Genomic DNA, 144,179 nt, shown 5'->3' on the forward strand with positions numbered 1-144,179 from the left:
ACACAGGTGGAAATTAAGAGTAAAATAACTACATTATTGTGCTTAAATCAATTTTTAAATGTCTGGACATTTCAATCACTTATTGTTTGTCTTTTACATATTACATTTTAAAAGAAAATATTTGAAACATGAAAAAAAAAACTTTCAGAACAAATGGTTACCACTTAATCTATTGCAGTAATAATGTTGATTACGAGTCTTAAAAAATCCAAGTTGTAACGCTTGTGACAAATAGGACAGAGAAGTGATTGATCACTTTATGTTTTTACTTAGGTTGTATTCGAAATTACATACTCTGACAGTACCTAGTAGATTCGATTCAGTACCTACTGCTTGGCCGTTGATATAGTACGTACTGATCAGTATATGTGTGTAGTACATTTATATTTACATTTATTCATTTAGCAGATGCTTTTATCCAAAGCGACTTACAAATAAATACCATGGTACATACTGGCATTGTACTGTGACCTACAGCTTCAAAAGTGCCAACACACTGCCTTTGGCCATTTTTGATTCTGACAGCTTTTCCGCACTAGTCCCATTGCCTTATGGCGGTGGTCACCAACCATGCTCCTTGAGATCTACCTTCCTGCGGGTTTCATCTCCAACCAAAATCTAACACACCTGTTTTAGTTGATCAAGAGCTTCTTAAGGCAGTGATTAGATGGTCAGGTGGGCACGATTATGGTTGGAGCTAAAGTCTTCAGGAAGGTAGATCTCCAGGAACAGGGTTGGCGACCACTACCTTATGGGATAGCACAGTGTCCATTGCTTCCATGCTGCAGAATCTCGGCGGAAGCAGCAGGACATCCGAGTATTTCTCGCCTACTGTTTTATGAATACTGAGAATTCTGGCATACTACTCCTTTGGCGTACTGCTTTTCGCTTATTGTATAGTAGAGTACTAGGGATATTCAGACGTAGCCTTAGACATTTTTACATTTGCCAGCAACAAAACACAAATTCTTTTTTGGAGGCGAAAAATCAAACAAAAATGATATTAACAACTATATCATGATATCATGACAGATAACTATTAGCACGCAAGCTATTTTGTATTGTCAAAGTTATTATCATGCTATCTAGTGTTTAAGAGATTATGGAAACAGCTTCAGTTCAAATTTGTCAATGCGAAAAACATTTCTTTTACTACAGCTGGTATCTGGTTTTTTTATATTGAGTATTTACACTTTTACTTGAGTGAGGCATCTCCCGACTCCTGCAATATTGTGAATTTGTTTAATGAGATTTTTGAAATGATTATTACAGCTCTATAAACACTTCTTCCAAATTACAAACAGCACCTTCAAAATGTTTTTATAGTCAGGCCCGACTGTAAAATTGAGCTGTGTGAGAGTAATTAAAGTAATAGACATGGATGCTGGAAGTCATAAATGTGTCAGTTTGTTCGTGGTTCTCTCTGCAGAAGCACTGCAGGAGCAATATTAGCTGTGCTTATGATGTATTTCTTCTCTTGAGTGAGATAGGGAGAGAACTAATGAGAAGGGGAGAAACGAAGATATCACACCACTGTTGTTTCGCCTTTATGGCTCCTGACATCAGAGGGAGAGAGAAAGCGATTGGGAGGAGGCCTGATTAACATTGTGTCCATGTCCCACTGCCGTGACTCTGCTGAGAGAAAATGAAAGGATGTCTGTGTGTGTGTGTGTGTGTGTGTGAGAGAGAGAGAGAGAGAGAGATAGATACCTAGTCAGCACATTTCCAGGGGCACAGTGATGGGGAGGAAGGAAGGGACAAGAGGAACAAGTGGTGAAGAGAAAGAAAGCAGACAAATGGCACATTCATCCACTTTGTCTCTCTTCCTCTGTTCTGACTCTCCGGTGTATTTTGAAAACAGGTACTCGCTGTCTGGTTGATTTTCATCCTTCTTGTTTCTCCCTCTGTCTCGCTGCTGTCTCACTTCACACTCCAGTGTTAACATCAGAGAAATGTCAGACAGCTCACAGCGCTGGGAGGACAGTCTTTGTAGACGGATATTTTCTTCTGTCTTTCTTCTTAACAAGAACACACACACAGTGCTTTTACCCGTGTTCCGGGATGACTTTCCTTTCAAGCAGATCCTCTGTGAATTCACAGTACATTTCTCAAAGTATTTTTCTTTTGCAAGTAGATCTCACAAGAGCTGCACGCACACACGCACACACACACACACACACACACACACAGTAACTCAGTAAGTGGTGTGTGAGCAGCAGGAGCAGGCGCACATTAAATAATGTGCCGTGGGTGTGACTGTGACTGTGTGCTAATGTGAGTGTGACTTCTAAGCTGTGGTGCTGAAGGAGGACGAGGGGTCAGCCCATGCGCACACCCTCATACTCCATTTATCTCTGTCACACACACACACACACACGCACGCAAGCACACACACACACACACACGCCTCAGGGTTCCACCATGTGTTAACATTGTCTTTGTCATTTTTATTTGTACAGTGATTTTAACATTTCCCCCGAGCAGTCCCGTCTCCATGAGGTCTTGCCCTCATGTTTTCAAAAGTACTGAGAACAAAAATTATGAGAAAAAAAAAACCCTACATGATGAACGCAGACCAATTCACAGTGAAATCATTTCTAAAGCGCTGTTAGTCATATCAAGTGTGTCTCATGCTGGCATTTTAACCAGCATTTATAAATCCAAACAAGTTTATTACATATTTCCAGCAATCACAGAATGATGGATGATTTGAAAGTTGGAAAAATGTAGTTGCTACAGCTTACATCACCTACATTCTCCACTAGGAGCTCATTAGAAGCGAAAAGAAAGCGAGCCAAAGAACTGCAGGCAATGGACCATTACACTGACAGCCACAGGCAGCATAAAGCATCATTCTTTACATCGCTAGAGCTTTATCATCAAGATTATGTTTTAGTAGAGACACCAAACTCACACTGCAAATAGGGTTTAAGTAATAGGCTCCGTGATTGGATCAGTTTCAGCTGTAGAAAATTTTTACAGAGTATATTGTTATAAAATGGTAAGGACAAAAACACATATATAAATTAAAGTGGTGCAAGTTATACCTACGCTTGTCTTGAAGCTAGACAAAACACATATATAATAATTTGGATAGTATAAGAGTACATTTTGGTTCATGGTTTAATATAACAGTGCAATATAACTTAGGCTTCTCTAACATTGATCCAGTAAATGCTGAAATATAACCATGACAAATATAACAATTTACACCGATCATCCTGTATAAAAGTTTACACCCCCCCCTGGCTCTTAATGTATCGTGTTGCCTTCTTGAGCATCAGTGAATGTTTGCACCTTTTGTAATAGTTGTGTACGAGTCCCTCAGTGTGAAAAGATGGATCTCATCATCATATAGACACTGTTGGAAAGGCGTCAAATATGCAGAAGATGCTGGAAAAGCAAAGAATGTGCAAGACCTGGAGGATTTTTCTGAGGAACAGTGGACAGTTTAACTGCTCAGGACAAACAAGGGACAACTATCACAAAACATAAAAACAGTCGTTGATCATCCAGGTAACAATAAACAGTATTAAGAATCAAGCGATCCCTCTTTTTCAACAAAAAAAAATTATTAACATTTTGCAGATTCTGCAAGGTGTTCTGATTATCACGTTCTGTGCCTAAACAATGTGTGCATCTGTGTGTTCATGTGCGTGAGAGAGAGACAGAGAGAGAGAGAGACAGAGAAGGATGTCTTGGTGTAATCATATAGGGTTAAAACAGGGCATCTATAGGTGTCTGCTAGATAAATATGCCGTTGCTTCCTCAGCGGAACTTCCATAAAAGTGTGTGTCAGTGTGAGGGTGAAGTAAGACTTGGCTCATCATTAACTTTAACCGTTTTCTTTGTCTCGTGTTGATGCATTGCACAAAACTGAAACGGACTCAATGAGAACTTCCCCTCTATTACTCTCTCTCTCATACACACACACACACACACACACACACACACACACATGCACACGCACATGGTCTATCTGTCAGGTTGTAGGGAATAGTCGAACTGGAGTCTTTGTTGAAGGAATCGTTAAAGTAATTAACAGCTGTAAAGGGGGCATATTAGAAACCTCTGCTGTGGTATTTCACAGAGGAACAGTCTCTCGCTCTTATTCTCTGTCTTTGTTTCTTTTTTCTTTTTTTCTCTACCTCTCTATGTCGACTAACTTGAATCATTCTGTTCTTCATTTAACAACAGTCATTAAAGATGACAGAAAAATGTCATACAAACTACACTTTAGTGCCACATTTCCATCTGTGTATGCACATAGACATACCGTATGTAGCTAAAGTGAGTTTATACAGTGGTGCTTGAAACTTTGTGAACCTTTAGAAATGTCTATATTTCTGCATAAATATGACCTAAAACATCATAAAATTAAAAGAGAAGCCAATAAAACAGATCATTTATTTATTGAGGAAAATTATCCAATATTACATATCTGTGAGTGGCAAAAGTATGTGAACCGTTTGCTTTCAGTATCTGGTGTGACCCCCTTGTGCAGCAATAACTGCAGCTAAACATTTCCGGTAACTGTTGATCAGTCCTGCACATCAGCTTGGAGGAATTTTAGCCCATTCTTCAGTACAGAACAGCTTCAACTCTGAGATTTTGGTGGGTTTCCTCACATGAACTGCTTGCTTCAGGTCCTTCCACAACATTTCTACTGGATTAAGGTCAGGACTTTGACTTGGCCATTACAAAACAGTAACTTTGTATACTTTGGGCTTTAGGGTCATTGTCTTGCTGCATGACCTACTTTCTCTTGAGATTCAGATCATGCACAGATCATCAATGATGGCAAGTCATCCCAGCTCAGATTCACTCAAAACAGGTCCAAACCATGATGGGATAAGGTTCTTATGCTGGAATGAAGTGTTTTTCTTTCTCCAAACATAACCTTTCTCATTTAAACAAAAAATTATATGTTGGTCTCATTCACCCACAAAATATTGTTCCACTAGCCTTCTGGCTTGTCCATGTGATCTTTAGCAAAGTGCAGATGGGCAGCAATGTTCTTATTGGAGAGCAGTGACTTTATCCTTGCAACCCTGCCATGCACATCATTGTTGTTCAGTGTTCTCCTGATGGTGGATTCATGAACATTAACATTAGCCAACATGAGAGCGGCCTTTAGTTCCTTAGAAGTTACCCTGGGTTCCTTTGTGACCTCGCAGACTATTACACGTCTTTCTCTTGGAGTGATCTTTGTTGGTCGAACACTCTTGGAGAGGGTAACAATGGTCTTAAATTTCCTCCATTTGTACACAATCTGTCTGACTGTGAATTTGTGGAGTCCAAACTCTTTAGAGATGGTTTTGTAACCTTTTCCAGCCTCATGAGCTTCAACAACTCTTTTTCTGAGGTCCTCAGAAATCTCCTTTGTTCAAGCCATGATACTCTTCCACAATCATGTGTTGTGAAGATCAGACTTTGATAGATCCCTGTTCTTTAAATAAAACAGGGGGGTCACTCACACATGATAATAATAAAATAATTTCACCTTCAAAATAACTGCTAATCCTAGAGGTTCACATACTTTTGCCACTAACAGATATGTAATATTGTAACATTTTCCTCAATAAATAAATGACCAAGTATAATATATTTGTCTAATTAGGGTATATTTGTTTAATTAGGGTTCTCTTTGTCTACTATTTAGGACGTGTGAAAATCTGATGATGTTTTAGGTCATATTTATGCAGAAATATGAAAAATTCTAAACACAAACTTTCAAGCACCACTGTATGTCAATGTGTATGCGTGTGCATTAACCCTGTGTGTACATCCCTTCTCTTCATTGTTTCTGTTAGGTTAAACTTCCCACAACACACCTACACTTCCACGCTCACAGTCATCAGAATTTTAATGACACACACCTGTTTTCAATCAACACATTCATCACTGTGCACCTTTATAGCTTATGCACCTTTATAGTTTTGATCGTTGCCCTTTCCTCACGTTTTGGATTATTGTTTTGCCTTTGACACCCTGTTTGCTGTTCTCTTGAACCTGGACTATTTTTGACCATGAGTTTGTTTTACGATTCGCATTTGTCTGCTTACTTAATAAACTACACACTCACCTGCACTTGTATCTAGCTTCGAGTTGGTGGCCAAACAGATTACTTTGCCTACACCATGGATGAAGCAGGAGAGCAAAGGGAACAGCATGCAAAGATAACCATGCCAGTACTTAAGTCCATCCTTTTTTCTCAGTGGACTTTCCTGATTCCCCCTGAACCATATGACGGATTTTCTGTTTCTCCCATAAGTTATCTCCTACAGTGCCAATTCTAGTTTGAAAACTTGGTGGACCCCAAGCCTGAAGAGAAGCAGTGGCTCGGGTTCATATTATCCCGGCTCACCAGCCCAGCCCACCGGTGGGCGGAGCTCCTGATTACCAGTTGATCCAAACCGTAGCCCAGTTTGTTGGACTCTTAATAAATGTGTTCAGGAGTCCTGAATAAACCCCTGACCTTTTGGGGGAGGGCCAGTCTGTCTTGCCATTCACCACCTACTATGAGAAGGCAGACAGGCTTCCACCCTGAAAATATTGCCCTTTGGCTGCTGTTTCTTCTACCTCCACAGTTTCACGATGATAAGATCACCATAGACTTAACTGCCTGCATTTTCTGTTTGAGTAAATCAAGAAAAAGTCCATCACCAATAACTTAAAGTAAGAAACTAAGCCAACTGATTTAGCGTCTCTGCATTATTGTCTTCTTATCCACTCTCTAAAGTCTCATAAAGTTCAGCTCCAACACTGACAGCTAAATATTGCATAGTTTGCACTTTTATTGTTTGTTGATATTGTTATTTGCCTCTCAACTTATCACAGTTTGCTTATTAAGCAATAATAAATATGTTATAAATGCGGTATGTGGCAGCACCTATAAAATACATCACTATTGATTTTCCCAAAGGCCCCCGCCTTAGGTGTGCATTGCAGAAACGAGTTTGTTTTAAGGGTGTCGTGCGTCGTGTCAGAATAGGAATTGAGGGGGATTTTCTCTGAGAACATGATTGATTGTCCAACAAAATATTGATGTTCCAGCACGGGCTCTCCCTCTCTCTCTATCCATTAGTCACAGTCAGATTAGGGCACAGGGAGCGCCCACTGTAATTTTATGCAGTTTAGCTGCTGACTGCTCATGAATATTAAACAGCACCTGCATGCTGATTCTCCTACAAACGACACACAAACACATTCCAGCACATGCTGTGGGTGTGTGTGTGTTTGTGTGTGTTTGTGTGTGTGTGTGTGTGTGTGTGTGTGTGTGTGTGTGTGTGTGTGTGTGTTTGATTTAGATTGTAACCAGTGCTGAGGACTGCAATATCGTCATTGCTATGATGCATTTAGAAGAGAATATCAGTGTATTATTGTCATGATAACTTGCTTCAATTTTCAGAAATGCTTTGCTGTTTGGATTTAAAGAGATTTGTGAGCTAAAACGTCTGGTAAAATATATACAAAAAAGCTAACATAAACCAATTTGTCCAAACAAAAACTTTGGTCAATTCCACATCCTTGGACAGGCCCTAAATTTGGGCTTAATTTTAACTGAAAAAAGAAACTACTTTGGCATCATGCATGTGATAACTTTGAACTGTACACATGACATTAATTCACTTACTATTGCTCACTATTTTCTTGGTTTACACATACACACTGAACAGCAATGAACACAGCTTACACAATATACAATATGTAATACTTATTCACAATACAATAATTTAAACAATAGACAGTAATTGACAGTAAACATACATTAATTTACAGTGAACATTAGTTGTTACATACCCAGTTAGCAAGTTATCCCCATAAGCTTGAAGCATTCCATCAGATATTTTAACCAAGGCAAAACCTTTGGGAATCTACAAATAAAAAGATAAACACAGGTAGGACTGTTAGCTAGCTAATAGTCTAGTAATGCACCTACATCTGCAAACATACTCCTCCTTTGTAGCAACATGTCCATGATGTTTGTCAAAACTTGCATCATTTTACATTTATGGCATTTGGCAGATGCCCTTATCCAGAGCGACTTACATTTATCTCATTTATACAACTGAGCACTTGAGGGTTAAGGGCCTTACTCAAGGCTCCAACAGTGGCAGCTTGGCAGTGCTGGGATTTGAACTCACAAGATTCCGATCAGTCCAAGAGTTTAACCACCGAGCTACCACAGACCATCAAATTCTGGTCTGGTGAAGAGAATTTTGGGATTGTCCACATTAAAGAAGGTTATGTGAACTGCTTCCTTCTAATCCTGAGGTAACATAATAATGTACCTCAGTGACCATCTACTTTCTGAATAGAAAATTATTTGTGCTTTGGTTTGAAGTCAGATGCATCAACTTGCAAACTGCCAAAAAAAAAAAAAAAAAACACCATACAAATAATGAAACAATCTCCATATTTAATATTTAGTCAAAATTAGCTAGAGGTGCTTTAATTTACTTTAAACTTGCCTAGGCTAGCTTCCTGCAAGATCACAAAGAGCCTGTTAGAGCAATATAAGGATTTGGTGTAGTTTGAATATTTTACGATTTGTAATTTCATGTAAATTTATATTATTTATTGATTAGTTGGTATACTATGTTTGATTTGATAGGAGAATGTTATTAAAAAAAAGTATGCCAGGTTATTATACAAAGACCACACCCTTTATATGACCCTACATGTCTAATTTGAATAACCATCAGTTTGAATATAGAACTGAGGTTGAGGAAGAAGGGTGGCATAGTCATTGTGTTTATTGGAATTATGTTTTATTTTGAAAACTTGCTGTACATACTGTAGTTCTTATGTTGGAATTTATGTATACAAGTTCACAGTGTCATGCGTTCACTACGAGTAACTACCCTAAGGAAGTGGAAATGGCAACAGGTTAGACTGCCGTTCCAGAGCCAGTTTAAAATCTAGTATTAAAAACAGTTAGGCTGTTTACACATATATAAAATCATACTAGCTAAGTGTGAATTCCTCACACAGTACAGTGAGGGATAAAAGTATTTGATCCCCTGCTGATTTTGTACGTTTGCCCACTGACAAAGAAATGATCATTCTATAATTTTAATGGTAGATTTATTTCAACAGTGAGAGACAGAATAACAACAACAAAAAAATCCAGAAAAACGCATGTCAAAAATGTTATAAATTGATTTGCATTTTAATGAGGGAAATATGTATTTGACCCCTCTGCAAAACATGACTTAGTACTTGGTGGCAAAACCCTTGTTGGCAATCACAGAGGTCAGACGTTTCTTGTAGTTGGCCACCAGGTTTGCACACATCTCAGGAGGGATTTTGTCCCACTCCTCTTTGCAGATCTTCTCCAAGTCATTAAGATTTCGAGGCTGACGTTTGGCAACTTGAACCTTCAGCTCCCTCCACAGATTTTCTATGGGATTAAGGTCTGGAGACTGGCCAGGCCACTCCAGGACCTTAATGTGCTTCTTCTTGAGCAACTCCTTTGTCGCCTTGGCCATGTGTTTTGGGTCATTGTCATGCTGGAATACCCATCCATGACCCATTTTCAATGCCCTGGCTAAGGGAAGGAGGTTCTCACCCAAGATTTGACGGTACATGGCCCCGTCCATCGTCCCTTTGATGCAGTGAAGTTGTCCTGTCCCCTTAGCAGAAAAACACCCCCAAAGCATAATGTTTCCACCTCCATGTTTGACGGTGGGGATGGTGTTCTTGGGGTCATAGGCAGCATTCCTCCTCCTCCAAACACGGCGAGTTGAGTTGATGCCAAAGAGCTCCATTTTGGTCTCATCTGACCACAACACTTTCACCCAGTTGTCCTCTGAATCATTCAGATGTTCATTGGCAAACTTCAGACGGGCATGTATATGTGCTTTCTTGAGCAGGGGGACCTTGCGGGCGCTGCAGGATTTCAGTCCTTCACGGTGTAGTGTGTTACCAATTGTTTTCTTGGTGACTATGGTCCCAGCTGCCTTGAGATCATTGACAAGATCCTCCCGTGTAGTTCTGGGCTGATTCCCCACTGTTCTCATGATCATTGCAACTCCACGAGGTGAGATCTTGCATGGAGCCCTAGGCCAAGGGAGATTGACAGTTCTTTTGTGTTTCTTCCATTTGCGAATAATCGCACCAACTGTTGTCACCTTCTCACCAAGCTGCTTGGCAATGGTCTTGTAGCCCATTCCAGACTTGTGTAGGTCTACAATCTTGTCCCTGACATCCTTGGAGAGCTCTTTGGTCTTGGCCATGGTGGAGAGTTTGGAATCTGATTGATTGATTGCTTCTGTGGACAGGTGTCTTTTATACAGGTAACAAGCTGAGATTAGGGGCACTCCCTTTAAGAGTGTGCTCCTAATCTCAGCTCGTTACCTGTATAAAAGACACCTGGGAGCCAGAAATCTTTCTGATTGAGAGGGGGTCAAATACTTATTTCCCTCATTAAAATGCAAATCAATTTCTAACATTTTTGACATGCGTTTTTCTGGATTTTCTTGTTGTTATTCTGTCTCTCACTGTTCAAATAAATCTACCATTAAAATTATAGACTGATCATTTCTTTGTCAGTGGGCAAACGTACAAAATCAGCAGGGGATCAAATACTTTTTTCCCTCACTGTAAATGTCACACATTGATCACGTTGTTCGATAGTTACAGTATGGGTCTTAGCAAAATGGACACCAAATTATCTTTCTACCTGCCTATTAACTGGAACGTTACAGGTTAAGAGGCAAGATGATGTAGTGTGCTGGTATAAACCGTCCATGCCACACTTCCCCAGTTACAAACTCACACATAATTAAAAGCTGTGATTCTACAGTTATTCTACAGATTTATAACACGATGCGGCTCTGCATGTGTGTAAACATCATGGCCCCTAAAGGCATATCATCAAGCGCTGACGAAGGTGATTCCAGAGGTGATTTATTTACCATTATTCTGTAAGGACCCAATGCTTTCACTCAACCCCTCTCTCATTTCATCTTTCTCTCTCTCTTTTCCTATCGCCAGTCTTTCAGAGAGTGAGATATGGCCGACTTCCTCAGTGGAAGGGCAGGTTTTTGTTAAGCACCGTTGCGCTTGAGCACTTTATCGACAGCTATTGTAAAAGTATGGCGTGCATCCTCTTTTATTTAGAGTGTGAATCTCATCTAATGGAAAAGGTGTCATCTCTTATCTCCTCTCTCTTTCTTTTTCTCTCTCTCTCCTTCTCTCAGTGTCTTTCAGCAGAGAAGTAATGACTGTGTATCCCCTGCTGATTGGTTGATGTATGGGATTATTCTAAGAGATGCCTAACTCACATAACTCTCCCTACAGTGGTTTGGGTGAAGCAAAAGAGAGAGAGAAAAGAGGAAAAAGACAGAGGACAGGAGAGAAATAAAAAGAAAAATGGTGATATTCCCATGGGTTAAAGAGTCTGTATTGCTTTTGGGGGAAGGCCCCGGCCTTGGCAGACTAATATTACGACACATTCACACAAACCCAAAAACATGGTTTATCAGAATGTCACACTAATGTCTGGAGTTGCTATTAGATTTAAGGGCTAAAATATAATATCTATCAAAAGGATGACAATAAAATTATTATGGTTAAATTATGCAGTATACCACTACATCTCATGATCATGAGGACTCGATGGCATAATAAGAATGATGTACAGTTTATTTCGCACAAACACACACATACTTAACGACAGATGCAGTTGCATTTGTTCAAATCTGTAATGAACTACTGGCATAATGCCATGTTGCGTTTGACTACCAAACATAATAAATAGAAAAATGTAACCATTTCAGTCAAACCATCCATCTATCCATTTTCCATGCCACTTATCCTACACAGGGTCGCAGGGAAGCCTGGAGCTTATTCAAGGGAACTCGGGAGAAGGGCTGCCAACCCATTGCAGGGCACAATTGCACAAACACTCACACACTGATTCACACACTACAGACAATTTGGAAATGCCAGTCAGCCTACAACACATGTTTTTGAACTGGGGAAAGAAGAGTACCTGGAGGAAACTGATAGGCTGAGTCACTGATAGGCTGCAGTAATCTACAGTATGAGATAGAAAGAAATCAGCCCCAATCTTACTTCTTCAATCGATTCTTTGTGGGGTTTTTTTTTATAGCTATTGATATGATTAACACTAAAGATCTTCCTGACCATATTAAGAAAATTTGCTTACTGAAGGTTTTTTCACAAAGCCCCAACATTCACTGACCACCACGTAATGGAGTTGTGTTGTATAATTTCTTTTCTGAATAAAATTCAATTTCCTTAGAAGCTGTTGAGGTTTAATAGAGCACTAACCTGCTTCCTATCTCCCTGTATATAGCTACTGTAGAGGACTTTTTACTCCTTCGTGTAGTTTCTCTTTCCTCTGTTGGCTACATGAAGAAAGCTTGGCTTTAGTGGACACCTGAACACAGCCCCAGAACTCATGCATATTTGATTCCTCCTATTATGCTCCAATGTAGCTTAGTTCCTGGTGGGTTTTGGATCCATTGCTTTCATTCACTTCCTCTCTTTCTCACTCTCTGTCTGTCTCGCTGATGTCCTTGAGCTAAAAGTTAACTGCCAGGTAATGGCCAATTGTATGGTTGTGAGCTGCCAATGATGAACACTGCCAAAAGCAGAGCAGGACAAGCTTCTAACATTCTCCCTAAACAGCTTTCCTTCCTGATGCTGTGTTTCATAAATGTGGCATACTCGGTTATTTGTTAGGTCTGAAGTTGGGCTGATTTTAAAGGCAAGGAATGAAGTGTTAAAGTTGCAGAAAAAAAAACCCTGCCCTTTATTCTCATGATGTCCAGCATGAACGCTGCATCCATCCATCATTCCTGATACATTGCTACTGCTTTCCTTTCACACACACATACACATGCACATTTGTCCTGGCCAGAGGAGGACAAAAAGCCCATTTTAAAGCGGTACTGTAGGCTAATCAGTCCACAAAATGCCTATGAGACCATGACCAGTGTTGGTTAATAGATCTCTCTCTCTCTCTCTCTCTCTCTCTCTCTCTCTCTCTCTCTCTCTGTAGAGCCTCAGCTGAAAGGCATCGTAACACGTCTGTACTGCCGGCATGGATTCTACCTCCAGATGTTACCAGATGGCACCATGGACGGCACAAAGGACGAAAACAGCTCCTTTTGTAAGTTTTTGTGAACTCAATTATCATGGAAACACAGCTTTTATCTTCCTAAGAACTAATTCTTGTTCATCATGCAGCATCATATCAGAAACAGTAAATGGATAAATGGAAATAGCACTCACTGTGTTCACCCATAGGGCTCAGTAGTATGCTTTATATAAGCATTCCCATTAAAGCAGATATTAATTATTATTTTTTTTATTTTATTTTATTTTTTATTGTTTTTGTATTTATGGGTTCTATTTTCATAATCATAGCCCACATGGAAAAATGTTTGTTTTTTTTTTAGGAATTTTCATGATCATCAGTACAGGTACATGGCAAAGAGTGGCACAGAGTGGCACAAATGCAAAAATGGTTGAGTTTGAGTGAATGTATTATGAAGAGGTGTTGTTAAGTGAAGTTTTTTTTGTTGTTGTTGTTGTTTTTCTTTTTTCCTTTTTTTAAGGGTTTTACTGATATTAGGATATTGTGTATGATAGGGACATGTGGGCCATTTCAATTTGCATATTCATGCATATTCATAGACCCAGACATGTTTAAAGATGGTAAAGGTGTAGAAATGTCCCAATGTAATTCCTAGTAACCTCTAGTTCATGTACAAACTAAACACATTAAATAATTCTATATTTATGTATTGATTGTTTTCAAAGGTTTAAACTGTACTGTTTAGGGGCACATTCTGCAGACATTTTGTGTAACTCAGTCAAAGTAATTCAGACACGGTGTTGACTTGAGCACACACTCGTGTGACAGTTAACTGACAGTTCCATCACACTGAAAATGAAAACTTCTGCGTCTGACACAGAGTGTGTCTGCACTCCAAGTAATGTGTTAAAAGGGAGGGGGGCATTTTGGTATGTTTACTACAATTACATTTACATTTATTCATTTAGCAGACGCTTTTACCCAAAGCGACATACAAATGAGGAAATACAAGCAAAGTTATATATCAATTAGAGAACAATACAAACAGTGCTACCAGACAAGATTTATAAATGAGTTCTATCAAAGCAAAGTGCACAGAGTAGAGGTGTAAGAGCCAGTGTAAGTTTTTTTTGTTTGTTTGTTTGTTTTTTGCTATATCTATTAATTTAATGACTTGACATTACAAAAGATCAGCACTTTTCTGAATCAACATGAATATGATTTGCAGGTGATTTTTCTTATTTATTTATTTATTTATTTATTTAACTGTGGTATTGTGAACACATAAAAGACCTAGATATTTCTTGAGTAATATCTAAATAAGTATAAATCCCTCAACTATTTAAAAATTGTGCATAGTGAATAATGTTGTAGTTTAATCATTTAAGCCAAGTAGCAGTTATCAGCAGGATGGAAATCCAAGTGCTTTGTTTGTTGCTAGGCAGACACAGAAGGAAAGAAGAAACGACTCATCACTGATCATGACTTCTGACACCTAGTCTGCAAAGGACAGGTTTTTTTTCACTTCCACTCCTGTCAACCTGAAGTAATTAATTGTCAAAAAATAATCACAATTTAGTTTACACAATTACAAAAGAACTTGTGCCTTTTTATAATGAACTGCACCTTGATTGTTAGCTAGTGTTGTAGCTTATATGAGGCTATTTAAACAAAACAACAAAAAAAGTTTCAGAGGGACAGATGACTTTTTCTAAATAGTACTTTTAAAATAGAACTCGGGTTAGATCATATGGGACTCTCTAGGGGTGTAATGCAATGCCACTATCTGTATCTGTTTAGTGATCAAAATATCACTATCTGTAGCTGGAGTTCTGTACCACTCTGCCCAAAGAATGCTGGAAACACTGTTAAACATTTGCCCAGTTATTATTTTCATATGCACCCACCCATGAATCTAATTCTAATCCATAATTTCTAACAAATTTTGTTGGTTATATTTCCCAAAATACTATACAGCCTTACTTAAACCCCATTAACCCTGACCAGGCAGTTACTAAGGATGCTGTAAATCATTCAGCACAACATGTTCATGTTAATGAATGTGGTTTTTCTTTGTCCTGCGAGGGACTTGTCACTTGCTTACACCCGCATGAAAGTTAGAAAGCTCCCAAGTTTTTGTTGTGTCTGACAGGATCCCAGTTACAGTACAAACCTCTACTCTCAACTAGATGCTCCGTGAACCTTTCTGGCAAACTTCCTTGAAAGAAATTAAAAGTGAAAAAAAATTGTATCTGTATTTGTATCTGCTTAGAACACTTTATTAGCTCATTCTGAATAATGCACAGTATTTGTATTCGGTTACATCCCTAATGCTCTCAAAAGGTATTGTTAAAGGTGATTAATGAGGGCCTAGTGCTCATAGGCTGCTAGCTTAACTGTGCTGGCGGACCCAGTGAAGCTAGCTCACCCATGCATACTGCATATAATGTGCTACGTCTTATACCAGTGTTTTAAACATAATAAATGTAAAGGTGTCCTTGCATTTTTATTTGAAACTGCCTCAGTGAGCTAGCAGAGTAGCTATGAATTACACGCGTTTGAAGGGAATTAGGCACTGTTAGCTTTGTGATAGAGAAAATGTTTCTTGTCCCAGATCGTCTGCCAGGCTTGAATGCCAAAATGAAATGTCTCCAGAGGTGTGTGCCCTCTCTTCAACAGTATCAGACTCCTCATTATGCGCTGCACTGCGGACTATGCTAATGAGCTGGAAAAAATGCTGAATCAGCAGTTAGAATGGCTAAATAATTAACACGCACAGGCTGACTTGAAACTGGAAACAGCATTTCAAATATCCTACGGTTTTATTGTTCCTTTTGTCAGTGCTGTAATGGTCCGTGGTTGCACAGTTCCAGGGCTGTAATGGAGACAATGCTCCGGTTTCAAGCTCAGTAGAAATACTGTGTTGTTTTTAAAAGCCCCATCACACACACTCTCTCTCTCTCTCTCTCTCTCTCTCTCTCTCTCGCTGTCTCTCCTCTCTCATTTATGCTCCAGAAATACACACATAGTAGATGTCTACCAACAAAGCCAGCTTTCCAAGCCACCTGTCAGAAACAATATGTCATCTCTATGATTTTCCCACCTCCTCTGTCCCCACATGGCCCAGCTGCCCATTCAATCTAAATAAAGAATCAAGCCATGGAGTTCTGCCAAGCTCAAGGCCATATCCAACAACACATAAACACGCACGCATTAGTTGCATAAACTCTTTTAAAAAGTACAGTTGACCGTTCAAGTCTTAAGGACACTAGAGATGAGTGCACTTTCTCTTTTTTTTGTCCCTGCCACAATTTAGATGAAAGGCCGTAGCTGGCTGGCTGCAGCTTAGTGGCTGTTGGCCTCTGTCCAGAGTGATTACACACTGTGGTTTGCTCATCTCAGCCAGTTAAGGACTTGCTTTAATACAGCTGCTCTGTTTTATTGATCCCCACGGCTACTGGTCTCACCTGTATTTGTGACTTTTCCAACCTTCCCATCATGTACGTCGTCAAGAAGCTAACCATAAGCTTATCTTGAGCAAAAGCTCTCTTACCATAAACTACCTACCTACTAAGGTTCTCAAGTAGGGATGTTAAACATACTGCCTGTGGCCTGGACAGGGCCAATAAAAGTCTTATCCAGCCAACCAAATTAATTTACTAGCTGTGCTAAATTAAAATTGTCTTATGGCTGATAACTGAATTGAAACATCTGAAAATATAGCTAGTCTCTGTTATTTCAGTAGGGAGGCAATAACCTCAGGGCCATAAAGTGGTGGCTTGTGATGGACTAGCACCAGGGTGTACCCCGCCTTGTGCCCGATGCTCCCTGGGATAGGCTCCAGGTTCCCAGTGACTCTGAAAAGGAGTAAGCAGTAGAAGATGGATGGATGGATGGACAGAAACTGCAGTGAATAATTATGGAATTACATCAATTATGTATTTATGCAAGTTTATTTTTTTTTAGTATAATGAGCAATTTTGTAAAGAATCATGACACATAATCCCAATGAAATCCATTTCAATTCCAGGTTGGGGGTACTTATGCATTTGCAGTCTGTTCATCTGCTTTGATATATATTCAGTCTGTTTGTGCACGCAGAAAAATGAGGAGGTGTTGCTGTGTTGTTGGTCCGGCTTGATTTTTTTGCTCCATCCTGAGTTTGACACCCCTATTCTTGAGGTTATTTTGAGTATCCATGTTTTGGCTGTGGCATGGGCTCTGTACTGATGAGCAATTGCTGCAATCACAAATGTTGTTAAACATCATAGAATAAAAAGGACACTGACATTTGGGATTGATAGCAAAGGGCTGCTGGAACACTGAAATGGGAGCTAAACTTCCATCCATCGCTCCATCCATCCATTTTCTGTAAATCTTATTCTACACAGGGTCACGGGGAGTGTGGAGCCTATCCCAGGGCACTCAGGGAACTAGGCGGGGAACACCCTGGACAGGGGGCAAGCCTATCGCAGGGCACAATCACACACTCAAACACTATGGACAATTTACTATGGAGGAGGAAACCAAAGTACCCAGAGGAAACCCCCAAAGCATGTGGAGAACATGCAAACTCCACGCACACCTGGAAGCCGGCGGGAATCGAACCCCTAACCGTTGAGGCAAATGTGCTAACTACTAAGCTACCATGCACCCCAGAGCTACATTTCTTTATTTTCAAAATGTAAAATGAGCTGTTGAATTGGATATCAAATTATGATACTGCTACTATTGAAAGCCTGTGTTCTAATTCTATCTACTGTACACATACTGAATCAGACAGGTGTGTGTGTGTGTGTGTGTGTGTGTGTGTGTCCACGCCAGAGGAACAGCTGGTGTCTCACTGATGGGTGTTCAATCACAGTGTGCCCTGTCTGTCTGGTGCCTGGCACACGGCATCCCAGTCTCCACACCGCTGCTTATGTAACAGCCCTAATGAGGGAAGTGGGAGGACAAAAGAGCTAGGAGTGTGTTTATGTGTGTGTGTGTGTCCTGGGCGTGCATACTTGAAGGTTTCGTACATGACAGTGAAAAACTTATCAGCTTCTCTTATCTTCCAAAACTTGACAATAAATCCAAAGAGTTATAGAAATCTAATCAAACTTTATTATGAGTGAGCAAAAGTGGAAAATACATAGTGACTATAAAGACAAAAACGAGACAAGAAAACGTTTGGATCACGGACAATTAAGATAATCTAAACTTAAACATACAATGACTTTGTTCTAGAAATGTCAAGAGAGAAAGCTGGGCTAGTTTAACTACAAAATGAGCAAACATTAGATTGGTCTTCAAAGTATATCCTCCTCAAATGTAGGCCTATTAGAAGCTAATAACACATTTCAATAATCTTCTGAAGACACAGTGGCTCACTTCACTATTTAATCCCAGCATGATTACTTCAGAAAGGCAGAAAGATGCTAAAACTGAAAGACAGTGAGCTTAGGATTTCACCCAACCACTGCAGAAGAGATGTGACATGGGTTTCAGTGGGTGGGGAAGAAAAAAGATAGATTCAGTGAAAGGAAATGTGATCGTCTATGAATACAGAAATATAGTGTAAGGGTAGCGAAAGGGAAATGGCAGACTGGCTGAGACGTTACCCGACATGAACCCGCTCTCTTTTCCCAACATGATGAGGACAGCTGGATGCCCCTGGAGGATCCTGAAGGCTGTCACTCTGTATTGTGCTTCTGTAATTGTTAACAAGCAAAGACAGAGTAGGACAACACTTGTATCTGGGGCATATTTGTACACACACAATCCTATGACCCTAACTGTGTGCGTCACTACAGTTTCCAGAGCAGTTCAGGACATGGGTCTGCATAATGCCGGTTAGCTAAACGACTTCCTGAGTGATGGCTGTAACCACACTGCAGCTCTGCTCTGACAGTTTAAGTTGTGAGAGATGACTCACTGGCTGCTGTTCCCCCTGCAGTGATCTAGGAAGGAGTCATCTTTCCTTTTTTTCATTTTTTACATAGTTTTTATGCAGATTCTAACATTTCCCATTTTCAACGGGCGCAATAATATATATTATCTCTGCTTTTGTATCAACAGCTCACACACATTCACCCAACATTTCTCTTTGTTAACTGTTTAGATTTTTTTGCCAAGTACCCGTCCCACCATACACACACCCACTAACACTTCATCTTTCAAAAGACTTTAATTAATCTAAAAGCTGCTGTGTGTGGAATGTAACATCTTGAGAATGAGGAGCATGGGGAGAGACAAAGAGAGAGAGAGAGAGGCTGAGAAAGACTCATGCAGAAGGGGGGAGGGGGCTGACTTACTTATCATGAAAACAGAAGACAATGAGGACAGTACAGACCACCCAGGACATTTATGATGTGATGATGGAGTTGAAACAAGCTTTCGACCACATTTTTCTTTTTCACAGTTCTCAGTTTATGGCCAGACCTTGTGCGCCTGAGGAGACTTCCAGATAACGAGTCAGGTCATGGAGCTGTCAGTTATATTTCACTCCACATAGCTCCTGACGTCCCAAACCACACATTACTACACTAAAGCGTTTGCCTAAAAAGGAATAATTAAACCCATCATGATTATGAAATTTTGGCATATCATCAATTGTACATATCATTTCCGGCTGCTTGAAGTGGACTGGCTATGCCATAATTGCCCCTGTGTGTGTGTGGTGCCCTGTGATGTACTGTCTCACACCCTGTGTTCCCAGGCTCCCATTTCTATCCATCTTGACCCTGTCAAAGATAAAGGCATTAATGAAGATGAATGAATGAAATTTTATATTATTATGTTTTCTGTTCTGTATATGCCTCTTTAAAATATAAAAAGTAGAGTAATAATGCCACATACACAGCCAGGTAACAACACTGAAAATAATAAATTACATTTTAAAGCAGAAGTAATGGCCCCCATCAGGAGAAGCAGAAGGACAATTAATGACTGGGTGAATGAGTGAATATAAAACCACAAATGGCTACTGAACATTACACTGCTCTATGTAAATAAATGTAAAGTGATTTATATTTCCGTACTCATATATGAAATCTTATCGCATTTTAGTGAGCGTAGAAATGAACTCCAATACTACTGAACATAGCAAAACAAGTATTTACAAATAACTCATGCTGTGTGTCAGAGCCTAATGATTGAATATAACCTTGTAGCGATTTGATTATTTAACTAAACTTTAACTGAGAAATTTGATTGCTTTCTAACAATTAATATCACCACATGAGCACAAATAATAGCCATCAGCCTATTATGTAATATTTGTGACAGTCCTAGTAATAAAAGTAAAAGCTTTATCTCTAGGACTCATCATTTGGACACTAGCATATTGCAGTATATTGTGTTTTTTGTTGTTGTTGTTGATGGATTTTTTTTTTTTTTTTTTGTAAGTGCACTGTATTGTCTCCACTGTGCTTTCATATGTGACTCCAAAATGTCAAACAAACAAAAAAAAAAATCCCAAAGGAGTGGTCTAGGATTGCAGTACATTTATATAAGATCTATCTTTTTTTTCTCTTTCTCTCTCCATCAGTGCTGTTCAACTTGATTCCTGTGGGTCTGAGAATAGTCGCTATCCAGAGCACAAAGACGGGCCTCTACGTTGCCATGAACAGTGAGGGCTACCTCTACACTTCCGTAAGTTATAAACGTGTTTAAAAACAGCCGTTAGGAGTTTTCAGCAATGCGTAATTCTGCTGCTGTTATACAGAGTTATAACATTAACACTGCTGTGTTTCAGCCTAGATTTAGTTCATGTTAAATCAGTCCGTACAGGATTTTGCAGACTTTTTTTGTGATTGTTGTGGCCAGAAATGCTTGATTTTGGTGCAGTGTGTGCTGCAGTGTGGGTGCCTTGCCTCCGTCGACACACTCGCTTCATCCCCCTCTTCAGCCATTATCTTCTAGAACTGAGCCGCTAAAAAAGTGAGCAGTTTTTGCGTCTGAATTCAGACCACTACAGCGTATCGTGAGACTCACGACCTCATTATATATCATATAAACTAATGATTCAAACTACATATATTCATGATTAAATATTCAATATTTAACTATAACGGAGGAGCTGGAGCTGTGATTAAAAATAACTTGAGTAAGAGCACACTGTAAAACCGGATAAGTTCATTTAACTCAAAAAATTCGAGGAAACTAATTACCTCAAAATTTTTAATTTGATAAATCAATTTCTTTAAGCCAAATACACTTAAATATAACAAAAATTTAACTCAAACTTTGTAATTTAAACTTATTTTTTGTTATATTTAAGTGTATTTGGCTTAAAGAAATTGATTTATCAACTTAAAAAGTTTAAGGTAATTACTTTCCTCAAATTTTTTGAGTTGAATTATGGCCAGTTAAACCTACTCTTAAAAATACTGTTTTGTTTTCAAAAAGTTATTCAAGTAAATGTAACAAAGTAAATATAGCGCATTAGTACCCACCTCTGGTCATTATTTATTCATTTCAGAAAAGTTTGTGTACCTTCAGGTAGTAGACTGTTCATTCATTCTTGCTGTGAATCATGAATTTAAACAGCAACTCATGACTTTAGTGCAAAACTAATATACTTGGTTTGAACTCAACAGTAGTTAAATCAAGCCTAGTAAGAAAGAATTGCATTCACTCATTTTTTATCTTGGAGACTTTTTCTCTTTCTATTTTACTCATTAGGAATTTGTCATTAATGTCACTGAAACTGCAGATACATTGTTCTACATAATAGTAGTATTATATATTTAAAAGGGTATTACATGTGCAAGTATAAAAAGATTTGGCAGAAACTGTAATTGGCTATAAATTTAAATAAATAATTATTGAAGCAATATGATATTTTTATTAATAAAATTTAGCAGCCCAAAGCCTACAAAACACTAATAAACAGTGACAACACAAGGATGTGTTAAGCAGATGTTATTGAGGAGGACAATTCACACAGTCTTACAAATCTATGACTATACCTTCAGGGAAAACTTTGTTGTTGTATTTTTTTTATCAGTAACATCATATATTGTTATACTGTGTTTCCCACAGGTGTGCAACATACACTTTCAGGCTCTAGTATATTTTAAGTATTTCAACAGGTACCTTAGGTACAATGGATATTACAAATACATTGATTCACAGTGATTCTCAGTCTCTCATTACCTGCATAAGCATGACTGTTATGGGTTGTGCTACTTCCCTCTCTCTCTTTCCCTCTTCCCCCCCACCCCCTTGGCCCCAAGCTCAAACTGCATTCATGTCATAGCCACAATGGAAACAAGTCGTGTTGTTGTGTCTGAACTGTTAATAAATAAAGAGTGATTTTTAAGGATTGGAATATACTTGGTATCAGAGAGAATGTCAAAATGTATCTAGAGACAGATGAGAAGTTTTTGTCTAATAACCTAGAAAACTACTGCATGTGAATTCATTTTGAGAGGAGAGTTCAAGTGAGAATGGAAGATAATGGCAGCCAAGAAAGATCTGAGTGCTCAAAGACAACTTGAAACATATTCCCTTATGTGCTCTTTCTCGGTCACTGAAGACAGAAGTGGGTTAAATCCATACTCACTTCAAAGGAGAAATAAACGCCTGTATGAACTACATTTAGAGCTGCTGTGCAGAGATGATACATACAAACTATTGATATCCTGCACAGACATAAACTTACACAGACTCAGTTAAATTCAGCTAAGTGAGAATGTTGCAATAACCATAAGAGGATGTTACCTTGATCTGTCATGCATCATATGCAGGACATACAGAAAGGCTACAAAGGCTCAAAGTGTGTAAAAGGTTCTGAATAGCATCCACAGTTTCCAAAAAGGTTCAAAGAAGATCCTTTTTACCAAGAATGAACTAGCACAAAGTTAAACATATAACAGCCAAAGAACCCTTGATGAATTTTTATTTATCTTCTTGAATACTGCCAGCCAGATGTGTTTTTTTTTTTTTGTTGTTGATTAAGTAGTTGATAAGTAGGAGGGTATGGTGGCTTAGTGGTTGCACGTTTGCCTTGCACTTCCAGGGTTGTGGGTTTGATTCCCGCCTCTGCCCCATGTGTGCAGAGTTTGCATGTTCTCCCTGTGCTTTTGGGAGTTTCCTCCGTGCACTCATTTCCTTCCCCATTTCATCCAAAGACCTGCGTTGTAGTCTGATTGGCATCCCTAATTGTCCTTAGTGTCTTTCGTATGTGAATGTGTGTGTGAATGTGCCCTGCAATGGATTGGCACCCCATCCAGGGTGTCCCCTGCCTTGCGACCCTGTGTAGGATAAGCGGTACAGCAAATGGATGGGTGAATATTCGAAACGTTTGTTTAAATCTACTCTCATTGGAAAAAGCCAAACTCTTTATAACTCTAATTAGTCCCTTGTAACTCACCTTATATTTATGTTTTACAGGTAATACTATCACTGACTATTTTAACTACAGGCCTAACTGCTTTACTCCTCAAGTGTATCTGCCTTTAATAAAGCTTTCATTTAGAGTACTATTAGCATCTAAGAGCTACCAGTTAATAACTTCCACAAACATACATGTTTAATTGCTATTTGGTTTGTTGCAATAAACTGTAATAAAACCTAAGAAATTCCAGGTGTTACAATTTTTTTTGATTGCCTTCTCACAGGCTTTGATGCACACAAAGGCATCAGGCACACAACTGACTATACTAGGTGTGAAACTCAAGCCCATGTTCATAACTACACTCTTAATAATATAGGTTCTTCAATGGTTCTTTACAGCACACAAGCATCTTCTTGTCAAGAATCATTTTTCATTGTATAGGGTTGAGCTAGGGTTGTATAGGGTTCTTGAGTTGAGCTATATGGTTCTTTGGAGATTAAAGAAGTTCTTTAAGGTTCATTATAGGTTCTTTGGAGTAGTGTATTGGTTCTTCATGGTATCATGCTTTGACAGGTTAAAGTGGACCCTATAAGGTTATTTGTGGGACTGGAAAAGGTTCTCTTGGCATCACTCTTAAGAACCTTACTTTGGTTCCTTAAAGCACTAACTAAGGGTTTTTAGAGAACGTATGATAACTGCAGTGAAGAACCATTTCTGGGTTCTTTAAAGCACCAGTAAATAGATGGTTCTCTAAAGAGCTTGAGTGTAAAATGTTCTTTGTGCAACTTTAAAAGGTTCTCCTATGGCATCAGGCTGAAAAACCCTTTTTGTTTCTAATTGGAACCTTTATTTTTAAGAGTGCAATCTAAAGTTCTTGAGAGAAATGATTTATTTATTTATTTATTTATTTATTTATTTATTTATTTATTATTAATGATAGCAAGGTGGTCATTGTATTTCAGTGTGTGGGAGCTGTGTGGGGGGAAATGTGAGGAAATTTTGTGGAAAATTTTTTTTTGCCTTTTTTTTTTTTTCAGTGCTCTGTACTCTTCCGGAGCAGCAGATGAGCTCTTTTCTTTTGATTGTTTATTGGTATGTGGTAATCACTATTTCAGATTTAGTGCACAGTCATTTAGCATCATGGCAGGGGAAAGAGTAGAAAATAAGGGGGGGGGGCATGAAGGATGAAAGTGTGAATTGGAGTGCAGGTAAAACAAGGTGAACTCTTTTGCTCACAGATGGAGAAAGGAGGACAGTTACTTTCTTTGTGGGGGTTTTCTCCATTTTTTTCCCCCTAGCTGCTGTGGTCCTTTCCCATAGTGAAAAATGGGTCGTCGTCTTCTACAGAGAAGAAAGTAGCTTGTTTATAGCTCCTCATCCTCATCTTTCCTTCTGGGTATATTGTAATTAATTACATGATCTGGCGCAATGTCAGGACATGCTCTATGTGTGTGTGAGCAGACACCAACTTTTACTTGAATGTATTTAACTTAATGCTCATCAATAATTCATGGTTTTTGTGGTAGACATGCTGTAACTGCAGACTGCACAGAGACCACACACAAACAACTTCACTCTCTCCCACTCTCTGTACACATACAGTAAAGGTGGATGACAAGTAAAAAAAAATGAACATGAAGCGTCTCAATAAGGTTTTGGGCTGCCATAAGTCACCAGAACAGCTTTAAAATGTCTTGGCAACAATTTGACAATGCTCCGGAGCTGTACTGGACGGATGTCCACCATTCTGAATAAAGCTATTTCCTCAGCTGGTGTTTTAATGATGCCGATGGTCATTTTGTCTCTCTGCCAAAGAAATATGTCACTTTTTCATTCTTTTCTTTCTGCATACTCTGCAACTTTCTCTCTCTCTTCGTTTCCGTAGTTCGCTTTGTACAGCATTAAAGTGAAGACAATGATGTGAGATATGCCTAATGCTATTAAGTGCCCAAATTATAATTAAGTTATAAATAAATTATAATTATAATTACGGGGTTAAAGCATGTGGGCACTTTCTTTGAAGAAGAGCTAGGGTGAGACAAAATTATATACCCAGAGGAAAAAGGAATAAAGGAAAAAACAACATAATAAGCTGTTGGTTCACAACAACTTCCATGCACCTTGGGATCCATTCTACACATCTTTGGAAATGTTCTGGAGGGAATAAAAGCTTCTTTCAAAATATTTTCTCTCAGTTGGTGTTTGAGTGTTATCTAGTGTTATCTATTGCACCAAAATCTCCCTTCGGTGTTCAATTCTGGTGATTGTACAGGCCATAGCATGTGATTTACATTAGTTTTATACTTGTTAAACCATTCAGTGTGCCTTTGTGCCCTGTGGATGAGGCAGGGTCATCCTGGAAAAGACCACACCCATCAGGATAGAAATGATTCATGATAGGAAAAAAGTGATCAGTCAAAATAATATCATATTGATTTGCAGTGACGTTTAACTCTGGACACAAACCATGCCAGCAAAATCACTCCAACAGCATAACAGGGCATAATTTCACCAATCTCACTGGTCTATATACTGTACATGCTGTATATGATCAGTACTGTATGTATGTAGATATGAATAATGATGTGAAGCTCGGTGTCACTGGTGTGTGCTTGCAGGCTGGTGTTACCTGTAAGAGGCTGTTGGAAATTGCTTTTGATAAAAATAGTCCCAGTCCCTGTAACCTGACCCATTTTATTAACTTTGCTCTGAGTAGAACTCCTCATAGACCATGAACTCAGAGAAAAAGAGAAGGGAAGGTGAGATGGAAGCTCTGGACCTGGGGTGTCCAAATTTTTTCAAAGGGGGCCAAATTAGACCATATTAAAATGCATATATTGGGGTCAAATATTGTTTAAGGATTATGCAAAGTATTAATATTTACAACATGAAAATGGGGGCACGGTGGAATAGTGGTTAGCACATTTACCTCTCACCTCCAGGGTTGGATGTTTGATTCCCAACTCCGCACAATGTGCGTGGGGTTTGCATGTTCTCCCTGTGCTTCCAGGGTTTCCTCCAGGTACTCTGGTTTCCTCCCCAGTCCAAGGACATGTGTTGTAGGTTGATTGACATTACCAAATTGTGTGTGAATGGGTGTGAATGGGTTCAAAAGAGACCAAAAACAACTGGTGATACATTAGGCAAGCATACAAAAATTCTATAAAAATGTAATCACCATGGTAGCCTACTACCAAACAATTTGACTTTCCTATAATTGAAAAAGTAATAGCAAATGATTTGTGCAAATGAGCCTGTAATTTGTCATTATTGTAACTGGCCACTATTTTATCCCAGAATGAAAATGACTTTCAGATTAATTACTGGTTTGGCAAGGTTCATGGAGGATGTTGTGAAAAAAAACCTGCAACTCAGAGTATGTAAAAACAGCATGTATAATCAATATCATTACTAACATGTAAAGCAGATGTGCTTGTGCTCTGCCCACAACATCTGGTCTAATGATTGCCTTACTCTAAAATGACTGCAAAATTCTGATTATGATTTACTTTATAACACTGTAAAACTTCAATGTGACTGAGAACTGTGGACAATAATTTGCAGTCATTGTGTGTGTGTGTGTGTGTGTGTGTGTGTGTGTGTGTGTGTGTATAACAGTGACTGTAAATTATTGCCCACGGTTCTCAGTCACATACAGTCTCACACACACACACACACACACACACACACATGTATTTATGTACTACTAGATAGTTCACAGGGGGGCACAGTGGCTTAGTAGTTAGCATGTTTGCCTTGTACCTCCATGTTTGGGGGTTCGAACCCTGCCTCTGCCCTGTGTGTTCCTTGTTCTCCTTGTGTTTTGGGGGTTTCCTCCCCAAGTCCAAAGACATGTGTTGTAGGCTGATTGGCATTTCCACATGTCTGTGGTGTGTGAATGTGTGTATGATTGTGCCCTGGGATGGGCTGACCCCACCCCCTTCCCCCGTCCAGGGTGTCCCCCACTTCATGAGTCCCGTGTTCCCTGAGATAGGCTCCCCGGAACCCTGAGAAGGATAAGCGGTACAGAAAATGGATGGATGGATAGTTCACAGGTTAAATGCATTTCTGCATTTTGCTTTGAATAGTTTCTGTGTATGTGATGAAACAAGACCAGAATGCCGGATAAGGACATCCACTTCATAAAGCCAAAATCCAGATCTCAAAACTGGGACCCATGAAGCAAAGGACGAATGCACAGATTTAGTAAGGCTTCTCCATGATTGAGTTGACAACATGAGCAATTACACAGGAGCGAAGTAACACAGCTAATTATACTGTTCATACCAAAGTGGTAACTTTTCACTCCCGGAAAGTCTGACTTTTCCAGGTTAGAATTTCATTCCAATATTTCAACAGTAAAAAATACAGTATATTATACTGTATATAAACTGATCTACTGTGTACAATGAGATTCGGATAAAACAAATATGATTATTCAGACGAGACATATTAATTAATTTCGAGATTCAAATTATAATGTATTAGAAAATAATAGTGCTTATTTCAAGCATTTATATCTAGAAAGAAGCCAACTTATCTGGCAATAGAATAAGACTATTTGAAGCTTGCAGTACAAATAGGCTTAATAATCGTATATTTGTTTATCATGATTTTAATATTCACTTAATTCAATTATATTGAAGATATTTTCACTTCCAACAAAACAAGAAATTGTAGTGTGTATGCTCAGACTTTTAAACAGATTTTCTTTTTTCTTCTAATATGCTTTATGATCACGAAATACATGAGGACAGTTGAATGAGTGAATGGTTACTTGTTTATTTGTGATTAATTGGTTTAACGAATTGTATCAGATTTTTTTATTCAAGGTTTTTTTTGTCAGTGCTGTCAGTAGTGAAATACTTCAGACTATATCATACATTTGGTTAAAAATACAAACACAATTTTTTTTTAACTACTTGACAGTTTTTTTTTTTTATTTCATGTCCAGATTACTGATTGTGTCTACGTTTTCTGACCTTAAACAGCTGAGGGTGACTGAATGTTCTGAGTTGGGAAAAAGGAAGGTCTTATTGAAGAAAAAAAAATGAGTTCATTTAGAGGTAATGAAGTTGCAGTAACTTTAATGCCAGAAAGGATAAAAGCATGTGCTCAGTATGTACTCAGTATTTGGGTAATGGCAGGAAGGGTAGAGTTCTGACTGTTAGCTAACTGTTGTTTTCTACAACTTTAGCCATTATGTTTCGAGATGACCACAGTTTGCTTGTCTGCAGAATTCAAGTACCACAACATTTGAATACATCCAATGAATAAATCTAAAACTAAAAGGTTTAGTGTATCAATGATCTCCCTCTGTCCCCCCAGATGGTAGCCTAGATAACCCCTTTTTATTACACAAATATTTATGGTAAGCAAGATCATAGATAGGGTGGCGTGATGGTACAGCAGGTAATGTGGACTTTCTCATATTTCGTGGGCGTTTCCTCTGGATTCTAGGGTTTCCTCCAACTTCCCAAAAAACATCCCTGTAATTAGACTGGCTCTGCTAAATTACTCCTAGGTGTGAATAAATGTGTGAATGTGTGTGTGTGTGTGTGTGTGTGTGTGTGTGTGCGCGTGTGTATATGTGTGTGTGTCCTCCTCCCACCCGGTGTTCCTGGAATAATCTCCAGATCCACTGCGACCCTGAGCAGGATAACGCAGTTACGGAAGATGAATGAATGCAGACCACAGATAACATTGAAATCTTTGTGGAGTCCTCAGGGACAGTCTAGTGGAAAACATGGCTTGTGAATCGTGCAGTGAGAATATGGTTTACCATGAATTTGAACCTCGCTGAGCGTCTGTGGTTACATCATTCTCTAGCAGGAAAATGTGCGACTTGCATTTTTTAACCAAAATGGGAGAAACTTATTTATCAGCAGTTTTTTAGTATAATACTTCTGGGTGAAACTATCAGCCAAAATACAGTAATTGGGTGCATTTTATATCTTTCCCTCTTACTTGTTCGCTCTCTCTCTCTCTCTCTCTCTCTCTCTCTCTCTCTCTCTCTCTCTCTCTCTCTCTCTCTCTTTCTCACCTGCTTTTTCTCCATCTCTTACTATCTTAGTCTCTCTCATTTAGATGCAGGAGGTGCAGGTTGCACGATAGGGATCACCTTAGGTCACATGACCAGCCAGAGTTAGTTATGAGGAAGAAAGAGAGAGAGAGAGAGAGAGAGAGACAGACAGACAGGCAGACAGAGAGAGAGAGAGAGAGAGAGAGAGAGAGAGAAGATTCCTAAGTATGCTGCATTGTCATTGCTGCAACTTGGGTACAGCATCAGTCACATCACAGTTCATGCACACACACACACACACACACACACACACAAACACACAGAGCTCCTCATGAATCCGTTCCTGCACATTTCTTTCAGATGATGCAGTATTTACAGTGTGAGTAATGTATTGTGCTGGAGATTAGTCCCAGTGCAGTTAGCAGTTTAAGAGATGTAATGTGCATTCAAACACCACTGTGTGTACTGGCTCGATTCAGCCATGACAGTGACAGTCGAGTTGGAGACTTATCAGCTAGCCGGACTGCACATCAATAATCACAGACTATGTGTAAAGTGTGTGTGTGTGTGGGGGTGTGTGTGTATTCATGCAGCTTTGGAAAAGGACACATACCTGACTTTGACAGCTTTAGGCAAGTGTCTCCTCTGTTGTGTGTCATTTGTGTGCACGTGGTAGGGAGAGTGGTCAGGCTCGCACACACACACACACACACACACACACACACACACACAAACACACATTCGCAAATAAGGTGATAAGGTAAAGTGTGTTGCTGCTGATATTCAACAATTGCAAATGACCTCATACACCAATATATATAAGAACACCCCCGAATACGCATACACACATACACACATACACGCACACACACACACACACATGGACAGACAAACACACACACACACACACACACACTGTTGTGACCTTCTCTTTTCAAAATCATACATTCGTCTTTCTGTTTGCTAGGTCAGCACTCCTCTTTATCTACCCACACACACACCCTTGTTTTTTTCTTCCTTTCTCTAAACCTTTGCAGAAATGAGAGCAGAAAAATGAAAAGTCTTCTGTAGGGGTAAACAGAAGAAAAACTTAAAGTACAGAGTACAGGAACGACAAAGAGGGTGAGACAGAGGGAGAAAGTGAGCAAGAAAAGGAGGGAGGGGGAAGCTGCACGCTTGCTCTCTTTGGAAAATCCCCAAACTCCCTGTAGGTTCCGCTAGTCAAGGTGAAAGGCAGAGGACACACATGCGCACACACTCCTCTCCTGCTGTTTCTGGGTCAGAGATGCAGAAACATGCAGGTGTTCATTCAGGCCTGCTGCATTCTCCATCCTGACCTGAGGTCAGTCATAACATTCTCAATCATACACACAGCTGAGCTTAAAGCCGTCATCCATTAACGAGAGAAGAAAATATCATTTCTTCTTCTTTTTTAAAATAATAGTGTACAATAAATAATGTACAATTATCTAGTATATAGCTAGCATACATGGTCGTCAGGGAAAATCATTTGCATTGAGAAATTTCGACCTTTTAATCTAAATTAGATTCTGAAAACAAAAGGTTCTCCTGCTTGTATATTTGCTCTCTCTTTTTTTTTAATATACACTGCCAGTCAAAGGTTTTTGAACAGTTGGAGTTTATTATGCTTTATTACAGTTTAATCGCTATTATTGCTACAGACCAAACAACATGCTACAGAAGCGCAACTAAATAACAAAAGCTAAATCTTTATAGAACTTATTAACTGTTCACTCTCAGATACTAATGGGTCTCTAAATGAATGCTATATTAAAGGTAAGAACACTTGATGGTTGAAGCTGTTACGCTTATAGCTAAAATACCCATAGACACATAGCATTAACTGTAAAATATACTGCAAATATGAGGTATGTCTAATTCGAGTGATCAATATTTTGGTGTTGTCTATTTAAAATGAAGGGTATTAAAAAATAATTTTAAAATATGGGGATTCCAACACCTGACTGGCAGTGTATCTCAGTTGCAGCCTATGGTGTTGCAGTCTGTTTACACTCTGAAATGAAAAATGAACAACATACTTGGAAATACTTGTTAGCATTTTAATTCATACTTTATAATATACACATATACCTATCAGCCATAATATTAAAACCAATGGTAGGTGAAGAGAATAACACTGACGCTCTCATTACAATGCACATATCAAGGGGAGGGATATATTAGGCAGCAAGTGAACAGTCAGTTCTCAAAGTTGATGAGTTGGAAGCATGTAAAATGGGCAAGCGTAGTAGTGTGATGCTCTGGGCAATGTTCTCCTGGGAAAGCTTGAGTACTAGCATTCATGTGGATGTTACTTCGACACGTACCACCTACCTAAACATTGTTGCAGACCAAGTACACTCCTTCATGGTAACGGTATTCCCTAATGGCAGTGGTCTCGTTCAGTAACCCTGCCACACTGAAAAAATTGTTCAGGAATGGTCTGAGGAACCTGACAAAGAGCTCAAGGTGTTGACTTGACCTCCAAATAGCTGTTTTGGCTGCACAATTCAGCTACGCCATATTAGACAGGTAGTTTTAATGTCATGGCTGATTGGTGTATATGTAACGTGGCCTACATGTGTGAAACATGTTACTGACAAGTTGACAGTGAGACCAATGGGAATAAAAACAAAGATAAAAATATTTATTTATTGGTTTTGACAATTTTTTTTAAAAACCTGCTGCTCATCATGCAACATCACAGAGATGAGCTGTATGCACTTAGAGGAAAGTGTTAACTGTCCTCTTCTGTACACATGAGCTGAAACATGTCCATGATTGGCTTGTGCTGCTTTAACTGACAAGGGAGAGATACCAAAAGTGAATCGTGTAAACCTTACTGTAACTCCAAATTAATTGGTACGCATGCAATGACATTATTTTTGGCATCCACACCAGATTATTTGCTGGTAATAAACGGCTTAAGGTGAATTATGTTGGACTTTTGTGGAACCACGTGCAACAGCACTAATGGTCATAAGATAAATACACAGAATGAAGAAGCGAGGCTGGGGCTGATTTCTTTCTAGCCCAGACTGTAGCTTTATGTAGACTCTCAATGACTACGTTTACATGGACAGCAGTAATCTAATTATTGGCCTTATTCTGAGTAAGACAATATTGTGATTAAGGTGTTTACATGAGCTGCTTTTAGAATATTCCTTTCATGTTCAGGTTTTACATGTTATAGAACATAGATTGATTAACGGCACACGTCATTACGTCCCCACGCCACACTGTCCGACGTTCCCTCCAGAATTTCACGTATCACTATACAGTTCGTCGTCCTTATGGTACCGTATACAGTTTTAGGTGTTTCTATTTTTAATTTTAAGAAAGCTTCAAGTGCAGTTAATTATTTGTCATGCTATATGTGCAAATAGACGACTACTTGAAGCTGTGGGTTGCGTCCAAAACCGCGTACTTACCTGCTATGTAGCAGTTCAGATACGTGTATTTCACTTCCTACTATATATATGTATTTTGCCTACTATATAGTAGGTAAGTACGCGGTTTCGGACACAGCCGTGCTCTCTTGTTTGCCGTCAAACACTTAACCACGGCTGTGTGTGTACGTGTCCTGTCGCAAAATGCGGTGAAAACTCCCACACGATGTTAATAATGTGATTAAGGTGTGTACATGTCTGTAATGCACGTCGATAATGCGACTATAAAAGGAATACTCCACATGTCTTCGATTTGTGTTTACTTCGAGTATGACTTAAAGTCGGATTAAGGTAATCAATAATTGCTGTTTACATCGTAGTTTCTTAATCAGAGTATCGTCTTAATCGGGTTAATATCGGATTATTGTTGTTCATGTAAACGTACTGACCGAGACACCTTCTTGCTTTGATCTCCTTTTTTCAACCCACATTGGTGATTGAGAAATGATTCTCCTTTTCTTTCCTTTGCTTTCCCTTTTTTTGCTCTCTCTTCTTGATTATTCCATTAGGCCCATAGTCCTGTCTATCAAAGAGTTTGACAGCAATCTCATCCTCATGTCAGAGCCTTGTAGCCCTGCTTTAACTGGCACATGAAAATTGGTGCAACCCCCCATCTGCACTTTATTGCATCAGTTAATATACAGTTCCTACACCAAGCGACCAGAATCCAATTAGTGGAAACCTCAGCTGTGAGTGGAAAGTGAAGCAGAAAATGATTGACAGTGGAAAGGTGTGTGTGTGTGTGTGTGTGTGTGTGTGTGTGTGTGTGTGTGTGTGTGAGAGAGAGAGAGAGAGAGAGAGAGAGAGAGAGAGAGAGAGAGAATAAAGGCTCTGGTTTAGTTCTGTAATACTGGCTTATGGCTCATCAGTAGTCTGATGACTCAGTGAACAGTGTGTTAGAGAGTGCCACCTACTGCCCATAGATGCTAATGCAATTACATTTGGCAGGAATGAAACAAATTTAGAAAGAAAAAGTATTACATCTAGGAAAACACAGTACTGTGCAAGTTTTAGGCACCCTATCCTTTTTAGTACAAACTTTGTTATAGATTTTTATTTTATGACTTCTACATTATCGAGTCAGTACAAAAACATTTTAGAATCCCAAACATTAGTTTTCCAGAACAAAATTAAATGTTACAGAAAAATGTTTGTATGTTAGTAAAGAAAGCAGCGTATTACGTAAGAGACTTTTCAGATTAAAAAAAAAAACATAATGAAGGCTGCTGGGTTTTGTTGCAAAAATAAGAAGCGAGCGCGACAGTGAAAGTCTCCAGAAGAACCGTGACTGGGTCTGCAAGATGCTCAATAAAACTTACAGCTCATTTCCTTATAAAACTACACTCATTCTACCTGAGACTACTATTTTTTATGTAATTTTTTTGTCACACCAAATATTGACTTTGTTTCATTTATTACTGTTTACTGCTCTTTATAGTTTTTTTTTTTTAATGTAGAAACATTTTTATTTTTATTTTTATTTTTTAAATGTAGAAACATTTACTTTCACTATTTTGAAGGCACCTTTGGTCTACAGTACTGTAGATGAATGAGAGAAAGCCTGGGGATGAAGATAAGCATGAGCACATGGTAGTTTTTCACTTTTGGTTTATGTGAACTGTGAGCAGAACTTAGCTCAAGTACGATCATTTGGAAGAAACATAAATCAATTCTAACACAATCTTTGCCAAATCCATTGAACTATTTAATGTGATAAACCACATTAGACAGCTATTCACAAGCTACAATAAATTATTTAATCACTAAATCAAAATGTATTAATTTTCCAGTATTTATTGTATCTGGTATCTTGGCATCAGAAGATACTTTGATATCATTTTAATGGCAAAACTGACCGTGAATACTGAAACCTAAGCCCTTAGAACAGAAACAAGTATAAACATGTCACTGATATCAACTTTGAGAACCCCATATCATCCCAATTACACCTATTAGCTTAGAGTCTTATTATTTTATAACGTATTATATTATAAAGCACTACTGATGTCGCACAGCCTCCCCTGTGGATGTAGATGTAGAAAGCGAGACAGTGATAGAGAGAAACGATAGCAGCAGGACACCAGGGGCAGAAACAGGATGACGAATGAACCAAATCAAAGCGTGGGATGGGGTCCAAAAGGAACAAATAAATGAAATAAGTAGAAGGATGCAGATTTTGCTGTCATGCTGCATTGTATTGAAGCATTCCTCCTTTTTACTCCTACTGAGCTTGGTGTGTTTGCTTGGTACCCCTCTGAGAACTGCTGAAGATCTCTCTCTCTCTCTCTCTCTCTCTCTCTCTCTCTCTCTCTCTCTCTTTTTCTTGTTTTCTTGTGTATATAATCTTCCTGTTCCATCATACTTGCATACACATTGTTGAGAAGATCTTTGTTACTGATGGTCTTTGAGGGGAGCTTGGGCTTTAACAGGCCATGCTGGACCCTTTAGTGTTTAATGAGAAAGGAAGAGGGAGATCAGGAACTCTGGCACTTATTCAGAGGCTCCTAATTACTGCCTAATAGAGAGGACCATCTTGTGTGATGTTAAAGTACTGTACATTCCAGTGACGTGCTGTCAGGTTCATGGCTGGGGAGGCATTGACTCTTTCAAAGTCAGATTTACAAATATACGAATTCAACAGAGTAGCATAAATTCAATATTCAACTGGCTGCTTGCACATTGACTACTGGTTATGTTTCATATCCCATATCAGCATTCTTTACACACACATAGGTAAGGTACATATTTGGCCAAAGAAGAACCTTAAATTTATAGCGGCTCAGAGAGAGTGCATTTGCTCTGCACCCTCCGTGTGTTCTTAATTTGCCATCACAATTCCACAAGTCATACTCATTCAATACAAATGAAAGTATATACAGTCCACAACAAAAAGACAAATGTAGTTTTATTCTTTAAAATAACTTACTTTTTTCTTATCTTGTTTTATGTATATTTTTATTTATTATTAAAAAAGGGCTGGTCTTTTATTTTTGTTGTGGACTGCACAGCAGTGTATGCATGGTCTTACCTTTACTCGTCTGTCTTACTCACATCATCAAATCCCAAAAACGCCTCCCTCACTTCACAGGCCACCTCACTTTTAGCAACATAACGCAAAATGACAGAGATCTGGGCTTTGTTTGTGACATCCGTTGTCTCGTCTACTTCAACAGCAGCAAATTGGGCTGCATTAATCTCCTTTTTTATATCATTTCTAATCACATCACTTATTGCTTCAATTAAATCGTTCTGAATTCTGTTTGATAAGCCAGAAAACACAGTGAATGTCTCTAAATGTCTAGCTAACCTATCATCTTTCTCAGCAAAAGCATGTAATAGTTCTACATAGCTGCCACGATTAGAAGAGGTCATACTCTCATCGTTAGCACGAAATGCTAATTGCTGTTTGGCTAGGAAGCAAGTTGCTTTAATGAGGTCTTTTAAAAGAGGTTTTCCTTTAATGAGGTCTTTTAAAGAGGTTTTCCTTTACTTTAGCATTGTGGACGCTAATATTTAGTCTCCGCTGTTCGGAATGTGAGTAGTTGAACTTTCATGTCTGCGGAGACTTCTTGGTATATTTTTCAAGTAACAAAATCCCGTTGTAGTCCAGACGTTGTCAATCGTTGGGAACAAAAGGCAGGGAAAGCAGAAAAGGCGGTTTCTCGGAGCACAACCACACAGCCAGTCTTTTCGGGTGTACCACTCCGTTTGAAAAGAGCGTGTTATCTTCTGTCCCGTTGTTTGAAGCAAATCTTTTAGCTCCGGCATCGTCTTCCATTATTTATCACTTCCAGTTTTGATTGAAAGTCCAGTTTTGAGAAATGTTTTAGCTTATATATATATAATCTTCCATTTTTGAGTCAGGGCAAAAAATTCAAATAAACAGACTGATGTGGTGCACTTGTCTTTCTCTACTTGGCTTTTTTAGCTAGCATATTACTCACAATGCCATTTGTTTGTAATACGTGAAGAAGAACAATAGCAGAACAAGCCCGTATGCTCACACACGCCTCATGCAGTGAGGCAGAGGTACTGGCTGCCTCCCCTCCTGCTTTTTCACTGCAGCATTATGTCAGATCTGCAAGACTAATAAGTTATACACATACGTGAAATGCATGACCTAGACTATGGAATGTGAGGACATATAATAAAAGTGTGTACAAACATTACATTGGTGACATACAGAGAGATCAATTGCACGTGCTCAAGTTGAGCAAAAAAAAAATGAGCAGCTCAATCCAGTTTGTGAGGGATTGCGCAATCCGAGAGGAGGCTCAGCTCGTCACTGCCTCCCTTCGTGTCTTTCCTCCGTATTTGAACAGGAAAATTCAGCAATATTGACTATAAAAATCATTGGAATGATTGGTATCATACAATAATTACATTTCTATCACAGATCAGTGGACAAATATTTATTTATTTATTTTTTATCAGTTTTTGTTTTTTACATTTCATGATGACACATGATGTGATGATACATGATGCCTCCCCTGACCGCACGTCAATGGTACATTCTACACACACAACACTCTCACACATTTATTCATTCTCTCTCTCTCTCTCTCTCTCTCTCTCTCTCTCTCTCTCACACACACACACACACACACACACTGTGTGTGTTAATGAAGAAAGTTTTCAATTTTAATTTCTATTTGTATTTATTTTTAGTATTATTTTTGTTCCTTCCTCCCTTTTCTAATGTTTGTGGTTTTCCTTATTGTTGTTTATCTATTGTCAAAATATATGATGTAAATGTTTCAGTCTACTGGGGCATGGTGGCTTAGTGGATAGCATGTTTGCCTCGCACCTTTGTGGTTAGGTGCTCAAATCCCACCTCTGCCCTGTGTGTGCAGAGTTTGCATGTTCTCCCTGTGCTTCGGGGGTTTCCTCTGGGTACTCTGGTTTCCTCCCCCAGTCCAAAGACATGTGTTGTAGGCTGACTGGCATTTCCATACTGTCTGTAATGTGTGCATGTGTGTGTGATTATGTCCTGTGATGGTTTGGCACCCTGTCTAGGGTGTCCCCCTGCATTGTGCCACGAGTTCCCTGGGATAGGTTCCAGGCTCGCTGCGACTCTGTGTAGGATAAGTGGTATGGATGGGTTTCAGTCTGGTTTTCAAAAAGAGGGTTTTAAAAATCTATCTATCTATCTATCTATCTATCCAACTATCTATCTATCTCTACTTTCTATCACACTCTCTCTCCCTATCTTTCTTTCCCTCTCTCTCCCTCTCTCTCTCTCTCTCTCTCTCTCTCACACACACACACACACACACTCTCTCTCTCTCTCTTGCTCTCTCGCTCGCTCTCTCTCTCTGTCTGTCTCTCTCTTGCCCATTTTTTGCCTGTCCTCTGTGGGCCATCAGTTTACTTCAGTTATTGTAATTCCTTAATTACTAAATTAAAGCTGGGAGAAGGCTTGGACGCAAGCCCTTAATGTTTGCTTCCAGAAGTGTTGTACACCAAGGACAAGATTTAATTGATGGACAGATAAGTGTCTGAAATGTGCACTTTGACCAAAGTGGATTAATGTAGAGAATATATAAATCTGTTAAGTACACAGATATGTATATCTAATTTGCTTATAATGTAAGCAAATTATGAAGTGTGTGTGTGTGTGTGTGTGTGTGTGTGTGTGTGTGTGTGTGTAATTCTAGTTAATGAAGCATCATTTGCATCTTTTGCTTTGAAGAACAATTCTCACCAATATTTTAAATGAAAAGAAATTATGATTGTGTGATTTAATAAGTCAAAAGTGCTCATATCAATTGAATAACATATTACTCCCCCAGCTGACAGTGCACATGTTTCAAACAATTGAAACAGAAAGAGAGAAAAAGAAAAGAAGAAGAAGAAGAAGAAGAGAACTCCTTATTCAGCTTCTCAGCTCGCCAGTCACACCAAGGATCACAATCAATCTTGGAAATTGGTTTGTTCCCTGACAAGGTTACAAAATGACAGCAGGGGGTTGGAGGATGGAGGGAGTGCATGCAAGAGAGGGAGAAAAAAGTGAAGGATGGATGAAGAGAATAAGAAGGAAAGAGAGAGAGAGAGGCGAGCATGCTAAGAGGGAGGAAGAAGGATGGGGAGAGTGAGATGTTAGTCTTTGCTTACTGACAGGCTCCGATCTCCCACAGGGATTTACAGATTGAAGGTGTTCAGTACTTTGTGGCCATAGAGGGACGATTAGTCCTGTGCAGTGCTGCTGGACCAAAACCATCTGAGTGACTGTGCTGGAATGCAATACTTCATGTAGAAAGAGTAGTGGAGAGAGAGCGTGAGAGTGAGTCTCACACATGTCTATATGCTTCTGTGTTTATGTATAGAAAATGCTGTGATGCAAGAGGAGGCAAAACTGACAATAATGATCACATCACATCTTATTGTACACACTTGTACATGCCATGGAAGGACTGGAAGAGTCAAGTTCACATTTCCGGTGTGTTAAACTTCACAATATGTGTTCAAAATCACAATAAACATTTTTCTCAGAAACCCGAGTCTTACAAAAGTACAGTATGCCCTTTAAACACAAAAATGGCACCACAAAAAGGACAAAAACATTCTTTGCTTGCGTAATTATCCAAATCACTCCACAACACAATCGTGTAAGTGTAAGTTACAGTCTTCTCCCACTATTGCAATTCTCTCCGCTCATACCGAATTTTATGAGTGACGGGTCGACAAGTTTCAGAAACAATGCCTACCTTGCTTTCTCAGCATCTTGTTCCATCCCATCATTTCTGTTTACTTCTTTAAAAAAAGGACAACAAAGTCAGCTGCCTTTTTTCTTTCCCCATATATATGATGTGTGAGCATATGTGACTACATCAGTGCTCTTGCATTCAAGTGCTGTCACATTTTACAGCGGCATTTACATTCAGCACAGTGAGACAGCAGCTTGTCCTTCAGGATTCTCTAACTGTTATTCCTATATTTAGTATAGTAGGTATTTATATCAGTTATATATGAAATAGATATTTCTCACCCTTGTATTTGCTTATGTATGACAAGGCATTCACAGCTTACTAGAAGGGGATTTCAATTATTTTTACAGATCTGATGAAAATCATTGACATTCATGTTCAGGTGCTCTTGCAGACAGCAAATGTAAAATACTGCCATTACGAGTGTGTTGAAATAACCAGAAATGCAGAAGCAGTATTAAGAAGAATGCAGAAGTGATTCTGCAAAGAGCCAATTGGTAATCAATTGGTTTGTGTGTGTGTGTGTGGGTGTGTGTGGGTGGGTATTTTTTGTCTTACAGGAACACTTCACGCCAGAGTGTAAGTTCAAAGAGTGCGTGTTTGAAAACTACTACGTGACGTACTCGTCCATCCTATACAGGCAGACGCAGTCTGGGCGAGCCTGGTACATTGGCATCAACCGTGATGGGCAGGTCATGAAGGGCAATCGTGTCAAAAAGACAAAAGGAGCCGCCCACTTCCTGCCAAAACTCATTGAAGGTGTGCTAAAATGTTTACTAGTATTAAACTGTATAGCCTTTATTTAAAAAAAAAGTCTCTATGTTTTACTATGATTTTATTAAGGATTATACAGTATGCTTGTACATACTTGTACAGTATGTTTTCAATTTCATGCAAACCTTCTAGATCTATGATGCAAAACTTACAATGGTCTTGGCCCCAGATGCACTGATATCTTTTGTCCACTTTTCTGTCTACTATCTTCAGAATCTGGAAGGTTGCAATCTGATTGGCTCTCTGCTCTTCCATGAACATATAGTTCTGTACACTGGTTTCCAAACAAACTAGAACCGTTTGATTATTGTGACATAGTGAGCTTTTTGGAGAAATATACTGTATTATCAGTGAACCGAAAATTTTCTTTAAAAATTCTCTGAGAGTTTTGTTTGAAACAGTAAAAGTGGATGGCAGTTTGCCGTGTCATTCAATAAACTTCTTCCTGTAAAAGTACTTGGCCGTGTTTAATGAAATAAGTAGTGAAATGTTCTGAATGTCTACAATTACCATTTCCATGAGTTTTACTCTACTGTTTCATGGTAACTGTGATAAACGCTAAACTAACGATTTTATTATTGTGCTTTATGAAAATTATGCTCATTACATTTTAACTATGATATAATAGTAACTACTCTTAACCATGACATGAAATGGCTTTGCTGCCATTTATTTTTATCAATAGAAATACTATCACAGGCAACCCATGGAACACGCCTATTCCTATTGGTAAATATATTAAAAAGAAATTGGGCTTATGAGAGAGTATACTGTATGTTCTAACCTCTCTGTCTCTCTGTGTCTGTAGTGGCAATGTACAGGGAGCCTTCGTTGCATGACATCGGTGAGCAGAGTCCACCATGGAAAACAGCCAAAACTTCAGACTCTCCTGTCAACAACGATGACAAGAATGACCCTTTGCCTCCTAAAACTAGCGCCTCCTAGCGACCGGAGGATATAAGACTGGAGCATATGCCAATATACAAAGGGAAATGGCATGGGAATGATAAAAACAGTCAATGCAGTCATATTATTGATGCCATTACCCATGATTCAGGAGCTCAATGAACCCTGCCTGATGGACTCCTCTTCTTCTGCTACCGCCTTCCTGTTTGAACCTGGGAATTTTTTGAGCAATAAGAACCCTGAGTTATTCGGGGTGTATGTTTTAAGAGAGAAATGAGCTGTGATACCATTCAGCACACTTTTTTTTTTTTTTTTTTGCCTTTTGTCTGACCAATGTCAGTTTCAAACACTGTCATATGACACTGGAAGATCCTGACATTTGGCTGTATTGTTTTGGAAGCATCTGTTTGTGTTGTTGTGTGCATCCTGTGCAGTCTTTCTCCTGTATCTCTAAGCCGAGTGTAATCTCCTCCTTGCCTCCTAGGCTGTTTGATTAGTTTGTGACATAGAGTCAATTTTCCACTCCACAGCACAGGAAAAACCCACCATGTACTCCAGGGTACCATTGAGACACTTGCATGCCTGTGTGAGGCTCACACACAAACACACCCACACACACACATATATATAAAGAATAAAATTTGATTTAAAAAGAAAAAAGAAAAAGAACACACACACAGGAGTAATACATTCTCCCCTTTCTGTATGATAATGCTATAAAGATTTCCACCCCAAGGAGCTAAAAAGCTTTCTCTGCCCATATACAATAGCCCCAAAACTGATGAAAGTGTGTGTATGTGTGAGAGGTGACTCGTAACTGTGGAAACTGAAGTACATTATCACTTTCTTTTGCTTTGATTGGTTTTTGTCAGGATGCCCTGAGAGTAATATTCCTGCTGCTCTCCTTATTCCTCTTCCATTTCATCTTGTCTTTTCTTTTCTTTTCTTTTCTTTTCTCGAAAGCTGTTTAAGGCTGTTTAATTTGCTAAGCAATCAGTTTGGCGCTTTCTTCAAGTCCATGGTCTTGTAATCAATATTTGACCACATTTGACCAAAGGCAATTATTGGAAAACCAAGCATAAATTGTCTTTCGTCTTCCAGTATTATATAACATTCTCAGCAGTATCACGTTCATTTGATTCAGATTTTTTCCAAGTAACAGTTTCATCTTTCAGCTCTAATAATAATAATAATTTTCTCTAATAATAATGTCTCTAATAATTTTGTGTATGCTACCTTACAGGGCTTTTAAACCATAAAAATGATCTACTCCCCCTGCCCATGAAAGTCAGTTCCTAATCAGAAAGGTATTTCCTAATTAGAGAGAACTTCTTATTGATCTTGGTGATAGAGTTCTGGAGCAACTGAAATAACAATAAGTCAGGATCCAGCACCCTCAAATAATGTGCAACATGGAAGGCAAATAGAGCACACCGAGGTTACGTGCTGATTGTAGAGATGAAGAGAGAATAGCAATGTTGCTGTTTAGATCAATGCAATAATCTTCTCTAACTGCATTAGGGAGGTATAGTGATGGAAAGATGATGGAAAGATAACAGATAACAGTTAACAGACTGCTTCATCAGTCTTAGGAATCACTGGCGTTTATTTATTGCACTGAAAAACTGGTTAACTCTAAAATCGAATAACACTGAAACAACGAATACAAACTTGCTTTAGAATTTGTAACCATGAATTTATTTATAGCTCTAAATGCCTTACAATACAACATTATAGTACAGGGGGAAAAACCCTCTGTACACTCTGAAGGGCTAATTTCATCCATAAAGTTCAGCTATTCTCCAAATAGCTGTGGTTTGTCACATATTCTCTTCATAATCCAACAATAGGCCAAAACAATTTCCTAATAATGAATAAAAGATGAGTAGGGACAAAAAAAAAGTATGTGGATGTTTTCATAACTGAAGGAAAAAAGGAAGATGCCTTGGAGGTTAAACCTGATTAAGACCTAGTGGCCTGGTCTAATTAATGACTTCAATTACGCTACTAAATTGTTCTTTTAGTCTCTCATACCCCCTCATGCCACATTGTCTCATGTGCCCAAGGCAGAGCTTGAGATTTGCATACGCTTTCACAAATCAGACCATTTAAAGACCAAGGCTGGTTTCTACCACAGCCAGTTACAGAGGAGATTTACAGATGTTTTTAGGCTATGTAACTAGCTGAGATTCATTTATACTAATTATGCTACAAATATTAACGCTGTGGGAGAATTTCAGAATGGTTGAGATTACTTAATATTAAACAAGGAGCTGTATTTCTTAGCATGTTTTACTCTGGAGAAAGTTTCCGATAAACTAGCTAGCTGCTCAATGATTGCTATTGAAAGCCACTTTTATTCATGAGATCACTTTAACTGTATGTCTGCATGTTTTACATGATTTTCTCAGCTTTCTTCTAGCAAGATAAGCTTGAGGACGAAACATCTGAAGTGGTGGTTAAAAGAGAGGGGAGAACTTGTTGTATATTGTGAAGTTCTTCATTTTGTTCCTATGCCTGGCTACTGTTGAAGTAACTTGTATAGACAAACATTTAAAAGGTTTTGTGTTAGAATATGCATACAGCAAAAGCCTACACCAATTATCACTTTATTTGATACACTGAGTGCTTTCATTTGATACACTAACTGCCAAATTCAAGTCATAGCTAAATAGTTATGTGGAATTGAATTCAGAGTTGAATTGGTGCTGATGGCGGTATATTTTGTATAATTGTTGTTCATTTATATCTATATCAGTTTAATTGTGTCAGAAACTGAGTGGGAAGGGGATGCGGTTGTGAGTAAAATCCTTTTAATAAAATTTTACAAATTTACAGTCACATTTATGGTCAGAAATTAGAAGCTAGAAATCATTACCCAAAACAAGACTACAGGGCAAACTGGAACAAAGTTTTTTTTTTTTTTTTTTAAAAAAGGAAACCTTGCAAAAGAAAATCAGTAAACAAAATGGTATATTCAGAGATAGTGAACATAAATGAAAGACAGGTGTGATCAGTAAATAGGTGAGTGAGAGCCATGTAATGTGTGGACTGGAGTCTGTTGTGACAGTCTGTTGTAATCAATCTACTTAAAGTGAAGTTGGCATACCCAATTTAAAGTTAAAATCAAAGTACACAGGTCAGTACAGAACAACACACTAGAAGGAAGCAAATGTAAATTGAACAAATCTGAGGGATCATTCTTGGTACTGTAGATGGAGACAAAGTTCATTAATAGGATCTTTTTTTACTGGTAAACTGTAAATACTCTGAAAGCCAGGCAATATAACAAACACAGTGAATGTAATGTTAACATATTTCAAAGGGCAGTAGAAGCAAAGATTCCCAACTGGTGACTAAAAGGCTGTGTGGTCAAACCCCAGAACTGTCAAAGAGCCACCTTTGGACCATTAAACAAAACTCTTAACTTTCAGATCCTCAGCTCTGTGATTGACTTGGTTTTCAGTTTACAAGTTTGTCAAAAGTAAAAATTAAAATGCAAGAATTAAGTATTCATTGTTAACAAAAGTGACAAAATATTATGGCTTTCATTTTCATTTCATTAAATTTAACATTAACAATTAAATATAAGTTATTGTTTGTATACAATGTGATGCTTTGTGAAGTAATAATTTAAAACAACATAATTTTTTGGAAATAAATTTTTGAAAAAAAAAAAAATAGAATAACTACACAACTCGCAATTTGTTTCAGCCAATGTATGACTTCAGTGTCATCAACAAAAGTGTGATGACTTGAATCTAAACCTATATATTGATCTAAAACTTTCAAATAACACCCAATACTCCAATTTTAATCTCTTCCTTCAAATTCTCCTGGGGACAAAAAAAAAGATCAATACGGCTTTCAGATCATTTAACAGATCAGATTATGATAAAATGATGCTGTGCCATCTGCAATACTCCACTACCTGCTGAAAAAACCTTAGGACTAATATACTTATTGCTATTTGCACTGCTTCAGGTACAGGCTTACATTGATCACATTGAGACAGCTGTGTATATGAAATCTACCTAAAATGTAGAATGAGATCATTTAGGCAATATATGCAGCAATGTAGTGCTACCCAGCTTCTTCTTATTTGTAGATTTTACATTTTAAAATATTTTTTATTCAGTATTTTTGCTTCAACGATGTGTATTATCATTTATCGTGAGTTAGTATTAGTTTCTGAAAGTTACTTTGCAGTGATGCTTATCCAAAAAACATATCCATGTGGAAGGAAATGTTTTCTTGCTTATTTATTTATGAGGTTGTGATGTGTGGTGATTGAATTCTTTGCAATATCTAAACTCTTCTCTGCTTTATCAGAATTCTGTGTATTTCTGATTTATTGGAATTCCTTCATAACTCAGACATCGCATCAAAGAATTATTAATGTGTGTGTGTGTGTGTGTGTGTGTGTGTGTGTGTGTGTGTGTGTGTGCGTTCACGCACATGTGTTCCATGTCTTCCCTCTACTGTTTTCCTTCTGTTTCTATGTCAGTAAGAAATGAGTGTATTAATAGGGTGTGTATAACACAGTTGATTCCTGGTATATTTTATGTGCGTGTGTCCATATGAGTGTGTGTGTGAAAGAGAGGAAAGTTAAAGAGAGAGATAAATGAGGCATGTAGAGTTTCTGAAAGACAAATCTATACACTGTATCCTGGATAGACAGGCTCTGCCAAGCAGATTAAATGAAGTGTATTCAGAGGAAACATGCCCAATCTGAGTGATGCTTGGTGGAGGAGTGTTGCTTATTGTGAAGGGGTGTGTGTGTGTGTGTGTCGGTTTGAGGTGTAGCCCAAGCCCTGCATCTGCAATGCAGCAGAAAAGACAAAAAAAAAAAAAAAAAGAAAGAAAGAAAATCCCGCCTTCCTCACATGGTCCAACTAAACGGTGATTCCCTCTGAGCAGTGGCTCTCCTCTCAGGCGCTAAAGTAATTATTATACTCTCCTGTTTTCCCCTTGCAGAAACTTTACTCTTTCCCGCTCCTTGATGTTCGGTTGCGGTTATGTGGATGTGGAGGAGTACACACCCAAGTGTCTCCATTGTTTCCAGATTTTAAAGTGATTTTTTTACGTGAAAATCTGTCACAATGTATCATCATTCTAGAATGGTGATGAATTTAAAGCCACTCTAAACATTATACAAGGTGGATTTTATGATTAAACCCTCTCAGAGTAATTCATTTGAGTGAGCAGACTGGTCAAAGTGTGAAATTAGTTTTTCTGAGTTAGTGTTGAAGACGTGTGAAAGACGAGTGTTGTGTCATAAAATATATGGGCCAATCAGGTTCCGATATGCAAATACTGGACATGAAACACAATTTTATCAGGAATAGGAGAAGTGGGTGAAGTGCATGTAGGGTTTGGGACATTAAGAATCAAGATTTCTTGATGTGGGTAAAAGTCTATGTGCTTTTGTGCCTTTTATGTTGTTTAATAATTTGTTTGTAATCACCACATTAAGTAATGTATGATTCAGTATCAGAAGAAAGTATTGGATTTCAAATTCTAAAGCCATTAGAGTGTTTACTGGCCTTTTTTGGGTCTCCATTTGCCATGTCACTGATAAGCACTTTTTTCTTTTCTTACTTATTTGATGCAGGTCTGATAAGGACTGGATTAATACTGACATGTTGATGTAAGCATAGGCCTCTGCATCGTGACTAATATTGCAAAGTCTGTGATTCATTCCTGTCTGGAAACATGTGAAATGGGACTGTAGTCTAAAACCTGCAGTCTAATGAATGAACCAGGACTTTCTGAACAGCTGCCCACACTTCTCAAAAGATGACCAAGCTCATGACCTTTCACCTTTGTCAGTTATGTACCTGGAACTCCTGCAGCAATATGGACTGCTTGTTTTGTTTATTACTCTCCGTATTAAAACCTGCACACCTTATAGCCATGTGTGTGACCTACTCTGATCGGACAGATTACTGTAAAGAAGTCTTCCAAAATGGATTTTAAAAAGTTCACCACATTGTTTTTTTGTTTTTTTCTTGTCTTCCAAAACCAAGACAGTTCAACAGTCTTCCAATGACACTATTTTTTATAACAGAAAAGTACAATCCAAGTGGAATCGTGTGAGGATTGGTTTCACAAAAACATCAGAATGCCAAAAAAACATGGCACCAAAAACATAACCATGGACCGTTAGAAGAGGTTTTTAAGGACACATGATTGAAGACTTTGATGACTGAAGCAAAATGACATGATTGAAGAACCATAAAAGCAACCATACTCTAAAAGCATGCATGAACCGGCATTTACTGGACACATAAAAAAAAAAAAGATCCCTATTTAATAAGTCAGAGTGACCCCATCCATTATATCTTCCCCCCATCCATCCTCAGCCCTGCATTTGCAATAGAATCTGTATCTATTTCTATAATAACTTACACAAAGTCTGAGGGAGACATATTATTGGATATTATTGAATAAAACTAATATATTTGTATGATTGTAAAAATGGTGTCCTAGAGATTTATTTGTGCTTTTCTGTGCTGTTGGAGTCATTCTGCTATCATTAGTGATGTCTTTATATTCCAATCAGGTATCTAGTATGAAAAGAAATGGTTATGGTCTATGATCCTTCAGTTGGATGTGGACCAAGGGGAAAAAAAAAGGGGATTAAAGCAAGTCATAAATTAGAATAAATGAATAGCACAGGAAAGCTGGATGTGTGCATGCGCAGATGTTATGTACAGTACTGTGCAAAAGTTTTAGGCACCCTATTTTTTAAAATAAAAACTTTGTTATGGATTTTTTATTTTATAACTTGTACATTATCGAGTCAGTACAAAAACATTTTGTACAAGAACAAAATTAAATGTTACAAAAAAGGGTTTGTATGTCAGTAAAGAAAGCAGCAGATTAAGTGGTAAGAGACATTTTTAAAACAAAAAACACAGTGAAGGCTGCTGGGTTTTGCTGCAAAATTAAGAAGCGAGTGCGACAGTCAAAAGCTCCAGAAGAACCTTGTCTGGTTCTGCAACATACTCAATAAAACTTACAGCTCATTTCCTTATAAAACTGCACAAATTCTACCTGAGACTACTATTTTTTTAAGCAAAGGGTCGTCACACCAAATATTGCCTTTGTTTCATTTGTTTACTGCTCTTTACAGTATTTTTTTTACACTATATATTTTTTTAATATAGAAACATTTAATTTCATTATTTTTGAAGGCATGTTTGCTTTACAGCATTTCTTTGCATGTGCCTAAGACTTTTGCACAATACTGTACATGAATCATATTCCCTTGATATATGATAAATCGCTTAGAGAGTAAACTAACAAAATCAAGTCAGCCGCCATACTCATTTAGTAGTCTTGCGATATAAAACTCAATTTGTAACGTTATACACTTAAAAAGATTATTTACATTTATAAACAGCTTTGTCTGCCTTTAAGAAGAAAATTGCATCACATTTCAATGTCTGCTGGGAAAGGTTCTACTTATTAAGTTTACAGTTATGTTGATTTAAATGCCTTGAGCTAACAGCGCCCTAAATATGATGCTAGCGATTCACCCACAGAGAAGTGGAGAGTGTGGATAAGGGTATGTTCAAAACAATTATGAACCACAGCCTTATTTTCTCCTGCTCTCTCACTTAAGTATCCATCGAACTGTGACCACACTTTAACAGCAGTATTAATCTCATGACTAAAAGATAAGAATAATATTTTAGTGCAATTGCCAAGAAAACCTGTCAATAATTCATGTTAATGACACAGAACAACACACTAGAAGGATAATAATAATAATAATAATAATAATAATAATAATAATAATAATAGATGGTTCACTATTAAATTGTACTGGTCTATTCTTAGTCTTGTTTGATATGTATCTGATTATTATTTATTTATTCATATTTTTCATTTAAGTGTTTTGATCTAAACAGACATGTTTCCTTCATGTACAACAGCTAACATTATTCAATAATAATATTCAATTTGAATGATTAAATGTTACTTCAAATATCATTATTATTAAAGCAGAAAGGTCACACATGTGAAGCTTACACGTGGTGTTTTTATTTTCACGTGTGATTTGTACACGATTCCTCTCACGTGTGGTTTGATTCCTTTTCACATGTAATCACATAAAGTCACATGTTTACTCAAGTTCACATATGCAATTTCACATTCACAGTAGAACATGGTGAAATACACTATATGGCCAGAAGTATGTGGATATCTAACCATCACACCCATATGTGTTCCTTTCGCAAACTGCTGCCACAAAGTTGGAAGCACACAATTGAATAGAAAGTATTTGTATGCTGTAGCATTATGATTTCCCTTCACTGGAACTAAGAGGCCTAAACCTTTCCAGCGTGACAATGCCCCTGTGCACAAATCGAGCTCCATGAAGACATGGTGTGCCAAGGTTGGAGTGGAAGAACTCCAGATACTACCAAGAGAAGATTGGCAGTTCTCCCAACACCCACACTCTCTTCAAAACCTTTTCTTCTCTTCTCTGTCCCCCTCCTCCCCCTTCCTCTTCTCTGTCCCCCTCCTTCCCCTACCTCTCTCACTGCAGACGACTTTTCCACTTTCTTTTCCAACAAGGTTACATCAATCAGGAACCAGTTCTCAACCCCAGACATGCATAGACCGGCTCCTCCTCCATGTGACTCCCAACTGACTTCCTTCTCTCCCCTCTCAGAGACTGATGTCTCTAAACTTCTCCTCACTAGCCATCCCACAACCTGTCCTCTTGACCCTATCCCTTGTCACCTTCTTCAGTTCATCTCTCCCACACTATTACCTGCACTCACATACATCTTTAACACATCCCTCTCTACTGGCACATACCCTACCTCATTTAAGCAGGCCCGGGTTACTCCACTGCTTAAAAAACCATCACTTAACCCTGCTGTGGTTGACAACTACAGACCTGTTTCCCTGCTCCCTTTTCTTTCCAAAACTCTTGAAAGAGCTGTTTTTAATCAGCTCTCCAATTTTCTCACACAGAACAACCTCCTGGACACCAAGCAGTCTGGCTTCAAGAGCAATCACTCCACAGAGACTGCTCTGCTTTCCATCAATGAAGCCTTACAACTAGCAAGAGCAACCTCTAGATCATCTGACCTCATCCTACTCGACCTCTCTGCTGCTTTCGAAACTGTGAACCATCAGATCATCCTGTCAACTCTCTCCAGTCTGAGCATCACCAGAACGGTTCTGTGCTGGGTGGAATCCTATTTCTCAGACAGATCCTTCAAGGTATCATGGAGGGGAGGTATTTTTGAAACTCAGCAACTCACAACTGGCGTTCCACAGGGGACAGTTCTGGGTCCACTGCTCTTTTCTATCTACACTACATCTCTGGGGCAGATGATTGAGCCTCATGGCTTCTCATACCATTGCTATGCTGACGACACCCAGCTCAATTTGTCCTTCCAGCCTGACGATGCATCCGTCCCTGCACATATCTCTGCTTGCCTGTCGGACATCTCGGTCTGGATGAGGGAACACCACATTAAGCTCAACCTGGCAAAATCTGAGCTTCTCGTCATCCCAGCCTGTCCCTCAATCAACCACAACCTCTCTGTACAGCTCGGCTCAACCACACTCAAGCCAACCAGGATGGCCAGGAACCTTGGGGTGATTCTCGATGACAGTTTGACCTTTACAGACCACATCTCAACTACTGCACGGTCCTGTAGGTTCATCCTGTACACCATCAAGAAAATCAGACCCTACCTCACTGAACAGGCTACACAACTACTAGTGAGGCTCTTGTTATCTCAAAACTGGACTACTGCAACTCACTACTCTCGGGCCTCCCAGCCAGCTCCATCAAACCCCTTCAGATGTTTTGGAATGCAGCAGCACACCTCGTCTTCGACCAGACCAAGATAACCCATGTCACACCCCTCTTCATCTCCCTCCACACAGTAAAATCCCTAGTGTTGAATTAACACCCAGAGTGTTCATTTGAGTCCAATGGACTTATATAAACACTGTAGGGTGTAAATTCAACAATGTGGGTGTTAAATCAACCCTGGTGATTTTTCTGTGCACTGGCTTCCTGTAGCAAATTCAAGGCCTTGATGCTCACATACAAGACCTTGTCTGGAACAGCACCCTCGTACCTCAACTCTCTCCTGAAGGTTTACGTTCCCTCATGCAATCTGCGATTAATCAACGACCGACACTTAGTAGTACCTACTCAGCGTGGCTCAAGGTCCCTTTCAAGAACCTTCAAAGTAACTGTTCCTCAGTGGTGGAATGAACTTCCAACCTCAATCTGGACTGCAGAATCTGTCACCATCTTCAAAAAACAGCTAAAGACCCACCTCTTCTGTGAACATCTAACCAACCCATTAAAAAAAAAAAAAAAAAAAAAAAAAAAAAACCACTTACACCGCTACTCTGCACACTTTGCTTCTTCTGGAACTCAATTAATGGATCTTGTATGTTAGCACTACTTGTATTGTTCTCTGCTTGATACCGCTTTGCTTGTATTTCCTCATTTCTAAGTCGCTTTGGATAAAAGCGTCTGCTAAATGAATAAATGTAAATGTAAATGTAAGAACTCAAGTGACCTGCACAGAGCCCTGACCTCAACCCCACTGAACACGTTTGGTATGAACTGTAAAGCTAACTGCACCCTAGGCCTTGTGGCTGAATGAGCAAATCCCCACAGCCACGCTCCAAAATCTAGTGGAAATCCTTCCCAGAAGAGTGGAGGTTATTATAACAGCAAGATGGAATAAATCTGGAATAACACATATGAGTGTTTTAGTTAGGTGTCCACAAACAAACCTTTTGGCCATACAGTGCACATATTTTTCACGTGATCACATATTAGTCACATAATCACAAGTTAAAACATATGATCACATGTAAACACACCCTCTAGGGCTCTTTAGTGTTCCAAAGAGGGACAAGCTGAAAATCCTAGAGTTCTAATTTTAACCTTTTCCTCCTATAGTATAGTACAGAAACTAAATTATACGCGTGTGTGTGTGTGTGTGTGCTGTTGGGATGTAGTGGGGAGTGTAAACTGTAACCCGAGCGCTTCAGTGCAGCAGCGCAGCGGCTGATAAAGTCGAGCTCAGTCCCGAAAAGGAAACGCACATTCCTCAAACTGCACACCGTGTATATGAACATATTACAGAGGTTTGGACGTGTGCGTCAGGATGAAGGCCTCGGAATGGCTCGTGTTTACCTGCTGCCTGTTCAGTCTGTGCGTAATTGGAGGTAAGACGACACCAAAGGCTCAAAAACGGCACTAATATACCGCTAAGATGCGGGACCCCGTGATCAGTGTGTATGTGTGTGTGTGTGTGAGAGAGAGAGAGAGAGAGAGAGAGAGATTAAGTTTTGCGCGTTTTGTGCGTAAATATGGATTTCCATCTACCCCCACTCTAAAGTTTCACACTAAAGTGTCATTATTTCTTTCTTTCTTTCGGAACAGTGTTAACTATAGTTTAATGCTAGACACTTATCCAGCACTAAAATTAAGCACTTTAATAATACTAAAGTTGCTGAGATTATTTTATTGTACAGAAATGAAATTTCAGATTAAAAAAAAAAGATTCTTCCATTCTGTTTTACAGTGGTTTTATAGTCTACTACCCAAACTGCTTATTTAACTATATACCATCATAGCTCACAGTTTTGGTTTAGAGCTAACTTAACTTTTGACATTATTTAATAAAACTGTATAAAATGCTGCAACCTTGGACAGGATAAAACAGTTACTGAGGATGAATGAATGAATATAAAAATAAGAATAACACTAAGGGTAACCCTTTAATGAGAGGACAGTGTGTACTGGTTAAATGGGTTAACTCCTGTGATCATTAATGAACTCGTTTTGATCATTAAGTTGTCCTTTGACTTAATGACTGGATGGAATCGAAGTTATATGTTTCCTTATGTTCCCGTCATGATTTTTTAATGCTTTATGGTTCGAAATTGTCTTCATAGACTAGCTCAATAACCACTCAAAACTGTTGTACCTTGAAGCGGATACTGATTATTAGCAAGAGGCTGGCTCGAGACGGCTTGTTTTCATATGTTGTGGTTTTCCCCCTTATATCTACACATGGTGTGCACCAGCTTGAGTGTCAGTGTTCATTTTACATAAGTTTACAGTTCATTCCAAGCAACTGCAGGTTAAATGGGTATGTGGCCTGTACATCCCAAAAAAATATAGGTTGTCGAAAATATTCGTCATGTGCCAGGATTGAGTACCAGGTCGTCTTGCCGGCTGCTAATGGCAGTGTGGCGTGGGGTGATGTTATCATTTGTTCTTGTCAGAGTGGATCCTGGAGGGCTGTGGCTCAGAGAGATTTGATGGATGTGGCAGCGGTGAAGCTGCCGCTTATAAATGCTCCTAACCTTCAGAAACAGCGAAACAGGAGTAATGCATAAAAACACCAGGCTCATCAACTTTATGGAGCAAAAATCAAGTCTCCTTCAAAATTGTGCATCATGGAGAGCGTATGTTTTTAATGAAGGCCACAGGCCTTTCCTGCGCTCGTCTCATCCAGCTAGATCTGTATATTATTGGTTATTGCTTTTTACGCTTGGGTTCTATTTGTCTTGCTCTGTCTTTTTTTAGAATAAATGGTGTTCAGGGGTGGAAAACAGAATCAAAAAGAGTTATTTATTTATTTATTTATTTATTATTTTTGGTTAAACAGCCCTGTGCTTTCTCCCACAGAGACCTCAGATGCAGAGAATCAGCTACTGAAGCAGCTTTTCTCCTCTTACAATGTCAAAGTGCGGCCATCAAAAACACCAGAGAGCAAAGTAGTTGTGAGGATTGGCATGACCCTGTCATCTTTCGTCAGTCTGGTATGGTCCCATGTTTCACACACACACACACACACACACACCCACACACATACACACACACACACACACACACACACACACACACACTGTCTGAGAAAAAAGCTACATTCTGGTAGAATGTAAAACAGAATTGTGCTTTTGTGCTTTAGTGGCCAAATACACTTGCACATACAAGGAATTTGACTTGATTCAGCTCAGAGTGTACCCATGTAAACATTACAGCAATATTGTCTACCATAAAAGTGTGGCGCTTAATATTCAGTCATGTACCTTAAATGCATTTAGGAAACAACACAACATCCTTCAAAAGTACAAAAGAAGCTCTCTTCGAGGGGTGACTTTATGTAGCCTGAGTCTTAATCATTTCCTGAAGCAAATCATTGATAAAGATGAAGAAAGTATTCGGCTAACATTTCAGCTATGAGCTGTGGCATTCTCTTGCTGCTTGAAAAGATGTTATTTGAGTCTGACAAAAGTGTCTTCATTATTCCTCGATGAAGTTTTTAAAATGTGAAGTGACTGCATGTTGTGCCAGCATTAGAGTTATATAACTGTTTTTATGCAGCACTGCACTTTTGTCACTGTTTCCACATCCCAGAGACATTGTCTAGCATCCATTAAAGCTAATTAATATGACTATTAAAACAATAATTCCTACCAACAGCCACACCACATCTTCAGTTCACTTGCGTAGTGAAGCAGGTGGTCAGCTTCAGAAAAGAGTATCATACACCACAGCATTGGTATTTTGCTCCAACGAGAGATATGTACCAATGAATGAAAAAGACAATAGCAGGAAAATTTAATCTGCTCACCCTGGTTATAAATGCAATGCTTATGGTGAGAGCTGTGAAACTTCTGAATCATTTTCTGGGGCTTTGTGGAACTTATCTGCTCTTTTGAATTTAATGTATCTGCTCTTTACTTCTCCTAAAAAAGTAGTGCCTGTGTATATATATATATATAAAAAAAAAAAAAAAGTTAAAGTGTGAATAACCAAATCTTCTTTTTATTTCCCTCTGTAAGCTTTTTTCATCAAGCCCATGGTGAGCAAGTGTCCTCCTGAGTGTGAATATTACAGGGATATTAAATATCATTTCCTGTCTTGATTGAATATCATGATACTGCAGCATATCAGAACTGTATACTTGCTAACTGCTTCTCACATGGCTAGTAGAAAACCTCGAGCATATCTCAACACTATAGCACCTGTTATGACACTTATCACCAAAGCCTTAGACCTGCTTCATACTTTATAGTAGTTTGACTTAATTATACAGTACACATTACATTCTAACGTCTATCTGGTTTGCATCACTGAATGGAGGTACTGTGTTTGAGAGGAAGTGTCTAAAGCTCAACATTCTTATCCATTACGATTTTTTAAGCCGCTGTGTCTGTAAATGAGTTTGGCCCAGCTGTTGATGTCAGTGTGTATCTGTATTTGTGTGTATATGACACAAACTATTTGCACCCACTGTGTTAGCCAGGTCACAGTATCCTCTACTTCCTGTGCATGGATTTTAATAGGCAATCTCAGATAACACACAAACACACACACACACACACACACACACACACACACACACAAATAAATACATACACATAGAGGGAGACACAACCGTCTCAGTCTGTCTCACTCTTTCTATCTCTCTTCCTCTTTCACATGCACAGAGTAAAAGTAGTATTCCACAACTTAAATATAACTCAAAATGCATTTATGTCAAATATAACTAGTCTATGTTGAATATAATTAATAAATCAGCATTTATAATAACCTGGGAAACATGTATGAATATGTATTGTATATCTCTATATACTGTACAGTATAGTGTATAATAGGGGTGTAACATTGCAGCGTATTGTATCATTCAATTTGAGGCTTTTGATTCGATATGTCTGTGCATGAAACAAAAAAAATACCACTTATAATACCTGAAACCCACACTACCTCCTCTGAAAAAGTAGCTTCATAATTATCTTGAATAAGGTTACAGGGATTAAAAATGGCTTCATCTAAGCATGCTGTTTTTCTCAACCTAATATTCGATCATACTACATACTAGCTTTTGCTATTACTATTGCATCTGCGCAAACATCACATAGACAGAAACATGAAGACTCTCTCTCTCTCTCTCTCTCTCTCTCTCTCTCTCCCCCTCTCTGCTTTATGGCAGCATTTCCTGGCTGATTCAATCCATGTTAAAGAAATCAGCAGCTTATTAGGAAGTTCATAGCTGCAGATATGAGCCACTACTTGCTAGTGGAGAATGCACGATTCAAAAACTGCATGGCTTCAGACTTTATGACTTAACAGTCACACCAGTTATTTTTTCTTCAGTTTTTACACCACAAATTAACCCTTTACTGCATGGTGTTGCCATATAGCAACAATTAATTTATCTAAAAAAAATTTTGATAGTCAATAATACAAAACTACTCTTTTCCTATGCACCTGGAAAAAGGGGGCTTTAACGTTGACATAACAAAAAAGAAATTACATTGTCACATGACCAGGAAGTGCTTTTTGAACTTCCTTCTCTGCAATTACATGGCATGGTGAAGGTCATCATTAGCGGGCTCTCAAAATTTGATTTAATTTTTCAATATTTAGGCAAAATTACTTAAAGGAAAAAATTGTAACACTAAAAAAGTTTTTTTGTTTATATTTTGAGTATTCTGTTAAATGGTAAAATGTCATTGTTGCCGTATGGCAACAACATATGATAATGAACTGTGGTATATGTGCATTCATGAATTGAAACATAGCAAAAAGGACACTAGGCTTCTCTAATAGTATATTTAAAAAATTTAAAGTAAGAAAAACTTGTCATTTCAGACATTTTGCAATTACACCTTATTTTCAAAATTTTATGTTTTAAGAAAAAGAATTAAAATGATTTTTTCACCCAAAACATGTTTGGATCTTCTGTTTCCCCAGCCCCCACATATCTTTCCTGTGCTGGGGGTCAAACCAGCTGTCTCTCAAACATTCCTCTGCTGGTTTTAAATAGCAGCTCCTGCATGTGTGCCGCCATGCCCTCAGTGCTCAAACAATCCCACTGGGTCACACGGCAGTATGGGGGAGAATGAGCTGTTCCCATCCCTCAGAGCCCGTTTCATGCTAATCACAGCTACATACCCACCTGTTGTACTAAATGATTGGCCTTATGTGAGCAGAGCCTCAATATCCCAACCTTCGACATACATACGAGGATCCTTAAGTTCTCTACAAGGACACTTGAACTAGTACACAGTGGTATCTCAGTGGTTAAGACTTCTGGGCTACTGCTCAGAAGGTTGTGAGTTCAAATCCCAGTACTGCCAACCTGCCACTATTGGGCCTTTGAGCAAAGGCCCTTAACCCTCAACTGCTCACTTGTATAAATGTAATAAATGTAATTTCCTTGTGGATAAGGGATTCTGCCACATGCTGTAAATGTCATACATATATGTATTAGGGCTGTATGATGTTAAATAAAAAACAAAAATCATGATTGTTTAGCTCAATATAGGAATCAGGATTATTTATTGCAATTATTTAGCTGATTTAAGAATTAAATAGTTTTATTACGCGTTATACCACAGTTCTGTTTAATTCTGTATTCTGATTAGTCAGAAGGTGTTGATCAATAACTCTATAACAGCAGCTCTGACAGTAATTCAGCTGTAATTTACATCACATGTTTTTTTGAATGTGCTTGTTGTTGCTTGTTTCTGTCATAACAGCTCATTCATGGGTACTTGTCAAGAGGATTTATAATAATAATAATAATAATAATAATAATAATAATAATAATAATAATAAATGCATTGCCAATCATGCTGTTTTATAACCAAGAAAAACATATAATCATTGGTGAAGCTTTCTGTAAGGTGATGTTTATTTATCTTTTGTGGAAATTGTCTGCAGCGTCTTTATAACTTTTATAACTTTATGACCATCAATAGGTTTTCCTCCATGAGAAAGACTTCAGGACAGAGGACTTTTCACATTACCGTTTCTTGATAACATGACAAGCCGCATTTTTGGGTTTGCTGTGTTTTGGAGCTGGTGAAGCAATGACTAACTATTGCTACTCTAGCATAAGTGATAAGTGTTTCCCAGATGTTCCACAACATTAAATGTAACTATAAATGGATAGAAAGCAGTTCTTTCATCAATAATAAATGTAATAATTGGCCTATTGCTGCAGGGTAAGTGAAATAAAAACTCCAGGACATGCTATTATAAGCAAATAATCAAGTTCGGGGTGGTAACACAGCCAATTAGCTCACTTTAGCTAAGCTCACTAATAGCATAGTTTAATTAGGTGACAAAGACAAAAAAATATGATAGCTATTCAAATTAGCCATAATACCCATATAATCTTTAAAATGTGTGTAATAACTTCACAAATGATTTGTACTTATTTGCCATTAATTAACAGATTTCTTCTCATGTCGTCCCCTTTTCCCACCACAGAACATGAAAGATGAAGAGATGAACACCATCGTTATCATGAACCTGGTGAGTGCTGTTACTGCAGAGATGTGGGGAGGGGAACAATATTTAACCAGCTCATCATTTTAAATTTAGAAAGGCTTATTTGTACATTTAGTGAAATGCCAGCCTCAGGAGCACGGCAGCTTACTGAGCCCAAATGCCAACACAACACACATGCATCCATTATGCATGAGCTATGAACACTAGAAACAATAAAGAACAAATTATGCAAAATGAACCATTATTATTCAAATGTCCCGGATATTATTCACAGACAACTGCACAGAAAAATTGCATCTGGTATAATTAATGGTGCAGAGAGGAAAATTTGAAATAACGTGATGAAATGATGAACTGGTTTGATTTCTCATTTCCCAGGCGTCTCGCTTTGTTTCTTACATGTTTTAGCCTCGTTTGCCTCCACCTTTTTTTGTTCCAAACTCTGTGTTCGTTTTGATATGATCCAATAAAAAGAGTAAAACTGCTGGATAACATTCAGGTCTGATATCTTTGACAGGAGTGGAACGATCACCGTTTGTCTTGGAATCCCAAAGACCATGATGGGATTGACATACTGCGAATTCCCGCAGCAAAAATGTGGCTCCCGGACATCGTTCTAATTAACAAGTGAGTGTGTGTTACCATGAAGTGGACAAGCAATGAGAAATTCAGTTGTACAAAGTCAATACACTGTCTTTTTTCCACTCTTTCACTTTGTCGACTACTGTTACTTACACATTTGGAAACATTTCTATTAATGTAACACACTACAGGTGGAAATCATTTTTCAGATTTTTGGATAAAATATGAATCTATAGCATGTCTACTATTTAACTGTAGTAATAGTAATGTAACCACTCAGCATTAATATGTTTATTTCACTTTTTCCCTCCACTTTATCCGAAAGGTAGCAATGGAAGAAGTCTTTAAGCTCCGCCCACTTTTCACAATGACATTATGACATCCATCCATCCATTTTCCATACCCCTTATCCTACACAGGGACGCGGGGAGTCTGGAGCCTATCCCAGGGAACTTGGGGCACAAGGCATGGGACAGGGTGCCAACCCATCACAGGGCACAATCGCACACACATTCACTCACTACAGACAATTTGGAAATGCCAATCAGCCTCCAACGGATGTCTTTGGACTGGGGGAGGAATGCACAGGGAGAACATGCAAACTCCATGCACACAGGGTGGAGGTGGGATTCGAACCCCCAACCCTGGAAGTGCGAGGCAAATGTAGTCACATTATATCATATACTGTACATTTATTTTTAAATACTTTTTTTCTTTGTTCAGATCCAAGAATCCCAATTTCTAGATGACTTACAGTCATGAAAATTTACATGTGAATTCCTATCCCTGTTGATAAGCTTTCTCAAAATGTTGATAATTGTTGGATTTATGATCAATTTTAGACTGAAAAATAGCATAAAATGTCCAACAAACTGTTCTCTAAAGCTCTTTTTCTGAAAAGGGTTCACTGTTAAGTTAACATTTTAATTCCACAATCATACAAACATGAGATTGTTTGCATTATTTATCCACATTTAATCAGATGAAGCCTCATTGCATAACTAATTGCAAATTTAGGAAAATTGCATTGTAAAGCTAGCAGCAATCCACTGCATGTGATATGTATTGTTTTCAAAACTGACTCAATTTGCATGTATTGTCTTGCCTTAACACTAAATTAAGCTCAGCATCTTGCATGGCATCTTACTCATTCAGGAAATATAGATGCAATATAATATTTTATGACAGGAACTGATATACTGTAGTGTATATCAAACATAATAAGACAAATAAAGCTAATTTATATCAAGCTGTACATGCAATTATAACATTTAATAATATTAATTCAGGTGTGTAGGGCAATATTTTTCCATCACAGTGACCCCTGAACATTAGTGCTAGCATACTAGATGTTACATCAGCTAAATATCATACCCCCAGTGAGTTGAGTCAGGTATGATGGAGGATGGATGAAACTGCTGTATTGAAAAACTGTACTGCAGAACAGGAACACACTTGGGCAGAACTGGACCGTTAGCTGAACTGTTAATCATTAGGGGCAGAGATCATATTCTTAAAAAATAAATAAATAACCTTTTAAAATGTACTTATAAGTAGACTGTTTGCATGCATTTTCTTTTCTTGCTTGTAAGGCTAATTGCTTAAAAATTGGACAAAAAGCTGGATTTATCATAAATCTTGCCTCGGGTGTTATCACTGTTTGCAGGACCACCAGACTGATAAAATATTTTAAAAAAACTTCTCTATCTAACACTAGTTTGGTGTCACTAGCCAAGGGATGGCACAACTAAGCTCTCATTGTAGGGGTTTAGCTGCTACAGAGTCATGCAAAGTACGTTATCTTTCCTTATGCTCTGCTATATCATGTTCAGCTAACTTGGAGCTCAAATACATTTATACATATACATCATATACGTAGACATTTACAAACCTTCCTGCTCAGCATGAGAGGATGCTAGTGTTTCAGTTTCAACCCATTTAGTGGTTTAAAAAATTCTGCATATATCCATTTTTCCTCACACTGACTGTGTGATCTAGCGTCTGGCAGAATTGAGACTGTCAGACAATAAGACACGAGTATTTCCATGTATTTTCCTGTAAACTCTGTCTGATTGGTCTCACCTCTCTTCACTGAAAATATAAAATAACAGGCAGTATTCTTTTACTGATGTTCAGTTATTTAGTGACAAATGGCCCCAAGTGGAGAATTATCTTTGAAGCAAAAAATCTTTGAAGCTACAGCTCAGAATGGCCAGGCCAGGTTGTGCACATGGTGTAGAATAGCGTTTCATATATTTATTGGTCAATTTATTATGATTTATGGTCCAAATAATGTGATTAAAACATGTTGAAATCCCATTAAAGTACCTCACATTTTAATTGTTGGTAGTAGTCCAAAGACAGCTGTCCACCACTTCATTTTAGGGTGATGGCAAGTGTGTTAGTCCTCAAAATAACTCAATTAATGACAATAACTTTGCAAGCCATAAGTTATTAGAGAGCCAGGCATTGAGGGTTTTTTTTTTTTTTCCATTTTTATTTTGTACTCCAGGACATTTTATTTGAAATAGTACCTAGAAACAAGCAAGAGTGCAGTTGTACTGTGTACTGGATGATATTCAGTATAACCGCATGATTGCGAGTGCAATATTGCTTTTCTACAACAGTTCTATAAACATGAAATTAATGTAGAGTAAGTGACATTTCAGATAAATATGGACAAAAGTTCTGTTTATTTTTGCTCTGCTAATGGAAATAGAGCCCAAAGGAGCCACACTCGCTTTATAGCCCCACCCCAACCCCCGCTAGCTCACATTGATTTGTACATCCCCGTTAAAGGTGCTTCTGGGGACGTATCAGAGTGACATGTCTCACTTGCAGGTCCAGATGAATTATGTCTTTGTGTATTACATGCTGGTATTATAGTTTCACTACATTGATGCATGAAACAGGAAAATGATACATAATCATGGATTCTACATAATACTGTGAAACTGAATATTACATACCATTACAAAAATTCATATTAAATTCTAGTTTTATGCCAGAATGCTCCTTTAAGAACTTTGTTCAGTGGTCCAACAGTGGTTTTAATAGTGATCCAAAGATTTGAACTAGAATCTTTAAAGGGAGATTTGAACTAGAATCTTACTTGCTCAGAACAACTGAACCACCCCTGTCCTACTATAGACATAGCTATCTACATACATCCATATGTAGATCTATCTATACATCTGTATTGGACAAAATCAAGTAAGAATCGCAGCTCTTTTTATACATAGTCAGCCCATTTCAGAGGATATTGGACAATATGCTGCTTAACTGTTTCTTTCTTTGCTAGCAATTTGTGATTAGTTCACATGCTAGGGATTTTTATGAGTGCTGTTGGAAATTGCTTACTTATTTTTTTTTACTGATGTGTGAACTACAGCCAGCTGTGAAAGGATAGTACAGACACATCTTAACTGCTAATATCCAACTAAATACCGCAAAACTGTATGCAGTGGGACGATGAGTTGACACACACTGTTGTAAGTGAATATTTCCGTAATATAAAAAGTAGAATATTATTTGAACAAACAAGCTTTAGTGAAAATGCCCTAGGAACAAGCTAGAATTGCTGCATTAAAGCTTTGTCAGAGAATCAGCACGGATGGCATAAGGGTATAATAGAATGTATATATAAAATTGTATATAAATATAATATATGTATATAAATATATTTGTATATAAAAATGACTGTAGTCCTATATAGCTTAAGCTTAATTCAGGGATGCTGCAGACTTGAAGCACACAGCAGACACAGGGCACGTCCTATCAACCTTCATAGAATTCTGCACTTTTTATAAATCAAATACACATTCGGAGGGGCGGGGGGGGGGGGGGGCAGGTCGTTGGCAGGGGGGTATGGGAGGGACTAGGCACGGTGGCTTAGTGGTTAGCATGTTTGCCTCGCACCTCTGGTGTTGGGGATTCAATTCCTGCCATAAGTGTTTACATGTTCAGCCCATGCTTCTGGGGTTTCCACTGGATACTCCAGTTTTCTCCCCCAGTCCAAAGACATGCTCTGTAGGCTGATTGGCATTTCCAAATTGTCCGTAGCGTGTGAATGGATGTGTGAGTGTGTGTGTGATTGTACCTTGTGATGGGTTGGCACTCCGTTCAGGAAGTCCCCCGCCTTGTGCTGGGATAGGCTCCAGGCTCCGTGTGACCTCAGTAGGATAAGCGATACAGAAAATTGAAGGATGGAAATACACATTCAGTTTAAACCTTGAATAAGAGCATGGTGTCCATACCTGATATGTATTTTTGGGGTACTTTTGGGGATACCACATTCCTGGTTCAGCCAAAATACAACCTTCAAATTAAAGCAGGACCACTAAATACTATTTCATGTCATATCCATGAGCCAAAACCACAAAAATCGTGACACTGTGACTTGTCTCATTACATGAACACTGTATTATATCACCATTTGCATGAAATACAGGAACAACTACATTGTGTTTTACAATCCTACAATCTACACCAGCAGGTCTGATGATAAGCCAAAGTTATTTGCTGTTAACATGGTGTCAACACTTCAAGAAAACAAGGTGATTGTATGTGGTTAACTCCTTCATGCAGAAAGTGTGGGCTGCTTCATTAGTGACCTTGTGAGCCTGCAGGTTGATGGTCAGTGGTCCACTACATTAGCTCAGGTTTAATATCCAATATGTGTTATCCAATATACCAATATGTGTCTCTCAGCATGTTCTATAAAGATGACTCAGCTAAATCATGTAGCGTTTAAACTTTGTAAGTGATATTCCTGTAGGAAAATGATCCATAATATTGATACTGAATGCAAAGCAATTGTGCATTGTTAATCTAAATCAAGAATATGCAAATGTTGGTCTCCAATATTTATTTGAAAGTATTTACATCAGCTTGTTCCTTCTCCATGTGTGTGTGCAGTAACGATGGTGTGTTCGAAGTGGCTCTACGCGTTCATGTTCAGGTATACAGTAATGGCAGAGTGACATGGACCCCTCCTGCCCTTTTCCGCAGCTCTTGTGCTGTAAAGGTAAGACAAAAATGTCACAACTTATTAAATATACAAAGCAGTCTAAAGACATGCGCTGTAGGCTGATTGGCATCTCTAAATTGTCCGTAGTAGGTGAATGGGCGTGTGAGCGTGTGTGCGATCGTGCCCTGCAATGTGTTTTCATGTTGTCCAGGGTGTCCCCCACCTTGTGCCCCATGTCCCCTGGTATAGGCTTTAGGCTCCCCGTGACCCTGTGTAGGATAATCGATACGGAAAATGGATGGATGGATGGATAGATTATTTTTTTGGTGCGTTGTTATAATTAAAGAGGCAACGGAAAAGAACATAGCACATTGTAGACAAACACAGTAGTAAATGACAATAGAATAAAAGACATGGCTTGCAGTCAAAAGATAGAGTACTGAACAGATGAAGTGTCACAAATTGACATGAAGAAATAAATACATAAGCATCACAGACTCAAGAACACAGAAACCAAAGCCATGGAGTTTCTGGTACTAAGTCCTATGGACTTAAATTGACATACATTGTATGAATGTGTAAATACTTATGGCCTAGGGTTAGAGATGGTTAGAGTAGCCAAAATCCTGACTCAGTAAAAGCACTAACGTATTGTCTTCCACAATATTAAACTGTACATGTTTAAAATGTGCGACATAGCGTTCTTTAATAAATAAAAGAAGTAGCATTGGCAAACTGCTGTGAAATAAAAGCATTTCAGGGTGTGCTTTTATTGAAAAATAATCAACTTCACGATGGTAACAATAACTTTAAGTGTTTGTTCCAGGCTTGTATATTTGTCTCCTCCATTTTCATCACATAAATCTGAGCTGTTTTTTCCTAAATTACTCACTCTCTCCTTTGTTCTCTCTCAGACACTCATTACTGCTTATTCTCTCTTTTTCTCTCTCCTTTTATCGTTCTCTTTTTCTCGCTCAAACACACACGATATTTCTTAAAATGTACCTTCCTTTATTTATATATTTGTTATTCATACACACATTATACTGAGATACTGACCCTCTTTACTCCATTCTCATGCTCTCATTTTTGTATCTGTTTTCCCCATAAATCCTTCATTTCATTTTGCAGGTGACATACTTTCCATTTGACTGGCAGAATTGCACCATGGTGTTCAAGTCATTCACTTATGACTCCTCTGAAATGGATCTTCAGTATGCCCTTGACGAGAAAGGCAACGAGATACGAGAGATCATCTATGACACTGGTTTCAGTGGTATGAATGCACACAAGCAGCTCAGACAAGCCTTGGCAGACTCTGAGACAGAGAACTGACAAAAGATCTGCATTTTTCATTATAGAAAGCATTGGATGAATGAACTAAATACACACATGAACACACTTTTAATTGGTTGCCTTGTCCACAGAGAGCGGTGAATGGCATATTCGTCACAAGCCTTCCAGGAAGAATGTAAAGAAAGATGACCTATATGAAGACATCACCTTCTACCTGATCATCGAGCGCAAACCTATGTACTATGTATTCAACATCATCCTGCCCTGCATCCTCATTACGATCATCGCCATCTTCAACTTCTACCTGCCACCCGATGCTGGTGAGGCACGTCAACTCAAATCTGCCACATTCTTGAAGTTTACAGTAATAGCTTAATACTTCTTTTGGAATTATCTATTGGAGCGGTATTTTAGAGGTAGGTCAGTGTTACCATTCATCATTTGAAAATGTTATTGTCTTCCAATTTGAGGGATGTTTTGACCCACTAGTTCTAGCCAGAACTCTCTCTTTACTCAACATGCTGGGAAAACACAAAGATCAGTGTCAAAGCATCATCCACAACATCACCTAATGGGGTTTCACAGACCACCTCACATATACGATCAAGTTTTAACTAGTCGTGTCTACTCATTTTAAACATGAACTTGACCTGAACGGATTTTTGTATATAAACACTCTGACAATACAAGTCCCATCCCCAGCCTTGGGTTGGACAATGTTCTAACATTGTGTGTGTACCTTTCCCCCAAGCTAGGGATCCGTCTTCATTTGAAAAGACACATTGAGTGTAGTTTAGCCTGTATGAACTGCCTAGACATTCATACTAATATGAGTTTCTTTAATTATTCAAGTCACCATGATGATTTCTAACTTTAAACGAAATACTTAATTACTACTTTATCAGATCAGTCGGCCAGTGGTGTCATTGTGAGCTGCAAGGAGAAATTTTAGAAACTAAAATGCTACTAAATACAATTGCAGTTGTTTAATTAAACTTACACTGACCTAGACATAACACACACAAATAAATCAGGAATATTTAGCTAAACCTTTTATCAAATAGCAAACTGCTACAAAAGCAACCGTCAATTTTTAGCCCGTCATCACCCCAAACTATTCAAATGGGCAATTATTCAGGAGCAGACTAGTTCAAAATATAATCCAAATACTACTATTGATTCTAAAATGGATAAAAGATGAATCATGCTGCAGTACAACCTGAGGCTGGAAATCAATGACCAGGTTCATCATCATTCACTCTGCCACTAATCCAGATGGAGGCACAAACACTGTGTGTTAGACTAAAAATGTTTTTATGAGTAATGGAAAACAAAACTGGTTATTTGATATAATGTGGTGCAGTATATATGTTTAGTTTTTTTGATATTTGTTTTTGAGTATATGATATGTAGACTGTCCTGTGTGAGAGAATGTTGCATTCAATTCACTGGTTTAAAACTCTGACTCAGCCAGAGGTGCTTTACCAGAGCATTCTCCTGTGTGGCCTCTAACAGCAGCATTACAGCTCATTCCATGACCACTAGGTTCATTTTTTATCTTAGTAAAATCCACTCCATAAATCAATGTTACATTCAGTTGCCCAGACTGACCTCACTGACCTCTGTGCCTCGGGGAAGAAGCGGCACATTAGAGAGTGTTTGTTTTTCCATATTATTATGTGGGTCAGGTACTGTATGTAAAGAAACAGCTTTATGAATGAAATGACTATTGGACTGGGATGGGTATATATGGGATGAGGTAAAGATATTCTTGAAGTATACATATACTGATTTCTTTTGTTTTTTGGTGTATGTCTCATACTAAATAGTTTTGGATCTTCAAATGAAATACAACATAAAACAATCACAACCTGAGTAAACAATATTTTTATTTTTAAAAATTGTTTTGATTGAAGCGAGAAAAGTTTTCCAACACCTATCACCCATGTGAAAAACTAATTGCCCCCTTAAACTTAAAATCTGGTTGTGCCACCTTTAGCTGCAATAACTGCAACCAAACGCTTCCGATAACTGGAGATCAGTCTTTCCCTTACTTCTAGGACTAAGACTTACTACTCTGCTTTGGATCATTGACTACGTTTACATGGACAGCAGTAATCTAATTATTGACCTTACTCTGAGTAAGATAATAATGTGATTAAGGTGTTTACATGAGTCGCTTTTAGAATACTCCTGTCATGTTCCCGTTTTACATGTTATAGAACATAATTAGATTAACAGCCCGCGCCATTACGTCACCCCACCACACCGTCCGACATCCCACCAGAATTTCACGTATCAACATACAGTTCATCTTCGTTATGGTACCATATACAGTTTTGGGTGTTTTTATTTAATTTTTTTACGAACGCTTTAAGTGCAGTTAATTATTTGTCATGCTGTACGTGCAAATAGACAACTGCTTGAAGCCATGGTCTACGTCCCAAACCAAGTACTTACCGTATATATAGTAGACAAGATACATGTATTTTTCCCCACTACAGGCCTATAGTAGGCAAGTATGCGGTTTGGGACGTAGCCGAACTCTCTTGTTCGCTGTAAAACGTAAAACTGCCGTGTATGATCGTATCCTGTCGCAAAATGCGGTGAAAACTCTCACACAACGTTCATAATGTGATTAAGGTGTTTACAAGTCTGTGATACATGTCCATAATGTGACTAAAACAGGAGTACTCTACCTGTCTTAATTCGATTATTGCTTATTTCGAGTATGACCTTAATTAGATTAAGGTAATTAAAAATTGCTGTTTACATGGTAGTTTCTTAATAAAAGTATGGTCTTTATCGGGTTAACAGTGGATTATTGTTGTCCATGTAAACGCACTGATTGTCTTGCTGCATAATCCAGTTGCGCCTGAGTTTCAACTTACGGACTGAAGACCAGACATTCTCCATTAGAACTGGCATGCTCTCTGCCATTTTCTGGCAGAGAGCATGTTTCCCTCAATAATTGCAAATTGCCTAGACCCTGAAGCAGAAAAGCATCCCCACTGCATCACACTTCCACCACCATGCTTGACCGCATATATGATGGAATTCTGTGTTTGGTTTATGCCAGATGTAAGAACAGAACATTCTCCCAAAAGGTTTGAGGATCATCAAGGTGTGTTTTGGCTTCTGGGTTAGCAGTGGTTTTCACCTCGCCACTCTTCCATGGATGTCATTTTTTGCCCAGTGTCTTTCTGATAGTGGAGTCATGAACAATGACCTTTATTGATGCAAGAGAGGACTGTAGTTCCTTTGATGTTGTCCTTGGCTCTCTTGCTGGATGAGTTGTCACTGTGCTCTTGAGGGATTTTGGATGTCAGCCACTTCTGGGAAGGTTCACTACTGTGCTGAGTTTTTCCATTTGGAGATAATGGCTCTCACTGTGGTCCTTTGGAGTCCCAGAGCCTTTGAAATAGCTTTATAACCTTCCCAGACTGATGTATTTAAATCACCTACTTCCTCATCATTTCTGGAATTTCTTTCAATTTTGGCATAGTGTGTTACTGGGTAAGACTTTTTAACCAACTTCATGCTGTTGAAAAAGTTCTATTCAAGTCAAATCAGGCCTGGTTGCATCTAGTCCAGCTGAACCCCATTATGAATGCAGTTTCACAGATTTGGGGAATTAGTACCTATGGGGGCAAATACATTTTCACACAGGCCCAGTTGGTATTGAATCAATCTTTTGTTTAAATAAATAACATTATTATTTAAAAACTGTATTTTGTGTTTACTCGAGTTACTTTTGTTTTATCTTCGCTTTTGCTTTAATTTCTGAAACAATTTAGTATGAGAGACAAAAACAGAAGAAAACATATGTCAATGCCTAAGACCTTATTACCACTTAATCATGCCATTCTTCCTCCTCTTATCCTTTTTCCATTTATCTCTGCTCAGGAGAGAAGATGGGTTTGTCCATCAACGTGCTGCTGACCCTTACTGTCTTTCTGCTCCTGCTTGCTGATAAAGTCCCCGAGACATCTCTGGGTGTCCCCATCATCGTCAACTACCTGATGTTCACCATGATCCTGGTGACGTGTTCTGTTATTCTCAGTGTTGTGGTGTTGAATCTGCACCACCGCTCACCAAGCACCCACCATATGCCCTTGTTGGTGCGCAAGGTTAGCCAACCATTCACCTCACTACACTAATCTGCTGAGTTATTCTGTATGCAGAGTCAGATAAGAAGATATTCAATTCTTCTTCACCAGATGTCTTTAGCAAACAGTCCTTAATAAGTAAAAACCTGATATGTAATTTGATATTTCTGCTGAATACCAGCTGTTCAAGCATTGAATCTTAAACACATCTGGCTCTAGTTTTTAGAAGCTTCTCCTTGGAAAGCTGGACTAGTTAAAGAAGTAAAAAAAAAAAAAATCGGATTTGGAGTTAAAGTCATAGGTTTAATACTCATGACTCAATAGGTGAGCTTATAGAGTTATTTTTCTGAACTTCTGAGCTGATTTGAGCTCTATAATGCAGCTGTATAATTGCCATAGCAGACCCAATTTGCCATATAGACATAAAGGTCTATTGCAAAGTGGTAAGATTTAAGTGTGAGTATTAGTAAAGGAGATGCTGTCCTTGCAGCCTGCTTTGGTCACATTTGCTGGGTTCATGACTTTCTTGAAAAATACACATTCAGCACTTTTTCTTTTTTTACTCTGACTTAAACACACATACAGGCACACACACATTAAGGACATTAAAACACACTACAGAGATCCAGAAACAAAGTATTTTAGAACAGCTCAGAGATTCACACCTCCACATTATTGAAAGCCCATTAGAGAAAAGATGAGACACGCCATTGGGCCACCATGTTTCTTCTACCACTTACAAACTGGGGCAAGAGGTATTCTGGAGCAATAGAAACAGGGTAATCAATAGTGACTAGGTAAGAACAGTGGATGTAGAAGTAAGGAATGTGATACTGCAACACTAATCACTCCATGAGACCTGTGACTCTTTCACTATATTTTCAGTATCTGTAAAGGTACATGGACCTTCCAAAGTACATCAAGCAGAGACTAGCAGGGGGTTGCAATACATAACTGATTGAAACAATTTTGTTAGTTATTATTATTCAGAATCAAATCACTTTTTTCAGTTTATCTATATGGCCTGTATTCATAAAGCAGCTTATAGTAGCTGGGCTGGTAAAAATGTAGGGTCCATGTAAGTTGTGTTCAATCGTTTTTCATTTCAAAGCATTTCTTTTTTCCTTGTAATACACTAAAATAGGAAATTAATTGATTTTTTTTCCACGGAATTATTTTTAAAAAGGAATTGTTGAATTGTTTTTAATTGTTTCTACTAGCAAATCTAGAATTCAAATATTCATGAATTAAAATATTAAAAAAAAAAAAAAGAAAGAAAGAAAGAAAGAAAGAAACCATGGCATTTCTGTGTGAACAGAATCGACCTTGAAGTACAAATAAACTATTCTCTGGTTAAGATGTGTACTCTGGATTTTGTTTTCATAAAGGATATGATAAAAATGGGGTCAACAAATATGTAAATGTTATATTATGGTTAAATTGCAGCATTTGCAAAAGCATCACCATTTTGTTATTTTAAAAAGCACATAGTGATCCATATTAACAGTACATCAGGCATGAACAACAAACATTAGTCTATTTTTCTTGCTTTCCAGTAATTGCTGATAAACATGTGGGTTATTCATGAATCTTTCAATACTTTTAACTCCAAAATGTATATGAAATAATATGAGCGCTTCCTGTAATATTTATTGTTTTAAACTCATGTACAGTTTTGAACATCTCAATTGCATAGTTTTTTTTATTATTATTATTATTTCAAAAAGAAACCTATATGAAGGAAATGAACACAAATTCAGTTACCTTGTATTCTTTACATCCTTTCTATGTATGTGGTCTAAGTAGTCAGACTGAAACAGAAGAGACACTGTATGAATAGGACAATTTTGTGTGTTTTCTGTCGTGTCTGGAAGCCTCCAGTGTCTGTAGCTTAAATAGTTGGCAGCTGTACAATGCCGCACTACTTTTTTTATTACCATTCAAGGTTATTCAAGGAAAAAGTCCAAACACAGGGTCTTAAATTACAGTCTTAAGTCGCTTTCACCCTGGTTATATTTATAGCACCGACTCTGTCACAAACGTGAACATGAATGTGTGCTCTTTAAAATTTTCTCTGAACAATGCATGACAACTTTCATGCATGATACATGGGTCATTTAGAAGTCTGTACGAGGCAGAAAACCTTCTAGAGCTCACATGTCTTTCATTTGTCTTTCACTGACAGTGTTTGTTGTTATATTTCATCACATAGTCAACCTTTTTTACATGCTGACCCCTCGTTTCTTGTCAACACTTTTAGAGTACAATTATACACTCCAGTAAACTTTGAAAGTTCAAACCAGATGTTGCTTGATTGCAAGCAAGCATCTCATATATGCTGTTTATTGCTAAGAATTTCAGTCACTTCAGCTAACTGCTATAATTAAACACTTAGTAATTATGGGAAAGTTTATGGACACTATTAACAGTGGTCTATTAAATAGTTTCACATTTGAGCCAAATGGGAATTCCATCTTAATATCATAACTGCTTCCATTGTGGTCCGTTTTCTGCAGATTTTCATCCACATGCTGCCCCCGTATCTGGGTCTCCTAAGGCCGAAAGTGGAGACACCGCTATCTCTGGAGCGCCCACACAAGAAGGAGAACCTCAAAAGCATCAGCCGGGCAGCAGACGAATACTTCATCCGCAAGCCCAACACCTGTGTGCTCTTTCCTAAGCCCAACAGGTAACTTCAACATGCACTCACCATGAAGACCAGCGTCACAAGGGGGAGGTAGTGAATGTGTGAAGCCATGGCTGATTATATGCAAAATGCAACAATTTAACAAACAGCTTTTCTGTATAGTAGGGGTCACCAACAGGCAGGCCTCAGTCTGGTTCTGGACACAGCAGGGTATTTCAGCAGAATGAACTGAGCACTCGTAAAATACCGTAGCAGAGCAGATCAATGTATGTAAAAAAAAAAAAAAACTGGCCATAGTTCAGCAACTCCTGTTTTGTAAACTTGAACCATTTTGGCTTCTGTACAATGAAAACAGAATGTTGAAAGGCAACTGGACCAAGTAATAAGTGTTTATTCTTCAAAAGAGTTCAGAACAGATGCCTGATCTCATCAGAGTCTATGGCACTCGTCAAAAAGTAAAATCACCAGTGTGAAACAAAATACAGAATAAACACTTAAAAATGTGTCTTACTTGCAGACATGAACTAATCACAAAGCATTTATCATTATTTAGTCATGTTAGTTGCTTATCTGGATATGTAAAAAAGGAATTTTATGTAACTAATCCTTTACAGTTTTTTTAAAGTAATGAGACGCTAATGAAAATGCATAACAATTCTCATATGCAAAATGTCAATACTTGGCTACGATCTCAAATGGGCTTCTGCTATTCCATCCATCCATCAATTTTCCATACCGCTTATTGTACGCAAAGACGCGAGGAACCATGGAGCCTATCACAAGGAATTTATATGCTTTATCTAAGGCGGAGGTGCCAACACATCACAGGGCACGTTCACACACACATTCACACACTACAGACAATTTAGAGATGCCAGTCAGCCTACAACGCATGTCTTTGAACTGGGGGAGCAAACAAGAGTAAACAGAGGAAACCCCCTAGGCATTGGTGAGCATGCTAACTCTGCGTACACAGGGTGGAGGTAGGATTTGAGCCCGAACTCTGGAGGTACAAGGCAAACGTGCTAACCACTAAACCACCATGCCCCTGACTTTTGCTATTATGTTGTACAAATAATAGAAAGTATATGACTGAAGTATCACAGAAGTACATCTATTTCTGCAAAATCAATGTACAAGTGTGAGTAAGTCTGAAAGATGATACATTTTACAGATCTTATACATATAGACAGCCTCACATTATTATGCAGTAGAGTTGGGCCATATAAAATACTATAAATATTTTAGAATAATACCATGTTATTTAATGTTCATTATTTTATACCGTTAGCGTAAGTAATTATATTCATTGTACAAATACACTTCATAATCTACGTTTACTTCCCACAAGGAATTTGCTCTTCTGAGCGGTTAATAAGTTCAAATATTAAAATGTTTTTAGAGGTATACTTTTTTTTATGTATATATACACAAGTTGCCATGCGTGATAAATCACAAATATGTCTGCCCAAGGTCTGCTCTGATTGGACACTCAATGCCAGAAAGATAAAAGACACAAAGAGACTATCTGTAGTCTCAGGCAATCATGCTGGAATGTGAAGAAAAAAAAACAATTAACAATCAGTGCATGTTGATACACATTAGCTCAAGACATGTGAGAGTTAGAGAGTGAAGGAAACAGGAAGAAAAAGTGGAAGAGAGAAGAAGGAGAAAAATGAGAAGGAAAAGAGAGGTGGGAGAATATCTAAGTGATTTGATGAGGCGGCAGTACTTCACACCTTTTAATTGGTTTTAAGACGTGTCTTGGCATCACAAGCACCATGTCGTACTCAAATTGGTTTTGATTAGTCTTTTGTGCCTGCTGATCCACAGCTCAGGATCTAAAGTGGGACAGATGGCAGGAAGATATAAGGCAAGGGAATTGAACCTATCAGCTTAAACATATCAGGGTTAAGGCATGAGAATTATGAATTATTGCCATTGCTGCTTGTGTGTCTTAAATCTGTGCAGCAGTATGGTTGTAGTGTGGTTTCTCTCCTGTTGAGTGTACTCTATGTAATATTGCTATCTATCATGAAGCAGGTAAAAAAAAAAAGAACATACTTTCCTGGATATCCTTAAAAGTTTTCAGGACCCCTATTATATTGTCTAGAGATTGCAATTTTGATTTTTGCCGATACTACAGTCATCCAGGCTAGGAGCCAGGGAGCAAAATTGGCTGTGCTCTATGGGTGGGAGGGGTGGAATACTCTCTTTCAGTTGGCTGGCTTTACATGTATGTTGTAGCCTTCACACTAAAAATACTTTAGGAAGTATGTTTTCGCCTTCATCCTCCCTGGTTGGTAACATGAGAGAGGTCTTATGATAGAGGGTTACTGGCTGGTAAATGGGAATTGGCCAGAATGGAAGGAAAATGGGAGGGAAAAAAGTTATAAGGACATTCTTTTGGAGAGTTTAGTAAATGATTTTTAAAAAAAAATAAATAAAAAAAAAAGTAAATGAGTAAAATGATGTCCTTTCTGACATCACCCTCTGAACATTCCAAGAACATTTTCCTGCTTTTATAGAAACATTTACACTATATACGACCAACACACAACCAAGTATGTACATTGTTGAATGTTCTTTCAACTCAAAACATTTTAATAAGTTAAATAGAGTTGAATTCCATTGAATGTTTCTGTGTAACTATCTAAGAGAGCAGAATTGCACATATTATTGTGACGTCCCATTATTTTGGGTGTTTTCTACTGTTCCGTGCAATATTGCAGTATCTTCTTTCAATGGTGTAGCTTTTGTCAGATGAACTTTATTTAATGGAAGGAGTCTCCAGTGTCAGCACTTTGTAACAGTTGGTAACTTTTCCTCAACACCAAAGTGACGAGTTCTATTTTTGTATTATAAACTTGTATTGTATTATAAACCTCTTACTTTTATAGCACAAGTGATAACAGCAACTACTTTAAATGTATTTATAAACTAATAAAAAAAAGTATGAGGTGTCATTCTTTGATTAATAACAAATGTAATTGTTGATCATTTGCTGTGGCATTAGAGGAAAAACCACTTTGGGATGTGCTGTTATAGGAAAATAATTAACTTCCAATAACAGCACATGCTGTTGTGGTTAATTCATTATGTAAAACATGTCCATTTTGATTTTTTTTTCTTCCCATCATTACAATCAAAACTTTCTACTTACCTATACATTATCGATCCAATAGGTGGATCAGAACAAAAATGTCTGCTAAGCTCTCTTTTAAATCGATATTCATGTTTTAAGAGGATTTGGGGTTTGAATGAGATGCCTGCACTCAGGTTGCTATATGTGTATGCATGACTTTGTGTAGGTAAATATAGAAAACTTATACCACCTGAACAAAGTAGGCACTTAATCAAATGAATGGGCTTCCCTCTGTAATAAGTAATACTGCTTAGGTCTCTTGTGCATGCTGGGAGTCTACAGCAACTGCAGCATTCCCCAAAATACTCAACCAGCCCATAGAAAGGGATTGAGAAATATGTGTAGAAGGAAATGAAGGGCTACTCTGCCTCCCAGTGGCAGGATGGTGAAATTATGGCACTGCGAGGGCCATCAGATTAACTTGATAAGCTGCTGCTATAAAAGGTCAGGTGTGGGATGGATGGAGAGGAGCTGAGAAAGTGAGAGGATTTCATAATGAAACAGATGTTAAAGGACACTCCATGGAATGGAGACACAGCACAGCTGTTGTGAGAGCCAGATAATCAGCATATATGGAATGTAGCAGGTGGTCGAGCAGCCCCCGGGCACCAAAGAACAAAGATGATAGAGAGAGAGAGAGAGATGTGAAAGGAAAGAGAGACTTGCTGTCCTTACTAGCAGAAGTCACCTTGGAAGTGGTGTTTGGGGAAGCTGCCATTCTATAATTTGGCCATTATATAATTTATAATTTATAAGGGTAATCAGATAATATACAAACACATATATAGGTAAGCACACAATAACCCAGTGTCATTATTGTCTTTCTATGTCCCTGTCAGTTTCAACTTAAAAAATAATCTTGTTCATTTGAAATTAAGTGGAAAATGACTCTCTTGACTCTTTAAAGGAGCCGACCGTAGTGTTTAGATCTGGGGCTGAAAAAAAATTCCTCAGGATGCCAAAATGAACAAACCAGGGCAATGCATAACTAAATTAAAAATTTTAAATAATTTACATTGTGACTATTATTAAAATTGATGTTTTGGTACTACTATTACAAACAGCAGTAGTGTGGCCGTGTGCTAATGAAACTGAAGTTACACACAAATTAATTCAATAATGGAACTGTGTCCCAGGTACCAGCCAGACGGCCTGTGCACTGACCTGCGGAAGTTCATTGAAGGCCCCAGTCACTACCTGACTCTGCCCCCTGAGCTGAAATCGGCCGTGGAGGCGATCTGCTACATCGCTGGGCAGCTACAAGCTGAGAAAGACTATGAAGCTGTAAGAGACTCTTGCATTTACATGCTTTTTAGTGTTAGCCATTAAAATAGTACCCATATGTAGTTTATCTGTCAGTTAGTAAATATTCTAAATCAGTCATCTGAAGCTGTCCAGAATTGGTTTTATAATCAGAGATAAGGAGATGAGTGCATTTAAATCATCATAATTCCAACAACCTGGTGCCTAGCTGTCATCACGCCTTATTCAGTGCATATATTTCACCATTGCTGTTGGTGCTGACCTTTGAACCTGGTTAACCTATTTAAGGTCCAGTGATGCTCCTCTTAAGTTATGTTCCACTAAATAAGGGTTCAAAAGATTACCACCGAGTACCACCTCAAAAATCCTACACAGGCAATATGCTTAGTAATTATAATAATAATAATAATAATAATAATAATAATAATAATATAATTTATAGCTATATTTATATAGTGCTTTTCTAGACACTCACAGTGCTTTATATAGTATGGGGGGGGTGTCTGTCACTAGTGTGTAGGATGATGTGACGGCAGCCATGGTGCGCCAGAACGCCCACCACACACCAGCTATTATTGGAGAGGAGAGAGTGATGTAGCCAATTCAGGGATGGGGATTATTAGGGGCCATGATAGAAGGGTCAATGGGGGAATTTGACCAGGACACCGTGGTTATACCCCCACTCTTTTACAATAGTAAAAGGTTGAACCATTTCTTACATATTAAAGCATATCATTCAGTATTCAGTACTTAAGTAGGAACTACAGAGTAGTTAGCAAAATGTATGTAATTTGCAAGCATCATTTAAAGGTTAACCTTGGTTGCTCAGTGGAAAAGCACAAGGAATAAGAAAGTATATAATACTACAAAAACAGCAGAAAATTTTGCATCCAGACGCACAGTCTCTAATATTAGCATATTATGCTTCAAGCTGTTGGAGTTGAGCAGTTTGAAGCATTAAAGTAGCTTCAAAGTGATGCTTTTTTTAAAAGAAATATAGTTCCACATCTTATAAAGGCAGGAAATGGCATATAAAATGATTGATATGTGCAGTTACTATATGCATTTTTTGTGAAAACAGAAAATATGTGTTGATCTAGAAGAAAAAAAAGTTTCAGCAGAGAAGAGCAGTGTAAATCTGTGCACAGTTGACTAACGTCTTAAATATTTTGAAGTTCTTTGCTCGTCTTAAATTTTCTAAGACCTTTTCATTGACCTTACTGCTGTGTTTGCTGTGAATATGCTTTCCTTCTTTTAAGTTTTCTACACCTTCCTCTTTCCATGCCCTTACCATTTATTGATTATTGACTTGTCTTTCATGCTCTCATTTTTTTCTTGCCTTTCATTCTCAGTTAAAGGAAGACTGGCAGTATGTGGCCATGGTGGTCGATCGACTCTTCCTCTGGATCTTTGTTATCTTCACCACTGTTGGAACATTGGTCATTTTTGCGTACGCAAGTTTTAATGCTACTCCCACTGACCCCTTCATGAGTCCTTGATCCTACCGGTCATCGCTTCGGACCTTTCAAACTCCACGGCACTAGGCAGTGTATTACTTACATACTGCTGGCTATAGACATTTATTCACTTGGCAGATGCTTTTATAGTAAGTGAAGTGATCTGCAAGGGAGGCAGTGTACCGTCTGGATGTTAAAGAAGCTGACAGTGACACATAATAATATCACTACATGCCAAGAACAATAAGAGAGCAATGTAAGTAACTGTAAGCAACACAGGTTTTAGACTCACTTCAGTGCTTTTATGTTGTTTACTGATAATGTGTATTGGATTATTGTTTCAGCCGTATAAGGAATTGTTTCTGTAGAAATGTATATTGTTTTGATAAATTTATGAGCTTGAGGTGTTAAATAAAGATATTGTGTAAATCACCAAGAAAGCACCATCTATTAGAATCTGTATGTTATATATATATATATATATATATATATATATATATATATATATATATATATATATATATATCTTAAATTGAATTCTCAATTTAAAAAAAAAAAACACTGACACATGTACTGAGCTATGCAGTGAGACAGACAGCAGTTGTGTTGCTGTTTAACTTCAAAGTGAGGTCAGGAAAAGTGGTAGGATCGTCCATCTGTTGTTAGAATGTAATATCTGTGGTAATATGTGTGAGCTTCTGATCTTCGGTAATACAGCCGGAAGGTACAGTCAAGCAAGGACACGATGTGATACTTTAACTAATTAGCACTGATGCAGTGAAGAAATAGAATATAATATTACCAGTTGGAAAGATGGTACACCATACTAGCATTCACTGTTGTTAAAGGAATACTGCAGCGTTTGAACTTTCAACCTCTATGTTAGATTTCCATGTATCTCAGGAATCTCAGATTATGTCTTTCAAATCTTCCATCATGCCTTCCAGCCTGTTCTACAATTACTTCTATTAACTTTTAGTTCTGTGCTTAGAAAGTGTGGTTCTCCTCAGAGCGTTTCAGATCGATCTGGGGGGCCTAAATGAACACACGCTAACACATACATGCTCAAATAGACATCCAAGTTTATTCATGCAAACCAAGAGTATTTATACACATTGATAACAAGCAGTGCGTTTCTGCTGGTGCAGGGGCCAGACAGATAGACAAAACACACAGCACACTATGAAAATAAGTCTTTTCAAGAGACAGAAAATACATGTGCCAGCTATAAGAAAGGATGGCAGTTGATCAGCATATAGCACAGAGACACACAAACAGAAACTATAACCCAGTATTCCCCGTATCCAAGGTGTCTTAATACAGTTCATAATATGAGAGTACATAAGAGAATTTCCTTTCACTCTATTAAACTCATCTTTTATATTTTGACACATTTCTCACATTTTTTTTATTTAAAAAACTAACTTATATATATAAACTAAGATGCTGCTGCTGTAATCATAAAGACTGCTCTGTGCTCATCCCAGCCGGACTCTTATTCACTATATGCTCTTAGTATTGCTTGACGTTATTTTTTAACACCTGTATACTGTAATTATTTATACTCCCAACTATCCGATCTCACCCACGTTTCCTTTGAGTCTGTTTCCTATCAAGGTTTCTTCCTCAGGTTATCTCAGGGGTTTTTTTCCTTGCTGTTGGTGCCTCTGACTTGCTTATTAGGGATCTAAATCTAAAGTACATCCGGATTTCTGTAAAGCTGCTTTGTGGCAATATCTATCGTTAAGCTCTCTACAAATAAATATTGAACTGAATATTGAAATGAATTAGCTAGTTAACTACAACAATTAAATTGTAACTATAAAGGTCTTAAGATGAGACAGAAATGAAAGTGTTAGCAAAGATTTTATCTAGTTTTATTCAGCTTTCTAACAATAATAATTGTAATAATAATAGTAATTCAGACAAACAAAAATGTAATTCAGGTTTCTTACACTTTCCTGAAGGTTTTGTGGTATCCATATGCAATCAGAAACTGAGGTACTTTTAGCTATGTTGTTTAAGGCATAATTGCAAATCTTTCCCTAAGGGAAAAAAAATCTCTGAAAGGGCAAATTATATAAATTAATTCTTAACACTGGAGTATTTCATAAAGCAAAACTCATAAACACATTTTGAAAGGCTTAGTACCTGTCACATGGTCACTTTGCTGGTCTCTGATTGGAATAGCCAGAGAAATAAATAAGCTGAAAGCGTCAGTTGCACATTTCTAGGTAAAATATACACATGAATGGTATACATATGGAATGATACAATTTAGTTCAATTTTCAGGGGTTTTTTAGATTATACAATGACCAGATTTCATTTTAATATAACCTACTTTGACCCTTTACTCTTGAACCCAAGCACAACAAAATGAAAGGATTTTTTTTTTTTTTTATCTTTAGAGCAATCAGTTCTGTAAATTACTGAGAAATAACTAGTTGTATAGCCTCAGTTTACAGTTAACACAATTGCCTGGCCAAATGACAGTTTAAGAATGAGTTTCCAATCAAGCCACACCCGCAAGCTTCACAATACAAGGTCTGATGGAAAAGAAGAAGTTAATAAAAGACGTAGCTGCATAAAAGTATAAGACGAAGCCTTTAGTTGGCCTTCAGTTTTTCTGATGCCAATTCTGGGCATCATGTGTTATTTATCCTGCATATGATAAATAATATATACAGTATGAGTTATGCTCCACATTCTGTCCAAATTTCACATTTGTCAGACATATCTTATTTCCAGTACCGGCCACAGAGTTTGATTAAATCAGTGTAATTACCATGTTATGTTGCTCTTTTATGCTTCGCTTGGCTCTGCTATGGAAAATGGCTTGCTGTTACATCCGGTTCAATTCTGGTCTCGGCGTTTACTTGCCAAGCATGTATTGCATGTGAACAGCTCTACTCATTCAACTGGCTCTTATCTGAACTGAATATATCTTGGCTTAATGTCCAAAGGGAATTAACGTGGAAGTGCAGGAAGCTCAGTGCTGTCATCTTCTATGTTCTCTCTGTGCTCCTGTACACGTTATGTGTGGCGTGTGGTAGAAGAATATATCAGGATTCCCAGGCAGGATCAACCCTTGTTTACAGATGTAATATAAAAAAAGACGCTGAGGCTGAGCACAATTATTTATAACCTGTACGGTGTAATATTTGATGGCGGCCTCTAAATTCCTGCTGAGGTCATAGGTTCAGGCTGCGAAGCCACAGGAGTGAGACAGTAGATGTGTTTGAAATTTTACAATTTAATACAGTTTTGTAACTTTTACTAACACATGCTCACTGGATGGTCCACACACATGTAATAATGCTGTTTTCATGTGCAAGTGCGCATTTAACTTGACATATTTCAGTATCTTCCTCACATTTCTCTTTAATGTAATAATGAACATAATGTTAAAGATATAAACCAGTGTCTATAGTTTAATCACTGACAATTAAAACTGTATTTTGGGGGAGAGAAGACATGAAAAATTTTACATAGGAAAACTCTTATGAAATAAAACATGTTTCACATGAGTTTTTATTGATGAGTTTTTATATATATATATATATATATATATATATATATATATATATATATATATATATATATATATATGTATGTATATATATATATATATGTATGTATGTATGTATATAATAAGTTATCACAGGAAAACATGAAGGTTAAACATTTCAATATTTTACGCCCTGAAATACACGGTGCATGAACAATATGCGATCGCTTGTAAAAAAGAATGATTCATGTGGGAAAATCACATCTGCAAAATGAAACCACAATCTACAATGTGAAAAATTTAAACTGGAAAATAAATGGCATAAAATATACTATGAGCAAATGTTTGTGGACACCTGACAACACACCCATACAGTATGTGCTTTCTGAACATCCCTTTCCAGATTTAGTTTCCTTTTTGCTGTTATAATAACCTCCACGCTTTCTGGGAAAGCTTTACGCTAGATTTTGGAGCGTGGCTGTAGGGATTTGCTCATTCAGCCACAAGAGCATCGGTGTGGGGCGAGGGTTGAGGTCAGGGATCTGTGCAGGTCACTCAAGCTCTTCATGGAGCTCACTTTGTGTACAGGTTTGGGCCTCTTAGTTCCACTAAAGGGAAATTGCAATGCTAGAGCATACACAGACATTCTATATACTTGTGTGCGTCCAACTTTGTGGCAACAGTTTGGGGAGGAACCATTTATGGGTGTGATGGTAAGGTGTCCACAAACATTTGGCCACATAGCATATTATATGTGAAAAAATAAACCATATGTCCTACATGTGAAAAATGTGTGAAACATGAAATGTCTACAAAAGCCACATATAAAAAATTTATATGTAAATCGTGATTACTCACATGAAAAGTTTTTTTGTAAGGGAATTGTTTTTGGAGTTCTTACTTGTAATTACAAGTTAAAGGACGTTCATTTGAATTATTAAGGTCAGGAATGCTCAAGTAGAATGTATACATTTGTTTTTATTATTTTATCCAGGGCATTCTATTAAATTAGTTTTAATTTTATTTCTTTTAATTGAATTTTATTTTGACTACTTGATTGTACAGCAGTTTAAGATAATGCATGAAATAAAGGTGCTCAATTAATAAAGGTGTTGTTATTATTATTATTATTATTATTATTATCATTATTATTATTATTAAATCCATTTATGTGTTTTTACATCGCATGATAAAGCTCTGGATGTTTGTTTTTTCTTTTAGATGTGGGTGTGCATGTGCGTGTGTGTGTGCATGCATGCTTGAGTGTCCAATGCTTTGTACTGGTGACACTGGGCAGCCCCGATGAATGCATGTCATACCTCTGGGAGACACAAAGAGCAGATAAAGCCGGGAGCCGAGTGATTGAGAGACAGACGGTGAGGGAGAACGAATGAAAGAAAGAGAATGAAAGCATGAAAGTGTGGCATGTTGAAAGCTTCCTGAGAGACGTGCTGGGTGACTACTTCCTGTCTGTGCGTGAGAGTCTGTGTCCTCTCTGGACCCTGGAGGGGAGAAGCTCCTGCTCTCTGTGTTACTTTGTTCTCACTGCCAAAGTACCCCTATTGTGATAGATTTCCCCTCTTGTTCAATTACTGAACAACACACACACACACACACACAAACCCATTGACAGGTGCCTGCCACTGGTATGTGACCATTCCTTACATCCCATAATTCCCTGTCCTGTCAATCATCCCACAGATCTACACAGCACTGAAACCCAGAGAGGAAAGAAAGGATGGTTTGACTATACCGTGGCTCAGGAAAAAAGCTGCATTTGGTCACAGGAGCTGTGTTCACGCCACTGACACAACTATTTTCTGAACAAACCTCTGATCTGAAGAGCAAGGGCAGAGATCTGGTGTGTATCCGAGAGTGAGCGTGTATGTGACATACTGCACATCACTATCTGGTAGAGGGGCCAATGTGTGACATGAGTCAAACAGGCACAATGGAGCGAGGAATAAAGATTCTGCTTTGGGTTCTTTGGTCCAGTAGCATGTTCGATCACACAGGTAAGACAAATGGGTTTGTGTGCTCTAATCAGTTCTCCTTTGCTTGTTTTTTTGGTGTGTTCCATAATGTTATGAACATACTCTAATTCATTAGTTATTATATGCTCAATTATTTAAATATGATGTATTTTATATTGACTTAAGTACTCAGTTGTTAGTGTGTTAACAGACAGTTTGCAGGTATGGTCTCTGGAAGTCAGTTTTAAACAGATTTCTAAAACAGGAAAGGATTTAACCCCAAGTACCGAAGGGCAACACTATAGTCCTATTTGACCTTGTAATGTACAGGGAATATAAACAGAAACCCATACAGTGCACAGGTGTAGACCGGCTGTAACACTAATGCTGGGTGCCACATGACTCACTTTACTATCATAACAGCGAATGGCATTTGTGCATGAAAGAAAGAGAGAAAACAAAAACAGAAAACAAAAACAGAAGAATTGACAGAAAAATATCATAAAGCAGGGTGAATTAATTTTACTGAGTTTTTGAATTTCTGTATGTCTAAGCTGTCTTTCTATTAATGTAACAAAATACCCAACACCAAACATTTATGAAATCCTTAAGGTGTTGACTATATACATGTGAAGGAAAAGTATTTATATCATATTCTAGAGAAGCATGGCTTACCCTTTGGACAAAACTGACTGAAAATGATTTTAATGACGTATGGCAATTTGGTACACATATGGTTTAGGCCTTTCCTTTCATCCTCAATTAGATTATTGAAATAAAACATTATTTATTTATTTGTAGCATACTTATTCAGGGCATCAATAAATCACATTTCAGTAACAAGTTTTGCAACATATTATAATATTGTATGAACAAAGTAGACTAGGTAGGATAAATAAAATGCATATATTAAGATGTTGAACTGAGTAATTTTCTATCATTAATTTCTTACAGCAATAACAATAGCAGTAGCAAGGTTTATAAAATGGTCCTTTACTTTTCCAAATTCATACCCAATATTTTCTCCAATTCAGTATGAACAGATTAAGAACAGATTAATAATCCCAGTATAAAAAAAACATGACTAAAAAGAAAGTAACATAATTAATTTTATATTTCTTGCAGTATCAGCACGAGTCAGACCTTTAAAAAAATATATAAACATAAGCTGATTACTTGATGTCCCAATATACTTTAATACACCTTATTGTGATACATAGTTCAAAACAAACAACCACACATTTAAATGCATTAAACTTAAATACAGTATTTTGTATTTGGAAATACAGAAATATGTTTTGTGAGAGAGAAATATTTATTTCTAAAGGCAATTCAACCAGTAAACATAATGTGGATTAAAAACATAATGGTGGATTATAGCTAACGTTAACCTCATCAGAACTGTCTAATTGGTTATTTTTCAAATATATGTCTCAGAAATATTGCCTGTGCATGAGCATATGTGGTCAGATCACGCAATGCAGACCCATTGGTACTATCTAAACAAACGTGACATTTGTATGATCTATTGTAATATTCATCTAAAGTCCTCACTGTAAATGTTTCTTACCATGCCCCACACCACTTAATACACAAACATATTATGTGTGTCTGTGTGTTTAGGGGGTTCTGAGGCAGAGCGGAGGCTGTTGCAGGATCTATTTGAAGATTATAACCTGAAGGTGCGTCCTGCTCGGGTCTGGAATGAGACAGTGATGGTCAGAGTCGGCATGACGCTAGTGCAGCTCATTAGTCTGGTAGGATTTCACACACACATACACACACACACACACACACACAGACACACACACACTGTATTTCGTGTTTCAGGATGCAGGGGGAAGCCAGCTCCCTTGTTAAAATAATTAGCAAAATCAAACAACCAGTACTATTTTCCATATCTCTGGATTACATGTCAATATCGAACATGCAATAACTATGCAATATCACTATTATCAATACTGTATAGTCAATAGTACAGAGCAAGTTGTCTTGATGTTATATGCTAAAAATAAATAAATAAATAAATAAAATCTACCATGAATAGATTTAGACTATAGTGCAAGTGTACTGAAATGATCTTTGGTACTATAAGACTGTATTAAATTTAATCCTGGTACATTGTAACTCAGTTCAAAGTCTACAGAATTATGCTAAGATCACTGACTAACATCTTAGCATCCCACTACATAATGAAGGCATACAGTATAAACCTCCACTCACACTGAAACTGTCTTACAATTCAACCATTGATTACAATTGGACTACTGAACATTTACTGGGCTCAATAATAATCACAGAGGAGAGGAGCTAAAGGAAATAGTCTGATGCAATGCTATTTTCCCCAACATTTCCTCATTGTTGGCTGTGGCACCAATGAAAGGTTTAATAAAGTGCCAGGTCATGTGTGGGCCATTAGTATTCATCTAACAGGATTGAGTGTTCCACTGCTGCAGGATTTAGCCACCGCATGATACTGTCAGTGTGTCTCCTCTCCTGCAGGACGAGAAGAATGGAGAGATGACAACCAATGTATTCATGAACATGGTGAGAGGCACACTCTATTTATCTTCCTCCACCGATTCACTCTGTTTCTGTGCTGTCTTAATTCACTTGTCACTTTGTATAATTAGAATTTATTACATCTCTGTTTTGCTCCGAGCATTTTGCTCCCAACTGCTTTTTTCTTGTGACGTCTCTTATGTTCTCTGGTGTTGTAGTGCTAATTAGTGTGCTATCATTTTTACACTAATGTGTCATTCTTTGTGTGTTTGTGTATGTGTGTGGCTAAATAAAGTTTTGTTTCAAAAAGACGGCTAAATAAAATTTAGTTTTGATTATAAAAAAAAATCAATATACTAGGCTATTTCCTGTTTCCTGATAATAAACCTTCCTATGTAATTCAGTTCTCCAAAACACAGGCTGCTTATAATCTGGATGACATGTGGGGTTGGAATTGGATTTTAGAGAAATCCAATTTCCAGGAACAGTGTTAGAGGCCTGTAACGTTACGTATCACCCATGTTCCTACCCTCATTCTCTGTCTGTCTGTCCCTGCCTCCTTTTGCCTCTCCTTCCTTCCCTCTTCAGGCATGGACTGACTACAGGTTGTCCTGGAATCCAAAAGACTACGACAATATTGATGTTATCCGAATCCCCCCTAACAAAGTATGGCGTCCAGACATTTACCTAATCAACAAGTGAGTGCTCGTTGTACATATTTAAACCATGTTCATATTTAAATATAACAGCTACACATGTGTCTCTATTGTAATATGACGTCCCGCCTGTCATAGCTTCTTATTTAAGCCCATTATATATGTGACCTCTGTGTCCATGCACCCAAAGCATGGAATGCAATGTGTATGCAGTGGAAACAACAGAGTCAAAGGCAGAGCTGCACACTTATGGCTGGAAGTGGGTCAAAAGTTGTATCTGTTGTATATCAGATGTTAAAAAGCACTAAGCGAGAGTGATTTTGTCCATTTTTCAGTAACGATGGGCAGTTTGACGTTGCTCTTTATGTGAATGTGCTGGTTAATAGCGATGGAACGGTTTCCTGGCTGCCTCCAGCTATATACCGCAGCTCCTGCTCCATTGAGGTACAGCTACAACTGTAGCAATAACTGCTTACAAACAGCAATCATTCATCAGCTTAACAATATGAAACAAGCAATCATCTGATAAAAGCTAACGGTAACGCACAGCTCTATTTCTCCAGGTGGCCTATTTCCCATTTGACTGGCAGAATTGCACGATGGTGTTTCGCTCATATACATATGATGCCTCAGAGGTGGATCTACAGTACGGCCTGGATGAGGATGGAAAAGAGATTCATGAGATAGTCATAGATGAAAATGCTTTTACTGGTCAGTCCACTTCCCATGTCCGGGACTTCCTGTCCTTTGTCTGATGTTTTTTCCAGCTGCTCTGTGTCAAAATATGGCTCTCTACAAACTGCAAGGCATTATTGGTGCTGTGCATCCTGTAGAATAAATTGTTTGGATACTAACTTATTGGAGTGCATTACATTTTCTCTGATGTTGATCATCAAGAGTTCTTTAGATAATACCTAGCTTCCTAAAGGTTCTGCTAGGATCTCTCTCTGATGTGTAAATAGTTTGTAGATGGATGGATGGATGGATGGATGAATTGGTGGGCGGATGGATAGATGGATAAATGGATGAATAAATGGATGGATGGATTTGAGTGTTCAAATCCATTCATCTTTCCTCAGAGAATGGAGAGTGGCAGATCTGCCACAAACCCAGCAGGAAGAACATCCAGGAGGACCTCTATGAAGACATCACCTTCTACCTGATCATTGAGAGGAAACCACTTTTCTACATCATCAACATCATCGTGCCCTGCATCCTTACTAGTGTGCTGGCTATATTCGTGTTCTATCTACCACCAGGGGCAGGTGGGTTTGCATAGCATAGTTAAGAATTCACACTTATGCATGGTGGTCTTCAGCCAGTGTAAGTGATTCATTGTTTAGCTTTTACCACTTGTACTTGTAAAAGCCTAAAAATCTATACATATAACTTAAACATTTGGATGCCACTTGAGTCATATTTCTGCTCTATAAGATTGTATGATTAAAGCATACTTCTTTGTTGTTCCCCACAGGAGAGAAAATGACTTTGTCCATCTCTGTCCTTATTGCCCTCACTGTCTTCATGCTCCTGCTGGCTGATAGAGTCCCTGAGACGTCTCTGGGAATCCCAATTATTGTGAACTATGTGATGTTTACAATGATCCTGGTGACCTTCTCGGTCATACTCAGTGTTGTGGTGATAAACCTGCACCACAGGACCCCCAGCACACATTATATGCCCATCTGGGTGCGCAAGGTCAGCCAGCATAGTGATACTGTTAATCATTACTGCAGTAAGGTTTTGTCCTTATTCTCTTTCTTACTGTCTTGATTTATATACTCAAATACTCAATATAAATCTAGAAACATTAAGGGTTCTTCATTTGGGACCCCTTAAATGTCAATTGTAAGAACATTACGAATGAGGGTTTCCCTATTGTAAAGGAATCCACACAAAACCCTTTAATGAAATCAAGAACCCTTTACTATTCAAAGAACATTTCAAAAATGATTTCCCTTAGACTGCAGTTTGTAAGCACAAAATACATACCAAATTCCAATTACATAGACTGTTGTTTTGATCAGATATGTTAAGGCAGTGCTGAGTTAATTTTTGTTAATTTTTTTTAAAACTTATAAAGTTTCTCTGTACTTAAATATTTGGAGAATGATATAAATATTTGGGGAATGATATGTATGAGCTCAGTGACATCATGAAATGAGCACCATGTCTTTGGGCTTAGGACTGCCAAATTTAGAGGATGATGTGATACCCTGAAACCTTTAGCTGCAGAGTCGGCGTGCTAAGCTGCATGCTAACTAACTTAACAAGTTACTGACGAACAAAATCATGCTTGTTATGGTATATTTTTTGAAAGCTTTAACTAATGTCAGATAAATAACTGAAAATATACCAGTTTACACTCCGATACTGAAATCCTACTAATGTCTACCTGTGAAATATGTGAAATATGAGTTAATTTAAGATTAAATGAGAATGATAGTTTTTTTTTTTTCAAACATGTTGAGTTTTTCTTTTTAATCAAACACATTATTAATGAAAGTAGATTATTTTAAAATCACATATTTAGGGTAACCTTGAATCAAACCTTATTCCCAGTGAGAATTTACAGTTTGCTTATTATAGAATTATTGATTATCTCAGGTGTTCATCAACTTCCTGCCTCCCTACCTGGGTGTGCTCAGACCCTGCCCAGAAGAACCTGTACAGAAGGAGGAGCCTAAAGAGGACCCTCCCAATGCTAATGTTGTCTACAACCTCAGGCCCGGAGGAGAATATTTCATCCGAAAGATTAATCCTGAACTGATCGCACCATGGAGGGGAAGGTAATAAGCAGAAAAGAAGATATAATGTCCTCAATTGTCTGCTAATAGGCTGCTATCAAAGCAACCAGGGCTTTTAACACCTCAGCAGTGCCACAGGCTGATTGCCTCCGTGCCACGCCACATTAATGCAGTAATTTGTGCAAATTAACATACTTTACAGAAGGTCAACATTTCTGTATTAGAAAGTCTTTATTTTAATATTTTGAGATACTGGAGTTTTGATTTCCATGAGCTGTAAGCCGTAATCATCAAGATTAAAACGAAAAAAAAAGTGTTGAAATATTTCACTTTATGTGTAATGAATCTAGACTATATGAAAGTTCCACTTTTTGAATTAAATTACAGAAAAAAATGACCTGTATATGTAACTGTAGTTCTATGACTAAGTGCAGGGCTGCCAGGATGGTTTTCTTCAGAACTGGTAGGGTATTCCCATTTCCTTGCTTTTTTGATGAGTACCAACTGCATCACCTCATGACCATGGCCTAAAACTGGCAGTTAATAAAAGGTCCCTGCTACATTATTCTCATCTTCTGGCCTTTCTCAGGTGACCCAGGTGACCCTCCACTCAATTGCAGAACCACAGAAACCCATTCTCCTGCTTTTCAGTCTGGATTTCCAGGGTAGTTTCCTTTGGAATTGGTTGAGGACATGTTTAAAAGTCGGCATGAGTATTCGTAACACCTTCTGATACGTACCTCGCTAAACAATAACCGACAACACTCGTAAATGCTACTGATGCTGTACTTTGTTGAAAATTTGAGTCACTCAAAGTGGTGATACTGCTCCCTGTTGAGGATGAGAATCACTCAAGTGCTCATATGGTTCTTCATTGAGGATGTGAATCACTCACAGTTCTGACACTGTTCCCAATTGAGAACGAAAATTGCTCAGAAATTTGATATTGTTTTCTATTTCTCAAGGCGCTGATACTGTGTTCCACTGAGGGTGACGATTACTAAGATCACTCAAGCACACCACAAAGCGCATGGACCGGCGATAAAGCCGTTCAGTCCAAAATCTGTTAAAGTTAGATGATAAGCTCCATTGCAAGCATTACAAATGTCAGCAAGTGATGCTCAGGATATATCCATCACATTACATTTAAAGCAAGAATTGAATTGACCTATTGACCTCACTTCCTTTAGCCACCAGTTTAACCTGTCTGTGGACAGTGGAGCATCCTTATGATGTTCCCCAAAGCATATAAACAGCATGTCACTGACCTGCCAGCTGGCAGTCACTTCCACATAGTGCTTCAGAGCCTGCCCTGGACACATGGATACTAGAATTAGTCACCCAGTGTGTTCACTCATCTGACAATACAGATTTAACAATAGCAAGTTTATTATTAGCAAAGAAAGAAACGATTACAGCGCTACATCCAGCATCTTTGAATCCACTACCTCAACTCCTCGACAAGGACCTTTTAAAGACTACCCACAGAGGTGATGGCCTTGCTATTTGAACCAAGGGATGTAGAACTCGATGATTTTTGGGAAGACTGAACATAATTCCTTGGTTGCACATGTGATAATGACAGCAGAAATTAATCCAGTACAGCTTTGACATGTTGGCACTAAATGGACACCAAAAACTCTCATCCCAGCTGGTCTTATTTTCACTGTGTGTCATCTCATTTCCTCTCCTGTCACAGTGGACTAAATGTAATAGAATTGGCAGCAGACTGCTTATTAAGGAATGTCCCTGTAGAAAGAGTTCAGCTGTTAAAGTATGAAGCAGATGATTCAGAGCTCTTTATAGATCCTTATAGCATTGTGCAAAAAAAGAAATTGAACCCTCTCTCTCACACACCATCTCTCTGTCTTTTGCCCTAAAGGGATAGTCTGGCAGTAAGATGTCACTCTGTCTGTAGCATGCACTGACACTGCCCTGCTACATTGTGCGTTGAGCTTGTAAACACAGCAATGGGGTCTTCCAGTCATATGGTTGTGGTTATTTCTCTTCTCCTTGCAAAGGCATTCAATTTCAGCCCAGCTAAGCCCAGTCGCCCGCCACTGTCGCCAGCTTCTAAGCTCCTGTTTAGTTTGGGCATTAGGGCTAATCCTGCACAGTACACAAAGGGAGGGTGAAGTGAGGAGGAGCAGATAACTGCGTGAAGGAATGTAGAGAAATACTGAAGTGGCGAAATGTCAATCAAGACATTTTATTTTTTAGTGCTAAGCGCATGTAGTTCAATTAAAATGTTTTTAAGGAGATGACAGTGTTTGTGGAATTCCACGGTGTGTGTGTGTGTGTGTGTGTGTGTGTGTGTGTGTGTGTGAATGGGAGTTCCCATCTGTCTGTGGTACTAAAGAAAGAGTGGAATGTTAGCAGCCATGCCAAGCACTTCAGTAGGTCTCTCTATCATTCTTTCTTTCTCTCACCCTACAGCTCCCTTTTTCATCTCACTCCCACTGTTTCTGTGCCTCTGGATAATAATTCATGCCTTGTTGCTCGGTTCTAATGCGCTCTTCCCCTTAATTTGGTTCCTTGGTTCCCTTATAGCATTTTAACAGGTGCCTTTAAAATGCACACATGCCACATGCACTCTTGGAAGTGGAGCCTATACGTCTGTCACTGAATGATATTTCTGACCATTTTGACCTTGTGGGGATGTTTCGCTGATCCCCACGAGGAAAACTATTTTTTGTTTGTTTTTTAAAATCTTTTTACAAAAACTGAAGCTTTCATTTAAAAAGCCATTTTATACTGTTTCCATTTGGTTAGTGGCGTTAAGGTTAGGGTTAGATTGTGGTGTAGCATAATGTACCTGTGTTACTAATAATGTCAGAGGAAGGATAGTAGAAGTAAATGTGTGTGTGTGTGTGTGTGTGTACGTGTGTGTGTCTGTCTTTCTCTCTGCGGACACATTGTGTCTGTAGACATAATAACTCGTGTCATAAATTCTCCTCTATAGAGTTTCTGTATGAGATTTATACTTGTGGGAGTGGCTTCAGCCTTAAATGGAGGTGATGTGGTGATGTGGTGATGTGGTGATGTGTGCACTGCAGTTTTTGTGTAGCGGTGTCTTTGTGTAGCATCACTGAATGTGTGTATGTGTGTGTGTGTGTGTGTGTGAGAGAGAGAGAGATATGTTCCAGACATGTAGTCAGTATATGAACTCAGCTGTCTTTAGAGAACACAAAACATGAACACTATGAATATACATGTGTGTGTGTGTGTGTGTGTGTGTGTGTGTGTGTGTGTCTGTGTCTGTGTGTGCTCATGTAATTTGGCATTGAAGAGAAAGGTCACAAGTAGACTTACCACTGCAGTAATATTTATAGTGTCTTCTATGTATGTACAGTATGTGTTTGTTCATATATATATTTCTCACGAATCCTGTTTATGTCTCAGCTCAGTTAGCACAATTTTCTAAAGTTTATGGTTCTAAAATCTGTCTACGTTTTCTCCCATCCCATCCAAAGTTTGTTCCCAGCTCACGACCCAGTGGTTCTGGGATAGGCTGCAGAATTGGTGTGAAATGTTAGTGGTTTCTATTGGTTTTGGCTGGCCTTGATAATGGTTAGTAATGTAAATGGTCTGAACTTATATAGCACATTTTAACCTTAGCAGTTCATCCATTCACACACACTCACACACTCACACACCAATGACAGCAGAGCTGCCATGCTAGGCGCTAACCTGCCATTGGGAGCAACTTGGGGTTCAGTGTCTTGCCCAAGGACACTTTGGCATGTGGAGACATGTGGGCCAGGAATCGAACCGCCAACACTGTGATTAGTGGACTATAATAGTATTAGTTTTCAGTATGTTGATATCATTGTAAGTGGGGGTGGGCACAGTGGCTTAGCACATTCGCCTCACACCTCTGGGGTTGTGGGTCTGATTCCTCCCTCTGCCATGCATGTGTGGAGTTTGCATGTTCTCCCTGTGCTTCTGGGGTTTACTTCAGGTACTCCGGTTTCCTCCCCCAGGCATGCGTTGTAGGCTGATTGGCATTTCCATATTGTCCATAGTGTGTGGATGGGTGTGCACTTGTGCACTGCGATGGGTTGGCACCCCATCCAGGGTGTCCTCGCCCCATGCCCCCTGGGATAGACTCCAGGCTCCAGTGGTACAGACAATGGATGGATATCATTGTAAGCAAGTTGACGTGGTAATGGTGGCAATGTGGTAATGGTTTAACGAGTGACCAGGGACTGGCTCTACACGCATGTGATGTTTTCTAATGGCATTCAAAGATATGCTACATGGATGTGGTGGTCTCTGAGGGTGACCTTGTGGCAATAAACATTATAGTCTAATAGTGAAACTATGGTTTAATTGATTGTTGGGCTATTCTGTGAGAAGTGTAATAACTGTGCACTGCAGGCTAAGTCCAGAATGAACACACACACACACACACACACACACACACACACACACACACACACACACACATACAAATACTGATAAAGCACATTAATGATTATTTATGTTCTGTCAAAAGATCAGTTCCATCCTAGACCTGTAACTGACTCCAGAATCAACAGACTCCATTAAAACTATTAAAAGCATTAGATGCCAATATTCAAATTGGAGCATTTTTAACAGACCCCATCAGACCAAAACATATTTCTGATTAAAAATGTTTCCGGGGTGTGTGTGTGTGTGTGTGTGTGTGTGTGTGTGTGTGTTCGCATATATATGCTTTACAGTCACCCCAATAACACGGTGCAGCTGCAGAGGTTTTTTGATAGTGACAGCTACTGTCTGATCCTACCTCCTGATCTTAAATCTGCCATCGCTGCCATCACATACATGGCTGAGCAACTGAAAAAACAAGATGTGGATGATACTGTGAGTACACATACACACATACACAGACACACACACACACACACACACACACACACACAAACTCATTTAAGTTTTATGCAATAACCCTTTTCTTGACATTTCTCTCTCTCTCTCTCTCTCTCTCTCTCTCTCTCTCTCTATCTCTCTCATTAGTTAATATTTAATTTTCTACTTGCTTGTCCCGGCAGATGACTGATGACTGGCAGTACATTGCCATGGTTGTGGACCGTCTCTTTCTCTGGCTTTTCATCATCATCACCACCCTGGGCACCCTCGCCATGTTTTTGGATGCCAGCTTCAATCACACACCTGAGAACCCTTTTCCATAAGTGTATCACACACACCAGGCCAACCTGACTAAAAACACACACACACACACATACACACACACACACACAGACAGAGTCTCTCCACAGCATCTGTGACCACCCATCTGTCTCCAAATACGTTCCAGTATTTGCCTAAAACCTTAGGAACATTTTTTTTTAGTACAAACTGGATATTTTTCAGATTGTAGTTCCTTCATCACATCAGAAGAGGGCACCAGAGTGTGAGTTATGAGTTCTAGTCAGTGCAGTTGTTAGTACTGTACTTATCCTAGTTTTAATCTTGCATGGACTCATGATCAAATAATTTTCTACTTGTAATGCATTCTTTGGATTACGCAGATCACTCACGTCTTTATACAATTCCTGACGTTTCTTCTACTCATTTAATTGTGTCACTGAGGTGGGTGTGTATAGGGAACACGGTTCAGAGGAAATCATATTTTGTACATTATGCAGTGTATGTTTGATTAAAATGTGCAATGCATTGCTGTAGAGAACTTTAATTTGTGAGTAAAACACACTCACCACTTTAATAGGAATACATGTACACCTACTCATTCATGCAATTATCCAATCAGCCAATCATGTGGCAGCTACGCAATGCATAAAACCATACAGATACAGATCAAGAGCTTCAGTTAATGTTCACATCAAACATCAGAATGGGGAAAAGGTGTGATGTCAGTGACTTTGATCGTGGCATGTATGTTGGTACCAGATGGGCTGGTTGGAGTATTTCAGAAACCTGAGGGTTTTTTTTTTTTCCAATCTTCTGTCCAGTTTCAGTGAACATGTGTCCACTGTAGCCTCAGATTCCTGTTGTTAGCCGACAGGAGTAGAACCCAGTGTGGTTTTCTGCTATTGTAAACCATCCATCTGATGTCTTGGTGCGTTGTGCATTCTGAGATGCTTTTCTGTGCAGCGCAGTTACTCAGACCAGCCAATCTGGTTAAAACAACCATGCCATGGGCACTAAGATCCCATTTCCCCCATGCTAATTTTCAAACTGAATATTACCTGAAGCTCTGCATGATTTTAAGTATTGCACTGCTGCCACATTAGCTGACTGGATGAGTGCATGAATGAGCAGGTATACAGTTCATTCATATTAAAGTGAAGTGATGACACAGGATTCACTTCACCAGTTAATCACTAGGTTTAAAAAGTGTGTGTGAGCAGGGAACATGCCAACTCTACATATAATCTAAGAATTAGACATGTACCACATACAGTATCTCATAAAAAGTGGGGCATCCTCAAACGGAAGGTGGAGGAGCACAAGGTCTCTAATAACCACCAGCTCCGTGATGTTGTAATGGAGTAGTGGAAGAGGACTCCAGTGGCAACCTGTGACGATCTGGTGAACTCTATGCCCAAGAGGGTTAAGGCAGTGTTTGAAAATAATGGTGGACACACAAAATATTGACAATTTGGACATTTTCACTTAGGGGTATACTCACTTTTGTTGCCAGCGGTTTAGACATTAATGGCTGTGTGTTGAGTTATTTTGAGGGGACAGCAAATTTACACTGTTATACAAGCTGTACACTCACTACTTTACATTGTAGCAAAGTGTCATTTCTTCAGTGTTGTCACATGAAAAGTTATAATCAAATATTTACAAAAATGCGAGGGGTGTACTCACTTTTGTGAGATACTGTATCTAATTCTAAGATTACATGTGAAACAGACATATTCCACATCTCTCACTCTCCCTCTCTCTCTTTCTCTTGTGCCGTCTCTTCTAATCTCTCTCTCAATCCTGTCTCTATTCCTGTCTCAGACATAACTATGATCAGGAATCCTGTGGCCTTTTTTCAGACAACAGTATACAAACATGAGATTGGAAATAATAAACTAGTCAAGATAAAGTTATTTATATCATTCAATTACAAGGTATTAAAATGATGTGAATGCATGTCTTTATACAGGTATGTCACATATATATTTATTATGTACTTAATATTAATAAAATGAAATGCATCATTGAAAATCATTGATTATTTAATTCACTATAGCTATTCTGGATTTCGCTGAGAACACTTGTGCTTTTAAAATATACATCTTATATGTATCATATCTTACAAATACTTTTTTTTAACCAAATAATTTTGTCAGTGTACATGCTTTGCTACTATAATGTTCTGTAGATTTGCAATTTGCTCAGTATAAACTGTTTCATTGTTATAAGAAGTGGCTTTAAGGGTGGACTAGAACCCAGCATGTTTTACTCCACATGGTTCAGCACCCTTCTAAGCCGGCTTCGAGCAGTTTAACCAGCCTTCTTTCACACTATCTGCTCCCCTCACAAAAGAACCAATCTAGCCATGACTAGAGCAGCGAGGAGAGATTCTGCTCTTCAGGGGTGATTTAGCAGTTCCTGTTATGCTATTGTGGTTTATGCACTGGTGAAGCACAAGACAAATGTGTGATTACGGGAACCAGGAGAGGGAAAACGTTTGAAAAAATGCTTAGCTCTTTTGTGTGTCAAGGTTATTTGGCCCACAGTTTGGGAACTGGCCAATGAGCTGTCAAATAAATCACATAATTGGGCCATAGTATGCGATTCCTGAGACAAGGACTTGTTCCCTCCTTCCTCCTCTGTTCAGCCCACTGATCTCCACTTTTTTCACTCTCAGTGAAAGACTAGACAAATCCTGCCAGAGCTGGAATTTTCTTTCCATCAGAGTACAGAAAACAGAACATGAGTTTGATATTTTTTCAAGTGAAGGAGAGCAGGGTTCAAAACAAAGGGAGTTCACGGAATCCGTGATATCAGAGTCTAATGGTATTTGATCCAACCACGTACCAAACACTTCTTTTATCCACCTTTTTCCTGAGAAACCAATGAGTGCCGCCTGGGTGGATTTTAACTTCCGTTGTACTGTTGTCCTGTTTTGTCTCTATAGGAACCTTTATTAATACTGGCTAAAGAGACCTACTGAATCAATTAAAGAAAAACTTTGAGCGTTAGTAAGAATAAAAATGAGCTCAGGGTCAAGCTGTGCTGTCACTGATTGCAGCAACAACGGCAATAAGCTTTAGAAATTCCTGGAAAATACTTGTTTTGAGCACCAGCAAACCCGAAAGGAATGACTGTGTCCAATGCTACATGCCTTGCATTCTATGCCAAAGACTGAAGTTGAAAGTTGAAGTTAAAATACCACCCAAAGAAGGTATACAGTATGTGTGCTCATCATTGTGTGGACAAAAAGCCCTCTGAACTTCAACCCGATCTGTAGCTAGGATATGAATGCCCACCTGTTAAAAACAGCAAAAGCTAGTTACACAAGCTATATGATTAGCCTGGCTAACTTTCTGACTGGGCTCTACTTCTACTTTCAAAAAACTAAAGTCACCATTTTTCCTGTACAAAACCTGGTCTGTGCAGGTAATTACAGTACATGCTTCTGTGCTTTTGTAATTTTGGAGTTCTTTGCCATCAATGCGAAGTAGTTAATAATATCAGTGTAGCTAACTTCGGGTCATAGCTTCATGTCATCTACCCAGTCATTACACTTTTACCAGTGAGGAACTGTCAAAAGATGCTCGCTGCGACATTGTAAACTGTCAGCACTATGCAGCCATATGCTATTTTTAAAGCCGTTTTCACAAGTTTAACGTCATATTATCAGCTAGGAACATACGCTAAGACCAGAGACCAGAAATGATAAACAGGTTTCCGTGTTCAGGAAAAACGTGTATTGAACACGGTCGCGGTCATCAAATATACTATCGACAAATACTATCAAATATACTAACAAGCTGAGACTAACACAGAGCACTCTGCACCAAAACAATTAGGCACAAGAACAGTTTTTTCCCCCGTGGTCATCTCTCTCAGGAACAGTTAATATGGACTAATCTTTTAAGTGCCGTTATTCGGCTATAGTATTCGGCATGTTACTGCTACTCTGTAACTGACATGTACTGGTTTGCAAGTTTGTTTGTTTTTTTAACATACCTGATGGACATATGCGATACTGTGTGTTGGTTATATTAGTAAAAAAAATTATATTGTTCTATTTGTTTCTCATTTTCCCATACTTTTCTAGTTTAACATATTTCATTATTATATGTTGCACCCCATTGTGTGTTGCAATCTGTACCTACTGGAAGCATCTGTAAGCTGAAACAAATTCCTTGTGTGTGCAAGCACAGTTGGACAGTAAAGCTGTTTCTTCTTCTTCTTCTTCTTCTTCTTCATTTTTTTCAGTGACTGGATGGTTGTGAGCTCAAAACTTAGACCTTCCAATATTGGGACCTCTCTAGGGATATCACACAATTGCTGAACCTGCGCACTGACCCCTTCACTTTTACATATCATTTGTGAATTCAGATTCAGATAGTGTTATATTAGGTTAAGTGGTGCAATATCACAAAATCCCATTTGCCTCCAGTACCCCTTTCCCACCCCATGCCAAGTCATAAATCTTTGTTTATAACAACCCTGAACACTACAGTGTATCATTGGGGTGAATAGAAATGAATTTCCTCCCTTATTTACAACTATTGCCTCCTTTCTCAAGTAATGAGCATGGTCTCCTTACCGGTGAGCTCACTGAGTCGGTGGCGCCAGCTCAGATCACTGTGGCACACAATAGCTCACACTGTTCCAGAACTTGTTGCTCTCTAGCACACACACAGGATGTGAATAAACAGAGTGCTCGGATGTGACACGTCGCACACCACAGGTTGGTGTTTCCTATGGAAATTAAAGTATAGGTACGCTTGTCAAGGTGCTGAGGATATTGTAAGGACTGAACATATTTTCTGCAGCATTCTCATGGTGTTTATTTGCATTTGCTGGCATTTACTTTTAAATTTGTATCAGAAACACAGTGATTTTGTCCAAAGAGTGTACAGAACACATAAGCCACTATCATTATATGCAGTACATGCTTTTATCTAAGGCAACTTACAATTTTGGCAAGATAGAATCCAATCAAGGAGTGAGGGTCTTGCTTCAAAACACAGCACTGGCTCATTGGCAGACCCAGGACTTGAACTTACCAGGGGTGAAATGTAAAGTACTACATGTACTCTTGTTACAGTACTTGCATACATGGTTGATTGTAACTGTACTGTTTTGAGTATAATTAAATCATAGTATTTTACTTTTACTGTTCACCTTAGCTAAATTTCTTTTTTTTTTTTTGTTTTTGATCACTGTTAGAAAGGAAAAGAAAATAGAATGCATTTAACCCCAGAAGACTGTAAGCCAATTAAAAAGACAGTATGTGCAAATGTTAAATAATTCTGCTTCAAAAACCCAATCAAAATAATGTGATAATGATCTGCAAATTATGCAAAGGCAAAACCCATGGAGATATCGGCCTTTCACAGCTCAACATCCAACTTGTGGAAACATGTACAGCTAAGCCATTAGCTAGCTGAGAGAGCTGGACTAGCTAGCCAGATCTTTTCATGTTTTACAGTATGAAAGTTCTGTAATAAACTTAAGATTTGATTTTGATGCTTTGTAGCAAATGTGTTAAGTGCTGCTACAGAATAATAAGGGGCATATTTGTTAGATAGATAACTAGTGTATGTAGCTAGAAACATGTTTGAATTAACATGAACTAGCTAGATAACAAACCTAGCAAGCTACTGAAACCCCAACAGCATTAAACTCACCCCTAGGGTGCTCAGGAACCTTTACACCTGCACCATTGAGAGAATCCTGACGGGAAACATTACAGCCAGGTTTAGGAACAGCATGCAGGACAGACGATCTCTCCAGAGGGTGGTGTGAACAGCTGAACGTATCGTCTGCACTGAGCTCTCTGACCTGCAGTCCATCTACAACAAGCAGTGCTGGACCAAGGCCAGGAAGATAACGAAGGACCTCAGCCATCCCAACAATAGACTATTCTCTGTTATGGTCAGGGAAACATTTCCGTTCCCTGAAGGCAACACAGATGGAATGAGGAGGAGCGTTTTCCCGCAGGTGATTTGGGCCCTCAACCAGGGGAACACCAAGGACTAGAACTGGACTCACAGATACAACATCCACTACCTCATCCTGCCTGTTGTTACATTTTTACATCTTTACATTCACTCACATCATATTTTGCACTCCCTACAATTTACACACCTCATTTGCACATGTACAGTTTTTCTACTCCATTTAGTATATTCTAACTGTAAATTTTTCTTTTACAGTTTTGTAATTTTACTCTTTTTTTCACTATATATAATTGTAATTTTTGTATTATATTCATATATTCTAGTTTTATTCTCCATGATATTATATTTTCTTTATCTGTATTATATATTCTTTTCTTTTTATTCTCTTTTAAATATTGGTGTGGTCATAAAAAAAAGCAAGGTTATGTATGTGACAAATAAAATTTGATTTGATTTGATTTGGCAAAGTTAGCTCGCCAGCTAATCTTATCTTTCTTTATATACACTGTTGATAATTGAGGTGGTGTTCACTTCAGTATAGCTCAATAGTTTGGTTGATTAACATAATTGTTCAAAAATGCATTTCTCATATATATAATATTAAGTCTATTAGTTGTGTCAATTTTGGTCGTATAAAAAGTAATTTTGTAAAGTAACTACTCAGGTTGTTTTTCCTTGGATGTTTTGGTTGCTCTTTTTTGAGTAGAACTCTTTTTTAAGTACAGCTCTTTTTTGAGTTTTACTTTTACTCAAGTGAATTATTGCTACAACAGCACAGCAGTACTTTTACTCAAGTCAGTGTGTTTTGTATTATTTCCACCAAGTTACAACCATACAATCGCTAACCCAAACCCATATCTATATCTAGCTAGAGCCAATCAGCTGTATAGGGCCTAGACCCCAGAAAATGTTAATCGCAAGATAGTTAGAGATCCTGCGCGACCCTGACATGAATTAAACAGTTACTTGAGGATGACTGACTGACTGACTGACCGAATGAATGAATGAATGAATGAATGAAACTGGGGTTTTAAGGTAAAAATCTGTGTGATTGGGGTGCTACACTAAAGGGCATGAGTTTTGTACCTATAGTAGGAGGACTATAATTGTAGAGGAATATTAGCACCCTAAGGTCCACTGTTGTTACTTTGAGAGCACATTTACATTGTCTTTACCTTGAGAATACAAAATTGAAGAAATCATGAAGGACAACCAAAGACATGTAGGTATCAGTCAGGAGACCTTAAGCTCATATAAGCACTCAAACACGGTTACTGATGAAAGTGTGCAGGGGTGGGATAGACCGAAAACTGTGATGTCAAAAGTAAAACAGAAAGCATTCACTTTGTTTGTATAGTTCTTGTAACAACATTGTCATTGACACAAAGCAGCTTCACGGGAATCCAGACATACAGTTATATCCCTAATGAGCAAACCAGAGGCGATACTGGCAAAGAAAAAAACCTCCCATATGTCATGAGGGAAACCATCTTCTTCTGTGTGACACCGGATGGTGAGATTATATATCATTACTGTATACTATTGGAGAAGAATAAAGACAAACGGCACTAATTGATACTTTATATTTGCATTTTCATTGTCTTTTTTTGTCACAATATATCATCTTTGACATAAAACCCAGAAATGTAAGTCTTATTATTCTCCAAACAGCTTCACAAGTGCTGCCTCTTTTGTGTTTGTCTAAAGAGGACTTTCCTGAAGAAGAATGAGTGTGCCTCATGCCAAAAACACACCAGTGAAGCAGTTCAGAGAAAGAATACTGGGTCCTAACAAAGACTTTTGATTTTTGTTACTTTTGGGTGACTCCACGATTGTACTGCCCCACTTGATATTAAAAATATGTATGTAGTGTAAAGATAAGCGATTTAAAACACAGGTACAGTGTCATTCCAAATGTTTCAGAATAATACTGTTCATTCTGTGCTAAAAACACAACCCTGTTCCTTTCAACCCTTTTATTCATTTAACAGTCAAATGTAACCATTGTCCACAAATAAACACTGTAACACATTTTTGAATGTTTAAATGCATGTTTTCTTAGATAAGTTGTAAAATTAATTCGTTCATTCTATGTCTTAGGTCAGGGTGCTGGGAACTCTGGGAACGACATATTAGGGCACCATGCACACACACACACACATTCACACACTCTTTTCCACTACAGTCTTCACGTTTAACAGTCCATCCAGGATTTTGTGATTTTGCAATGAACACAAAATCAAGCTAACTCTGCAATATTCAGAGGAGCTTGCAGTTTTTCAAAATGACCACAGATTTTCTGCAGATTTGGGCCAACATGCGTCATGTGATGTCATCACAATGCAAATTCAGTCAAAGCCCTCTTTGATTCACATGTCGAACATGAGTACAATTAAAAGGTCTCATTTACCAACAAGCTGTGAAAGACAACAAAACAGCTAAATCCTGTACAGGTTGGTTTAATGGCTATTTTCAATACACATGCAGTCTGAGGGGCGTACCGCGGCTTAGTGTTCAGCACGTTCACCTTCAGGGTTGGGGGTTCGATTCCCACCACTGCCCTGTGTGTGCGGAGTTTGCATGTTCTCCCCGTGCTGCAGGGGTTTCCTCTGGGTACGCCAGTTTCCTACCCAGAACAAAGACATGCATGGTAGGCTAATTGGTATGTCTAAAGTGTCCATAATGTGTGAATGTGTATGTGATTGTGCCCTGCGATGGATTGGGAGCCTGTCCAGAGTGTAATACCCCCCATCCCCCCACCCCCCGTGCCCATGCTCCCTGGGATAGGCTCCAGATTCCCCGAGACCCTGTAGGATAAGCGGTAGAGAAAATGGATGTATGGATAAGAGGTGTGAGGAAACCAGAAAACCCAGAGAAAACCCATGTAGACAAAGGGAAAACATGCATAACTCCACACAGACAGTAACCTGAGCTCAAGATTAAACTGGGAACCATGGACCTCTGAGGCGACAACGCTGCACCCTCAATGTTTAAAAAAAAAAAAAAAAAAAAAGTAAAAAGTAAACTTTTTAAAAGCTAAATGGCACCATAATCGCAGAATCACCCATATCGTAATGAAGGAGCATGAGCAAAACTTTTTCTTTTCTTTCTTTTTTTTTTTTTTTTTGGAAGCGAGGAACGTTAAACCCTGCCAGTTAAACCTCAGAGACACACAGCTGAGTGGGCATTAGTTTTCTCCGTCTATCCTTGGCATTTTTAAACACTCTGGCACTTATATGTGCTAATATTTCAAGCCTTGGGAAAAGAAAACAACTTTGGGGCGCAACCACACTCCGTCCGTCTCATCCAGTCTGATCTGGATACAGGTTCTGGATTAAAAAAAAAAAAATACCTCCAACGATTGGTCGTGACGTCACAGCATCCCGTTTAGCCCAGGGGTAGATGTAGGCAGGCGCGCGCTCCAAGTCGCACTTCGTCTCCAGCACTCATTGAGTTTTCCTGTTAGTTCGCTGGTGTCCGAAAATAACCAAAGATACGTCTCTTATAGACTTTGTCAGCTACACCTTTTATTATTATTATTATTATTATTATTATTATTATTGTTATTATTATTATTCCTTCAAGGACACGTGCACGGCTGGAAAAGTAAAGTAAACTTCCTTTAAACTCAAACATGGCGAACGCAGGAGTGCAGCTGCTCGGGTTTTCCCTGTCTCTGGTGGGCATCGTGGGGCTCATCATTGGCACGGTGCTGCCGCAGTGGAAAATGTCAGCCCATGTAGGAGACAGCATCATCACGGCAGTGGCTACTTACCAGGGCCTGTGGATGTCCTGCGCTTTCCAGAGCACTGGCCAACTCCAGTGCAAAATCTACGACTCCGTCCTGCAGCTGGACAGTAAGTGTAAACAAATGAAATAAACTAGAATACATTTTCCATTGCTCGGCATTAATGCTGCCTTCAAGTGCTCCTCGGATTGTGTTAGTTCATTCATTCATTCATTCAGTCAGTCATCTTCCAAAGCGCTTTATCCTGGTCAGGTGAATGCTGGACTCGAGACGGATTGGGATACCATAATGAGAAATCATAATTGTGCACAATCTGTTTGGATTATTTGGTACGTTATTTTCCTCTGATGTAAGAATGCGTATAATTTTATATTTTATATAATTTGATGCTGAGCTAGTGTTTGCTGATTGCAAAAGTTATATTATTTAAAATGAAACTATAAAATGTCAAACTAACTACTGACCACTTAAACTGTGCTTTCGGTCAAGGTCAATTCAATGGCAAGTCGGAATTTTTTTTATATCAGTTAATCTTCTCCAACTAATAAACACGTCTTGAAGTAGGCTATTATGTGGAACTTTGAAGTCTGAACGCGGCATCATTTAGTGCGGTACCGTTAACTGCGTTTTGTAGCGTCATGGCTGCGTTAGAAAAACGCAGTGAAGTGTTCAGTAGAAAATAGTCAATAGGTTAGGGGTAGTTAGAAAACTACGTTGTTAACGTCAAAATTCCGTGAAAATAGGCTACATATAAATACCGTGGACGAAATATTGGACGAGCAATACATCAGCGTTTACAAGAAAGATAACGCTCTGAAAACAGTTAAATAATAAAGAATAGAAACAAACATAAACAGACTGTGTGTGGTTGTGAGGTGATTGAGCTAAGCGCACCTGTATTGTGTGTGAACACCTGTAGTTTTAATGTACTATTTAATATACTACTGCTGGCGGTTTCTTCTTGCTACATTGCTACATTATGTGGCGTGTCATTTCCCTCAGGGTCAAGCGTTCAGCTCTCTCTATGAAAGCTTTGTATCAGCATACACTGAGCTTATTGTTGGGGTCTGGAAGCACTGGGAGGTGCAAAAGTACATTGTTACCATAGCTGGTACTCAGATACCTTTGGGAAAAATAAGGACAAAATGCATATAAACAGGTATTGTTATCTAAACTGTAACCTCATCAAATCCAACTTGATAGACTACTGGTAGAGCATCTTTTCCAGCTGGTAACTTTTTCCATCTTCCTTCCCTGCTGAAAAAAACAACAACAATAGAAACAATCACAGAAATTATAATGGTTTTCACTACAAATACGATTACAAACCACCAGCTAACCATTAAAACCATTACTATTATTGGTCCTTAATGGTATCCACTAGATATAACATGCGACCAATAGAAGGCAACAAATTACCAGTAGAGACCCACTGGGACCATTACAGTTTCCATTAAAACCGATACAATTAACGTTATAATCATTAAACCATTACAAATTCTATCAGGTTTTCTATTGGGGGGGGGGGGGTCTAAAGTTGATCAATACATTATTAAGACTATACATTATAATTTGCTTTCTGTTGTGTTACTGTCTTTAAAAAATTACTTGTCTATGTTGTTGCATTATTAGCTTTAATTGAGAAACACATTCTTTCTAGCTGGTCAGACTAAGCTGGATTTTTCAACAGAGTAGTCAAATTTAGAAAGTAGGTCTGAATATTTTGTATGAATAATTTCCAGGACTTCTGTGTTTTAATTTAAATAGAATAATCTATTCTTCATTGGCAGGCTTGTGTAATATTATTTTACTGGTTACAACTGGCAACAACAACCTCTACATACAAAATTCTCCTAGGGGAGCAGCACAGCAATGCCTAAGCTGGATAAATGGGTTTTGATCACATTAAAGTAGTGGAGCCCTGGAAACAGAAGGCTATTGCTTTGTTAATAAGATTGCAGCACAACACCACTCTCCTCAAACAATGGTAGCCAGTCCCCTCAATCCTGTCCAATTCCTCTCCAATCTTATATATTTACTCCCTCTCTCATCGATATCCATATGGCTTGGTCAAATGGGCAGATGTTGAACTGGAATGTCGGGGTGATGTCCTGATCAAACCGGTTTCGGCTGCACCTGACAGCAGGTTGAGTTAAGACAGAGGGAAGAGGGAGAATAAGATTGTGGGAGTAGGGAGGGCAGTTACTGGATTCCAGACTCAAGTATTTTCAATGCCTGGCAAGAGAGCTTTTACTGTGCTGTAATGAATGATGCTAGAGGAGTCATTCTTTCACTTCGTTACACCCTTCCCCACCTCCCCTTGTTTTTCGTGTGAATATGCAGGGATTTACTGGTACAGACTGGTTCTGGTTGGGTAAAACCCCCTCACACACACATGCACACACACATACACACACATTCTCTGTCTTCCTTTTTTCCATCCTGGATGCTACTTAGTAAATGTACTAATTATAACTTTTATTGTTCTGCTCTTCAGAAAGCACAACATATTGTGTAGATGGTTCCCATGAAATATTAATAACATACACAAGTATCCAAATTATCATGATGCATTTTCACTCATTCTCTCACTTTCAGTAAACACTTTATCTTTGCCAGGGTCATGGGAGATCTGGAGCCTATCCTGGGAAAACTCTGGGAACACGTGAAGGGATCGCTGGGCACCATGCGCACACATACATTCATATACTTATTTATCATAACTAATGCACCTACTAGTATGATTTTAAATTGGGACATGGTGGCAGAACATGCCAAACTCGACACAGTTTGTCAACACTACATACTGAACCACTGATCCACCCTATAATCAACTTTGGATTCTTGAAATGAGTTAATTTATTACAGTTGATATTTTCCTGTGTTAAATTCCACTATTTATGATGGTGAGGATTTCAGTGATAAAGAATTTGCAGTAGTTTTGCTTGTATGATTGTAACGTGTATTGTGTGTGTGCGTGTGTGTGTGTGCGTGTTAGGTTCTCTCCAGGCAACCCGCGCACTAATGATAGTTGGCATAATTGTGTCGATTGCTGGACTGGGAGTCGCCTGCATAGGCATGAAGTGCACCACATGTGGAGAGGACAATAAAGTGCGTAAAGCCCGCACTGCTATGATGGGAGGCATCATACTGCTTATTGGGGGTGAGTGTGTTTAATATGCCTATTTTAATAAGGATCATGTAACTTCAAAGCACAAATATGAAGGAAAAAAAACAACAACTAGAGATTACAGTGTGTATTATTGGACTTTGAACAAAATCTTTAAAGCATGTCCAGGACTGAGTTTGATCTTCTGCCAAAAGCCCTGCCACTTAGTACAAAGCTATGAGTTCACATAGGAACAGTCATAGAAGCTTGTAATAAAGGCCTTCATTATGAAGATTGATGGTGTTTAGAAGCTGTGACGAGTTATGAAGTAAAACTGCTTGATGTGTGCATACGTGCAGTTTGTTGTATGACACTTTGCTTTTTGTTCTGGTCACGCAGCTCTCAGTGCAATTGTTGCATGCTCTTGGTTCGCCCACAACGTGATCCGTGCTTTCTACAACCCATATACTCCGGTCAACACCAAGTAGGTTGATTCACAGAATCTTAGAGGAGGTTTTTTATTTTTTATTTCAATAGTGGAGATCATTAATGATCATTCGTGTGTTTAGTACTGTGCAGAAGTCTTAAGCACATGTAAATAACTTCTACAAATAAGTTATGTTACACAGAAAAGTTTCTAAATATAAATTTAGAGCAGTAAATAGTAAAAAACTAAATTATATCAGTATTTGATGTGAACACCCTTTGAATGAAAAAAACAAACAAAAAAACACAGTTCTCCAAGGTGTCGTTTTATAAGGAAATTAGCTGATAGGTTGTTCCAAGTGTCTTGTGGAGAACTTGCAACAGTTCTTCTGCAGACTTTCTGCAGGTCTCAGGCAGCCTCCATGATGCTGAGATCATGGCTCTGTTATGGAATTCCTTATTCCTTGCTGAAGAATTAAAAAAAAAATTCCTGTTTCCACATTTAAAATTTAATACAACAATGCTGAAGGCAGTCAATGACAATCTAACATAAAATGTACAACACAAAGTATTAACATTTTTTGTTAATCCTGCAATGGGATCAAGTCAAATGCTAGAATTAGAAAATTGAATCAAGAAATTATATATATATATATATATATATATATATATATATATATATATATATATATATATATATATATACACACACACATTCACCTTGTATATACTCAAGACTTCTGCAGGTGTGTATAAAATGTGTGGATTTACAGAAGTAGTTATTTCTCTCTTTTCTTTTCCCCTCTTTTACCAGGTTTGAGTTTGGCGCAGCCATTTTCATCGCATGGGCCGGATCTTTTCTCGATGCTCTTGGCGGAGCTTTATTGGTGGCCTCTTGCCCTCAAAGCAAACAGGTGTCCAAGTACCATAAAAACTCTGCTCGCGCCTCCAGCAGCACCAAGGAGTATGTCTGATTGCTTACAGATGACCAGACAGGAACTGTATATGATAAAGGACCCCTGTAAAAGGAAAATGGGACTGAGCCCGATGGAAAACTGAAGTAGGTGGAAACCATGGTTAATCCATAGAGTGAGAACGACAGAAGGTGCTGAATATAATATGCCGTCTTCAGCATTATAACATACAACAGTTGCTGAAAAACAAGAGTTTACATAATAGCCCATGGTGCAAAGGAACAGTAAAGAATTACTAGCTCTTTGAGTTTGTTATAATAGGAAACAATAGGCTTCTAGCACTCTATCCGAATCCAATCACACTTCTTTCGAAAGATTAGTGTTGAATGTATATGCTGGTGAGCTATCATCATCACCACTAGAGGAGCCCTTTAGTTGTGTAAAGTGCACAACTGTCCAGAAAACTGAATAACAAGGACCAAAACCTTTCATCACTGTCCAAGAGGAGAAGCTGTGTATTCCCCCTGGCCAACCTGGGAGTTTGAGTTTTAATTTTAGCTTTATTGAAAACAACGGTTTTTGCTAAAAAATAAATAAAGAAATAAAAACATGGCCAACAAAGTACATATTCCAGTACACACCCAATAATAAACTGTGTGAACAGCATTCAAAAGTTAAACAAATGCCATTTTGCTATTTCTTTTGGACGGAATTTTGGTATTTGAGCTATATTTGTCTGTCTAGATTTGGTAATAGAGAAATTAATGTATTTAGTGGTGCTTTCTCTAAAGCTACAGTATTGCAGCCTCGATGGCTGATGTTTTTACAGTATTAATTGCTTCATCTCTGGGAAGTGTGTCTCAATTCAACCTCCATTTTAATATGTAATGATTTTACTTACCACTGGCACCTTGACAATTTTGTTTAACTACAAGAATGGTGTTGAGTAAACACACAAAAAACCCCACAGATCTTAGCAAATATAGCATGGCTAACAAATCACTGACAAAATAGTATGCATACAAACATAAAAATAGCAATATAAGATCTAGTGGTGACTTGCCTATTTATAGGTGTATTGGGCCTCTATCTGGAAGGGTTTTTTATGATACACTAGCTGGGTTGGAGCACATGTATGCTCCATAATGTCTGAGTTTCATTGTAGGATGTTTTCTTATTTCACAATTCCAGTTCTGTCAACCAGATACTAGGCACATTTTTATATTTTTTCTACTCTAACACTCCTGAAGCTGCTCATAAAGGACTTGAATCGGGTGTGTTAGAGCATGACCATCTCAAAAACACACCAAACATGGGGACCCCATGACTACAATATGAAAACAACCACTGATTTAAGAAGATCTAGTGTGTGAATCTCTGTTAGATCAGAACAAGGGACCAGTTTAAGATGCACTCTCTGCTTTATCCATCACTCACACTACAGTGCTGTGAAAAAGTATTTGCCTGATTTCTTTTTCTCTGTGTGTGTGTGTGTGTGTGTGTGTGTGTGTGTGTGTGTGTGTCTCATACTAAATTGTTTCAGAAATTAAAACAAAATCTAGGATAAAACACGGGCAACCTGAGTAAATACAAAATGCAGTTTCTAAATAATAATGTTATTTATTGAAGCAATAAAGTTTTCCAATACCAATTGGGCCTGTGTGAAAATATATTTGCCCCTTAGTTACTAATTCCCCAAATCTATGAAACTGCATTTATAATGGGGTTCAGCTGGACTAGACTCAACCAGGCCTGATTACTGCACCCTGTTCAATCAAAGCAACACTTAAATAGAACTTTTTCTATCATGAAGTTGGTTAAAAGGTCTTACCTATAACACACTATGCCAAAATTGAAAGAAATTCCAGAAATGATGAGGAAGAAGGTGATTGAAATACATCAGTCTGGGAAGGGATAGAAGCTGTTTCAAATGCTCTGGGACTCCAAATAACCACAGTGAGAGCCATTATCTCCAAATAGAAAAACTCGGCACAGTAGTGAACCTTCCCGGAAGTGTCCAACCTTCCAAAATTCCTCCAAGAGCACAGCAACGACTCATCCAGGAAGTCACAAAAGAGCTAAGGACAAAATCAAAAGGAAATAGAGTCCTCTCTTCAATCAATAAAGGTTCATGACTCCACTATCAGAAAGACACTGGGCATAAATGGCCTCCATGGAAGAGTGGTGAGGTGAAAACCACTGCTAACCCAGAAGAACATTAAGGCTCCTCTGAATTTTCCCAAAACACAGCTTGATGATCCTCAAATATTTTGGGAGAATGTTCTGTGGATTGATGAGTTGCAAGTGGAACTGTTTGGAAGACAGGGATCCCGTTACACCTGGCGTAAACCAAACACAGAATTCCACAAAAAGAACGTCATACCTACGGTCAAGCATGGTGGTGGCAGTGTGATGCTGTGGGTATGCTTTGCCACTTAATAATAGGTTTTGGATAACTTTTTTTGCTTCGGTTTAAAAAAAAAAATATGTAAAAACTATATTATGTGTTTACTCACGTTGCTTTTGTTTTATGTTGTATTTCATTTGAAGATCTAAAACTATTTAGTATGAGATATACACAAAAACAGAAGAAATGTGGATGGGGCAAATATTTTTTCACAACACTGTACCTTTTAACACTGAACCCACCACAGCTCTGGGCTCTGGATCACTCACTCAGTGAAGTGAATATATCAAGCACTTGATTTGATCACCTGTTCTTGCACGGTTACATTGTTGTTTGGAATGCTGAATGTTAATACAGTGATGTCCTGATAGACAAGTAAGTGTGATAAATGTGCTTTTTTGACCGTTTGTTAGTGGTCTAATGGTATAAATCAACAAAGATTTTACAGTTGTGAGAACTAGAAGTGTTTACCTTACAGTTTCACATCCCATTCTACTCTAGTCCACTCAAAAAAACAAACAAACAAACAAAAAAAAAACAACCACCTTAATAGAACAAATGATGAGAATAATTCTCTGAAGTCCTACAGACATATTCAGTGAGTCAGTGTGTTTTGTAAGCCTTGCACCAATTTCTGTACTTTTACAGTAACCATATAAAGTGGATCTATATAATCAAGTGTTTTCCTGTGTATCATATTGCAGTATAGTAAAGCTTCCACAAGTGAGGTTACATTGCTCTGTGTTCAGTGATTCTTGTGTTATGTTTCTTTTGGGGTTTTTATCTTGCTACAATTATGGATGCAAAATGAAATGTCCCAATGTAAAATAAATACAAAATAAAATTTCTATTATTTATAACATTGCTGTAAGGTCTGATTGTATTATGAAACTGCATTGTGTGTAAGGGAGGAGAGAGAGAGAGAGAACTAGAAAGAAATTAGTTTGGTCATTAACACATACCATCTGATCATAAGCATACGGTTTATAAAAAACAAAATAAAAACGAAAATATTTCCTAATAGCAGTGCAATATATAGCTTTCTACAGTCATGGATTGAAAATTTGAATAAATGAACAGTAACCTGGCTCCTTAACATTATACAAAGCTTGTGTCATTGACTTAATCAACAGGACAGAAGAATATGATAATCATGCATAATTTATTTTTCAAAAATGCAATTTGCAAATACAAAATGAAAATCAACAAGCAATTTCATGCAAGTCAATTATAATGCACAAACCACATATTAGCACAACCAGGATATTAAACCATTTTGGAAAGTAATTCGTTCAAACCAAAGGTGAAAAGCACTCCCTGTAAATACACTTGAACTGCTAAATATCCAGGAAGCAGAAACATGCCAAAAGACCTCGGTTTCCAAGGTAACTGTGAATCCTAAGCTAATGGTGTGTTACAGGTTAACAGATTATCACAGAACACATTTGTGTGAGCGGAGCAAACCTAGCTTTGGTCTTTGTCCGCTCAGTAAAGTGCTTTTTTTTTTTCTTTTTATGAATATAGCCCTGTGCCTTTAGAAATTCATTTTCAATCTCAGTATCAAAATGCAGCGTGAACAAAGAGGGAACGACGACAGTCAATGTCACAGCCACAAGATTAAAGTTACAAGTGCTGAAAAAGCAATGATCACAGCAGAGCACTGAACAGTCAGCAGTCCTGAGATAAAAGACAGAAAAATACAGAAAGAGAGAGAGATGATATTGTGTGTGTGTGTGTGTGTGTGTGTGTGTGTGTGTGTGTGTGTGTGTGTTTAAATGATTCCACTTTGTAATAATTGTGTGCACTTTGTAATGGTTCATAACTTGATTAATGATGTTGGCCACGACAGCTTTGGCACAGTCCAGCATGCTTTAAGCAATAGGTGAGACACTGATAGAAATAGGGAAGCTCCTGTTGTTGTTCATGATATCATCCAAGTCTTCATCATCAAGGTCCACTTTTTAACAAAAGTGAGAGGGAAAAAAAACGAAAAAAGAGAAATGTGTTAGTGACTAACACCTACAGTACATTACATGATTCAAGGTAGACGACTGTGGTTCTTCCATTTTGTGTACAGAGCCCCATGTTCAGAGACTCCTAGAGTCACAGTATATTTATACCATTGCACTGTATACATGTATAAATAGAATAACAAAAAATCCCCACTCAAATCAGAAAAGACAATTTATCATGTCTGATGGTTTAGCTATTTGATATTTGGTCATGTGGCAAAACTGTATGTGGTATACCACTGTGTACCCTAAATATCAAAAAGACACGGCGGACGCATTTGAAATTAAACATGCTGCTCCAGTTTTAACCTCAAATCACAACATTAGTGCTACGTAGACTTAACCATCCTAATCCAAAACATTCAGCAAACACCTGAATACACCTTTTGTACATTTAATATGTAGCTTTTACCTAGAAATGTGCATGTAGTGTAGAGTTAAAGCATTTCTGGAAAAATTTCCGATCCATTTTAAAAGGTATACTACATAGACATTTCCAGGTGAAATATCCATATTAAAGATGTACCACGGAGTTCAACACCACAGGAAAGGTAGCCTACAGTTTAGTACTTTTTTTTTTTTTATCTCAGCGTATAACATACGCAGGTGTTGCCACTAGAGATGCACTGATGTATCAGGCTGATAATTGGCATCGGCAGATAAAGGCAGTTTTCCACGCTACGGGCCATCAGCCGATATTTTAAAAACATCCGATGATCAGGGCCGATTATATCCTGTCAATCAAAAGAGGGTGGGAAAACACATCGATTTCATGCTGTGTGTAAAGATGATGTCTCTTGTGTGGAATGACGACAAAACTGCAGTTTGTAATCTCTGTAAGCTCTGCACTGATAAAATTTTACACCGGATGCCGCAACAGTGCAACAGGAGTTTTGTGGGAAGTGGGAGTCTAATTTTTTTTTTTTTTTTTTTGCCACGCTGCTCGAGCTGAATTAAAGCACCAGTACACGGTTGAAAGATTTAAATGAAGATGAGTTGACAAAAAGTATATCTATATATTGCACAGAAAAATATATTTGTAGAGTAGTGTATTTCATATCCAGTTAATGTTAATATATAAAAAGATTATATTATATATGACCAGTTTGATGTTAATGATGAAGTAGAAATGCTTTTGTTAGTGGTGAGTGAATGTGAGACTAACAGGAGGTTTTTTAGAATTCAGTCAATGTTAATATGAATTAATAACATTCAATAAGTTAAGAAATCTTACTTTAATCTTCAGAATTTAGTTCATGTGTTAATGTTAATTTGAGTAACATTAACTTGTCTTTTCTGTTTATGAAACCAGTTACTGTGAACAACTTGCTGAAACGGAGAGAATAAAGTTTTTATTTGCATTTCTTTCAGAAATGAGGGATTAATTATTATTAACTTAAAAGAAGGCATAAAAGGCAGAACTATCGGTATCGGCCGATATCACTCTGAATAATCGGTTATCGTATCGGCTGAGTATTAAATTTAGTATCGGTGCATCTCTAATTGCCACCCCTTCTGAAAAAAGAAAAATAGAAACCCTCCATAGATTTTGTAATGGTTTGACTAGTTGTAAACAGAAATGTATTGTTTTTAATGGAAACTATAATGGTCCCTGTTGGTCTCTACTGGTTATTTGTTATACTATGCCTACTGGATACAATAATGGTAATGGTTTTATGGTTAGCTGATGGTTTGTAATAGTATTTGTAGTGGAAACCAGAATTTCTGTGATGGTTTCTATTGTTGTTTTTCATCATGGTAAAGGTGGAGCATCATAGGTATGTTGAACATAGGTGTGTAGCTCAGGAATGCAAATGAAACCTAGACGCTCAGTGAGTACTAACCTCTCTTGGAGCGACCGATCTGGCCGAGTTTGGGGGCTCTGTGCATCATGCGGGGGTTAGAGGACAGCTGTGCCCCGTGTCTGTCCCCTGCTCCGGGTCCGGGGCTGTAGGGCAGGACGGCGCTGGGTCGCAGTGCGCATGCGGGCGGGATGAGCTCGGGCAGACCTGCACTTCCGTACATGACAGCGGCCGCGTCTAGCTTCTCAAATTCACACGATCTCTTCATATATCTCCTTTGTGTCCTGAAGGAGCTCGTCTTGTTGCTGTAGCAGCGCTGTGAGGTCGCTTTAAACCACCTGTGGATGTTCAATGCGGATTTAGCTGCGTGGGCGAAACGCTAGCGTCTTAACAGCAAGAAGACTGAAAACTACTTTAATAAACACATCTAGTCTGTCCTGGAGAACACTGACACACAAGACGGGAAAAGTCTCTAATGTCTCAGATCTACTGAAGATCCGATGGTTTTGTAGCTTTTTTTCCCTTCCTCGTGTTGATCTGTCAACAAAGGTATACACGCACACGCGCGCGCAGGTATCCGGGTTTCCGCCGGATAGATAAACCCACCAAAATTAATTTCTTCGACGAATCAGTGAGATACAAACCCAAAACAGGAAACTTACCCGTTTAACGTTAGTCCTAGCGGAGAGAAAGACGCCTATAAAGCCGGTAAATCAGCACCGCTGCTTGTTTTCAGTGTTACAAACCGGAAGTAGGCTGTTTTACACGGACAGCTAATTGTGTCGTAACTCCTGCTTTGGGGATTTCCTTGGTCGTTTCTGAACGCGTCACTGCGAGGGAAGGGCTTTGTGTGTGTGTTTTAGCCCTTTCTGAGGACCAAACATGGCCAAATAATAGGACACAATAATAGGATAGTGCATAATTACCTCACAAAATTACAGTTTCTACAACTTTTATGTGAAAAGCTTTATTTTGAAGAAGCCAAAACTCAAATATTTTCTTATAGTTATAGTGATTGAGATTACAGTTAGATGTAGGCACAACGTTATTAGTAACAGAAGTCATCATGTCAATGGAAGGTACATACAAAGACAGAAAAAAACTGTGTGTGTGTGCACTACAGCACAGTGGTGAAACTTAGCAGTTGTGGGAGGACAGTGTTGGCATACGCACATCGAGGCCACACAACCACATGCAAATATCTTCCTACACACTCATGTGGGCAGTGTAGGCTACTACATGAGTCATACACAGCAGAGGTGTTTGCATATCCCACGCAAAAGAAAATAACTTCAGGCTCTTTGCTTAAATTCTAAACACTACAGTCCGTTTTCATCTATGAACCCCATAAAGCTGGTATTGACGTCATGTTTTGATATAGATCAAAACATTTGAAGGTCATTTAACCATTGATAAAAGGTCGTCATCAAGATCCTAGATCAGCAGCAATGAGAATGTGACAAATATACTATTTTGCTCCATAATGTAGCCTTTCAATAGCCTTTCATTTATAAACTCACAGTCCCACTTTACAATACTGGTCAATAACTCATAGGAAACTATGAAGGGCATAAGCAGGAAAGAAAAAGTAGCACTATATTGACACCTAAATCACTACTACGAATGAACACTGGGGAATTAATAAATAAGTAATAATAAAGGATTGGTTTGGAATTTCATTAAGAACTAACAGCTAACTACTGATTTATCACTAATAGTATCAAGTCCTGAAATGATGTCTGAAACACTGTCTGTCCTGATTCATCACTTAAGTAACTATAATTTTTTTTTCATTTATTATTATAAACATAAAACACATCACATATATATCACTCTTGCTTCTGAGCACTCTTTGAACATGTATATGTAGCAGTTTGAGCCTATTTGCACATTGGTCTACAAATGTGACTCAAGCTGGAAGCTAAAAAATGATTGTGTAGAATAGATTTCTTCTAGACCTCTCATAAGAGATGGCTCACATAAATCCATCACTTTGTGTATGTGTCTTATATGTGTCGTAGTCTCTGAATGATCTTTTTCAAACATTACTGAATGAGTAAGTCATTTGTATATAGTAAAAAATGACGGGTGTGTCAGTGTGTCTTTCCCTAGGAGTTAATGATGACCTGAAACAGTATTGTAATGTTAAACACATGACAACTCATTATTAGTGAATATTTGCTAGTAGTTCTCCAGAAAATATAAGACTAAAGATTTGTAAGATTAAGAACAGGCAATGTTTTATTTTCCAATCTCCAACTCTCCAGTTTTGTTAAGGCTACTTTCTTGGCTGACAGGAGTGGAACCCGGTGTGGTCTTCTGCTGTTGTAGCCCATCTGCCTAAATGTTTGGCATGTTGTGTTTTTTGAGATGTTTTTCTGCTCAACTCGGCTTTTCGAGAGTGTTTATTTGAGTTACTATATTGTAGACATCCTGTCAGCTCTAACCATTTTGGCCATTCCCCTCTAACATCTCATCTGTTGCCATATTATTGGCTGACTGAATGATTGCATGAATGAGCAAGTGTAGATAGCCTCTATCTGGGCAGTGGTAGCTCAGTGGTTAAGACGTTGGTCATCTGACCCGAAGGTAAATGGTCTGCACTTATATAGCACTTTACACTGTGTCTCATTCACCAATTCACACACACACACATTCACACACCAATAGTAGCAGAGCTGCCATGCAAGACACTAACTTGCCATCAGGAGCAACTTGGGGTTCAGTGGGCCGGGAATCGAACCGCAAAACCCTACGATTAATGGACAACTCGCTCTACCACCAGAGCCACAGCCGCCCAGGTCATGAATTCAAATCCCAGCACTGCCAAGCCACCTCTGCTGGGCCCTTGAACAAGGCCCTTAACCCTCAAATGCTCAAATATATACATATATATAAGATGAATGTTAGTCACTCTGGATACGGGCATCTACCAAATGCCATAAACAAAAATACAAATTTAAGCATATGAGTGTTTATTTATAAAAATGTATCTATAAAAATTTAACCATATGAGTATTCTAAAGGTCATTTAACTTCTGATAAAGATGTCTTCATCAGGGTCTAAAAATAAAGTCTGAACCTAAAACCCTAAAGAAATATAAGAAATTCTCATTCATATGCATATCAATAGTGTCTATAATCAAGACTCACTTCTGAAACCTGTGAATCTGACTTTTATCAAGTTTTCAGGTTTCTCCCTAATAAACCTGTCAATTTTTTTCCTAAAGAACATTTACAATGCAAGGACTTGCACAAACAAGCAGTCTTGATCACATGTACAAATGTGACCATTACAAATGCGTGTCAAAGGAAAAGGGATCTTACAATTTCTGCAGGATCACGCAAAATCACACGCATGCTGCGGGCACCAGAAATACATGACATCCATACTGTTACTGCACTGACATGAAAGATTCACAGTGCTGGAAGGGGAACTGGTACATCTCAGAGAGATGACCATCTCTCTACACACAGCCCATAGCACAGACCAGACCAGAAATATTTGGTTTAATTTTGATCGAGTCACACAGTACAGGTACTATATCTATGGAATTTAATTTAACATGGGTAAAGTGCGTGTGCTAGAATAACATAGTGGTGATGTGGCTGATTCAGAATGTCAGCAATCAGGGTTCAATCCTTAGCTCAGGTGAAGTTTAATTTTATTCAGGGCATTGAAAATATAAGATCAAATCATGTTTGATGTACGAAAAGAAATTATGTTAATGTATTTAACGCAATTCAATCACGTTGAACCAATGTACACATTTGAATTAAGTAAATTCAATGAGCTTTATTTTCAGTGTGTGGAATTCTGTCTTCACTTTAAACCGTTTTTTCAATAATAAAACTTTTAATCTAAGAAAAGAATAAAGTTTCCATTGACAAGAAAGGAGAAGATGGAATTCATTCAACGTTACTTTGAGGAACCTTCTACAGTGGAAAAAAAAACCCGCTCATTTAAAAAACTCTGAACTGCGCTGAGGCTTGAACCCCGGGTCACTGGCGTAACAGAACCTGCATATTACCTGTACTATGTGGCTCAATCACACTCACTTTATATTACTAAATCTTGTAGAAACTTGTTTATATTTTATGTGAACCATTCAACCAAATATATATATAAAAAAATATGTAGTACTGTGTACACCTAAAGTATGTTGTTCCATGCGCCACCTGGTGGTTATTGTGTGAAGCACAACAAATGTATTTAAATTCTAAGAAGTGGGCCTGCAGTACCGCTGATCACACGTGACGTATCGCGTGAAACCGCGTGACAAAATGCCACATCTGGTAGGTCAGTAAACAGTTTATTTCTGTGAACAGCTTGCACAGCAGGAAGACATCCCTTACAAATGACTACCATTCCCAAATAAATGCACTCTGTTACGGAACATCTCTATTTGTTTGCCAAAGTTCGAAAAGTTTGTCAGGTTCAAAACAGGACAATGTATTAATTGCATACTTTTCTATAGTGTGGCTCTGTTCAATTAAATATGTTGCTTATATATATATATATATATATATATATATATATATATATATATATATATATATATACATATATATATATATATATATATATATATATATATATATATATATATATATATTGACTTTGCAGATTGTCTTTCTTGGAAACAGTGAGCTAAACAAATTTTCCTAGTCACATCTCAAAGGAGTGTGAACTGCAAAGAATTTACAAGGGTAAATGTGGTCAAGTGCAGGTGAATGTACAAGTTTTTATTTTCTGCCAAGAATTCCAGTGCAAAGATGAGCCAGTGAGAACGTTCATCAACAACTTTGTCACCCTGATCAGTTGGTGCATAACCATAGATTGTAATCACACCCTGAAGAATTCGATTTTTTTTCTCTTCAGTGGTTATGTTTACAGAATTTGGCAATAAACAACAAATCTTTGTTCTCAGACATCCGTACAAGATTAAGATACGTTAGGACCTGTTGAGACCTATTTGCCTTGACCAGTTTGCAAACCTAATATGCGTTTTTATTGTGTGAGTTAGAGATCAGGGAGGTGATTACAGATAGTTTGTCTAAGGGTATATAAGTAGAAGCAAGACCTCTCCACATCTATAACTCAGAAGAAAGAAGAACAGTGACAAATTATAAAAACCAATACCACTGAAAAGATGTCCAAGCTCATCCTGATGATTTTCACCTTGGTCATCCTGGCCACCATCTTAAGCAACCACTCAGGTAATAACTATGAATCATTTTATTTTACATATATATTCTTGCAAATGTAGTAAAATGCTGTTTTATGGATGTCCAATCCTCTGTAGATGTTTAATTCATATTCATATGTTAATTTCAAGAAGTTAAACCTTTCATACAGTCCAATTCAGCCTTTCAGAAATGAACAGAGAGATGAATCCCAATAATCCCAAATATCTGATCTTACCTAGTTAGCACAAACATGTCAGCCATATTTAAAAAGGACATCTAGATTTTCCCAATGTAAATATTTGAAGTTTTGAGGATGTGGAATAAATATTGCTGTAAAACATCTTATGATATATGTTATCATATCAAGATGCCTGAGGCCAGATTGATGTGGACCCTGAAGTGGCATGTTTTCATGATGAGTTAATTTATGTTACTGGGAATTTGTCTATAAAGGGAAAATTACAACCTGGTAATAATGTGAGAAAAATATTGTTCCAGTTTTTATATTTATTTTATAAATGTATGTGACATCTAATTGGTTTCGCAATTTCTGCATAGTTGTGTTTGACTGTTGCACTTGCTTCTTATTTTTGCATGCAAAACAAAACTTCATTATGTTTTTTGTCTGAAAAGTGGTCTCTGTTGTAATATGCTGCTTTCTTTACTGATATACAAACATTATTCTCTAACATTTAATATTGTGCTGGAAAACTAATGTTTGGAAATCTAAAATGTTTTTGTACTGACTCCATAATCATCAAATAAAAATCTGTAACTGTAAGTCATCTTTTATATTTGTTAGTACAATCACAGAGATCGAAGCAGCTGACTCCCATACCAGGGAATCGTTGCATATGCACATGTAAGTATTCTGTTAATATTTTATGTCAGGGCTGATCTTTTTTTCCAAGAAGACAATGCAAGAAGTCCAGATCAGAAATCATTCTCTCTTTGTCTCTCTAGTCCACAGAAACAACATTGTAAATTTAAAGACACCATATCCTAAAGCTAACGGACAATATTCATGCAAAAAGCAGGACAATGGTAATTTATTTAGCCCATGTTCCATTTTTATTTTTAATATCACAGTTTACATGTACTGTATGGCATTGATTAATCATTATTTTAATCTGTGTGTGTGTGTGTGTGTGTGTGTGTGTGTGTGTGTGTTTGACTTTGCTCAGGTGCCAAGCCCAAGACATCACCTACAAACAAGAGCAGTGGCAAGAGTTTGGACAGCTATCCCATGCCTTTTTAAACTGCTCTAATCTAATTTCAGAAGAGTATATTCAGGACAAAACAAAAACTTTACATTTCTCATTTGTCTGGCTGCTTGCTGTGTAACGTTCAACTTAATCCATTTGAGCTATATTTCTTGATCTTTAGCGTGATATATATAATCAATTAATTATCTAGATGCTGTAATTTTCCTATATTTAGCAATTTATTGGTTGCTGGTTCTTTTGTCTATGTCATTTATATAAAATAGCTTTACATATATTGTTATGGTTTTACTTTTTTACACAATAACAATGACAAAGACATGCATCTGTTGTGCTATCATTTTCAAATGTTTTGATTAAATGTATGATAAATGCCAAATTTTCCTCACGCTTATCTCCTTTTGTCTTTACCTCCTGAACAGGATGTTGTGACTCTGATATAATCGTTTATCGTGGTGGTGTTCAGTTTAGCCAGATTCAAGCCAAAACTATGGCATTAAACATGTTTCAACAAGTTTGTGTCCACATGGTTGAAACACTCTGTTTCAGAGCCAGTGCATTTCTCTCATGCATAGCACTTTCTATCTGAAAGTACTATCAGTTCAGCTCCTGGTGGTTCATGACTCTCTCTCTGACCTCTATGTGTATGTATCGTGTGAAGATAAAGAAACTACCACTCTATGGCTGTTTGAATGGTTGCATGTGAGCTGTGATATTTCATGTTAATCATTAAGAATTTATAATGGCTTTATGGAAGAAGAAGAAGAAGAAGAAGAAGAAGTGGTCAAAATGTCCATTGAAACTTAATGAAATGTGAAAAGGTTCATAGAGTTAAACCCCTTTCCACCTTATGTAGTCCTTATATAGAAATTAAGCTGGAAGAGCAGCCCATTTAAAATTCACTGCCATGAACAAATTTCCATATGGAAATCTTAGCGCTGGACTGTGCATTTTGGGTCGAAGCCCTTTGAACATGCCGTCACATTTGACACCAGATATGGGACAGGACTTTTTCTGATATAACTTTAACATATATAATTTCTGTTTTAATGAATGCATGCTTTCGTTTGCTGTTTCAGGATTTTAACCCTTTGATTTCCAACCAAAAATCTAACAATTGGATAAGACTTATTTAAGGAAATTAAGCATATTGATTATATGACATAAAATTGTAACACTTTACAATAACAGTACATGACTATTCATGCACTAATATCTAAATTAATACTTACTTAAATGTGAACTAATGATGAGTTAAAGCATGTACTAATCACAAACTAATGAGGATCTGATCTTAACTACGACGTGAGTGTTATGAGTTCAGTAAATAACCAACACCTTAAGTACATGTTAGTTTGTTAATGTATTCGTTAATTTTGTTTGTTAATGTATGTATAATGTATAACACATAGGGGGAAACTAAATCAAACATGCTCTATAAGAAAGAATATGAATTAAATGTGAATAATTCTAATATAATTGTTTATACAATTTGCCATATGTAGCTGCATTCACAAACATCACTTGATGACGATGGATTACTTTCATAATTTACATGATCCTCCTTGTCGAACATCAAAAGGCGCACTAATATTCAACACCAATAATTTCATCTCAACCCATTTTGCATCATTCTCCATCCATTTTTCTTTAGATCCCACTGGATGGCTAGGGGTCAGGGCTATGCTGCTTTGCACAAGGATAAAATTAATAGTAATAGTTGCATTTATACACTTAGCAGATGCTATCTGCTAATATTTAAATCCAGTATTATAAAAGTAATCCAGCGCCATCCAATGATGTTTGTGTACGCAGCTGCATATGGCAAATTATATAAAAATTTTTAATCATGCACTTTTAATTCATGTCCTTTATTATAGAGCATGTTTTATTTAGTTTACCCCTACATGTTAATTAATACATTAATTAACCAATATGTACTTACGTGTACTTAAGATGGTCGTTATTCACACATTAATTCATGGCTCATGTCATAATTAAGGTTAGCTCTTCATTAGTTCATGATTAATACATGCCTTAACTCATCAATAGTTCATAGTTAGTGCACAATTATTCATTTACTGTTATTGTAAAGTGTTACCCATAAAATAAACTAAAATTTACAGACATTTAACTTTTAGTTATCAAAAATCCTTACAACTTCTCTGAAAAAAAGAATGGAAATACAGAATGAATCTCAGCCAATAAAAACACTGGCCACTTATCATTTTTCAAGGCATAGTAACAAAAACCAGCTATTTTTAAGGAATAAAATCTTAATTATAACTGGAATATTTTGGTACATAAATCTATACAAGCATTAGAAGTGGACTTAGCAGAGTATAGCAATACATGATAAGGGAAAGTTTATAGCTCCTTTTCAAACCTAATCATTAATATGACTGTGATAGTTTTGCAAAGTGACTGTTACAAGGAATTACAATATCTTCTGGAAAAGTGTGTAGTGATCTAGTGTGATCTGAATCCAAACAGCTCAGGTTCATCTCTCCCCTATGCTGTTACAGTAAATATCTTAATCATCATAATCACATAACAGGCTACTCATAACTGGCATCATCTTTACACTCAGTCCAGGAAGTTATGCAAATCATAATATGGTAATGGAAAGAGAATAAAAAAAGAAACCTCTCAGGCAAAAGCATGCCGGATGTACATATTGTAAAAGGTTTAGGTGATCAGGATTCAGTCTGACCTCTTTTCCTGTCTGTTTCACTGCCAGTGTTATTGGAATAAAAAAAAATTCACCAAGTCCGTTTTTCCTTCCACTGTGCTATGGAGAAATGGAGAAGTTAATATGAATGGTGTTAACTAGTCTGTGTAATGTAATAATTTTCTCTTAAACCGGCAATCAAAAGCTATCGCTGTCCTGAGAGGCATTGCACTGTTCTGATGACATCACTGTAAACTTGTTAAGTGGGCAGAATGGCCGTGAATTGTGATTGGCTGGAAAATATTCTATTTTAATCATATTTAATACTAACTACTTTTACACACGTACCACTTTTTAACATTTGGCAGAAGTATGATTTAATAAATTTATCAAAAACAAAAATTACTTTTGGCCCCTTGGCGCCCCTAGTGGACTCCTAGTTTGAGAACCACTGTCTTAATAGTCAGGTTTCATCTGAGTACAGTTAGTTGCTATGTTTCATAGATATATGTATTACCTTTGGGGTAAATGTCTGTTGTTTCCCTAATACATGTAAAAAATAAATAAAAAAATTTTAAAAAAGACCTGCTCAGCAAGTAGCTTAAACCCTGAGCTGACAAATCATCCCAGTTATCTGATTACTGTTTATAGTATACATAGATCACATGATCACACTCTCTATTGTGAGAAAGAAGAAGATTCTACTAAAAAGGTCTGTTTCATTCTTATGGTATATTGTCGCATTGTGTATAATGAGTACTGTAATTCGGGACATTTGAAGCAGAATATTTGTACTTCAGAACTAGATTTGAACATGGAAAGACTCCCTGTAGAGTTGACAGTGGTACGGTCTCAGCCTGGTCCAGTTTCTGATGGTCAGTGGAGCACAGGACTGTGTGAATGTTGGGGGGACATGGGTGACTGTGAGTACTCTTCCTCTTCTGGGATGCCTTATACAGTATTGATATAACTTGAGAAACCTTCACAAAATCAGCTACACTTATGATGTGCTCATAACTATGTGTGGGTGGTTGTGTGTATGATTTTGTGTATATGTGTAGGTTGTTTTGCTCTCTGGTGTTTGCCTGTGTTTGCATGTAAGACGAGCAGAGCTGCAGGAGGATGTGTGTGTTTACCTCTGCTGGATTGTGTCAGCTGTGTTCCTCCAGCGTCCCTGGCTATGCGTGCTGCAGTAAGAGAACGCTACGGCATAGAGGTAACACACACACACACACACACACACACACACTAATTGATATACATTACTGTTAAGGTAAGCATACATCTACATACTGTACATACTTATGCTCACCAGGAAAATACATACCAGAAGGTGCATACACACTTATTCAAGAGGCCAGGTCATTTTCTAAACTCTTGCGCTTCATACCATTTGAAAAACACATTATGATAAACATCTTCATCTTGGTTTTTCATCTAGTGGGAACTATGTATGATGTTGACGGTTAGAGACTAAGGGCTGATAAGAGCATTTCAAGTACCTGTAACCTCAAACTTCCCAGCATTCAGCAACACTGTGAGTGTTGGGTGTCGATGGGGGTTAGATGATGAAGTCAGCCAAGGGCCAAATTACCCACACTTGCACACACACACACGCACACACACACACACACACACACACACACACAGAAAATAAATAAATAAATAAATAATTTTTTTTTTTTAAAAACCCTGCCGTGGTTTACAGACACACTCCCTCAGAGAACTCTGTGTGGTTCACCTCAAACGCATGCTGTATATTTACATTTACTGGAAAAAATGGATATTTTTTAAAAATGGATAAAAGTTGGATTAAATAATTTGTAATTGACTACAAGTTTAATGCAAAATCTAGAACTGTAAGACACTGAACGAGTTTACAATCATAAGACATTCATAGTACGAGTTTAAGCTTTAATTCAATTATTCAGTTGACATACGGCGATACTTTTTTCCAGATTAAAGTTGTTATTAGAGATAACGCAACATGCTATTTGGCACCTGTATAGCCTACCACACATACGTGCACATGTACAAACATAAACAGAAAGAGGAGACCTGCCCCCTACAGACTTCATTTAACTCTACACCTTTCTAAATGGGGCTAAACCAACTTTTGACACATCCTTCCTCTTTTGCAGGTTAATTAGTGGGTTTTAAGGAACTGTAGAGGTGCATGTGTCATGTACTTGGAAAGAAACCTCATTATTGAATGACTCATGTACATCATCAGTTTCACATGATCACGTTACTTAAGTGCATGTCAATTATATTAAGTGCAAGGATAAATAATTTGCTGAGATGTTTTTGCAATGATCAGATTGCTCATTTAAATGCTGTGTTGGATTGCAGAGTGTGTTGATCTCTTCAGCACATGGATGTATACTGCAAGACAGCAATCTAAAGTAAATCTAAACCCAAATCAAGAAAAATGGTCTGTAAAGAGCAAAGGCAGGTAGCATTGGCAGCTCGCAGTATCACCAGTTCGACGAGCTTGGGTTACTGTCAGTGTGGAGTTTCTGTGCATGTTCCCCATAGGTTTTCGGTTTTCCTCCAACCTCCTAAAAACATACCAGTGTGTGGATTGGCTACACTAAACTGCCACTATGTGTGAAAGAGTGTGTGAACGTGTGTATCCATGATGTCCTACAATGGATTGGAGGCTCATCCATGGTGTATTCCCACCTCACGTTCTTAGTTTCCAAGATAGGTTCCAGATTCACCATGATCCTGACCAGGATGAAGGATAAAAAGGATAAACAACCAACAAAAAGCAGTAGGAGTTTTATCAAAATTCCTTCCGACTCCAGACATGATCAGATCAAGGCAATGTATGACAGTGAAAAGTGTTCCTGATGAAAGATCAAGAAGAATAGTGGTGGAAAATATATTACGACCACAAGGATTTAAAGCTGTCGAGTATACAAAAGATGTTGATAAGCAAATATTTCACGAGCAATATCTTAAAATGCACACCTGACAACATCTGTTACTTATAATAATGAAGGAATATCCGTGAATCCTAACGACTTTACTGTATGTCTTGGTAATATCACATTTTGTCATAAAGCTATGCAGACATTTGGCAGGAAGTGTATATTTACAGTATCTATACAGCTATACATGGAGGCATAGCTGCATGAAGACCAGCTGATGAACATCCTGTTTCTCTAGAAATTTTGTGTACTACACAGAGATGTGGTAAAGCAAAGTACACAAAGTACACAAAGTTTTCTTAAGATACAGGATGTTTCAGACAAAAGACCTGACAATAACACGACAATGAGAGTCTCCTCTGGGTTTCTCCAATCTACAGCAGATCTCTTGTCAGGTAAAAAAAAACAAAACTTTATGGCCTATTATAAGCAGAATATATGTAATGGTTGTATGCAGAAGTACAGTAGTTACTCTGAGACTGATTACTAGTGAAAGGTCAGTCTGTTGGAGACGAACTGAAGTTAAAAATGAAGGTGGTCTCGGGATCGTCGTGAAAGGTTTTTAAGATTTGAAGAATATTTTCAGCCACTGTTTTATTAGTAGGATGTTACATTTGCTCCAGATGAATTCTCTCTGACTCAGAAGTGTATTGTGTAGAGTTCAGTGCATGTCTCAATGGGCATCATTCTTCAATGTTTGCGTAATGTAAATGTTTGTGTATGCCAAACCAAGCTTAAAATCCACGCTGGATTTACAAAAATTACATGAATGCTGATTTCTTTTTTCATAAATGCATGTGTAAGTTTAGAAATGGCCATCACCCGTAAATTACCAGGCATGTACACAGCACAGAAGATTTGCATTTGGTGACGCCCGCTAAACTCCATAATAGGCCACGTTCACAGTGTGGAAAGTGCAAAATGGCTACTAAATGGGCAAAAAAAAGAGGAGGGAGAAGTTGAATTACTTTTGAATTACTTCAATATATTGCTTAGCGGTGTATCCAAAATATGGAGAGAAATTTTGGAGGTGAATTCGGTGTCCATCCAGCACAATATGACAAAAAAAGTGATGACAAAATAAAGTGGTTTGACAGAAAGAAAAGAAAAAAACACTACTGCTAATTAACAGAGTTTCTGTAATAACTGTAGAGGCCTAACCATGACACAGCTTTATAAAATTGAGCAGACGCCATAGCAAACAGAACCATCTTCTAAGCCTGCTCTAATACGCTGAAAAAAAAATCATACTGGTCTCTAAATACTGGCTTACAGCTACCATCTGCACAGACCAGCCCATCTTAATTAAACAACTTAAACTTATTTGACTCAAAATGGATTTGGGTTGGATAAATATACAAATATGTTTCTGAATTTATGGGATTTTGACGACCACCACACTTTATTATTTTTTTTGTAAACACTCAAATGAGTGATTTCCACATACATCCATTCGTATCCAGCTTGATAAATGAGGCCCAATGTTGGTAATACAGGTCATGTCATGAGCTTTATAACTTTTTTAGGAAATCCTTAGTCATAAATATAGTGAGCCATTGTTTTACTTTTCTGAAGGAAGTCGTCATTGTGTATTCCCGCTTCACTCCCAGTGTTCCCAGCACAGGATAATTTTCCTACAGGAAGTCATCATTCTCATTGCAAATCCATTTCTTGATAGCTGAGAATAAAGAGAATGAAGTAGACCTGTATACAGGATACTAATAGTAGGACTGAAGGTCAGAATGAAGGATTTCTTCTTTCCATAACATTAATGACATCACTGTTTACATTGCTATTGGTTGTTATGGGAGGAATGAATTAAGGAAACATAAGCAGAAGGAGCTCATCTACACTCTCAAAACTTTGGAGCCCCATGGAATGGATGTGATGATATGTTTGGACAACATAATGAAGCATTTTGAGTATCTACTTGTTTTATCTCATCAGGAGCACTTTGCTTGCACAGCTAATGATGGACTTTTATCCAAAATGTCCTGTTTCTTTAGAGACTTTGTGTACTTTTTTGTGTTAAACATTTACAGCATCTACAATGATTCATGGTAATTATTTAATTACCCTTCCTCTTATGCCACAATGATTAGCCAATAAATTGTAATTTATTAAAGAACAGCACACCGTGCGTTTGAACCATTTATAGTTACATTTACATATTGTGGAACATCTGTGAGGCAAGTTAATTCCTGTTATAATTTACATAGTAGCAGCTACAAACCATCATCCCTTATCATGTCTTGCTTTTTATCTCTCTTAACAATTAAGTTAATAATGCAATGAAATCTTGTCCTCTTTCCTGAATAATTTCCCATGGAGGAAAACTTGCCGACTGTTAAAAAGCACTGACACCAGAGACTACTAGTCTACTACTAGTCTACTACTTAAATGTGAAGGAAAAAAAAACATGTCTCGAATATATATATATGAATGTAAGATGAATATTAGAATGAGTGCATTAATGTGAATCTGTGATTGGAATTACAGCCAACATTATTGTCACCGCTGCTGTTATAGAGAATGAATAAACACCTTCTGACTGTCAGGCATACAGTATATGAACACTGTTTTAATACTAGGAAACAGTAGATACTACCTGTAAAAAGCCACAATTACCATCATTGACCTCCCACATTTGCCCTTACTTGTCTTTATCCTCCCACTCCCACTCCCTCTCCTTCTCTCTCCGCTTCTTCTTCTCTCTCTTACTCTGTCTCTTCCTGTCTCTTTCAGGGCAGTCTCTATAGTGATTGTTTCTATGGCTGCTGTTGTTATCCTCTGTCCTGGTGTCAGATCTCCAGAGAGATTAAGAGAAGAGCAGCTGCACTGTCCCATGCCCAGTCTTCCTCACACTCTTCTAAAAGATGGCGTGTGCCACTGGTCCGTCTGTCTAATGCTCACCTTGTGTAGGACAAAAGCACACACACACCACATTCATAACAGTAAACCACAGCGCGCTCTGAAAGATTATTCATTAAGATTGAGAAGCTGACGAAGCTGACGACTCTGTTGACTGGTCTGCCGGTTCTTCTGAATAGAAAGGGTGTGACACTTCAACACACAAAGTAAACTTCTTTTCAGAAAAAAATGTTTTGCATGCCACAATTTATCCTTATAAAAACTAGTCCTGAACTCTCCCCTACTGAATTTTGAAGAATGCTGTCTTTCTATGTATGCCAAAGTTGTGAATGTGCAATGTTAACCTTTGGTGTGTTTGTGCACATTTATGTATGTATGTGTAATATCTTTGACAATTTTTGTTTCCATTTTATTTGAGTTATTCATTATTACTTATGCTCCATTTATTCTTCCTTTGTTTCTGATGTGTATCTGTTGTATCTGTATGAATACTTGAACAGTTTTGTTTGTTGGCAGAAATCCAGATGGGAATTAAAAATAAATTGTAGTAACATGACTTAAAGGCTTTTAAAAATACAAAACAGATTTATGAAGTTATTCCATAAATATCCCTTAAGCATTTTCTGATACATACTTTAAGTACTGCTTATTGAACTTCACAAGGTTACTTGTTAATTTTTTCTTTATTGGAAACATAACATACAGTACACCACATGTTTTATCCGTTTATAATTATATTTAATGTTGTGAAACGTTTGCGAAACAAGCTCCCGTTATGACTTTAATTATACCAGCCTCTCTCTCTTTTCTCTGTTTCTTGGAGCTAATACGAAGAAAACTACACCTTATAACAAAAATTGAAAAGCACAAACTTCTCTGTCCTGAAGATCTTCCCTATGTTGGAAAACTTAAACAGCTTTATCTCAAAGCTCTGACACTGACTGAAGCGTTTGACCTTACATGAAGCTTAACCAGAGCAAGGTTAAATAACAACTTTTTAAAAATCTGCTAACTGTTAGGCTCAAATTATATGGAATATCCACCATACAAGTGGAATGAACTGTTACTATAGAAACAATAATGTACTGTATTAGAACGAGAGCATCAATATAAACTCATGATTTGACTTAGAGCCAGGACTACTGTCAGAGCTGATGTTATAGAAAGTTAATCAACAGCTTCTGACTAATCAAATTCGATAATTCAACATGCACTCATTGTTTAACTATTAGGAACACCTTGATATCTACATATTAATGCAATTAATATGTATATCAAACCACTTGGGGCTGGTTTGAATATTTCCAGAAACTGATTTCCTGGAATTTTCACATCTCTAGAGTTTACACAGAATGGTGCAAAAGAAAAGAAAAAAAGTAACATCCACTGAGGCATAGTTCTCCAAATGGAAACACCTTATTGATGAGAGAGGTCACAGGAGAATGGCCTGAATCATTTGAACTGAAATTAAGTTCACATTAACTCAAATAAACACTCTTTAAACCCAGGATGAACAGAAAAGCATCTCAGAACTCCCAGAACACGCTTAACCTGAAAGGAGATGGACTACAACAGCAGAAGACCACTTCAGGTTTCACTCCTGTCAGTCACAGACATCTGAGACTATATTCGGCACAAGCGAACCGAAACTGGATTAACCTGCTTGTTCTATACACATATTCATAACAGTGTGGTATAAATAGTAAGAGCTGGCTTTCGGGTCAGTCTTTATAGTGATTATTTCTACATCTGCTGTTGTTATCATCTGTCCTGGTGTCAGATCTCTAGAGAGATTAAGAGAAGAGCAGCTGCAGTCTTCCTCACGCTCATCTAAAAGATGACTTGTGCCACTGGTCCGTCTGTCTAACACTCACCTTGTGTAGGACACACACACCTCATTCATAACAGTAAACCACAGCACACTCTGAAAGATTATTCATTAAGATTAAAAAGCTGATGAAGCTGATGACTCTGTTGACTGGTCTGTCCGGTTCATCAGAATAGAAAGGGTGTGGCACTTCAACACACCAAAGTAAACTTCTCTTTTTGGGGGGTTTGACCGTGGAAAAAATGTTTTGCATGCCACAAGACCTTCCCTATGTTGGAAAACTTAAACAGCTTTATCTCAAAGCTCTGACACTGACTGAAGCGTTTGACCTTACATGAAGCTTAACCAGAGCAAGGTTATAATAATGTTAATAATAACAACTTTTTAAAAATCTGCTAATTGTTAGGCTCAAATTATATGGAATATCCACCATACAAGTGGAATGAACTGTTACTATAGAAACAATAATGTACTGTATTAGAACGCATCAATATAAACTCATGATTTGACTTAGAGCCAGGACTATTGTCAGAGCTGATGTTATAGAAAGTTAATCAACAGCTTCTGACTAATCAAATGTGATAATTCAACATACACTCACTGTTCGCTTTATTAGGAACACCTGTATATCTACATATTAATGCAGTTAACCAATCAGTCAATCATGTGCACAATGCATAAAATCATGCAGATACAGGTTAAGTGTTTCAGTTAAAGTTCTCATCAAACATCAGAATGGGGGAAAACGTGATCTCAGTGACTGTGGCATGGTTGTTGGTGCTAGATGGGGCTGGTTTGAATATTTCAGAAACTGCTGATTCACTTTAATTTTCACATCTCTAGAGTTTACACAAAATGGTGCAAAAGAAAAAAAATTGAACATCCATTGATAGACTACAACAGCAGAAGACCACTTCAGGTTTCACTCCTGTCAGTCTGGCTACATTGGGCACAGGCACACCAAAACTGGATTAACCTGCTTGTTCTATACACATATTCATAACAACATGGTCTAGATAGTAAGAGCTGGCTTGTTATGGGTCCTGTGTATTATAAAAGTTCTAAAGTCAATAATATAAATAAATAAAATAAATAAAAGGTTATTTAGTCAGGGACTTTACACAGTAATTTGTGTAAAAAAAAAAAAAAATATGTGCTTAAAATCTTCTCAGATTTTCTGAAAATTCATTTTCAAGAAATTTGTATGAACCCTAATTAGCACATGCTGTAAATGTATGCTTAAACTAAACTCAGGCCAAACCAGAATTTTTTCCAAATATTTTTTCATCAAGCGTGCTGTCTACTAATTAATGAATAAAGAGGTTTTTTTTATAGCAACTTTACACTATGCATGACATTTACATAAGACACTCGTCTGACTAGCTAGACCAGTAGCACAAACCTGAAAGTGTGAATGTAACCCTTACCTTATAACCACTCTCAAATCTCAAAGAGCAGTCAGTTTCTCAGTCTCACAACTTTACCCTGCAGAACTTCACACAGGTAAGTAGCTACATCAGCTACATGCGTATTTACTCATAATCAGTTTCCTCTTAGAAAATTATACGCTTCTTTGAATAGTTAAAGTTGAAGAATTCACTTAGAGGGCAACTGACGAACGCTTAACGGTTTGAGGTTTAACCTTTTGTTTCCATATAATAGCATATGAAATAACATTCTTTGATTTACTCATAGCAATAAATTGTTTTCTTTTTACCCACCAGTGATTCTTTTCATCTTGCTTTTTAATATAAAATAATAATGTAGTTATAAGTTGCATATTCAGTGCCGTCCACTAATATTGGTACCTTTGGTAAATATGAAGGCTGTGAAAATTTGTCATTTCATATATATATATATATATATATATATACACACACATATGAATTCATTTATATGAAATATGAATCCATTTCTATGTATATATATATTTCATATTCCTTTCATATATTTATCATTTAGCATTATTAAATTATTCATAGTTTATTGACTTGAGCTCACAGATACAGTGCCCTACACTAATATTGACACCCTTGGTAAATATGAGCCAAGAAGGTTGTGAAAATTTGCCTTTATTGTTTAACCTTTTGTTGATATTTTGTTCAAAAAATTCACAAAAATACTCTATTTGGTTAACTGCAACTTTTTCAAAAATTACTTTCAAAACTACATGTAGTCTGCAATGAGGCTTCATCAAATTAAATATGCATTCATTTGTTTAGTTAATAAATCCAATAATCTAGTCTTTGAATAATATTAGACTCTAAATGTTCACGTCATCGTGAGCACACTCTTCAGGAAAAAAAAAAAACATTTACAGAAGCATTTGTTGGAATGTCAATTATTTATGATTTAATCAATATAATAGCATGTACTGTATAAAAAGAGCATATACAGTATAAAATCTAGAAACTGAGATTTTTGAGTATGACGTAAGTTTTTTAAAAGAAATGGATGTGTTTCATGATGACACATAACTTAACCCTATGCTTTTCAGGGATATATGACATAGAGTGATTGTGCAGAGTGGGCAGGGCTTAAAGGTTTCTTCAAAGTTGCTTTCAGATAACTTTCAGATAATGCAGTGGTTGTGAGTGGAATAAAAACAGTGAAATTAATACTGATTCCACCATTTTTATTAGTACGGTTTAAGAGTTAACATGTTATAGATGCACTTTATCCATAAACTTGAAAAATGATTGACATGGCCAAAATAGTTTCATTATTTTATTTTAGTTTTATTGCAGAAAAACTTCATGATTCAATTATCACTGTCTGTGTGCATGTGTCTGCAGGCATCATGGCGAAGATGGTCGTGCAGCAACCTCAGCCTGTCATGATGGCGAACACATCATACTCCAATCAATGGAGCTCGGGAATCTTTGACTGCTGTGAAAATGTTGCAGAGTGTGAGTCTGCATAAATGTTTTTATTTACATTATAATGATGTATTTAAAAATAAATAAATAAATAAATAAAAACCCAGTCATACAGGACTAGACACCTGAGAACTAGATAGTCATGCATGACATCTGAAGGACACAGGAGCACAGGAGGATCTTCTTTGTAATCTGAGCACATACTACAGACAAACTCCTTTTATACACAACTTTGTGATGAATGACCTTCCTCTCTTTCTCCCCTATCATTCAACGTGACACTAGCCAATCCAACTACATACATAACTGGATTTGTTTTCTGTGAGCTTATGTATAAGAAAGAGGACAGTTCACACATTCAGTCCTACAACAGTGCTAAAGTCTGAAAACCTCTGATTCAGCTCTGAAAGCTGTGAGTGAAGATTAGCTGTGACTGCCAAACAATGTCAGGAAGGGTGGTGACACTGTTCAGAAACAAATGAAAAAGTCATTTCTTTCAAAATAAAGCAGGTTAATACTCAAGTGAGCTTAATGAGTGTGAGGAAAACAAGACCTATCTATCTATCTATCTCTCTATCTCTCTATCTATATATCTATCTATCTATCTATCTATCTATCCATCTATCTATCATCTATCATCTATCTATTTATCTATCTATCCATCTATCTATCTATCTTAGATTCCAATTATTAGATCATATTTTAACATATATGGACATATGGACATACCACCTACAGAACATGTGCAGAAAAAGTAAAGAGTTTCCAGCTTTAAACTGGCTTCTGCTACTGTGTTTATCTATGTGGTGTCCTATGTACTTCTATAGTGTCACAAACCACATGGGCATGTCTACACAGTATGTAACAACATGACATTGTTTGAAGCAAGCATGATTAGAATAGCAGTTTTGTGAAATGCTAAGCTACAAATTCCAGCTTAGTCATGCTAGCTACCAGCTGCCAAAAAACGTTTGGAGCTGGTCAAACTGGTCCAAAGGAAACAGAGTTTCACTGTAGACATGTTGTTTTTAAGAAAATTACACAACAGCAAGGTAATTAGAAAAACTCACATAGTTATTGATCAACTTATTCAAGAAATAAGGTGCAAATATAGTCATACAGTCTACTAGCAGCTCAGCATGTGTTAGGTCAGACCAAGCCGGACTTTTCAGCAGGGTTTCTAGCTGTATTAGCTTCCACTCCTTCACCAGGCGCACATTAAATGCCCTTTATGACCAGAATATTTGCCATATTATCAACTTTGTGAACCTTCACTGCCCTGAGAACAGGGTAAACCTGTTTTTTTTAGGAACCCATTAATTATGCTCATAATATTCCATAGGTTACATAAATGTCTCAGTAGGCATTATGTTTAATCCGACAGTTATTCTTATTATCTTATTATAGATAATATAATAGTATAACCTTATTATTGCATACTGATGGTATAATGTGCAACACTAGCCTCTATACACCTCCAAACGATTTGAGCAGACCCACATTGGTCATGACTGAATTTCCTTATATTTCTCTTTGTGTTCACAGGTTGTTTCTCGTTCTGGTGTTTCCCCTGCTTCGCCTGCAGTACGTCAAGGAAATTTGGCGAGTGTTTGTGTTTACCGATGCTGGACGGTTATGGCTTGATTCCCCCAATAACCCTGGCCATGAGGGCATCAATGCGCCAGCGCTATGGCATTGAGGTTAGGACACAATAATGGAGAGGGGGAGTCATTCAGTAAATGCTAGATAGAGACAACCAAATGTAGTAAAAAAAAATTTTACTTGACCTATAATTGCACACACTGTTTAACCTGTTTAACCGGTTCGATTCCCGGCCCACATGACTCCACATGATGAAGTGTCCTTGTGCAAGACACTGAACCCCAAGTTGCTCCTGATGGCAAATTAGCGCCTTGCATATCAGCTCTGCTACCATTGGTGTGTGTGTGTGTGTGTGTGTGTGTGTGTGAATGGGTGAATGAGAACCAGTGTAAAGTGCTTTGGATAAAAGCCCTACATAAGTGTGCCATTTACTATTTACCATTTATCCCTAGACTATATCATGGTGAGGTTTAGAATTCTAATAGCTCACACCTGTAAGGCTGAAAAGGCATACAGTATCTCAGACTAGGGTTGTATGCTGTAAATCAAAAAGTGGCATTTTCTTAGTCTTCCCAGTCTGGCACCTCTAATCATGTCCAGGCTCAGTATGCATTTATAATTTCTAAACTACTTTGTATGTTATTTATGAGTCTCTCAATTTTTCTCTGTCTTTGTCTATATCTCTTTCTCCATCAGGGATCTATATGCAATGACTGCATATATTCATTCTTCTGCCTTCCCTGCGTTTGGTGCCAGATGTCCCGAGAGATGAAGGCACGTAATCATTCAGTCACATTAATTAATTCTCACACAAGATGAAGACTCAACTTCATGATCGTTAATAAATACTCCGTGTTTTCAATGACACCTTTGAGACAGTAAAGTGCAATAATACTGCCTGTACAATAATTTTCAATGTGGAAATGACTCTATATACTGCATGTTGACAGGTAGTTTGTGTTTCTTAGTTTCTGGGTTAGGGTTAGTCATTAATAATTTCTAATTTCTCTAATTACTCCATCTGGGGATTAATAAAGTATTATCTCATCTTAAATAATGCCACTGACTGTAGCACTAGGCTACAATCTTTAATCGTTATCATATCTCATGTTATGTGTTTCCCTAATAAAATGGATGATAAAAATTCAGACTCAAATTTATTGAGTATACAGTATATAAGAGAAGCATGGGCTATAAGATAAGTGTTTTTTTTTTATTACATGTAAAATGGTTTACAAAATAGCTGACCTTATCCAACTATTCATGTAGAAGACACATCAGACAATTCAAATGAAACGGTCTCCTTTGAACATTTCTATATCAATATTCAATTTAATTCTGCACCCATGCACATATACACAAAATGTTCAGTTCCTTTTAGTTTATATATTTAATTTTCTCATGAAAGAATGCCATAGCATTACACAGAAGCATACTATAGGAGAAAACTGTCTGACTTGATAGCTGTAGTTTTTCTCTCACCAACAGTCCCAGTTATATATGCACTAAGAGGAGCCTCCTTCACCACACATCTGTTTAAATTATGATGTCAGTGATGGAAAAACAAGTGATCATGAAATTACTCTATTTAAGCAACTTTTCATCCAGTACTGGCATTATTAAGCACAAAGCCTACACTACAGACATCTATGTCTGTTATCTCTAATAAAGACTTGTGTGATAACATGTAGTAGTAACTTTATTAATCTTAACTACTTAAGACTTTAATCTTAATCATATTCATTGTCATGTTTATCCAAATAAAGAGATGAAAGCATGTAATCAGTCAAATTTATTCATTGTCAAGCAAGGTGAAGCCTCAACATCATGATCATTAATGAATACTCCCTGTTATAAATGACATAATTTACAGAGTAAAGTACAATAATACTGTCTGTACAATAATTTACAATGTGGTAATTAATCTACATTGTGTGCACAATTATTATTATTTGGCAAATGGTATTTCTCAGCTTAATTTTATTGGTGAGAAAATTTAATGATCTTAGTTGATCCTAAATGTTGATTTCACATCAAAATAGAATGATTAACAAAGAAAAAATTTGATTTGTCTTTCTCAGCGGAAATTATTAGGCAACTTTTATTGTGTACAATTACTAGGCAACTAAATATCAAATCTTTATTTTCACTTACTTGTTTATTCTTCAGTTTTAAAGTATTATTTAATAAATAACTAACATAAAATAACATATAACAATTATCAAAAAAAAAACTAGTTTGGCCATTCAAAAATATTCAGTGATGAAAATAGCCACCTTAACCCTCAACTTCTCAGTTGTATAAATGAGATAAATGTAAGTCGGTCTGGATAAGGGTGTCTGCCAAATGCTATAAATGTAAATGTAAATTAGCTCATCAGTAACAAGACCGCCACTTTTTGCCTCACTCACGCTGGTACTCTGTGCCCATTAGTGATCCACCCATGGGCCCACTTATCTGGTCCATCTAGAGTCAATCCCTGTCATGACACTTCAGCTTGTGAGTCTTTGAGTATTATTCAGTGGTGTTTGTGTTTCAGCCTTCCTTACCTTAGCCATGTCTTTGAGCACTTGACACCTTGGACACTTCTGGAAGATTGCAGTTTTGAAATATGGTGCCACTGAAGGCTAATGGGTTCCTTGTAATCTCACGTTTTATTCACCAGTTGTCCTTGTATGGGCCACGTTTGGAAGGTGTTAACCACTGCATACCAGGAACACCCCACAAGACCTGCTGTTTTGTAGATGCTCTGACCCAGTCACTAGCCATCACAATTTTCATTTGACAAAGTGACTCATATTCTTACGCTTGCCCATTTTTCCTGATTCCAAAACATCAACTTTGAGAACTGACTGTTCACTTGCTACCTAATATATACCACCCCTTGACACATGCCATTGTAATGAGTTAATCAATGTTATTTACACAGAAGTAGATCCCACAGAAGAGCTACTGTATAACAAATTGCTGTAAAAGCTAAAGCTGGTTATGATATAAAGGTGTCAGAACACACACTGCATAACAGCTTGCTGTGTATGGGGCTGCGTAGCCACAGACCGGTCAGAGTGCCCATTGCTGACCCAGGTCCACAGCCAAAAGCATCTTCAGTGGGCATGTGAGCATCAGAAATGGACCATGGAGCAATGGAAGAAGATGGCCCGGTCTGATGAATCACGTTTTCTTTTACATCATGTGGACGGAGAGGTGCATGTGCGTTGCTTACCTGTGGAAGAGATGGCACCAGGATGCACTATGGGAAGAAGGCAAGCCGGTGGAGGTAGTGTGATACTCTGGGCAATGTTCTGCTGGGAAACCTTGGGTCCTGGTGTTCATGTGGATGTTACTTTGACATGTACCACCTACCTAAACATTGTTGTAGACCAAGTACAGTCCTTCATAGTAACAGTATTCCCTAATGGCTGTGGCCTCTTTCAGCAGGATAATGTGCCCTGCCACACTGCAAAAAATGCTCAGAAATGGTTTAAGGAACATGGCAAAGAGTTCAAGGTGTTGACTTGGCCTCCAAATTCCCCAGATCTCAATCCGATCGAGCATCTGTGTGATGTGCTGGACAAACAAGTCCAATCCATGGAGGCCCCACCTCGCAACTTACAGGACTTAAAGGATCTGCAACTAAGATCTTGGTGCCAGAGACCACAGCACACCTTCAGAGGTCTTGTGGAGTCAATGGCTCGATAGGTTAGAGCTGTTTTGGTGGCACAAGGGGAATGTACACAGATTCTCAGTACTGTTTTTACCTGATCTAAGCACTAGAGGGAGGTGTTTGCATTCTAATATTGCATAAGGTAACCCTAGATTTTACTCATATGTTTATGGGTTTAAAAGTTCATACAGGATTTCGTGGAGGGTGTGTGTGTGTGTGTGTGTGAGAGAGAGAGAGAGAGAGAGAGAGAGAGAGAGAGAGATTGCTTTATTTTGCTGCGGCTTTTTTTTCCCCAAAATCATTAACCTCATTTACAAAGTAAAGTACATTAATACTGTGTGTATTCTAATTTACAATGTGACTCTATATATAGTGTGCTGAAATGTAGACTGTTCTCAGTTTCTCAGTTTCAGGGAGGTGTTTACATTCTTATGTTGCATAAGGCAACCCTAGCTTGGATTCATATTTTTTCTCTCACCAACAGTCCCAGTTTCAACTTCTGCATGCCATACTTTATATATCCACTAGGAGGAGCCTCCCTCACCACACATCTGTATGAATTATGAGAATGCCATTGATGGAAAATAAGTGATTGTGAAATTATTCTGTTTAAGTTATTCTATTTAAGCATCTTTTCATCCAGGACTGGCATTATTTAGTACAAAGCCTACACTACAGACATTCAAGTCTATTATCTCTAATAAAGACTTTTGTGATAATGTGTAATAATAACTTTATTGATCTTAACACCTTAAGACCTTAATCTTAATTATGTTCCTTGTCAAATTTACCCAAATTAATGCATATCCAAATGTTTATATAAAAATGCAGACTCTGATATAGAAAACAGCATTTAGCCTATTAAATGTGCAGTGTTTGTTGTTATAGTTATTAAATGGAAAATAAGAAATTATATTTCACTGGTCACCTACAGTGGGGGAAATAACTATTGGACGGGTCAACATTTGTTTCAGTAAATATATTGGCAATGAGGCTATTCACATGAAATTTTCACCAGAGATCAGTATTAACTCAAGAAATCCGCAAAGATAAAGAATTCATAACATTAAAGTTCATAAATGAAGTTATGTGTAATAAAGTGGAATGACACAGGAAAAAAGTATTGAGCCACTAAATGAAATTATTTAATACTTAGTGGAGAATTCTTTGTTTGTAATGACAGCTTCAAGACGCTTCCTGTATGAAGAAATTAATGGGCCGCAGTATTCAGGTGTGATTTTGGCCCATTCTTCTAAACATATTGTCTTTAAATCTTGTTCAATTGGATTCAGGTCAGGTGATTGACTGGGCCATTCTAACACCTTGATTTTTTTTCGCTGAAACCAATCGAGAGTTTCCTTTGCTGTATGCTTTGGATCGTTGTCCTGCTGGAAGCTGCACCCACGTCTCAGCTTCATCATCCTGGTGGATGGCAGCAGATTCTTCTCAAGAATCTCCTGGTAAAGGGCTCCATTCATCGTTCCTTCAGTTATATGAAGTCTTCCAGTACCATGCGATGAAAAACAGCCCCACACCATGATGCTTCCACCTCCAAACTTCACTGTTGATATAGTGTTTTTTGGATGATGTGCAATGCAATTTCTTCTCCAAACATGGTGTGTAGTATGACAGACAAAAAGTTCAATTTTGCTCTCGTCTGACCAGACTACACTCTCGCAGTATTTCATAGGTTTCTCCAAATGAGTTGTAGCAAACTTTAAACGAGCTTCGACATGCCTTTTCTTTAGCAATGGAGTCTTGCGGGGTGAGCGTGAGCAGTTGAGTGTATTGCCTATTGTTTTCTCTGTGATGATGGCACCTGCTGCCTCCAAGTGTTTTTGGAGCTCTTTCCGAATGGTCCTTGGCTCTTGGGCTACTCTTCTGACTATTCTTCTGACTCCCTGGTCAGAAATCTTGAAAGGAGCTCCTGTGCATGGCCAGTTGATGACGGAGTGATGTTGCCTCCACTTGCGGATAATGGCCCCAGAAGTTTTTAAATACTTCTGTATCCGATTCCATCAATATGTTTCACAACAATAAGGTTGCGAAGGTCTTGGGAGAGCTCTTTCCTTTTACCCAACATGAGCTGTTTCTTTTGTGACACCTTGGTAACGAAAAGCCTTTTTATAGACCATCAATTTACTAACCCAGCTGATATTAATTTGCACAGCTAGGGGGTATAATTACTTACGGATTGCAGCTGGTTCGTTGCCTTACCTTGCCTTGGAGAACTGCTTTTTCTTAGCATGTTCAATGCTTTTTTCCTGTGTCATTCCACTTTATTACACATAACATTATTTATGGGCTTTAATGTTGTGAATTCTTTATATTTCCAGATTTCTTTCGTTAATACTGATGTCTGGTGAAAATTTCATGTGAATAACCTCACTAGAAATATATTTACTGAAAATTTTTTTGAGGCATTCAATACTTATTTCCCCCACTCTATCTCACTTTTTTTCACCTAGTATTCATGAAGAAGGATAATTCAGACTGAATTGTGATCATTTTCATATCACAGCTCAGTATCATTCTGCACTTATAAACATATACACAAAATGTTACATTACTATGTTGTAACTGTGTGACTAACACCTTCCTCAAATGCAGACAACTCAGATTTTCGGTGAAGTGAGGCAGAGGTGAACTCAAACACAACTGTTATCTACAGCATGACAATCGTTACATAGCTAGAATGTTGAGCCTCCTTCACTACAAAGAAAATATACAATTATGACGTTTATTCAACTTGTTTTCCAAAACTGACATTTTTGGTACTCCAGAATATTAGTTAGTACTTGTGGGGTTGTGTGAGGTGGTGGTTAAAAATGTATAAATAACTAAATAAATAATAAATAAATAAATAAATAAAGTTGATCCATAATTTTCTACTTCACCCCTTTCCTGCTAGTTTCACTGTATTTCCTGAATAATTAATGATAGTGACTGCATAATATGTCATAAGATTAATAACTAAATTTATTTACTAACTCTTTAAATGCACAGTGACATTATTTTAATGTAATTATTTCAAAGCTCTATTTCAGAATAATTATTACACTTTCCCCTCAATCATTCAAACCAAAATAAAGAGTAGCAATACTTTTTTAATCAGGTGCATTTACAAAAATCATTCATGTGCTCATGTGAGCTTCACATATATATATATATATATATATATATATATATATATATATATATATATATATATATATATATATATATATTTATGTATATATACTTATGTATATGTATATTTGCTTATATTTTGGTGGTTTTATGATTTATTGATTTATTTTGCAGAATTTATGAGTCGTATATTACATTCGGCTACAGTTAGTATGAGAAGCATGCACATATCTCCACATCTGCTGATAAAAGTGTTAGGGTATGCACTCATCCAACCTGCTCCAGTAGAAAAGAGATGCATTTACATGACAATCATGTGAAAACACACTTTGTAATAGGGGAAGCTGTATGTATGCATGCATGTGAGTGTGTACGTGTGTGCATGCGTGTCTGTCATATAAAGCCACACACACCTTTTCCTCAGAGTTCAGACACTTGTTTTCATCTGTGTCTGCCTCACCTGTCTCCTCTACCTCGACACACCATTAAGGTAGGATACTACACTGACATGACATATTACTGTTATAAATTTGCTGATGTAAAATTTATTATTTGACTTTGCTACAACTTGCCTTAAATAGTTAAATGTAAGAATTAGTTTTTCAGCTGTTTGATTATTTATCTATATGACCAAATAAAAAAAACCCTAACTTTTCCAGGTGACCAATGAATTAGTATTAACCAATACTAATTCAGTGTTAACATAGTGTTATCATACTTTTGGATTTTAGACAATTAAACCATGGCGACCAGTATGGTCATTGAACAGCCCAAGCCGGTCGTGATCTCTCCACAAATTGAACAGTGGTCCACCAACCTCTGTGAGTGTGACAGCATCTGTGACTGTAAGTGAAACAGCTGTTCCTTTTATGCTTTGAATTTTTTACGTTAGTACCCTATGTAAACTGAATTTGTCACTACCTCTTACTTACTATTAGACTTACACTCCTCATGCTAATAAGAACATATCTTTCATTTATATACATTTCACTGTAGTTACTGAATAAATAACTGAAAAACATAAGTATCAAATAATATGTTTTAAGATTAATACTTAAATAATAAGCCAGGAGTCATTGTCTTTATACAGTATATATTAACTTCATGTGCAGAATTAGCAGCTAAATATTGAACTCTGTGCTTTGTGTCTGTACAGGTTGCATGGCATTCTGGTGTTACCCCTGCTTCAACTGCATCACAGCCAGGGACCACGGAGAGTGTTTGTGTC

General features: G+C 37.8%; 8 protein-coding genes and 1 long non-coding RNA gene across 10 annotated transcripts in view; 8 read left to right on the forward strand and 1 right to left on the reverse strand.

Moving 5' to 3' along the window:
* Window positions 1-12,741: 12,741 nt before the first annotated feature.
* On the forward strand, window positions 12,742-44,560 carry fgf11a (fibroblast growth factor 11a). Its single transcript, XM_053629379.1, has 4 exons — window positions 12,742-13,147; window positions 20,607-20,710; window positions 40,159-40,357; window positions 41,181-44,560. The coding sequence occupies exons 1-4, from the start codon at window positions 13,096-13,098 to the stop codon at window positions 41,315-41,317; spliced, it is 492 nt and encodes a 163-aa protein (XP_053485354.1). The 5' UTR covers window positions 12,742-13,095; the 3' UTR covers window positions 41,318-44,560.
* A 7,667-nt stretch (window positions 44,561-52,227) lies between these two features.
* chrnb1 (cholinergic receptor, nicotinic, beta 1 (muscle)) lies at window positions 52,228-78,464 on the forward strand. The gene is made up of 11 exons (XM_053629380.1): window positions 52,228-52,507; window positions 53,979-54,112; window positions 58,578-58,622; window positions 59,116-59,225; window positions 64,098-64,206; window positions 65,281-65,425; window positions 65,577-65,765; window positions 69,352-69,575; window positions 72,071-72,243; window positions 76,483-76,630; window positions 77,962-78,464. The coding sequence occupies exons 1-11, from the start codon at window positions 52,447-52,449 to the stop codon at window positions 78,106-78,108; spliced, it is 1,485 nt and encodes a 494-aa protein (XP_053485355.1). The 5' UTR covers window positions 52,228-52,446; the 3' UTR covers window positions 78,109-78,464.
* Window positions 78,465-83,526: 5,062 nt separating this feature from the next.
* Window positions 83,527-94,863, forward strand: chrnb1l (cholinergic receptor, nicotinic, beta 1 (muscle) like). Its single transcript, XM_053630126.1, has 11 exons — window positions 83,527-83,590; window positions 85,172-85,305; window positions 86,051-86,095; window positions 86,639-86,748; window positions 87,042-87,150; window positions 87,270-87,417; window positions 87,786-87,971; window positions 88,181-88,404; window positions 89,314-89,495; window positions 94,160-94,301; window positions 94,490-94,863. Exons 1-11 carry the CDS (start codon window positions 83,527-83,529, stop codon window positions 94,628-94,630), a joined length of 1,485 nt encoding a protein of 494 aa, XP_053486101.1. The 3' UTR covers window positions 94,631-94,863.
* An 8,796-nt stretch (window positions 94,864-103,659) lies between these two features.
* cldn7a (claudin 7a) lies at window positions 103,660-112,004 on the forward strand. The gene is made up of 4 exons (XM_053629381.1): window positions 103,660-104,397; window positions 107,287-107,451; window positions 107,797-107,881; window positions 108,638-112,004. Exons 1-4 carry the CDS (start codon window positions 104,175-104,177, stop codon window positions 108,795-108,797), a joined length of 633 nt encoding a protein of 210 aa, XP_053485356.1. The 5' UTR covers window positions 103,660-104,174; the 3' UTR covers window positions 108,798-112,004.
* Window positions 112,005-112,287: 283 nt separating this feature from the next.
* Window positions 112,288-115,766, reverse strand: si:dkey-112a7.4 (calcium/calmodulin-dependent protein kinase II inhibitor 2). The gene is made up of 3 exons (XM_053629382.1): window positions 115,621-115,766; window positions 115,001-115,296; window positions 112,288-113,101 (listed from the first exon to the last, which is right to left on the reverse strand). The coding sequence occupies exons 2-3, from the start codon at window positions 115,224-115,226 to the stop codon at window positions 113,016-113,018; spliced, it is 312 nt and encodes a 103-aa protein (XP_053485357.1). The 5' UTR covers window positions 115,227-115,296; window positions 115,621-115,766; the 3' UTR covers window positions 112,288-113,015.
* A 4,266-nt stretch (window positions 115,767-120,032) lies between these two features.
* Window positions 120,033-121,887, forward strand: LOC128610776 (uncharacterized). Its single transcript, XR_008386396.1, has 4 exons — window positions 120,033-120,178; window positions 120,951-121,010; window positions 121,112-121,192; window positions 121,333-121,887. It is a non-coding gene; the product is annotated as an uncharacterized LOC128610776 (long non-coding RNA).
* A 2,846-nt stretch (window positions 121,888-124,733) lies between these two features.
* On the forward strand, window positions 124,734-131,202 carry LOC128610212 (cornifelin homolog B). Of its 2 annotated transcripts, XM_053629383.1 has the most exons (4): window positions 124,734-124,754; window positions 124,843-124,965; window positions 125,104-125,258; window positions 129,724-131,202. In XM_053629383.1, the coding sequence occupies exons 2-4, from the start codon at window positions 124,857-124,859 to the stop codon at window positions 129,898-129,900; spliced, it is 441 nt and encodes a 146-aa protein (XP_053485358.1). In that variant the 5' UTR covers window positions 124,734-124,754; window positions 124,843-124,856; the 3' UTR covers window positions 129,901-131,202. The 2 variants fall into 2 exon arrangements, with proteins under 2 accessions (XP_053485358.1, XP_053485359.1); XM_053629384.1 differs by lacking the exon at window positions 124,734-124,754 and having other exon boundaries at window positions 124,846-124,965; window positions 125,145-125,258.
* A 1,904-nt stretch (window positions 131,203-133,106) lies between these two features.
* Window positions 133,107-137,302, forward strand: LOC128610777 (cornifelin homolog B). Its single transcript, XM_053630195.1, has 4 exons — window positions 133,107-133,180; window positions 134,473-134,586; window positions 136,102-136,256; window positions 136,855-137,302. Exons 2-4 carry the CDS (start codon window positions 134,478-134,480, stop codon window positions 136,975-136,977), a joined length of 387 nt encoding a protein of 128 aa, XP_053486170.1. The 5' UTR covers window positions 133,107-133,180; window positions 134,473-134,477; the 3' UTR covers window positions 136,978-137,302.
* A 5,901-nt stretch (window positions 137,303-143,203) lies between these two features.
* Window positions 143,204-144,179, forward strand: part of LOC128610709 (cornifelin homolog) — a 1,465-nt gene continuing 489 nt past the window's right edge. Inside the window, exons 1-3 of the mRNA XM_053630128.1 lie at window positions 143,204-143,441; window positions 143,683-143,796; window positions 144,108-144,179. The exon at window positions 144,108-144,179 is cut by the window's right edge and continues 83 nt beyond it. Coding sequence (XP_053486103.1) covers window positions 143,694-143,796; window positions 144,108-144,179 — 175 coding nt within the window. The 5' untranslated portion in view covers window positions 143,204-143,441; window positions 143,683-143,693. The remainder of the gene's footprint in view (window positions 143,442-143,682; window positions 143,797-144,107) is intronic.

The sequence above is a fragment of the Ictalurus furcatus genome, chromosome 7, assembly GCF_023375685.1.
Source record: "Ictalurus furcatus strain D&B chromosome 7, Billie_1.0, whole genome shotgun sequence".
Classification (NCBI taxonomy): Eukaryota; Metazoa; Chordata; class Actinopteri; order Siluriformes; family Ictaluridae; genus Ictalurus; species Ictalurus furcatus.

Excerpts from the sequence above, each read along its gene's own strand:
- fgf11a (XM_053629379.1), top strand. The coding sequence starts at position 13,096 with ATGTTACCAGATGGCACCATGGACGGCACAAAGGACGAAAACAGCTCC. Across the intron at positions 13,148-20,606 it reads GGACGAAAACAGCTCCTTTT|TGCTGTTCAACTTGATTCCT; the intron begins GTAAGTTTTTGT and ends TCTCTCCATCAG. Across the intron at positions 20,711-40,158 it reads AGGGCTACCTCTACACTTCC|GAACACTTCACGCCAGAGTG; the intron begins GTAAGTTATAAA and ends TTTGTCTTACAG.
- chrnb1 (XM_053629380.1), top strand. The coding sequence starts at position 52,447 with ATGAAGGCCTCGGAATGGCTCGTGTTTACCTGCTGCCTGTTCAGTCTG. Across the intron at positions 52,508-53,978 it reads CAGTCTGTGCGTAATTGGAG|AGACCTCAGATGCAGAGAAT; the intron begins GTAAGACGACAC and ends TTTCTCCCACAG. Across the intron at positions 54,113-58,577 it reads TGTCATCTTTCGTCAGTCTG|AACATGAAAGATGAAGAGAT; the intron begins GTATGGTCCCAT and ends TTCCCACCACAG.
- chrnb1l (XM_053630126.1), top strand. The coding sequence starts at position 83,527 with ATGGAGCGAGGAATAAAGATTCTGCTTTGGGTTCTTTGGTCCAGTAGC. Across the intron at positions 85,306-86,050 it reads TAGTGCAGCTCATTAGTCTG|GACGAGAAGAATGGAGAGAT; the intron begins GTAGGATTTCAC and ends CCTCTCCTGCAG. Across the intron at positions 87,418-87,785 it reads AGATGAAAATGCTTTTACTG|AGAATGGAGAGTGGCAGATC; the intron begins GTCAGTCCACTT and ends ATCTTTCCTCAG.
- cldn7a (XM_053629381.1), top strand. The coding sequence starts at position 104,175 with ATGGCGAACGCAGGAGTGCAGCTGCTCGGGTTTTCCCTGTCTCTGGTG. Across the intron at positions 107,452-107,796 it reads CATCATACTGCTTATTGGGG|CTCTCAGTGCAATTGTTGCA; the intron begins GTGAGTGTGTTT and ends CTGGTCACGCAG. Across the intron at positions 107,882-108,637 it reads TATACTCCGGTCAACACCAA|GTTTGAGTTTGGCGCAGCCA; the intron begins GTAGGTTGATTC and ends CTCTTTTACCAG.
- si:dkey-112a7.4 (XM_053629382.1), bottom strand. The coding sequence starts at position 115,226 with ATGAAGAGATCGTGTGAATTTGAGAAGCTAGACGCGGCCGCTGTCATG. Across the intron at positions 113,102-115,000 it reads GATCGGTCGCTCCAAGAGAG|TGGACCTTGATGATGAAGAC; the intron begins GTTAGTACTCAC and ends TTTGTTAAAAAG.
- LOC128610212 (XM_053629383.1), top strand. The coding sequence starts at position 124,857 with ATGGAAAGACTCCCTGTAGAGTTGACAGTGGTACGGTCTCAGCCTGGT. Across the intron at positions 124,966-125,103 it reads TTGGGGGGACATGGGTGACT|GTTGTTTTGCTCTCTGGTGT; the intron begins GTGAGTACTCTT and ends GTATATGTGTAG. Across the intron at positions 125,259-129,723 it reads GAGAACGCTACGGCATAGAG|GGCAGTCTCTATAGTGATTG; the intron begins GTAACACACACA and ends TGTCTCTTTCAG.
- LOC128610777 (XM_053630195.1), top strand. The coding sequence starts at position 134,478 with ATGGCGAAGATGGTCGTGCAGCAACCTCAGCCTGTCATGATGGCGAAC. Across the intron at positions 134,587-136,101 it reads CTGTGAAAATGTTGCAGAGT|GTTGTTTCTCGTTCTGGTGT; the intron begins GTGAGTCTGCAT and ends TTGTGTTCACAG. Across the intron at positions 136,257-136,854 it reads GCCAGCGCTATGGCATTGAG|GGATCTATATGCAATGACTG; the intron begins GTTAGGACACAA and ends TTTCTCCATCAG.